This window comes from Phoca vitulina, unplaced genomic scaffold (assembly GCF_004348235.1).
Source record: "Phoca vitulina isolate PV1807 unplaced genomic scaffold, GSC_HSeal_1.0 scaffold28, whole genome shotgun sequence".
Lineage (NCBI taxonomy): Eukaryota > Metazoa > Chordata > Mammalia > Carnivora > Phocidae > Phoca > Phoca vitulina.
This window is the reverse complement of record NW_022589731.1, coordinates 3,054,461-3,198,639: the sequence shown is the minus strand read 5'-3', so window position 1 is coordinate 3,198,639 and position 144,179 is coordinate 3,054,461. Positions and strand designations below refer to the sequence as shown.

At 42.0% G+C, this 144,179-nt stretch overlaps 1 protein-coding gene across 1 annotated transcript; it reads right to left on the bottom strand.

Annotated features, from left to right (window-relative positions):
• Nucleotides 1-50,310: 50,310 nt before the first annotated feature.
• Nucleotides 50,311-140,285, bottom strand: CFAP58 (cilia and flagella associated protein 58). The gene is made up of 18 exons (XM_032423374.1): nucleotides 140,218-140,285; nucleotides 136,236-136,517; nucleotides 134,057-134,205; nucleotides 130,297-130,453; nucleotides 129,238-129,432; nucleotides 126,737-126,874; nucleotides 124,614-124,773; nucleotides 120,721-120,803; nucleotides 117,132-117,323; nucleotides 106,177-106,338; nucleotides 105,180-105,326; nucleotides 99,402-99,542; nucleotides 98,414-98,637; nucleotides 95,814-95,925; nucleotides 93,666-93,770; nucleotides 56,834-56,953; nucleotides 54,367-54,500; nucleotides 50,311-50,521 (listed from the first exon to the last, which is right to left on the bottom strand). Exons 1-18 carry the CDS (start codon nucleotides 140,224-140,226, stop codon nucleotides 50,410-50,412), a joined length of 2,622 nt encoding a protein of 873 aa, XP_032279265.1. The 5' UTR covers nucleotides 140,227-140,285; the 3' UTR covers nucleotides 50,311-50,409.
• Between the last annotated feature and the right edge of the window lie 3,894 nt (nucleotides 140,286-144,179).

Genomic DNA, 144,179 nt, shown 5'->3' with positions numbered 1-144,179 from the left:
GACTTCCTGTCCTCCACGGCAGCTAGCCTGTCTTCCTTCTGCTGCTACATGCTTGGTTTTGGTCCTGCCTCTGCCATCGGGTGGCTGGGTCCACTCAGGTCAGCCCCATCGTGTCTGAAGAGCCCAGGACCGTTCAAGTTGGAAAAGGCCTCAGAAGTCTGCTGGTCCAGCCCTTTCATTGCACAGGCCTCATGATACCGGCTCCCTGGTTATGGAAGACTGTTGAGCCTGGAAGGCAAAGGCAAAGCCCTCTTTGGTCAATTACTTTCCATGCAACTCATCAACGGGCCTATGCTCCAGAGGAAGAACTCTGAGTGGCTAAGGAAGGTACTCAAACATCCTGTGATCCCAGGGATTTGAACAGCCAGCTCTAGAGTTCCCCACCTATGGCTCAGGGGACCTACCACTCACCTCCAGATGTGTTTGGGTACCCCATGGCCAGATGTGTTCAGAGACCACAGAGCAGAGAATGTGGGTACCTTTGGTGGAAGAGGGGGTCTGAAGCAGTTTAGGGAGGCCTTGCGAGATGCCAGTGACCCCCCCCATTCTCACCCCACCCCCAGTGGAAACACATAACAGGGGTTCTGCCGAGCAGCTCATTCCCTTATAATCAGAAGTGATCTTGTTCACAGACCTGCACTGTCCACAGTGGTGACGGTAGCCACACGTGGCTTTTTCTAATTTTAACTAAAATTAAATAAAGTTTATAATTCAGCCCTTCAGTTGCACAAGCCATATTTCAAGTGCTCACCTGTGGCTAGCAGCTGCCATATTAGAGAGCATAGACACAGAACATTTCAGCGTTTGGGGCAGCGCTGTTCGTAGATAAAAGTGCCTTTGTCAACAGAGAGAGAAATGGGACTGCATAATACAAATTAACCAATTGCATTTTAACAACCAAACATTCTCCCAGCTACCTGTGCGACCAAAAGATGATTGCATTTTTATGCAGAAATGGCTTTTAGTTGTACCAGCTGAGGGTTCAGGCAGAGCGGAAGAGGCAGAGATGATTTTCTAATGCCTCTTCCGAAGACACATGAATTGAGAGCTGATAGGATAAATGCCAGGATGCAAACCCACCCAGGTGAGGAGCTTTTTAGAAATGAAAGAGAGATATTTACTTAACTGGAAAAAAGAAGAAATAACATGTTTACTCTTTACTTGGTTCTTTTAAGAAAAGAAAAGAAACAAAAGTGCACCAGCTAAAACATATCTAACTAGAGCCCAAGTGTAGCAGGCCAGGCGATGCTGGTGGTGGGCGAATGAGACAGGATATTTAAACTGTCTGCTCTGACAAGAAAATTAAAGACAATTGAGCACGGCGCTAAGCCTGGAGAAACCGAGATGGTTTCGTTGCATTGTACCTTCTCTTGCTCCTAGCTAGCAAGAAACAGCTCTATTTCCAGTTCATTCAGAACCTACAGCAGTCCCCCCTTATCCACAGAGGAGACCTCCCGAGACCCCCGGGGGCTGTCTGAGACCAGAGACAGTACAGAACACTATATATACTATGAGCGTGCCGCATTTTATTGCATTCACTTCATGGCACTACACAGATGCTGCATTTTTCACAGACTGAAGGTTTGTGGCAACCGTGCATCGAGCAAGTCTTTTGGCACCATTTTTCCAAAAGAATTTGCTCACTTCATGTCTCTGTGTCACATTTTGAAATATTTCAAACCTTTCATTATTATTATATTGGTCATGGTGATCTGTGATCAGTGATCTTTGATGTTACTATTATAATTGTTTCAGGGCACCATGAACCATGCCCATACAAGAATGAGAACTTAATCGATAAAGTATGCATTCTGACTCCAGCCATGGCCCTGTCTCTCCTTCACCTCAGGCCTCCCTATTCCTTGAGATACAACAATATTGAAATTAGGTCAGTTAATAACCCTACAAGGGCCTCTACTTGTTCAGGTAGGAGGAAGAGTTGCAGGTCTCTTACTTTAAATCAAAATCTAGAAATGATTAGGCTGAGTAAAGAAGGCCTGTGGAAAGCTGAGACAGGCTGGAAGCGAGATCTCTTGGACCAAACAGTTGGCCGAGTTGTGAACATAAAAGAAAAGGTCTTGAAGGAAATTAAAAGTGTTACTCCAGTGAACACACGAATGATAAGAAAGAGAAACAGTCTTATTGCTGATATGGAGACAGTTTGACTAGTCTGGATAGATGATCAAACCAGCCACAACATTCCCTTAAACCAAAGCCTGATCCAGAGCAAGGCCCTGACTCTTCAATGCTGTGAAGGCTGAGGAAGGTGAGGAAGCTGGAGAAGAAAAGCCTGAAGCTAGCAGAGGTGGGTTCATGAGGGTTGAAGAGAGAAGCCGTCGCCACGACATAAACGTGCAAGGTGAAGCAGCAAGTGCTGCTGTAGAAGCCGCAGCAAGGCATCCAGAAGATCCAGCTAAGATCATTCTCGAAGGTGGCTACACTCAACAGCAGATTTTCCATGTAGACGAAAGAGCCTTCTATTAGAGAAGATGCCATCTAGGATTTTCATAGCTAGAGAGGAGAAGTCAGTGCCTGGTTTCAAAGCTCCAAACGACAGGCTGACTCTCTTGTTAGGGACTAATGCAACTGGAGGCTTTAAGTTGAAGCCAATGCCCATTGACCATTCTGAAAATCCTAGGCCCCTCAAGAATTATGCTAAAATCTATTCTGCCCTTGCACTATAAATGGAACAACAAAGCCTGGATGACAGCACATCTGCTTACAACATGGTTTACTAAATATTTTAGGTTTATTATTGAGAACTACTGCTCAGCAAAGATTTATTTCAAAGTGTTACTGCTCATTGACAATGCACCTGGTCACCCAAGAGCTCTGATGAAGAAATACCACAAAATTAATGTTGATTTCATGCCTGCCAACACAGCAGCCGTTCTGCAGCCCATGGATCAAGGGGTCATTTGGACTTTCAAGTTTTATTATTTTAGAAATATATTTTGTAAGACTAGAGCTGCCATCTATAGTGATTCCCCTGATGAATCTGGGCAAAATCAATTGAAAACCTTCTGGAAAGGATTTACCATTATAGATACCATGATTTATAGGAAAAGGTCAAAATATCAACATTAACAGGAGTTTGGAAGAAGTTGATGAATCATAACAAACAACTCTTAGAACCAAGGAAAGGTAATCGATAACATTAATTTAACATTTACCATTTGCTAGGCACACTCTACCCACATTGTCTCATTTGATCTTTGTATCAAATCTGGGGATGGAGGCACTGCTAGACTTTCTATTTCACACATGAGAAACACTGGGTACAAAAAGGCGTATCTGTCTAAAGTCTCAAAGGTAGTAAAGGGGAGATCCTAGATTCCAACTTGGACAGCCTGCTTCCAGAGGCTGTACCTACCATCACTACACCACACACGAAAGGTCCCAGATTCAGCAGATGCCCACGACATCTGTATTAATTACATATGCCACACAAAGAAACAAAGATATTTCCAATTCCTCCAAAGCCTGATTGCACACCTACTATGCATGGGCGCTGGCTAAGATTTAGATACTTCGGTTGCAGTTCTAGTCCTCCAAGATTGTATGTATGTACCTCTTTCAGGCACACAGAGAGGCTGGTCCTTCATGGATAATGCCCAGATCATTTTTCTTTCAAAAAAGCATAGAAAAAAATAATGACATATTTTTAGCAAGAAAGGAGATGCCAGAAGGTAATTGCTTTCCAAATTACTGTAAGTTATAAATGGATCAATGATTTTCTCTAGAGTTGGAATCAACAGTAATTAGCAATATGCAAATCCCACCCTGAGCCCTTTGCTACCCACAATGAAGGGGGAGGAGCCCTAAGCAGTCATTTGCATTCATCTGGAGGAGGCCCAGATGGGCGCACACCAATTGGGGTTTGCAGGCTATGAACTGAAGGAAAGTGGAGGGGAGCAAAGTAAATCTGTGCCCTAGTGAAGTTGGGGGCCTGGGCCTGAGGGTGCTCCTCTGAGCTGTCCCCAGCTTGGGCCTAAGTGGGATAGCAAAGAAGAATCTGGATCAGATGTATAGCGAGATTGGAGGAAAGGTAGGGAAACTGTCAGGATTGATTTCTGAGTGGAACCGATAGGTCTGTCCCCTGAAGGAAGAAGTTGGCCTGGGTGGGAGAAATGAGCCCAGGATGAGAAGCCTGGGAGCCTAAGCATTAGTCCTAGTGCTGCTCTATTAGCCTGTGGCTGGAGCCAGTCGCCTCACCCCATAGGTACTTGTAAGAGGAAAGGATTGGACTAGGCACTCCTTGTGTTTCCCTCCGTTCAGTTATTCATTCACTACAAGCTCTTACTCTCCCTACCGTGTGCCAGGCACTGTGCCAAGCACTAAGGACAGAAACCCAAATAAAACTTGTTCCCACCATCAGGAGCTCTCAGTTTGCCAAGAGCAAAGAATATATAACCAGATCATCTTTTTTTTTAAGTTTTATTTATTTATTTGACAGAGGGAGAGAGAGGGAACACACAAGCGGGGGGAAGGGCAGAGGGAGAAGGAGAAGCAGGCTCCCTGCTGAACAGGGAGCCCCACTCAGGGTTCAATCCCAGGACCCTGAGATCATGGCCTAAGCCGAAGGCAGATGCCCAACTGACTGAGCCACCCAGGCGGCCCAACCAGATCATCTTAACAATGTATTCTAAGTACCCCAGGACACATATGAAAGGGTTCATTCCAAGGGAACCTGGACAGCTTTCTTGGAGGAGGTGACATTTGAGCTGGACCTCAAAGAATGATTCTATACTTCATTTCCAAGCAATTCAGTTGTAACTCCATCTGGGGCCACAGAAGGTTTAAGGCAGTGCTTCTTGAGCTTTTATGAACACATGAATCATTGGGGAGCACCTATAAAATGTCCATTCTTGGGGCCCCTCTCTCACAGAGTCCCATCAGTCCATCTGGGACTGGGACTGAGAGTCCTCATTTTAGCAAGCTCACCAGTGACTCTGGGGCAGTTGGTCTACGGACCACATTCTGAGAAAGGACTGGGGCAATCCTTCTTGATTCTATCTGTATTGTTACAAAAAAAGAAAGAAAGAAAGAACAAAAGAAAGAAAGAAACAAAAGAAAAAGAAGAAAATCCTAAGGGCTGTTTTCAGATACTTGACAAGACACTTGACATTTGACAACTCCTGAAACCTCCACATGAGTGTCCCCTCCCAAGAAGAAAACTAACGGCTACCAAGCACAGTGGTGCCACCAAGAGCATACAAAGAGCCTCTTCAGACTTGAAGCCCCATATTCCATTCATTCTGTGCACGGAGCCAGGGACTCGGCATCTGTCCTCCAGAGGTGCCCCTGATGCAGTCTGGGAAAAGGTCCCCAAGCCGTTCACCTGGTCCCTCCCTGCTGAGTGCTGACCGGCTCTCTGAGCTAGAGGCACCTGGCTTCCTCCACCCCTGTCCAACAGGGGGTTTGCATCTAGCTCACCCCTGTCCAACAGGGGGTTTGCATCTAGCTCACCCCTGTCCAACAGGGGGTTTGCATCTAGCTCCCGCCTGGGAAGCAGAAGGCACAGAGGGCATTATGGAAGAGACAGCCAGACTGTCCCGAACAGAATGCTCACCCCCAGATCTTTACCTGGCTGGCTCTGCACGGTCAGGCGGGCCTCAGTGCAGATGTCATTTCTTCCGAGAGGCCTCCCCCCAACCAACCCACCTAACACCTTGTCAGTCTAGCCTCATCTGGCGTATCTGGGATGGCCCTTAAGTGGTGATCCCCGATCCGTCATGTCTCCAGGTCCTCACACCTCACACGGTCTTCTCCCTTTGGTTCTAGGCCGCTCCTGAGACCAGTTCTAACCACAGAATGTGGCAGAGGGGATGCTGTGTCTTAGGAAGTTCTGGCAGCTTCCACTTCTGTGCTTGTGGAAGCCTGGGGCCCTGATTTAGGAAGTCCAGCTCCCCTCCTGGACAGAGTAAGTGCAGGCACTGCAGGGAGAGTGAGAGACCCCGAGACGACATGGAAAGAGAGGGAGAATCCGCCAACCTGCTGCCACGCAGCCCCACAGGTGACCATCAGCAAGATTTGCAAAAGAACCCATCCTGCTGAGTCCAACCCTGAATGTAGAATTGTAAGCAAATTGAATAGGTGTGGTGTTTTATTTTTTTAAGATTTTATTTATTTATTTATTTATTTGAAAGAGAGAGAGAGAGAGAGATTGAGACAAAGCATGAGCCGGGATGGGAAGCGGCAGAAGGAGAAGCAGGCTCCCCGCTGAGCAGGGACCCCGATGCGGGGCTCAAACCCAGGACCCCGAGATCATGACCTAAGCCAAAGGCAGATGCTTAACCGACTGAGCCCCCCAGGCGCCCCAGGTGTGGTATTTTAAACCACTGAGTTTTAGGATGGTGTATTAGGCACCAATTGATACCTGATACCATATCACACTGCTTCACCTTCTTCATACCATTATTACAAAGAAACAAAAAGTCTCCGACCGCCTCCTCTAGAAGGGAAGCTCCCCGAGGGGAGGGGCTGTTTGCTCAATGCAGCATCCCCCCCCACCTGAGCCTTGCCTGGCCCAGAGTGAGAGCTCCCCCGTATCGAATGAATTCACCACCGCTCATCTGAACCTCAGGCTGCACCAGGGGCAGAATGTAAGCTAAGAATCCAAAGCCCAGAAGCCTCTGACACTACCAGAGCGAGTGGCAGAAAGCTGTGTTGATTTTCCATTAACAAACCTCACACTCATCAGAGCAAACTTTAAAGGCTAAAGAAAAACAGTTAGTGAGGAATTCAGGCTCGTTCGGAGGCGCCAGAGACAGCTGGCTCCCGAGCATCGAACACAGCAACTCCCCGGGGGTCATGGGACCCAGTGGCCCGGGCGCCGATCTCTGCACAGCCCCGGAGCCCACAGCTGGCCTTCTGTGTGCCGCGCTCCGAGCTCGCCCACCCTGAGTAATGACATTTCCCCAGCAGACCCTCAGTGGCCACCTCCTGCAGGGCACAGCCAACTGCTGATGCCAGGGGAAGCCAGGAGTCCCCTGGGGGGGAGGGGGGATGCAAGCTGGCTATATACGGATCAAAGGGAAACGGTGCAGAAAGATGCTTCCTGGCTACTTCTTGCACAAATGGCCCCCTGACACCAAGCCCCTTACTCCCATTTGCATGCTCTTCTGGTCTGTCTTTCCCTCCCTGTCTATGTTGGTGAGTGCCTGAGGAAACTTTCTCTCTAGGCAGCAACTGGCTGCTAGAAAAGCAAGGGAGTGCACAAGAGTGCCATCTGCCAGGATCTTCGGAGTCCCTAAATCAGTTGACAACGGGATTTTGGGGGGACCTGGTCCACCCCCTTATCTTGAATTTTTCTAAGTTCCCTTGTCTTCTCTTTATGGGGGTTCTCTCAGCACTTTTGTGAAAGTTAAATTAGACAATGTATTTCAAGGAGTGGTTTTCACACCTTGCTGCACATCAGAATCATTTGGAGGACTTGCTAAATCACAGATTTCTGGGGCTTATCCCAGAGTTTCAGTAGGTCAGGCATGAGGCCCCCAAATTTCCACTTCTAATATGTTCCCAGATGATGCTGATGCTGCTGGCCCAGGGACCACACCTTGAGAACCATTCACTTAACATAGGAGAAACCTAAATATGAACATCTACACACACACACACACACACACGGAGCTCAGAATTTTCTGGAATTGTCCCAGTTTTTAGTCAATGGAAATATATAAATCATTTTAAACTGTCCCTACTACAGCCCTCAAGGGGCTGTCAAGAAAGCAGCCTTGCAGCAGAGTGATTGTAAAGGAAGCAGAGAGGAGAGGATAAATATTTCAAAGGCTCAGAAGTTGGTGTTCCTCATATGTCCAGAAAGAAGCTGGGGAGTGTCTGGAGAAAAGAAGAGGAACCACGCATCTTCTGAATCCATTAGCCAGGCAGGAGTTTGAGGCGGAGGTGGGCTTTGTGGGCCGGCGGGGTGTGGCGGGGTGTTGGTGTACCAGGCTCGAAAGAACCTCTTCCTCCAGCTCTATGATCCGTGGACCATGTATCCGTGTATCCGTGTCTCACAACCACAGCAGGCTCAGGCCCCCAGACCTGCAGAATCAGGATCTGCAAAGGGGCGCTCTATGACTGGTTATACACAATCCCAGGTCAGACTGCTACACACTTGAGTTCCTTCCTGGGGTGACTCGAGTGTCCTTAAGGATGCAAGGGGCAGGGAAAGGACAAGTGGGGCAGTTAGTGTTCCATGCAGACAGAGTTTCAGTTTGGGAAGATGAAGACGTTCTGGAGATGGATGGGGGTGATGAAGGCAGAACAATGGGAATGTACTTCATGCCACAGATCTGTACCCATGAAAATAGTACATTTTCTGTTACGTATACTTGACCACGATAAAAAAAAAAAAAAGACCCATCAAGGAGATAAACGTGCAATCAATGAGGTAAGTTGTATCTGATTAGTTACAAATTACCTTCATAAAGTTGTCAAAAGGTACTGGATGGAGTGCAGAAAGGCAAAAGAGAATGTTTTGAGGTATCTCTGCCTAATTGTATGGGTGGTCTGATTCTAATAACATATACTTCTGAATAAGGCAAAAAGATCTTCAGGATAAATAGGAAGCAATATTCCTGGTGAACATCCAACACCCTTTGCTTCTTTTCTGGGCTCTCAGACAGTATTCTGATCTACGATGGGGGCTTTCTCAAGCACCACCCTTTACTCCCCACCCCCAGGAGGCCATGTTTCCCACAGGTGCAGGTGGCTGGGAGGGCTTCTGTTGTAAATTTCCACACCAGCACTCCACAGTCCACTACACGCCCCATTCCTCTGGGAGCAGGGTCCTATTTGGCCACAGCAGATCTGTTTCCCAGAACCTCAATGCCAAGCCAATTGAAAAAGCTGAAGTTCTAAACTTGCAAAGTGGAAGATGCAAATGACCCCCTAGAGGATCACAAATTCCAGGATGCCCCAGCCTGGCAAGTAAATCGTCAACGCCATCCACCGCCTTCCCCCAACACACACCTGTTTATAATGAAAGTATAAGTCAAACATAGGAAATGCTCTCATTTTGCCCAGAAATGGAGGAAGCACTGTCTGCTTATGATTTCCAAGCTCATCCAGGGGATCTGTCAGGTCCCACTTTAATCTAACCTCCTCAGCAGAGTAATGGTTGAGTTCTCCCAACGCCACCCCTCTCACCCTCTCCCTTCTAAATGCCTACTGGACCGACCAAATCAAGGAGCTGCACTCAATTATACATGGCCTGTGTCTTTTCCTGGCATAAATCACTTGACAGGGTGCAAAAGGTGTGGGTTTCATAGCCAGAGCGCTTCGGGCTGGAGATGTGCCCTGCACCTGCAGGCTGTATAACTTTGATTCTGAGTCTTGTAATCAGTATCTATGCTTAGAATTTAAGAAACCTGAGCAATTAAGGTACAGAACTGAGAAGGTGAACTACCATGGCTGCGAGAGTGCTCGGCCCTATTCATGAACACGGCAGCTACCCTCTGAACACACTGCTGAGCTTCCAGATGCTGAGGAGCACCTGCTCTCCCCTGCTCCCCGCCCCACTCCCCTGGCACCTGGTTCTCAAGCTTGGCTGCGCAGGAGAGTCTGGTGGCAGCTTCGGATGCCCAGAGATGCTGGAGTGAGGCTCGAGTATCTATCCTTCTAAAGCTCCCCCAGCCACTTCCCTGGAGCAAACAACACAACATGGAGTTCAACACATGTTCAAGAAGGACTTAATCAATTGATGGAGATGCAGAGTTCTGTGATCGATATGATTGACAGGGAGGGACTATTCCTTGCAGGCATCATTATTATTAGGTTCCATTTTAATCACAAAAAAACTCCATAGAATATTAGATGCCTCCAGATGAGCATTAACTGAGCTGCCAAACACTCGGTCTTAAGGCCAAGGGTCCCAACAAAGTTGTTGTTAATTATTCGACAGCAGTGTCTCTTCACATAGAGACTCCTTATTAGAGAAATAACCATCTTTGCCAAGACATACCTTGTTTGCTGCAGTTGTGAAAAAATAAAGGGGTCATGGAAGAATTTGGGGAGGAGAGCTGAGAAGCCCAGTGGTGTATAAATAGATAGCTGGATGGTTACTAAAGCTGATGGCCGAGTCACGTAAGTCAAGAACAGCGAGGTGGGGGAACCTCGTTAACTACAAAAATCATTAGCAGAGAAAGAAAGAAAGGTGAGGGCTGAAAGTAGAGGTGTTGAGCTGCCAAGGGAAGGCTATTCTGGAGGAAACTGAGATCAAAGCTGGAGCAGGTTCTGTGGGTCAGGTCACAAGGGAGGAGCAGAGAGCTGGTCATCTCCCACATCCGTCCATGGTTTTCCACAAAAATAAGGCAAGAGGTTGGAATGTTCAGGGCATTTAAATGGCCACAGTCTCTGTCTTCCATACCTATGCTCAGGGTTGTGTGGCAGCATTTCCTGCAGGCCGAGAGGTCTGCAGAGGTGACCCTGACCCTCTCCATGCCATCCATGGATATGAGGGGTCCTCCGTGATCTGAGTAGTAGTCCAGGCCAGACTCAGAATGGAGCCAGGGACCTAGATGATCCCAGACCCCAGATAGCCATCCCTAGCTGATGCCTGCTCCCCAAATCCCAGCTCCTTCTTGGACTCTCCAAGTTCTCCTGGGTCTTTGAGTAGGGACAGCACTGACTCCTGCCATGTCCCATGACCTCAGGAGGAATTCATTCCCTTTGACTTGATTCATTCAGCTAACACATGCCATGCTCCTACTCTGTGTCAGTGAATAGGGAGTTACAGACACAGAGGATAATGCCAGATGAATGAATGAATGAATGAATGCTAAATAGCTTAATAACAACACTAATAATAACTAGCATTAGCTAAACCCACGTCAGATGTGAGGCTCTGTGCTGAGTGCTGTATATCACTTTGTCTTTAGCCCATGAAGAAGGCGTTATTATTCCAGCTTTACACATCAGAAAACTGAAGTTCAGAGAATTTAAACAGCCAGGCCATATATCATACAGGGACTGGTGGAGCCGAAACTGAAGGCCACAGCTGCCTGCCCCAGCATTTGAAGGGCTCAAAACCTAACTGAACAACGAGGTAAAGGTGCAGGATGATAGGACGAAAGAACCAGACCATGCAGACACCAGCACGAGTGGAGCAAAGGAGGGAGAGATGACGGGCGGGAGAGGCCCGGGGGTGCCCTGCAGTGGGGCGAGGCGGGGGTCCAGGAACATGGCTTTTTCTCACTCAGAAGAACCCATACACATTGGGCCAGCAGTTTTTTAGGGTTTGATTCTGACTGCCTTTACCTGTGGAATGTGTACCATCCCTGGTGTCTGATCACAGTCTGATTCATACAGTAGTCATTTGCTCAACTCCTATCAATTTGGGGATCCTGGGAGAAGATTATGGGCCCCCAGATAAAAATCAACCCCATGGTGAGTTTACATTCCAATATTCTGCTTTATTTAAAAACTACAAAGGGACTACTTTCCCTTAATTTATTTGAAGATGTGTGTGCATGCTCATGTGTGTACTCGTATAAAAATTCGCCTAAACATGAGGCCCCAAGCACAGGGTGTGTAGAAGTTCTACATTCTCCCTCAAAGCAGATATGCGTGTAACTTAGAGGATGCAGTGGCCTCAGGCTACCTTGTTTAAGAACAGTGGCCATAATTTATTAGAATATGCTATACCCTTTAGAAAGGGAAAAATCCGTCACATGGCCATTGCCAGGGATCTCAAATCCTTTATAGGATTTTCCCAAGGATCCTTCATAACACCTACCCATGGCTTCCTTGAGGAGGAAAGAATAGCAGTAATGTAGTGTCAAAGGAACTGGGTATACGCCATAGCCCATCGGATCTAGAATGCCTATAGGGGAGTATCAAGCACCCATACCTCACCAACATCGTGTGGAAAAGGGGCTGGAAATGTGTTCCAGAAGACACGATTGGTTCTCGGGACCAGTCCTGACTCAGATCAGACCTCACTCAGAACCGTCAGCCTCTGTAGGTAGAATGCATCTGAACTTCAGGCAAGGATTAAGCAGAAGGTGTAGGAAGAGATTCAAGGCAGTGTTTACCTCCCATACCCGAGTACTGCTGACTGTGAACCCAAGGAGGTACCAAATCCCACACCCCAAACCAAGTTCTATCCCATCTGAGTTCATTATTAACCTGAACAGACTTCCTTCAATAGCATCACAGGACATTAAGATGACAGAAAGTCCTGTCATATGGCAGAAGAGGTGGGGGATGCAAAGAAATAGAATATGTACTCACTGCTAGGAAAGTTGGAGCCAAGTGGGTCTGCTGGAGACTCCTGCTTCCAGAGAACATCAGTGTATTCACAGTGGCTCTCGCAGATTGCTCTGGAAAACCTCTCTCTTCCAAGAGGCGATATCATGCTTTTGTTATCAGACTAGGCCTTCCAGGAGGCAAGTCCATGTTCTCTGATGCCCCATTCAGATAATCTTCTTGAGCGTGGGGAACCATGACAAGTTCCTTCCACCTTCACGGTAAAGCCTACTACACAACTCTGCTCACAGGGGAGATTTTAAAACCTCAGCATCAAAGAACTGAGTAGCTGTAATTAAATGTGTGTGTGTGTGTGTGTGTGTGTGTACAGCAAGTGCTACACACACACACAAATACAGCAAATGGCAACATATAAATACCCATTTGCTTAGGTGCATAGATAAAAAGATACAATCAGATGAACGGGGAACGTGGCCCCAGGTTGAGCCTAAGCTGTCTCACCTGTGGGACTCATATTATGTTTTTGAAATATCTGACAAATTGGTCATTAGGAGGACTGAGGGGTTTACAGCAGTGAAAGTTCCTGAGGGAAGAGGGAGATAAGGAAAATCTTGACCCAAGGTCAAATGCTCAAGGTGAGAGAGGAGACGTGATTTGGCTGATAGTGCAGAATCTGTCCCTTGGCCCTGTCCTTGACCAGCCCCTGAGCTGTGTCGCTTGGGTCCTATTAGCTAATATCAGCTAGCATTATAGAGCATTATGGCATACATGTATTCGCTCGTTTTGCCTCTAAACAATCCTGTTTTAGTCCTACTTCACAAATAAAGGTATTAAAGCTTAAAGAAGTAAAGAACTTTCTGCAGCACAGACAACTGCCAAGTGGGAGAACCAGGCTTCAGACCCTAATCAGTTTGAACCCATTACCCAGATTCTAACCTCACACTACCCCGATCCCCCGGGGAGAGAGGACCCTCAATGCAAAATGAAAGAGCCCTGTGCCCGACCACTCTTTAAGGCAGCAGCTACAGGCAAGGCTGCTTTGGGAAGCACAAAGTCGAGACAGCTATTCCCTCCAACCACAGACTGCCATGCTTTAGCGCCTCGAAAGTTCTGGGGCATTACTGATGCCTCCCTGGCAGGGCAGGTGTTCACAGAGGGAGACTGTGATGCTCTGTGGCGGAAGGTGGTGGAGGTGGGGAGAAGGCAGATTGCCCTGTGGCCACGGCCGTGTCCAGCAGAGGTAGACACGCACAGTTGGCCCAGGAGCAGCAATGTCCAGCGGAAACCTGCAGCAGCTGACCAGACTTGCTTATGAAACTTCCTGGATACACCCGGGAACACTTGAGGGGCACTGGCAAGGATTGGGGTCCTGCATTAGCAAGAGGGGGTGTGAGCCAAGAAAGCACAGGAGATCACTGGTGACATGACCCACCTTTAACATACAGGAAACCCAAGAGAGAGGAAGAAAGAACTATCTGATCCTCAGCCTGACCTTTTTTTGACTGATCCTGATTTCTTTCAAACCAAAAGGCCAAGTTAAATGGTAAAAAGATATATATATTAATAAAATGTGCATCGAAATGAGGGTACTAGTTTCAGTTACCCGATGCCACTCTCCCCCTTAATCATCCTCAATATTGACGAGAATCTTTGGTTTAAGTCTTTCCAAACGTTCTGACCATCTCTTACCATGCAGGGAAATATCGACTAGCTCTAGGAGCAGAACCCACAGCCCCTGTGCCTCAAGCCATGGGGGTGTGCACCCACATCCACCTCCATGCGAGCTCATGCATACCCATACAATGTAGACAAGACAGGGTTAAAGGTTCAGCCCTGCTTTTTCTCAGCAGATGCCATGTGGAAAAGTGCTGGCCTGGCAAAGCCCTGTGGCTTCAGCAATCAGGCAGGGGAGGCTAATTTGTCAGTCTGAGATCTATGGGGGAAATGCTGACAAACTCCAGAAGCAGCAAGCCCCTGGCCCCAAGGCTGGGGGGTGGAACCACATCAAAATGGGGGGATGGGGAGCAGCAGGTCTGGGCAGGGGAAGGGCAAACAGGTGTTCTCCAAGGAGCCCTTTACCTACTGACCTCTTCAGCCTTTATTCCAGAAATTAGTTTCAAGCAACATTAAAGAGGTCCTACCCAGAAACGGACCCATAAATACGGAGAACACACAGGTGGTTGCCAGCAAGGAGGGATGGGCAAAAAGGAGTGAAGGGAAGTGGGAGGTGCAGGCTTCCAGTTACAGAATGAATAAGTCGGGGAGATGAAAGGAACGGCATGGGGAATAGAGTCAATGGTATTGTCATGGCGCTGTATGCTGACAGCTGGTGGTACATTGTGGGGAGCACAGCATTCTATAACATATAGAATTGTCCAGTCACTATGTTGTACGCCTGAAACTAATGCAACATTGTGGGTCAACTATACTTCAATTTAAAAAAAAAAAAAGCACAATTTTAAAACTTGAATTATATGATTTAAAAATAAATTGAAAAATAAAGAGGTCTTACCAAGCACCAGGCACGGTGGTCATGCTTTCTCAGACACCTGTGCCTTTGAAATAGGGGAGGAGTGGTGACAGGCAGATGATGCCAAAGGTCCTAGAGCATTGCAGGATGCATACAATACACTATTAACCATGGAATGTTGATTCTCTATCCAATGATGTGGGAGCAGAGAGTACCATTTTCTATCAAAACAAGCATGGGCATATTACGGAATACAATGCAAACTCTGCAGGAATGTTTTAAATTCTTTTTTTCCCATGCCCAGTGTGGAACCCAATGGAGGGCTTGAACTCATGACCCTGAGATCAAGACCTGAGCTGAAATCAAAAGTCAGATGCTTAAACGACAAAGCCATCCAGGCGCCCCAGGAATGTTTAAAATAGAGCAGAAGGCTATAGGATTAGAGCTACACTCCCAGACACCATCCCCCAGCCCAGGGGCACATGCTCAGTATCGTCTGGAGTTGGGGTTCATCAATGGGCAGAATATATCTTTACTCTTTGTCTTTATGTAGCAATTCTAAGGGTTACATTTCAGGATCTTCTCAAAATAATAATAATAATGGCTTAATGACTTGCCCAAGCTCACCCAGCTCATGACTGAGCTAGAAGTGTAAACTAAGTGTGTCTGCTTCCACCACCCGACCGATTCAAGAAGACAGCTGAGAGAACCTAAAACCCCATTCAGACCACAAGGAAAGCAATGAGGCGCCTCAGTTATTTCCCAGATTCGTCGAGAGCACAGAGAATACCCTGGCAGGCAGGGAGAAATGGCTATCTGGAAAAAGAACTGGACAAACCCAGAGGGAGCAGGTCCCCTGATGTCCAAACCACCACTGACAGAGCCTCGGGAAACCCTGAAACAAGCAACGACTGCCCCTTCCCTTACAGGTGGGGGGGTGGTGGGCACTGGGTGATTCCGAGAACAAAATGTTTCTTCTTCATTTCACGTAATACACCTTTCTTTTGATGTGTTGTGACTGAGGACATCACAGAAGCCCACCAGTTGTGAAAACCTGATTTCAATTTGATCTATTCGCACACTTTCTGGACCTTGGCGGAAACATTAAGTTATAGTGGTTGCCAAGTATTTCTAAAGGTTAAAATTCATAAAGCTTGGGTGAGTTTTTATTGTATTGGCATATCTTTATTTCACTTATTCCCTTGCATGTCTTCCAAATTGAACGATATGCCTCAGGCCGTGAAAGGCACGTCTGCAGGCTGGCCCGGGAGCAGAACCTTGCCGGTGCTGGGGCCAGCACGCCCCCGGAGCACCGGAGCCTTCCCACCCACACAGCCCTGCCCACAGCTCACAGGAATTCACACACTCAACAGGGAGTTGTTGGGCCAACTGCCCTCGGCCACAACAGCGAACTGAACAGTGACAACGGTGCTTTCAGTGAGTAGCAGAAACTGAGGCAAATTCACACTCTCCATTGCGTATTGATACCCCCTGAGTAATCGCAGCAGGAGCCCAGTAACTGTATTCTTCACCTGCTACTGATTTAGTTCACCTTCCTGGGCTTTACCGCGTGTCCCAGCCTGTAAATGGAGATGGTGGTAACAGCCTTAAGTGTGAGGGCCAGGACAACTAAGGAGTTTAAAATCCATAAAATTAAAAAAAATACATAAAATAGAAAACACGGTGTAGCATGTGATATGATAATGACGTGGGCTTGGATCAGAGACCTGAGTTCAGGATGGGACTCTGAAGTCAGTTATCCTGTGAATTGCAAAGGTACTTAGAACAATGTCTGGCACATAGAACCACTCCATCAGTATGAGCTTTGATTAGGAACAGTGATACACACGGGAAGGTCTGGAAGTGACTGCTCGCTGAGTAGTACTTCCTAAGCATTCGAGACATGAACCTCAGTTACCTTTCCTCTCGCCTCCTCTTTCTGTCCTCGGCTAGGTGACCGAAGCGTGCTGGGGACATAGTGAGTGTTGATGAACCTGTGTGTCCAATCTCTGACTTCACTGCAGACCAAAGAAATGGATGATTTCGAACTCCCTTTGGTTTGTGGATCCGTTGTCCCTGAGAAGAACAGAGTGGTACTTATATCTGAATGAACCATGCTGGCCTCGGGCACCCAGGCACATGAGGGGTTTTGTTCAAAGTTTGTAGCGCTTATCACCCTTAATAATCCAGACCGTGGCCTTGAGTTCCCCATTGGATGGGGCAATAGATGGAGCTCTCCTTGCAGGATAAAAATAAATATATGGGGCCAGGGGAAGAGGAGGGATACAGCAGAATTGTGTCAACTGATTTAAAAGAAAATCAGCTCTGCGTGCTATCTTCAAATGGAAATGAAACCAACTCCAGCACAGGTAGATGTTGAGTAAAAAGCCCAGGCCTGGGAAGCACACACAGAAGGAGAAAATCTCTCACCACAGCTCCCCCTGACCGCCCTCCCTCTGTCCCTCCCACGGGTCTTCAGCTGGGAGGAGGGGACCCATGCTTACAAAGAAGCAACAAAGGAGCTAGTTGATGATCAGAGGAGAACAGGTGTCTCCACTTCCTCCCTGGTACCTTCATGCTGCTTTCAGCTCAATTAGCCACCTGTGCTCCCCTCACACCTGGATGGGAACCAGGATGGGCTTCTGGATGGGAAACTGGAAAGCTGAGCAAATACCCACTGGGCCGGTAAAGGGCAGTCCACACCCTCTCCACCCTCCAGGCTCCGTCCGAGCCCCAAGAGCCAGCCACCTCTCCAAGGCCAAGGACGCTGGGCTGTAGCGGGACCCTGGGCTGCCAGCAGGGGCAGGCTCCCGAAAAAGGCCCTTACTTCCCAGCCCTTCCCCGCAGCACCCAACCCGCGCCGGCCTTCGGAGGGGAAGAGCAGGATCCCAAAGCACCCGGTGCCTTTCTCAGTACCTTACATGTATGAATTCATTCACCCCTGGCAAGATGCTAAAAAGTGAGGATGCCACTTTTTTTTTTTAACTGATGAAGAAACAAAAGAAAGAGATTAAATTGTATGACTCAGGTGATACAGCCACTCAGTAGCAGAACCGGGATTAAGACCCAGGCATTCCAGGGGCACCTGGATGGCTCAGTTGGTTAAGCTCAGGTCATGATCTCAGTGTCCTGGGATCGAGCCCCGGCTCGAGGGGCTCCCTGCTCAGTGGGGAGTCTGCTTCTCCTTCTCCCTCTGCCACTCTCTTGAGCTCCCTCTAGCTCTCAAATTAATTAATTAATTAATTAATTAATCAATAAAATCTTAAAAAAAAAAGACCCAGGCATTCCAACTCTAGAATCTGGGTTCCTTACCATAACACTAGAAGCTTAATGGGTGAGCTCACCAATGAGTAGAAACGGGTGAATGTATTTGAGGTCTGAAGACAAACAGATGGATGTCATTCAGCCCATCAGGCCAGAGAGCCCATGTGGAGCCAAGCTGCGCTAGAGAGATCAGCTGAGGAAAGAGACGTGGTTTCTGCTCTGGAGAGGCTTACTGGTTAATAATAATGGCTGATGTTTGTTGTGCACTTACCAGCACCCCAACCTTATGTTACTATTGCCGTTTTACAGATGAGGGAAACTGAGATGCAGAGGGGAACATGCACAAGGTCATGCAGATAATTCGAGGTAGAGCTGAGATTGGAGTGTAGCTGTCTGACTCCAATGGAGGTATGCTTATCCTTCCCTGTGCTGGTCATTCAGGTACAGGGGCCGATCAGGAATGGGAGGACCTCTTCTCCAACCCCTGCTCTGTGCTACAGAAACCTCGGGGCTAGAAGAGCTAGACCTGGCCCTTGTTCCCATCAGGCCCACTTTGGCTCCCTTGGCTCCTCCTGGAAATAAAGCAGAACCCTGGGCTCAGCCCTGACTCCTGCCAGTCCAGCCCTTCTCCACCAGGGAGCTGGGATTCCCAGCAGCTTGTCTTCCTGAAGGCATCTATCTTCTCCAAGCTCCTAGGAGAGTGGGCAGATGCCTGGAGGGATCTGATCCTCCTGGCCTGGAACACCCCTGAGTCTTCCATGGAAACCTGTCCAGCATGCTCGGTCCCCACACCCCCTGTCCTCTTGCCCCAAGAGACAGTCAAGTTGGCCCGACAGCCTCCCGGGGATGCTCTTTGTCATTTCAGATTTTTGTAAAATGGCTCTTTTGGACTTTTTCAGAAGACTCTTTTGAAACTCTGTGTTTGGAGACACACTGAGGGTTTTCAAACTCACAATCATTATTACCCATCGCTGTCCCTGATAACCTTCCTTAGTTTGAAATCTGCTCTGAGATTAATGTGCCTACTCCTGCTTTCTTTTGATTAGTGTCAGCCTCGTATATTTTCCTCTATCCATTTTTAATCGATAGATGTCTTTTTTTGTTTACAATGAGCTTCTTGTAGACAACATATAGTCAGGTGGTGTTTTTTCATTCACTGGGACAATCTCTGTCTTTTCATTGGTTCTTTCAGCCCATTGACGTCCAAGGTGATTATTGATATAGGTGGGTTAATATCTATCACATTTGTTACTGTTTCCTATTTGTTGTCCTCGTTCTTTGTTCCTGTTTTTGTTTTCCACTCTTTTTCTTGTCTCTTGTGGTTTTAACTGAGCATTTAATATGGTTCCATTTTCTCTTCTTAGCATATCAGTTATACTCACTCGTGTTTTTTGAAAGCTACCATGGTCATTCCTTTCCAGCTTTCTTTTTGCCAATCTAGACTATCTCTCTGTTCTTCACCAAGTCCATTCCACACAAGCCACTTTCTGCTCTCCATGGGCCACGGTGGGTTGTCAGCTACTCTGTTAACAATTTTATTTTGCACTCAGTCCCCCGTCATTGCCGAGCTCTGCCTTTAGGGGTCGATGATCATAGTTACCATTTACTGAACATCTTATTATGTGCCAGTCACTGTCTTGGATGTTCTTGACTACTTCAGTGCAAGTGACTACTATCAGTGCACTATTCCAGTTTTGGTGACTGGCTGCAAAAATGTCCCTCATTCTACATTGTTTTCATCATTATTTTCCAAAAGAAATTAGGATGGTCCAGAGTCTGAGTTGACACCTAAACCCTGATGTCCCCTGTTCTTGGCAGGTTAGAGCCCTGACTTCCTGCCCTCTGATTTCCTCTTTTTTTTTGCCCCATGGAGGAAAGATCACTTGGCTTTTGAACCAGCAACTGCATATTGTAATTTTTTTAATTAAATGTTTTTTAATTTTAAAAATTTACAGCAGAGGCATTTGAGGATAAGTATTGAAAAGGATGACTTCACCCCTTCTGGGCATTCTGATCTCATCTTCACTGTAATAATAATATTGCAGTAAAATGATAGGGGCACAAAACATTTTGGGGACACCCTGTCCACAGCTGATTCCATTGGTGATGGCCATCTTGCCCAGGTGACAGCCTTTGGCTTGTCACTTCTGGGAATTTGAAATGGAAACTTTGAGCCACAGATGGGAGCAGGTCAGAAGTGGAGCTTAGCTGAATCACACTAATGGTGAAGCACTAATGTGAGGTCAGGGCTTTCTGCTGCCACTGTTGGCCTGGGAATAGCCTGGTTCCCACCTTCCCTGCGGCCCCAAATTCTACTTGGATTCCAGCAGGCCCATAGCCCTTCCTTAAGCTAACTCCAGGGATTTCTATTCCTAGCAAATACATGATCTCTAAGATAAATTGATTTTGCTTAAGAAAAAAACAAACACACGTCCTTCACAGGAATATGAGTCTCTTCTGAGCTTCAAATCATACACTCACTATAATCAAACTCCCAGGGCAGGTGGGTGCCGAGTTCCCAGCATGCGCCGGATGCTGTGGCCGAGGCTGAAGAAGGGACAGAGAGCTGGGGGGCAGCAGCCTGGTCCTATTCCATCGTGGAGGGAAGGGCCAGGAGTGAGAGCAGAAGGCCTGGCTTAGCCCCAAAGGGAATGGGAAGAAAGGCAAAGGAGCCGACTTCTGTTCAGTGCTTACTCCTCGCCTGCTGCCAGCTTGCTGGCTGCCACAAAGACGGGCTGGGTTGTCTCCCAGGCTGAGCGCTTCTCCAGGAGCTGGGACATAAGCCACAACCAAACCCTCCCTGAAACCTTTGCCAAGCCAATAAACCGCAGTTCGTGGGAAAGGTAAGCTCATGCAAAGACAGTTTTCACTAATGAAAAACTGCGCAAGATACGAAAGTCACTTTTTTAATAGGAGCCTTAGAAATGACTTTCAAAATTTCATGTGTCTGTATCTAGAGTGGGGGTGCTTACGTGCACATGTGCATGGGCTTTGGGGGACGGGGAGAACTCTTTGGTAGGGAAAGCAGAGTGCTAGAGACAGCCACTTGCTGTGTGTCCTTGAGCAAGTTACTTAAACTCTTTGAGCTTCAATTTCTTCACCCATTAAAAATAAAGAGATAGAGAAATCACCCCATATGGTCATCATGAGGATTAAATAAATGACCTAACACCTGGCACATAGTAAGCACTCATTGGCAGCTTTTTTTTTTTTTTAATTCAACTGGACTTGGGAGTTCAATCAGTTCCTACAACAAGATCCCCTCCCCCCAACTCCTCGTTGTCTGCATAGGATAGAAATTTCCACCTGCATTAACCTTAGCCTTCTACTCGTACAACAGAAACTCCACAACATTTTTCTGCTATAATTTCTTTCCCTGTCTAAGGAAGTTGTTCAAGGAAAGCGGCAGCAAAGAAAGTGCTAGGCAATGGGCCAGTGTTCATCAATGTTCATCTCGACACTTGGAATACTTTGCCTCTACCCCCGGCCCCCTGTCAAATCCCCCAGGTCCATCGATGTGCCTAGAACAGGGGCTGCACTCAGTCCACATAAGAATAGCCTGAACTCAGGTCATACGAGACTTTTTGTCTGACCGACTCCAGGTTTCCTATTTTAATACAGCCAATCAGATTATCTATTTTAAAAAGTCCAGAATTCTGGTGCCTCCTGAGAAGTCAGACATCAGGCCACACTGGGCTCTCCTTCCTCTTTTAGTTGAGGCAAGTAGTTTCCAGTCTTCCACAGTCCTCACCACTCCCTGTTGCTTTGCAACCCTGGCCTGGTCCCAGGGCATCTGCCATGTCTGGTCCAGAGCCACATACTTAACCCTCCCTCAGCCTTATGTTCCGTAAGAAGACAAACAGCATGGGATTCGAGGAAGTCCCTAGCACAGTGCCACAAGAAAAAGGGCAGTGTTTTGCCTTCCAGACTTTTCCAATAGGAAAAGAGCACTGAGTGGGGAGTCTGGCACCTAGGCTGTGTGTGAATTCATCCTCCCCGCTCACCTCTCTGGACGTCAGTCTCTCCTCCTACAACCTGGGACACCTAGGAGGAGTGGGACTCAGAGATTCATGTTGGAACTGCCTCGTCATGATGTAGAGCCCCCGACTGTCTGGTTCAGCTTGGATAGAGCCGCATGATGTCCCTGAGCACCTGGCTCATAGTTCAGAGCTCGTCCTATCAGAAAGAGGCTGAGCGATGGTGGGAGGGCAAACTCGTGCAGCCACTCTGGAAAGTCAAAAATGGAACTACCCTATGATCCAGCAATTGCACTACTAGGTATTTACCCAAAGAATACAAAAATACTAATTCAAAGGGATACATGCACCCGATGTGTATAGCACTGTTGTCTACAATAGCCAAACTATGGAAGCAGCCCCAGCATTCATCAACTGATGAATGGATAAAGAAGAGGTGGTATGGGCACCTGGGTGGCTCAGTTGGTTAAGCGACGGCCTTCGGCTCAGGTCATGATCCTGGAGTCCCGGGATCGAGTCCCACATTGGGCTCCCTGCTCAGCAGGAAGTCTGCTTCTCCTTCTGACCCTCCCCCTTCTCATGCTCTCTCTATCTCATTCTCTCTCTCAAATAAATAAATAAAATCTTTAAAAAAAAAGAAGAGGTGGTATATGTATACAATACAATGGATTATTACTCAGCCATAAAAAAGAGTGAAATCTTGCCATTTGCAATGACATTTTTGCTAAGTAAAATAAGTCAGAGAAAGACAAATACCATATGATTTCACTCATATGTGGAATTTAAGAAACAAAACAAACGAGCAAAAGGGAAAAAAAGAGAGAGGGAGGTAAACCAAGAAACAGACACTTAACCACAGAGAACAAACTGATGGTGACCAGAGGGGAGGTGTGGGGGGGAGGGGGAAATCGGGGATGGGGACTAAAGAGCACGCTTATTGTGATGAGCACCAGGTGTTGTATGGAGGTGCTGAACTAAATTGTAGTTCACCTGAAACTGATAACTATGCTGTGTGTTACTAACTGGAATTTAAATAAAAACTTAAAAAAGAAAGAAAGAAACAGGCTGAGCTGAAAAATCCCAGCCACGGAGCCTCAGCAGGAAGAAGGAGAAGAGCTAGAAATCTCTGTCTCCTGCTGGGGCGGTTCATTTACCACCAAAGACGCATTGTGGGTGGGTGTCAGAGGAAGTGGAGGCTCTGGTTGGGGATAGGCACGCGGTAAAAACTCGAAGTAGAGAAAAAAAAAAAAAACATGAAAAGCAAGAGGATGGGAAGATAAAAGGAGGGAGAGAGGGACAGAGGCACCTGGCGGAAGGGCTGCATAATTCTGGACTAAAATAAGAATTAAATCCCAGGGGGATAAAAACACTATAAAGGGTCATCAATTTGTGTCGTGACTTACTCTGGTGCCACCCCAGCTCCTAGAGACAGTTACATCCTCTGTTCCGCCCTCTCTGCTCTGCCCAGAATGTGCTGTCTGCTCCCTTGCCCCTCCTGTCCCCCCAAACCCTGGCTGCTTCCAAATGAGCCCTCGGTTCTGTAAGCTGTTTTCTTAGATTGCAACTAACATAAAATGTTCCACTAGAATAATTTTGTTTTCATTTCACCAAGCAAGAGAAAAGACCTGAGATGCTTTGAAAAAGCAACCAAGCCCAGGCAGTTTTAATAGGCTAGCGGGTGGGGTAATAAGAGTACTTTAACAGAGATTTAAAACAAAGTAGAAGCGCCAGAGATACAGAGAGAGAGAGAGAGAGAGAATGACAGAGAGATGGAGAGGCAGAGAGACAGAAGCACAGAGAAGTGGGTTTTGGAGCATCCTTCTCCTGAAATCCACACCTCACCTGAAATCCAAGGCGGGCTCCAGGACAATGGGTGCCAACAACCAGAACCTCCCCTGTCAACAGTACCCATCTAACAGCCCTGGCCTGGCATGCCAATCGCATGAGACACAGCCTCAGTCCTGTATTCATTCAACCCACATTTGCAGGGCTCTAAAGACTGCGGAAGACCCTCAAGGTCGGAACTATGTCTTTTTTGTCCACTAATGTCCGCCCAGTGCCCGACATGGTCCTGGCACATAGTGAGTTGCTAATAAGCATTTGTTGACCAAACAATTACTTTGTGCCAGGCACTGATCTAACCACAAGGGGACATGATGGAGAGTAAAAGAGGCATAGCCTCTGTCCCACAGGGCTTACAATCTGGCTGGAGAGATAAAGACCTTAAGAGACCATTACACTCTGGCATGCTGAGTGGGGGGTGGGGGAAGTTCAGAGTGCTATGAATTCACCCAGGAGGACCATCCGACCCAGACTCAGGGAGACAGGGAAGGCTTCCTGGAGGCAGGGACCTTCAATCTTTAATCCTTAGATGAAAAGGATGAAAAAGAGTCATCCAGGAGAAGTGGTGGGGAGTGGGGAGGGGACTGCAGGCAAAGGGAAGAGTGTTGTGAAGGTTCAGTGATGAGACAGGATGGGACATCTAAGGAACAGAAAGAGACCTGGGGAACCAGATGGTTGGAGACAAGGAGGTGAACGTTTAGAGGGATCCTGGTGAAGCAGAGCAGACCACTTTACATAGGGCCTGAGAAGCCACACTGAGGCGTGTAGACTTCATCCTAAAGCAGTGGAGAGCATTCAACAGACATTTATTAAGCACCTTGTATGTGTCAAGACTGGTCTTCAGGGACGCCTGCGTGGCTCAGTCGGTTAAGCATCTGCCTTCCGCTCAGGTCATGATCCCGGGGTCCTGGGATGGAGCCCCGTGTCGAGCTCCCTGCTGGGCAGGGAATCTGCTTCTCCCTCTCCCCCTGCTGCTCCCCCTGCTTGTTCTCTCTCTCTGTCAAATAAATAAATAAAACCTTAAAAAAAAAAAAGACTGGCCTTGGCATTGGCATTGGGGATATGGAGGGAAGCAAATCAGTGGTGATCCTTGCCCTCATGGACTTCAATTTAGTGCAGGGAACAGACATGAATCAAAAAATAACTGAATAAACCAACGTGTAACCATGAAGGGAGATAAACAATCCAAAATAGCCTGCTAGCCCTTCCTGTGCTAATGGGTATCTGTAAATACAGCGTGGCCACACGCGGCTAGGGTGCACTGAAGATGTCACTAATGTGACTGAAAAACCAAATGTGTCATTTTATTTAATTTGTATTATCTTAAATTCAAATTTAAATAACCATAAGTGGGTAGCAGCTACTGTATTGGACGGTATGGAGAAAAGCGAATTCAGATCTGAGAGCACAAAACAAAGGAGCTGGTCTCAGATAGGGGATCGGGTGAGCATTCCTGGGGGTGTGACATGAGGTGGCCGATACTGCTGATGGTCCTGTCTCAAAACCCCTAATACAGGGTGGAAAGAACACTATAGCCAGAATACACGAAATCTGGGTTCTGGCCCTGGCTCAGGGACGCAGACACCGGCCAATGCGTTATTCAAGCCTTCCATTTGCTCTGAGTCTCAGTTTCCTTATCTGTAAAACAGGAACAAGGGTTCTATCTAATTCACAGAACTGTTATGAGGGTCAAATGAAAGTATGTCTGTAGAAAACTTTGAAACCTATAAATACTATATGAATGTAAGGTATAATTTTAGTATCTCTTTGGCTCATTTCCAGGAGAAATGCATGCCCGTTGCAGAAAAATTGGAAAATGCAGAAAGATTCAAAGGCAAAAACAATTTGTAAATAACGTACTATCTTAGCTGTCTCTTGTCATTTTTCTTTGCACGTGGGTGCATATCTATAATTTTTTAAAACAAACACCTGCATGCTGTTTTGTAGTCTACTTTTCTCCCCTAGCAATATATCCTGAACATTCCCCCGAGTCATTATTGTTTTCAGTGGCTGCAAAGTGTTCCATAAGAAGTTGTTTTACCTTCAGAGCCCATTACTTCCTTCATTAGCAGGTTGAGCGTGAGTCAAGGGAAGTCTCCTGCCTGCTTCCTCTCCACAGTGGCACTGGCATTGGGCCCAAGGATGCTGCCAGCACATTCTGAATTCACAGAGCCCGGTTCCTAGAATCCATTGCCTCCATGCCCCCTAACAAACCGAATTATGAGAGAGGGAGTCCCCCAGGGCACTCAGCTGATACCACTCCTCTCTGTGCAATCATTTCTCCATGCCTGCCCTGCCAGGTCCACCAGGGATCACACGTCGACACTTGGCCCCCAGCGCTGTGTGGGTGGAATTCTCCAGGGGGTGACCATCAAGCTCCCCTCAGCAACCCACCCCTCTACCAGGCTACGTGGGGAAAGCGCGCTTTCTTTGTTACCGGTAAACCTCACTGGACTTCACTATTTTCAAAGTTCAGGTGGCCCCGGACCCCCGGAGCGGCCCTCCTGCCGAATTGGTTTTCAGGCTGTGCCACTTTAAACATGATTCAAGAAAAATTACTGGAGCCTCCACTCCATCTGTCTCTGGAAATGGTCTTTGTGCTTAGATCATTTGCCAGCGACACTCCATCTCCACAATTACCTCGGCTGTTTTATCTTTATCTGTCTGCAACACTGAAGGGGAAGCAGCAGATAACACCATTATTTAAGTGACTTGTTCAGCTTCAATACTTTCGCATCTCAGAGTGTGAAATACCCCACTGCTGCACTGGCCTTTCCCCGGGGACAAGCCCCTGCACTGTGTGTAGGTTTTAAGCATGATGAAGAGAGGTTGCTGAAGGAAGAGTTTCATCATAACCGGGCTGCATCCTTAGGAGCGCAGGAATGGGACTGAACCCCTGGTCACAGCTCGAACTGCTTCTCCACGCTCCCTAACCCCCAGGTGGCCTCATGGCAGAGGCCAGGACTCTAACAATCCTCTAGCACCAGTGTGTCTTCTACACAACTGGAAGTTTCTGCGGTGGATAAAGCTGCGGCATGCCTGAGAGGTCAGGAGGAGAAAGCAAGGATCAGGCAGTTAGGATGTGACCCTAGCTGGTCCCTACACATGTATCTTTTTACATATTTACTACATACACATCCTACAGACACCAAGAGGAAGAAAGATGCTCCCGCACGCCTCCCACCTGCAGGGAGATAAAATATCAAAAGATAATGAACAAAGCCAGGCAGTACACGCCGGGTTAATAAGAACAGCTAGCACTTACGGAGCTCTCAACTACATGCCAGGCATTCCACCAAGCACTTCATCACATTTTCTTATTTACTCCTTGCAACTATCCTATGAGGTGTGCAGATAAGCCTCATTTTTCAGATGAAGACACTGAGCTATGGTGAGATTAAACAACTTGCCCAGCGTCACACAAACTGGTTGCAGCCGGGAGCTTGCTACCTTGTGAGCAAGACACTTCTGCTTCCAAAGGGAACAGTTACGAGAAAGGAAATAGAGGGCACAGCCCCATTTCTAATAAAGCCAATCCATCGGCCGTTTCAAATGTTAGGACCAGAGACTGACACAGCCAGTGGGTGGTGAACACAGCTCTCCATCCACCCTGTTCTTCTCTAGGGACACATCCCTACATTTCATACACAGGGTGTGGTCCTTTCAGGATTTCTTTCTTTCTTTCTATTCTTTTCTCCCTTAAGAATGAGATTCCGTCCTTTCCACTCAAGGACTGGGTCAAAACCAGCAGGAATACCAGCCACATGAACCAGGGGAGTGTCCTGGCAGTCAAGCCAGGTCATGGACTGGAGGAATGGGAGACAGAGATGATCTGAGAAGTCATATGACTTCAAGGTAAGGAGGGGAGCAAGAAGACCCCGGGACAGTATGGGACAAGGCATATCGGATCTTGGACCCAGAGGGAGAGAGTCAGAGCAGACGGGAAACAAGATATGAGGTCTGGCTTAGGGTATGAGCCCCAGCGCCAGGCTCTGAGACAAGGTGAGTCTGCGTGTTATTTGGGAGCTGACTCTGAGAAACGGTAGTAGCCGAGTGAGGGCTGAGGCAAGGAGGAAGGAAGCAAATACAGGGCGTTAATAGGAAGTTTACCATTTGGGGAAATTGAAGCTCAGTTGCACCAGGAAACTCCAGGAAAAGATGTGGAACGTACCTCAAAATTGTTCCACCTAAGAGGCTAGGGAGCTGGGGTATTAGTCCACCAACACGTTCTCATGAATAGTTGAGGGCTGCTCCCATGTGATGTGACTCCCAGCCTTTCAGCCTGCCCCACCTGCTCAGGCTAAGCAAGCTCCTCCTACAACCAGAGGAAGCCCACAGGCAGACAGCTGCAGAGGCTTGCAGAAAAAAGCCCTGGTTGGGTACACAGGGAGCGTATGACAAGGTCAGAGCTGGAACAAACAGGAACTGGGAGGGAAAGAGAATGAGAACACAGCAAAAGTCCTCAAGCTACAGGGGACAGAAGGACTGTGAGCTCCTGAGTGCAGCCTGGCTAATGACAGGGACAGGCAGGGCTGGGGTTTCAAGGTGAGGGCTGGGCTGATGGGAATGCCCTCGGGCCCCTTCCGCGTCCTAGGGATGAGCTGGGCAGCCAACGTGCAGATCAGACCCTGAGCAATGAAAGGACCCCTTGCAAGTCTTTGGTCCTCTTGCCACCGTCAACTCTCTCTGTACCCCCACTCTGCTCTTCAGAGCCTCCGTCCCCAGTGCACTTGATCCCCAGGCCAGGGCAAAGTGAGTTTGCAGAAATGTCACCTCCTCTCTCTCAGGCCAGCCTGACTCTGTGATAATGACCCCAGAACTGTCACTCTGCAAATAACTGTGGCCAGGGCAAGAGGGGCAGAAGCCAATGTGAGGATCTGAGACAGACATCTGTAATCACACATTTGGAACAATGCAAACCTTCGAGCAGAAGCTCTATTTCAATTTTCTCACTTTGGTCTTCCTTAACCTCAGACTGAGGGGGAGTAAACGCTTTTTGATTTGTAGACTGAATTCTTTAAAGAGCCAGTTTGTCCTCTTTTAAATTTATTTTTTCGTTTTGCTTGGGGTAGTCGCCAGGGGCCCAAAATGGGAATTTGGTACCTTGGTCAGATGGCTCAAATGTCAAAAGTTACTATAGGGGATGTCATGCTAGCAATCCATCTTTCCTGCTAATCCAAAAGTCAAGTAAGTCCATGGAGGGCTTTTTTTTTTTTTTTTCTAGAATTTCAGGCTCCCTGAGGACTAATTTCTCTGAAAGCTGCATTAAACTAATAGCACCATAAAAGGCCCATTGTGAGATGTAATTGGTTTGCAGGACTTCCCTATAAAAATAATAAAACGACTGACAAAGGCAGTTTCCAAAGGTCAATTATCTTTGTGTTGCTTGAGTTGAGTGGAGGTCAGTCCCAGAATTCCATTTTATAGGCATATTAATCAAAACTGGGCCTGCCTTCCCCATCTGACCCCATCAGCTGTCAGAGAAGTCACAGGTCCCACCTTATGCTGATTGCCAAAAGGATGCTTTGGACTCCTCTTTTCCCCAGAAGAGACTGGCCCATCACCACCATGAAAGCAGAGCTGGAAGCTGAAGTCTTCAAGGGTGGAAAAACTATACCCTGAACACAAGAAAGAAGAGATAACTCAGCGAGTTGGGCAGGTGTGTGCTAGGCACGTGCTTAGAGAGAAGGCCCCTGTCCCCAAGGAGCTGGTGAAATATGTTAGTCATGACTCTTGGTTATATTTAACCAAAACCAACTAAAACTAGCTTAAGTAAAAGTGAAAATCTAGTTAGCTTATATAACGGAATTTTAAGGATGGCTGGATCCAAGGGCTCAAAGAGTGTCAGCTCATTGATGACAGAAAGTTCTCATTATTCTCTCTCTCTCATCTATCTATCAATCATCCATCCATCTCTCATCTATCTATCTATCTATCTATCTATCTATCTATCTATCTATCTTTCTACCTATGATCTTTGTCTATCTGTCTCTGCACTGCTGGTCCCTGCTCTTGGATAAGCTCTTTGCCACATGATGGCAAGAAGGCATCAGGCAGCCCTTGTTGCCCATTTTCTCCAGTGAGCCACTTCACTGTAAAGAGACTTTTTCTCCTAATGTTCATATATCAATTCCAGGAAAACAAAACAAAACAAAACTCTGGTTAGCCCTGTTTGGATCACATGCCCACCCCTGAACCAATCACTGTATCCATGAGGTTGCAATAATATGATTTCTCAGATTGAGTCACACGCTGCCCCATCTGGCTAGGAGGTCTAGAGAGAGGGCATAACAACATGTTTGACAATTAACCAGATCACATCAAGTAGAGAGAAAGGAGGTTTCCCCAAGGGTAGGATGCTGGCAGACAAAATCTGCCCACCCAAAGAAAGCAACCGAACCTCGAAATGCACTCGACCAGTTAATTTAAGGTGTCTTCATTCCAAATATTCTATTACTCTATTCATCCCTCCTTTCTCCTGCCCATCCATCCATTTATCTGGCAAGAGTTGGTTTTATAGGAACAAGATCTTTTCCTTCTTTCCCCTGCTCAAAATAAAATCTAAAAAAACAATTGCTATTTCTGGGGCCTAAGTCTCCAAAAGGATGAATTATCCTCAAACCCTAGAGTGTGTGCAAAACTCAATTAGGATGCACAAAAAAGTATGGAAGACTACACAACAGAATGTTAACACTGGTTGTCTCTAAGTGGTGTGTGTGGCTCCTTTTTTTTCTTTGTTGTATATCATGTTTTCCAATCTTTCTGTAATGAAAATGTATTGCTTACATAATTCTAAAAAGGAAAAGGTACTGCTAAAAACCTCTCAGTCTCATTCCTCTGATTCTATATGCACCAAGCCACCCTTTGAGACTTAGACTAGTTTTCCAAGTCAACTTTGCTACAAAAGAGAGAACAGTATGACCACCCAATGCACTCAGTAGCTACGTCCTTCCATAATACTACTACTCAGCCATGCTAATTTAACAAGTCTTTCCTGAGTCTCAGACTGCTCACAAGATGCTGAACCGACACCCAGCCTCTTCTTGGCAAAACCTGAAGGCAGCACCCAAGACCCTGGAGGATAAAAGTGTTTGCCTTCTCACAATAGCCCCCACGGGGCCATTACTCATTAGCTGCTAAGTAAAAGACAGTGTACTTTCTATCATCTACACAAGGGGGGTAGTCTTTTGATGCAATCAGCGATTGTCCACACTGAGCATGAAAGGAATGCTCCCTTCCTGCAAAGAGCAGCAGAAATGTTCCCGCTGGGGTCGGGGGCTCCATAGAGAGTCATTTCTGTGTTGGGAATAAAGTGGAAATTATCAGACCTTTGAAATAGCTTAAACTTAGATCTTAATATTTTGAATAGGATCAAAGTGCCTTGGTATGGTACAATACTTTTCATGGAGTGCTTTGTCACCCAGGTATAGAAATATACATATATGCCAGTCAAAAGTATTTTAAACTTTTATACGCAGACCCATCTTGGAAGAAGTAGGATTGGTGATCAAATAAGAAATACAATTTTTAAAGTATGTTGGTGTTTCTCAAATGTGAAACCATTAAATGATTGAACACCAAGCTACATATGTAATATTCACGTGGGCTCTGAATCTAATTCCCAAGGAAAACAACTATCAGTCAGAAATAAACTAACATTTACTATTCGTCTCCTGTGATTTATACATATATTTTAAGAAGTCCCTTATAACCACCCTCCAAGGTTTGGAAGGTGGGAAATCAATGAATAATACTAGTAACTGGTAGAACCAGAGCTCAATCCAAGTGTCTCAACTCTGTCCTGTGCTCGTCTTCCTTCTGTGACACCTGTGTGACCTTCCCAGCAAGCCCCCCAGCTATCCCTGCACACAGCGAGCATACCCGTGGGCGTCACGTGTAGGAGACACTCGTGCAATGCTCAGGTGCCACATTTTCTGCATTGACTACATATTAATATGCAGGCAAGGATGCCAACTGAGAATAACTCAAATGAAAAAGGAAAATAGATGGTAGAGTTAACTCTGAACGAGTAAAATCAATTTAACTTAAAGAGTCCTTCTTCCGCTGCATAGAAAGTAGCAGCTGAGCGGTGGGTTCTGGACGAGCGTGGCCATTTCTGGCTTAAATACAACCTCTTCAGAGGAAATTTCCTGAAGCGTCAGGTGGGCATAATTCTAAAATGCAATGCTACACATCATCAGGGAAATAACCCTACTGGTCATAAATCCCATAAAGCAATAATAAAAATGTCTCTGACTAGATAACAGCAAGACACGCCAATGTTCCAGAAAGACAAACATAAACATAAGTTGCTGCCCAGTTTAAAAAAGAAGCGCTAGTGACAAATTCACTTTAGCTACTTTGCCGAGTCCTTGCTATTAGTGCCTGCAAAGTTATGGGGCCCCGGGGACTGTTCTCAAATGCTGCGTTCCAGGAGGGGTGCTGGCCAAACTGGGTTCTTTTCTCCTAAAGCTAAGACTGGGGAAAGGACGAATCTTTCTTTAGAGGTTTAGAGAAAACAAGACTGGCTTATTCAGAGGATGGCTTTTTTGCTGTCGTTCTTTATAATAACAAGAGGATTTGGATACACACTTGGGTTCGTGAAGTATAAATCCTGCTTAAATCTATAGAAGTTAAGAAGACGTGTGGTTGGCCCCGTGGAGCAGGAAGCAGCATCTGTGGCAAATTGTATCGAGCAATGTTCTTTGTTGTTGTGAGGTGTTGATAAATCCCTGGGTCTTCAACAAGGGGAGTCAGGAATAGGAAACTCATTTCAAATCATATCTCAGGTAGACGTCTGAGTCAAAATAAGATGAAAGTCATTAATTTTTTTTTCTATTAAGCCACTAAAACACAGGTGGAATAGTTCTCTCCTTTCCCTATTTCGACCTGAATTCTGTTAAGAACAAGAGCCAAGATGCTTGTTCTAAATCTTCAGAGAACAACACAGAATTGTTCTTTTCCTTTTTCTTTAGCCAAACAACAAGGTGTGAACAAAACTGTCACTTAACATGGTAATTAACACAGGGAGGTATAATTAGCTGCCACAAGCATTTCTTTCTCATCTCAAACACCCCTGATGCCAAGGAGATTAATGTCTGTATCACTGTTAGGGTAATAAGCCCACCTGATGGATAGGTGCGCTCCGCTTGTCTTGATCTGGTAACATCACGCCCCAGATTAATTTCTGAGTGATTTCCTTAGCGAGGGAAAGAGTCACAGAGGCAAAATGCTTCCTCAGGCAAATCTTCACATCTGTAAACATTAACAGCCTTATAACAAGCCACGTAAACACGGGTGACGGCAACTCCAGACAACGCTGGAACAATCTCTAATGGTAACAAACTAGATAGTGAGCACCCCCCTATTTAACCACCTAAACCAAAACCTGCTCTGCCATCAGTCTGCATAAGACCATACAACAAAAAAAAGACTGAAACACTATCTTTGGCAGGCTGTGTTTAGATGGGGTTGTGCAAATTATTTATACTACATCTGGTTTTCCTTTTATTTCAAGGAAGCCAAAACTGCTCAATCAGAAAATAAAATCCAGCATGCAGCTTGCCTAGTGATAAGCATGGTGCTCCTTTGACTATATCATTCCATCACGTCTTCAACCCTCTTTTTCCGTCTACGACAAAACACAATCTGCTGCCGGTCCCTTTACCTTGTGCCCCTGCCTGATTTTCTCCCTGCATCTCTGTCCTGCTCACCATCCCCTGTGGCTTATATATGTGAGTCAGTTCACTGTAGCCTTTGCTGACCCTGAGATCCAGAGTCATATGCTCTACTGACTGAGCCAGCCAGGTGCCCCATATTTTTTTTAATAAGTGGGAGCTTTAATGTGGTCTTCCCTGTATAATCAGTTATAAGGTATGCTACTTCTTTATGAGTAAAATTGCCATTCCATCAACTTTATTAATTCTTCAGGAGAACAGGGTTGCATTATTTTTGAGTTGTGCTTCTTCCAGTATGCCTGCTCCAAACTTTCCCCAGCACACAAATCCTGTCTTTGATAGGCCTGAGTCCTGATCTCCTCCCCTTTGCTTAAACACTTCGGGTGAAAAGGAAGTCAGCATATTTGGGGCCACCTGCTACATTGCCAGATTGCAGACACCTGTAGACCATTCTGCCTTACACTCCCTGGAGACTATCTCCTACAGCTGGGGTGGTTTACTCTGGTTCCATTCTTAGGAGCTCCACAGAAGATGTCAACTCCCCTTCTATCTTGGTAACCCCTCAATCAACTAGAGAATGCAATTTGGTCTCTCTCATAGGAGTGTTGGACTCAGACAGCTGCAAAAGCCTAAAGTCACACTGGGTAGCTACATGGGACCCTGGGGAACCAGAGAGAAAATCATCAAGGGGACCAGCAGTGACTTGGCACCTCATGACCCTTGTCATACATAAGTGAAGATCCAATGCTGCCAAATCTTTCAAATTTCCAAGAGGAGTGTGAAATCTGTATTTGTATGTGAAATTTCCCAGTTTTCCCAATTTTTGAAAGTTGACAACCGAGAGAAAAAATAATTTTAAATACCATGCAGGACAAATGAAACACATATGTGAGCCAGGTCCAAACCATACAACACAAGTTGCAATCACTTCTCTGAAATGTTCTCTTCTCTGAATTAGGAATATGGAGGTTTAGCTGACAATGGCAAATTTTGTTTGGTATCCCTTGGCCTGCAGAAATGATTAAATGTCTTACTGAGCACATTTATTTGCAATTACTTGGAGGTTTTTGTTTTTTTTTTAAAAAAACAATTTCAGGGGCACCTGGGTGGCTCAGTCGGTTAGGCGTCTGCCTTCGGCTCAGGTCATGATCCCAGGGTCCTGGGATCGAGCCCCGCATCGGGCTCCCTGCTCAGAGGAGAGCCTGCTTCTCCCTCTCTCTCTGCCTGCTGCTCTGCCTACTTGAGCTCTCTCTCTCTGTCAAATAAATAAATAAAATCTTAAAAAAAAAAATTTCAACCAAACTAATCCTTCATGCAAGCCTGTCTGCATAAATACAAGTTGGATAGCTTTAAGTTATTTAGATAATTAGCCAACATCATTCATCATCCACTCATGTGTGGCCTTAGGACATTTAGCCTTCCTGTGCCTCAATTTCCTCATCTGAAAACTGGGATGAATGTATTTTTCTTAGTGAAACTTAATTATTACCATCCCTTCACAGGTTGAGGTTGCATTAGGATTAGTGACTCTCTTCCAAAGAACATTGTGTGGAAAGGGAAAAATAGTAATTTTAAAGTGGAGAAGCCTGGCAAACACCACCTTAACCAAATAATAAATGTGAACCTTGCCCGTGATGCCAAGTGGCTAACATGTACCAGCTGGTATGAGGGGATTAGAAGGGCACTGCACCTCTATGATACTCTTCTTCCAAAACCATAATTCCCACCTCATCATGAGAAAAATATCAGACAATTCCATATTGGAATTGTGTTTAAGTAGGAGGAAGTAGTCAGTTGGGTGGAATGTTGTTGAGGGACTGTTTAAGATTAGGACAGGAAAGGTTTGCTGACTTGAGTGTTTCCAGAGGTGTAGTTGAAGACTGAAACTAGATTGGATTTAAGTGTTGAAGGGTTGAAGAGTGAGTGGAACCAAGGATAGATAATGGGTTCAAGAAGATGTTCTGGAAAAGAAAGAGGAGAAATTGCGATACAAGCTAAAGGGAGATGTAAATTCAAGTAGAATTGTTTATTGGTCTTTAATGGGCCAGGTGGGTAAATATCTATATGCTATCATTGAGAATGATCCTACAAAGTCGGACACACCAATGATGCAGGAGAAGGGTAATAAAACGTTCTGAAACAACAAGTCCTTGAGGAAGTAAGGAGATGGGACCCAGAGCACAAAAAGAGAGGTTGGCCTTGGTTGAAGTGGAGAGACTTTTCACCTCTTAATAGGAGAGAACTGAAGACCAGCAAAACTCCAAGTAGATGTCCAGATTTGTTGGTGGAGAGATTATGGCTTCTATACTCTCAGTTAAGTATGAAGCAATCCATGAGTTTAAAGTAAGAAGGTAAGGAGTGAGGAAGGGTAGTAAAAAGAAGGCAAGGGGTACACACATGCACTGGGAGACTTGCCAGGCCATTGCAGCAGAGAGAGGGTCAAGGGAGCTGAAAGTGTTTGCAAGGAAGCAATGGTAACTGTGGGCCATAAAATCTAAGCCACATAAGGGAGGAAAGGAAGAAAAGAGATGAATAGTGACAAAGCAATGGAGTCTAAGTTTGAAAGGGCTCAATGATGTTGGGAAACTATCTGCATTGGCTATTCTAGAACATATTATCAGGAAGAATAGGAAGCTGCTGTCAGAGGACAGAATATTTAAAATCAAGATTTCAAGACTGGGGGGCGCCTGGGTGGCTCAGTCAGTTAAGTGGCTGCCTTCGGCTCAGGTCACGATCCCAGGGTACTGGGATCGAGCCCCACGTTGGGGTCCCTGCTCAGCAGAGAGTCTGCTTCTCCCTCTGCCTGCAGCTCCCCCTGCTGTGCTCTCTCTCTATCTCTCTGTCAAATAAATAAATAAAATCTTTAAAAAAAAAAATATTTCAAGACTGGTGGAATAATTGGATAGTGACCTGAGGTGGAAGGAAAGAAAAGTTGCTGGAAGTGAGGAACTCAAGCTGAGGTCCCAGGGCATTGTGTCAGTCACGCACATGGTTACCGAAGTCACCAGAAGCAATGAGAGGAGTAGGCATTAAAAACCACACAATGAGACTCAAGCTAAGGCCTTTGGGGCACAAGGAGAGTGCCCAGAAGGTGAGAAGGTAGTGAATGAAAGTTGAAGGGTTGGTGGGTGATATAGTATGACAGCCCAACTTCAAACACACCGATATTTTGAAGGAGAAAAAAATAGGAATTAAAATAGAAATGCAGAGCAAGGATAATACCTACTCCATATCCTTAACCTGAAGAGCACAGACTTCTGTGAGATTTAAGAAAAAAGTTTCCACTTAAGAGGACTGCAAAGGAAGCAAGGGTGAGTCAGGACAAGGGAAAGAAGAGAGCTTCCATTCAGAAGAAAAGGTTGAGGCTGTAGGAAGTTTGCAGACCATAGGTCAGAGTTTAGAGGGTGTGATGAAGGAGAGAAAGGATAGGGGATTGGGTCAGTTTGAGCAGTATGAAAATGGAATGGCCAGGTGCTTGTGCTTTCATCAGAGACTGAGGAAACCTCAATGTCATGATGTGGGACACGATAGAATTAGTCAAACTTATCAGTTTGAGTCTTGCCTCTGAAAGCAAGTGCCATGTCCCAGGAGGTTGCTTCCTTTCTCATGAGGTCTGAAGACGGGCTTCTCTTGAGGAGGAGATACTGTATATAAAACAGCCATCCTCAAGTCTGGCTATATATCAGAACCAACTCGGAGCTTTAAAAAATGTCAATGTCCACAATACACTGGGGCCAGTGAAATCAGAGTCTCTGGGGAAGGACCCAGAGCTCAGTACTTTTGTAAGTTCCCCAAGTGATTCCCATGTGCAACCAGGTTTGAGAATATGGGTTCCTCTCCCAAAGAGTCAGGGGTGTGGCCTCAGCATTAGGGTTCTTAAAAGCCTTTGTGATGGCAGCTATTACAATTATTGTTACACTTAATAAGTTCCCATGCATCATCACAATGGGAAGGAGGAAAAGAAATTGTCTTTGTTTAAATAGAAAAGAACAGTGTTATTATGGAACTAGAGGAAAGAGTTCCTGGCATTCTGTCTCAGATTAAGTGTAAGAAAGACTAATCACTTATGTGAAAGAGACAGAATTGGCACAATATACTTTAATAGCCATTCAATCTTCTAATACCTATTTAAAGAGCATAATAGAAGACTTCACAATCCAGGGAGGATTCTTGACCATATCCATTCTGACAGCAGTTAAGCAGTTTTCACGATTATTATCCATTCACCTGACCACATAGAACAATATTTTAAAACTTTCCAGGCTATTATTAGGGCAAGGAGATGATTTTTAGATAATAATAATTAAAGCTGACATTTACTGAGCACTTACTATGTGCCAGGCCCTGTGCAAATATCACATGTGATCTCCTGTAATCCTCATAATAATTCTGAGATGGGTTATTATCCTCATTTTGCAAATAAGAGTCCAAAGACTGGGGACTTATTTAACCTGCCTGAGATCAAAAAGCTATACTTGGAAGAATATGGATTCAAATTAAAAAGTTAGTCTGGTCCCAAAATCTGTGTGCTTTTAAACACTATGCCATCTTGTCTACTTACAAGATTCTATAAGACATAAAAGGGAACAGGGTTGTGGGCAAAAATGGAGGAATCAGCCTTAGAGAAAAAGTAGAGACATGGTCTCTTGCTTGATAGAATAAAATAGAGAACAGGTATCTGGGGGAAAGGATATAAAGGAATTTGGAAGTGAAGAGAAAACTCAAAAATTCTAAAATTTACAAGGACACCTTTACATTTCCTAAAGCACTTAGCATAATAAGTTATATAAAATAGAAACTCAAAACATACTGTTGACTGAATATTCTTTCAATTGTCATTGTATCATTAAATGAGAAATCTTAATGAAAATAGTTGATTTGCCAAAGGGCTCACATTCTGAAAGCTTTTGTTCATCTTAAAAATTCTCATATTTGGGGTGCCTGGGTGGCTCAGTCGTTAAGCGTCTGCCTTCGGCTCAGATCATGATCCCAGAGTCCTGGGATCGAGCCCCACATTGGGCTCCCTGCTCAGCGGGAAGCCTGCTTCTCCCTCTCCCACTCCCCCTGCTTGTGTTCCCTCTCTCACTGTGTCTCTCTCTGCAAATAAATAAATAAAATCTTTAAAAAAAATTCTCATATTTATTGCAATCATATTGTTTATACAAATAACTTAGGAAATATAAGTACTAGAAGAAAGGACGGAAAGAAGGAAGGAGAGAAGGAAGGAAGGAAGGAAGGAAGGAAGAAAGGAAGGAAGGAAGGAAGGGGTCATTCTTCCTACCAGTAAAAAGCCAGCTAATAAGTAGAGAAGGAATGATAGAGTAAGAATATCACCATTTGACAAAATATTATAATTGCTATTGATTAAGGAAAGAATCATCAATGGTGCTAAAAATAGTAGGTACAGTTTAAGGAGGAATAGAATATTAACATGGTCTCAGATTATTTATCTACCAGATATTTATTAGTCACAAGAGTTGAAGAGTAAATTTATAGTAGAGAAACATGGTGATGCCATCTCAAGCCAACCGTCAAACTTAACACAGTCAGTAATGAGACCACTCATCAGCCTCCTGATATGATGCGTTGAAAAGAACTCAGCATTACTTCTGTGATATTCTGGCCGAAAGTATATGACCTAAATGGAGCCATAAGAAAATGTTAAACATGGGGCACCTGGGTAGCATAGTCGATTGGGCAACCAACTCTTGATATCAGCTCAGGTCATGATCTCAGGATGGTGAGATAGAGCCCCGCTTTGGGGGACTCAAGCATTGGCTCAGTGCAGAGTCTGCTTGAGTTTCTCTCTCCCTCTCCCTCTGCTCCTCCCCCCACTCAAATAAATAAGTAAATCTTAAAAAAAAAAAAAAAAGAAAACATTAAACAAAATCAAACTGAGTTTGAAAAATAACCTTCAGTGTCATGAAATACAAAGAAAGACTAAAGATCTCCTCTAGATTAAAGGAGTTTAAAGAGATATGATACTGAATTTTCATTTGCTATAAAGAACATAAATATGACAACTTGTAAAAATCTCAATAAAGTCTATAGATTAGAAAATAGTGTTATATCAGTGTTAATTTTTGAGATTGATTTTTATTAGCGTTATGTAACAGAGTTCCTCATTTTTAGGAAATACACTCTGACATATTTAGAAATAAAGAGACATCATCTCTACAATTTACTCTTAAATGGTTCAGAAAAAAACATAGATAAATGAACAAAGCAAATATAATAAAATGATAAAAATTGGATAATCTGGGTGAATGATATCAATGAATTCTTTGAATTATTCTTGCAACTTTTCTGTAAGTCTAAAAATAAGTCAGAAGTGGGGTGCGGGGGTGGCTCAGATGGTTAAGCATCTGCCTTTAGCTCAGGTCATGATTCCAGGACCTGGGATTGAGTCCCGTGTCTGGTTCCCTGCTCAGCCGGGGAGTCTGCTTCTCCCTCTCCCTCTGCTTCTCCCTCTGCTTGTGCTCTCTCTCTCTCTCTCAAATGAATAAATAAAATCTTTTTTAAAAATAAAAATAAGTCAGAATAAAAAATTGTTTGGGGGCACCTGGGTGACTCAGTTGATTAAGCATCTGGCTTCAGCTCAGGTCATGATCCCAGGGTCCTGGGATGGAGTCCTGCATCAGGATCCCCACTCAGTGGGGAGCCTGCTTCTCCCTTTGCCCCTCCCCCATCTCATGCACTCTCTCTCCCTCTCTCTCTCAAAAAGAAATAAATAAAATCTTAAAAAAAAATTGTTTGGATAACCTTAAAGTAATCCACAAGCAATTTATCTACCAAAACAAACTTGCCCACTTTTTAAAGGAAGACAACAAACTCTAGACACTGAATGGTGTAATACTCACATTATCCTAGCATCTAATAAAAAATTACCAGACATGCAAAGATGCAGGAAAATATGACGCAAACCAAGAGAAAATTTAGTCAATAGAAATAATCACAAATTAAAGAGATGATATATTAGTAGAAAAGAATTTCAAAACAGCTATGATAAATATGCTCATGGATGTAAAGGAAGCATGAACATAAGAGAGAGAAGAAAGATATAAAAATAACCAAATGAAACTTCTAAAGCTGAAAAATATAATATCTAAAATAAGAAATGTATTAAATGTGGTTTAACCACAGAGTATGCACTGCCCAAGGAAGTATTAGTGAAACCTTAATACATTGCAAAAGAAATTATCCAAAGTGAATAACAAAACAAAAAAGGAGGAAAAATAGAGAATTTAATGCCTACTCAATACTATCAAACTGTCTAACATAAAAATAATAGTAATCCCAGGAAGAGTGTGCACAAAAAAAATCTGAGAAATAATGGCCAAATTTTTTCTAAATTTTATGAAAACTATAACCTATAGTTCCAAGAGTCTCAATAACCCCCAAGCAGGATAAACATAAAGAAAACCACACCAAAGCATATCATAATCAAATCCTAAAAATCAATTATAAAGACAAATTTTGTAAAGCAAAAGACATATTACATTCAGGGGAACAAAGATAAGAATACTTGCAGTCTAATACATACCAGAAAACAATATAACAACAAGCAAAGGGAGAAGTTGGCAAAAGGATACAGACTTTCAGTTATAAGGTGAATAAGGTCTAAGAATCTCATGTATAACATGGTAACTGTAATTGATAACACTGCATTGTATAATTGAAATTTACTGAGAGTAGAACTTAAATGTTGTCATCCCCTCCAAAAAAAAAAAAAGGTAAATATATGAGGTGTTGGATGTATCGATTAACTCAATGGGGGGAATCCCTTTACAATGTATACATGTCAAATAATCATGTTGTATACTTCAAATATCTTACAATTTTATTTGTCAGTTATGCCTCAGTAAAGTTGAAAACTCAATACAAAGCAAACAGGAAAAGAGAAACAATAAACAAATGGGACTACAAAACAAATAGTAAGATGGTAGACCTAAACAATACTAATAATTGCATTAAATGTAATGGGTCTAATTCCTCCAATTAAAAGGGCAAGATTGTCACAATGAACTTGAAAAAAAGCAATATTCCACTATATTCTATCTATAATGAGCATATTTTAATATTAGGATATCAATACCTTAAAAGTAAAAGGATATGGGGGCGCCTGGGTGGCACAGTCAGTTGAGCGTCCAACTCTTTTGTTTTCTGCTCAGTTCATGATCTCAGTGTTGTGAGATCAAGCCCCGCATCAGGCTCTGCGCTCAGTGTGGAGTCTGCTTGAGATTCTCTCTCCCTCTAGCTCTGCCCCTCCTGCTTGTGCTCTCTAAAGTAAATAAATAAATCTTAAAAAAAAAAAGGATATAAAAAATATAATATGAAAACACTACAAATAATAAAGCTGGAGTGACTATATTAATATTACACAAGGTAGACTTCTAGACAAGCAATATTATCAGAAATAGAGATATTTCGTAATAAAAAGTTCAATTTATCAAGAAGACATAATCCTAAATATTTATGTACTATTAAAGCTTCAAAATCCACACAGCAAAAACTAACAGTGAGAGGATAGACAAAGCCACAACCACATTTGGAGATTTGACACTCCACTCTCAGTAATCAATAAAACAAGTACGAAAATCAGTAAAAAATTTAGAGTAGCAACAAGTTTACATAATTGACATTTATACAACACTCCACCCAACAGAAGCAAAATACATATCCTTTTGAGGTGCACATAGAACAAGAAACAAGATAATCCATATTCTGGTCCATGAATTTGAAATGATTCAAAGTATTCAGGGAATGATGAAATAGGTGAGGGAATGGTGAAATAGGTCGTGGGGATTAAGGAGTGCACTTGTCATGAGGAGCACTGGGTGATGTATGGAATTGTTGAATCACTATATTGTACACCTGAAATTAATATAACACTGTATGTTAACTATACAGGAATTAAAATAAAATAAATAAAATAAAATAGTAAAATGAAATAAAGTATACAGAACGTGTTCTTTGATGACTATAGAATTAAATTAAAAATCAGTAACAAAAGCTATCTGGAAAAGTACCTAAATGTTTGCAAATTTAAAAACATGATTCTAAACACCTCATGAGTAAAACAAATAGTCATAAAAGAAGGTAGAAACTAATTAAACTGAATAATAATGAAAACATAACATTAAAATATATTTATTATTTATAAATTGTTATTTATAAATAAATTAAAATATTTATAAATTGTTATTTATAAATAAATTAAAATATTTATATAAAAATATATAACATAAATAGAATAAAATATATTTTATATAAGATAATATATATAACATATAAAATGAATATATATTTAACATAACACATTAAAATAGCCAAACTGTGGAAAGAGCCGAGATGCCCTTCAACAGATGAATGGATATAGAAGATGTGGTCCATATATACGATGGAATATTACTCAGCCATCAGAAAGGATGAATACCCAACTTTTACATCAACATGGATGGGACTGGAGGAGATTATGCTAAGTGAAATAAGTCAAGCAGAGAAAGTCAATTATCATATGGTTTCACTTATTTGTGGAACATAAGGAATAGCATGGAAGACATTAGGAGAAGGAAGGGAAAAATGAAGGGGGGCAATCGGAGGGGGAAATGAACTATGAGAGACTATGGACTCTGGGAATCAAACTGAGGGCTTTAGAGGGGAGGGGGTGGGGGGATGGGTTAGCCGGGTGATGGGTATTAAGGAGGGCACATACTGCATGGAGCACCGGGTGTTAGACGCAAACAATGAATCATGGAACACTACATCAAAAACTAATGATGTACTGTATGGTGACTAATATAACATAATAAAATTAAATTAAATTTAAAAAAATTAAAATTTAATTAAAATTAAAATTGGATGCATTTAAAGCAGAGTTTAGAGGAAAATGTATAGCTTTAAAGGCTATTTTTTAAAGGAAAGGGCTAAAATCAATTGCAGTAAGAAGCTATAAGAACAAGAGAAAATTAAACCCAAAGTAAGTGGAAGAAAATACTAAGTATTAGAGCAGAAGTTAATGAAATAAAAAACTGACATTAGAGAATAATTAAAGAAATAAAGAGCTGGTTCTTTAGAAATATTAATAAAATTTTGTTGATAAACTGCTAGCTAGACTCTCATAAAGAAAAAAGGAGAGGGACGCTTGGGTGGCTCAGTCAGTTAAGCGTCTGCCTTCGGCTCAGGTCATGATCCCAGGGTCCCGGGACTGAGTCCCACATCAGACTTCTTGCTCAGTGGGGAGCCTGCATCCCCCTCTGCCTGCCTCTCTCTCTCTCTATCTGATAGATGATAGATAGATAGATAGATAGATAACATAAAATAAGAAAAAAGGAGAGAAGATTCAAATTACCAATATCCAGAATGAAATAGGAAACATTTGTTCAGATCTTACCAACGTTTGGGGTGGTATAAGAATATTATGAACAATTTTATGTCAATAAACTCAACAACTTATATGAAATATATGAATTCCTTCAAAGACACAAATTATATAAAGTGACACAAGATAAAACAGAAAAACTGAATAGCCTTATATCTATTTAAAAACCTTTACACAAGAAAAATTATAATTTCAGATGGCTTTACTGACAAATTATATTAAATATTTATGGAAGAAATAATATCCATTCTACAATTCTATCTATTTCAGGAAATAGAGAAGGAGCATTTCCCAATTCAGCTTATGAGGTCAGCAAAATCTTAACACCAAAACCATAGAAAGATACCACAGGAAATCTATAGACCAATAAACCTCATAAATATAGTTGTAAAAATCCTTAACAAAATATTAGTAAGTCTAATTCAACAACATATAAATACATTAAAATGACAATATGACAAAGAAGGGTTTACCCAAAAAAAAGGCAAAATTGGTTTAACATTTGAAAATCAAAGTGATACACCATGTTAACAAAATATAAGAGAAAAAAACATGATTATCTCAGTACATGCAAAAAAAAAAGAGCATTGATGAAATTCAATATACATGCATGATTAAAATATCTTAGCAAACAAGAAATAAAAGGGGACTTCCTCAACCCAATAAAAGGCATCTATGAAAATCCTACAGCTAACATCATACTTCATGATGAAGGGTTCCCCCGACATCAAGAACAAGGCAGAGATGTTGCTCTCACCACTTCAATTTAACATTGTACTAAAATTCCTGGCCAGTATAAGTATAGTAATTGTGAATAAAAAAGAAGAAAAAAAGAGAAACTACCTTTATTTGTAGAAAACATGATTATGTTCATAGAAAATTTTACATAATCCCCCAAAGCTATAAAACTAATTAATTTAGCAACGTCCTAGAATACAAAATAATATATTAAAAAAGTTGCATTTCTACATACTAATAACAAATGGAAAGTAAAAATGTAAATACCATTTATAGTAACATCAGAAAATGCAAAATATTTAGACAAATTTAATAAAATATGTGCAATATCTGTACACTGAAAACTACAAGAAGTTGCTGAGAGAAATTTAAAACTAAGTAAATGAGAACATGTACCATATTTGTGGATTGAAAGCCTCAATATTGTTAAGATGACAATACTCCCCAAATCCATCCATAGATTCAATGCAATCCCAACCAAATTCCCAGCAAACTTTGTTGTAGAAATCGACAAGCTGATTCTAAGCTGTATATAGATATGCAAGGGATCTAGAATAACAAAAATAATTCTAAAGAAGAAAAAAGTTGAAGATCTTACACCATCTAATTTTAAGAGTTACCATAAAGCTATTGTTATCAAGAGAGATAGATATGGAACTACAAAACAGAACAGAGAGTTCATAAATAGAACTAGTCAAATAGTCAATTGATTTTCTACAAGTGTTCCAAGGCATTGCAATGGGAAAATGGTGCTGAACAACTGGATATCCATATGAAACAAAAATGAGCCTCTACTCTAACCTCATACCATACATAAAATTAACTCTAAATGGATCATAAATACAAACATAAAATCTAAAACTTCTAAAGAAAAACACAGATTAAAAAAATCATTACTGTCTTGGAATAGGCACAAATTACTTAGAACAAGAAAAGTATAAACCACATAAGAAAATAAAAATAAATTGGACCTTATTAAAATTTTAAATGTCTGCTCTTCAAAATACACTGTTAAGAAAATGGAAAGGCATTTGCAATCCATCTATCTGACAAAGGTTTTGTATCCAGAATATACAAAAAACTTCTACAATCTAATATGATAAAAAAAATAGGCAAAAGATTTGAAAACACTACACATATGAATGACCAAAAGCACATGAAAAAATGCTTGACATTATTATCAGGAGATATAAATTTAAATATGAGATATCACTATATATCCAAAAGAATGACTTAAAAAATACTGACAATACTGAATATTGACAAGGATTGGAGTAATCGCAGTTGATGCACATTGTTCATAGGAATGTAAAATGGTCCAATTAGTTGGGAAAACAGTCCAGCAGTTTCTTATCATGTTAAATGTACACTTACCTTTTGATCCAGCAGGTTCATTCCTCAGCATTTACCCAAGAGAAATGAAATATTTGTTCACATAAAGATTGGTACATAAATGTTCCTAGCAACTTGATTCATGATAACTAAACAACTTGATTCATGAAACAATCTGAATTCCCAGCACAGGTAAATCAATAGACAAATTGTATTATGTCAATGTAATGGAATATTACTCAGCAATAAAAATGAATAAATTATTGATATACACAACAACATAAGTGAATCTCAAAAACATACTACATTAAAAAAGCCAGGCACTAAAGAGCATATAGCATATGATTCCACTTATATGAAATTCTAAGAAAGACATAACTAACATACAATGATGAAAAACAGATCCATCGTTGCTTAGGCAGGATGGGGGCTGTGAATATTGACTGCCAAGGGATATAAGGGCATTCTTGGAAGATGATGATTATAGTTATTTGGGTATATGCTTTTGTCAAAACCTACTAAACTTTACACTTAAAATATGTGTTTTTGTTATATGTGAATTGTATCTCAATTTTATCTTTGATTTTTAAAAACAAAATATATTTATATATACTTATTTTAAAAGTCCAAGAAGATACACTCAAGATAATAAAACAGTAATATTTCAAAGGTCATATTCAAAACATTTAACAATTGGGAATTATAAGCACCAATCGGTCAGAACAAATGGTGGGCATGAACAATTGGAACAACCAACCCGTGTGAATGAGAGGAGTGTTGGCCCCAGGAAACACCATTTATCAATAGATCGTGGGATTGTTGGTGCCCTTTTCTTCTTTTTGCTCATTCATATCTTCTAACATTCTATCCACATTTTCAATCAGGTACTTCAAAATAAAGGGGGAAAAAATCTATCTTTAATTATAAAAAAGAAAAATGGTACCCTGCTGATATCACATTTCATACTGCTATAAAATTCTAATGGGTCTCAAAATCCTAATGGAACTTTTAAATAATAGATATGAGAAATGGTGTACTAAAACAGCATTGAATTAGGAGTTAAAAATGGATAATGTCATAAAAATATTTCCCATTCACTACAAAGAAAATAGTGAGATATATTTTTAAACTATTTTACCATTTTAATATTTTAAAAATGCCCTCCCTTTGCTCCTATTCCAGCTAGATCTCCATATAATTGATTATGTTTACTAAGAGACCTAGCATTTTTCCTCAAATGGTCCAGGCTCTGAAATGCCACGTTGCTCAAAATTCATTATATAGCATTTTCCAATGGGTATCTTGGCCTAGGTCAAACTTCAGAATCTGACTGAGAAAGCCAGGAGATCAAACGATAATTATCAACCCTGGATAAATTTTTATAGCAAAATGACAGCCCATGACCAGAGATTTGCTACTGCCTCCTCTTAGCATAACTACCTCTGTCTCCACAGCTTTATCACAGCAACAAACCTTTGCTCTGGGCAATTTCTTTAGAGGTAAGCACAATGAAAACCTGTCTATGAGAGCAGTCGCTGAGAAGCTATGATCAGCAAATAATGACCAGGGAGTCCCTTTTATCATGTCTCTCTCCATCTACAGAGAAACCATACCAGCTCCCCCATCAGCCCAGTGGAGAGTCAATGGCTGGTTTAGCAACAGGACTTCTTTCTGAAACTCTGAAAACCCCAGGGTAAAATGATGCTACTGTACAATTTCCTAATGTTGCTTTACAATGCAGCTCAAATTTGTGATTTTAAAAGCACCTCAGCCCACTGCGAGTTCACAGTTACTTTTAATGATTTGCAAATCTCAGTGTTTTTAACAACTCACTTTTATATGGCTATGGTGGTAACACTGGCACCTAATAGTTATTGCTTCTAATACCCTGGGCTGTCAGGGTGTACAGCAAATGAGAAGCAGTGGCAGTATCTTCCACCTTTTCAAGTCTTAATTTACTCCTCCTGCGTTTGAACATAAGCATACTGAGCCATCCTGAGCTGCCCTGTCATCTACCGGAGCCCGCGCCATCTTGGCTCATGGGACCTCTGTCATCCACAGAGGCTGACTGCCCTGCTCCATTCCAGGGAGGAAAAACAAGAAGATGGCAGCTAGAGGCCACCAGGGTCTTTCCCTCTGGAAGCTCTGATTTCTGAAGGTGAAAAATCTGTCCCCAGATTACAAAAAACATATACAGAATTTTTCGTGAGGTACCCAATGTGGCATTTCTGCAAGATATTCAACCCTAAATCACACTACAAAATCCAATTTCATCCCAACATGGTAGTGTCATAAACATTGTTTATTCTCTAATTTCAAAACACAAGTTATCTCTATGTAATAATAATAATGGCAGGTATTTATTAAACAGTCACTATGTGCCTGATACTGTTCTAACCTTACCTCTGCATTAATTCATTTAATCCTCAAAACAACTCATTGTTATGATATGCCAGAACTCGAACCCAGCATCTGCCTCCAAAGTCTTTATCATACTGAGATAGATCAAGAATCATAGACATCTTTTTCCCTAGAGAAGTGAACCTCTTATAAAGCCATCCAAGGACTCAGAAAGAAGTTGGCTATAGATACACTGCAAAATGTCCCTGAATGGACTGGAAAATCTCCAAAGTTGTATATGTGTAATAACTTTGCCTTGCTTTACCTTACCTGCAAAAGTCATTTGTCTGAAAAAATACGGCCCTGAGGTCAGATATCACCAGTGATTTTCAAAAATGGAAATGGTCCCACTGTGATTCTTTAGGTTTAAGGTGCTCTTGGCAAATTCTCTAGGGTACATCCCTATCCTCCACCCTCCTATACGGTACACAAAGAGTTGATGACCATACCTCAGCACAGGGTCACCAGCTACAGAGCAGGGTGATTTCCATCTGTCCTTTTCCTCCTGGGACCATGCGGGAAAAGCAACAGAGGATGCTATTCCCAGCCCACTTCCCCCAGCCCTTAGCATTTTCACTGCTGACAGTCAGCAAACGCCATTTCTGTCTCGTGGCTGCCCCCAGGCTGCCAGACCCTGCTTTGCCTGCAGGCAGAAGGACCCCTGCAGAGCAGTCCTTGACCAACACCAGCCAGCATGGGGCTTATAAATACTCCAGCTCCCTTCCCCCTGACAGGGACAACTCTGAGCTGTGATTACATTGTCTCCAGAGCCCCCTGCAAAATGTAGCCAAAGTCTCCCACCATGGAACTTGACTTAAAAGTGCAAACTAGCTTGATTGCCTTCCCTTCTCTGACCTACTTCCCCACTATTAGTGGGTTTCCTGGGATCACTTCATAATAAATCACTTCACGGTCATCATTGTCTTGGATCTGCTTCTGGGGGTGAACTGAGAAAGACAGCAGAACATGCAGATGATCCCTCTAAAATCCCACCTCTCTGTATAATCTCAACAAGCATCTTGGGGTCATTAAGTCTTCTGCTCCTTGCAGTGGGAACCTTGGTCCCATAGGACAACTGGAATGATCCACTTATATTGTCCTTGTCCTTGAGCTGCTTACTCCTCTATAATTTAAAAAATTGCAGAGGTCAAGTTCTTGTGAGAGAAATGACCAAAGTGTCCTCACATAATATTCCTGAATGAACTCACTTAATGAGGAAACTTTGAACTGAAGTCCACATAACTGTGGCTTCAACAGAAAGATAATACAATGGATTCAATGACTCTAAATGTTGGCCTGAAGCCTGAAAGCCACACAGATCCTTGTCCTACATAACCCCATTCTCCAAGCGGGAGGTCTAAGAAATTCAAAGCCTTCAGAGGACACCAGCCCAAATCCCTCATTTTAAAGTCTTGGTTCCACTGAATCAGATCCTTATGTTAGACATTTCTCAAAGTAGTTTTAAACTTTAATTACATACTCTACCAAAGCAAAGATCAAAATCTCTACAAAGGTTCTTTTTTATTTTTTATGATGAAGTATTTATTAGTTTATCTCTTTGGAATAGATTTTCATACCCCAGGCCTGAAAAGAAATTCCACATAGAAATCATTCTCAAAACACGTTTTAAATACTTGGGAGTTTGTCTTTTCTTCTCTCACCTCATACAATGACTTGTTAATGAGGAATAATTTAAAAAGATTCTAATTAATAAGAAACACACTGCATTTCAAAAATATTTTTAAATGTAAAACCTATACACCTATGTTTATAATAGATAAATTCAGACCCAAAATTTCATCTCTACAGAGTGTCTAGATATGTGGTGCATTTCAAATCAATCAATGTGGTAGTAACAAAAGATTTGCTTTATGCAACATGTCAGCCTAATTGAATGATATAACTACAATCTGTTAATATCCATGAGGACCAAGTAGAATGTCATCACTCTTATATGTACATGACGATGATAGTTTTGTATTTCTTTTCATCCTGGAATTTGAGCACTGATTTCTCTAAATATTTAGGACCCAAGGGATTTGAAAGAGATTCCTCCAAAATGTTTCAAAGCGAATTTCATGAGCTGTTCAAATGCACCCAGCCAGGAGCTTCAGGTTAGGACTTCACTTTGGATGGCCTGTTGAGGGGAAATCCGCCCCCAGTAAAACGAGGGCCAGTTGGCTTGGCCGTTGAGAAGGTGTTATCCATGGGTACTCTGTCCTTATTTCTGTAAGACAGGAGGTGAAAGTTAACTTCCTTAACATCTTTTTCCTCTTCTAAGTGTGGTGTTCTCTAAGTTCCTAGGGTGAGTTAGCCACTGAAAACTGCTTTGATTAAAGCTTCCAGTTTTAGACAAGGGAGTTGTTTAAATCTAATTAGGTGTTCACTGATAACACACAGAATTAGGGAAAGACACAATTAAATGTACCTTCTTAATGGTGATCTAAATGTGGACATAAAACCTCATTATAACTCAATCACTATAGACTTGACACTTCCGACCTGTAATCATCTTCCTGTTTTATAAAACATTTCTTTAGTTCCAAAGATCAGTCAGAAGAATCTTTCTCTTGGCTTAGTTATAATGACTAATTCATCATTTACCGACTTTTATATTCCAAAGTTTCAGTGGAAACTTATAAATATTTACCACACACACAAGATATCTTCATCAAACTTGGATATTTATAAAATACAAATTTTCCTATAACTTTAGACAAGCAGCAATTATTATTAGAAATAGTTTAAGATACAAGAAAATCTGAGAAAGTTAAATAAGACAGCACCTTTGGCAATAGATAAAGGAAAATCTACAACATATCTCCTTTAAACACACACACATATACACACACATTCACACACACACAAACACATTTGCACACATACACATTCAGGTCTCCTGCAGAGGTAGCTTAAATTTACACAAATTCCCTATTGTGTATTTAGGGGTCTTACAGAAAACATCTTTGGAATCCCTTTTTAAAAATAAAAATTAAGCTAACAACTAAGACCAAACCCAATTAGACTTGACAACCAGAAGTGATTTACCTTAAGGAAAAGAATTCCACCTTTGGGGAAAGAATCTGGCTAGTTCTGCAAACTCGAGACCAGCCTGGGGGTCTGGGGCAGGAGAGTCAGTGGCAGGTGGGTGAGGGTGCAGGTCAGGATGGAAACATGATGAAAAGGGTGTTTGAGAAAAGTGAAAGAAGGCAAAAATAGCATGAGTTGCTATTTTATAAAGAGCAAGTATAGGGAAAACATCCACAGAGATTATTCTAAATTATTCCATTTGGAAAGAACCTGTAGAGAATTGACTAATCAATCCAGCAGTCTCTTAGCAGGATTGATTTCATTATTATTAAAAAAAATAATCCTCCATAAGTAGGACAAAAGCTTTAGCCTTGAGTGGATCCAGTGAAGAGGATTCTTTCTAGTACTTGCAACCTGCATAACTGAGGGCTGGTGGATGCAGGCAGCCCCCTCCCCATCCCTCTCTTGCCTTCAGTAACGTAACTTTCCCTCTCTGAAGGAACTTCAGCTTATCGCGGCTGGCTTGGTCTGACGTGACTGATGGGAATGATGTCTCCTTTACACTGCCTTTGTAGTATATTCGTAGACCATCACATTGGTCCCCTTCAGCCTCCTCCCTTCCAGTCCACACCCTCTCCGCACCCTGTTCTTGCCTCAGCATACTTTCCTTCAGCACCTGAATCCTTTTGCTCTTCTCCCGTGAACCCCTCTCTCTGTCTACCTCCAGTGTATGGATCCCCACCAAAATGGAAGCGCCAATGACATCCTAACCAGGTCAGAGTGGCTACAAGTAATGAACATTCTAGGGCAAGAAGAGGACAGGTAAAAGCAAGGATTCTAGAGCTGTGCTGATAGAACTTTCTGCGATGATGGCAAAGCTCTCTATCTAGAGCCTAATGCTGTGTCCTCTACCTCCATGTGGCTATTAAGCAGTTGAAATGCGACTAGTGCACCTAAGGAACTGAATTCGTAATTTGATTTAGCTGTAATTCATTTTAATTTAAATATCCACAAGTGGCCTATGGCTGGGGGCATTGTAGTTTTCATGGATGTGCCACTGGGAGGGGCTGAGCCCACAGAGGGGCATTCCTGTTGGTTCCACAGGCTCTCTGTGTCCAGAAAACTGTGTGGAGGGTGTGCGGGAGGGGGATCAATAAGGTCAACAGGCCAAACTCCAGGGCCAAGGTGGGGAGTTAGTCAGCTCTAGAAAGTTAACTAACTGCTTAGCTAAGCTGGCTGTTTGTAACTGTGTAAACTAGACTGCTGGTCTCCAAAACGGGTTGCATTTACTCTACAAGATGAGTAAGATGACCCACTGGGAAGTGCAAAGAAGGTATTTCAGATTCTATTCATATTTTGTCTTTCAAAAATAAAAAAAAAAAACTCAGTTTACTAATTACTGACAAAGTGACAATAGTATTTTGCATGCAATTTAGACAAATTAAAATATATTGGAAGTAGAAAACTATTCTAAAAAATTTCATTTTAAAACTCAAAACAAATATATATTTAATATGCATGCATATATATGGGGGGCTACAAGTTCAAAAGTGTTTTACTGATAAGAGAGTGTAATCAAAATCCTTGAAGGCCACTGAACTGGACACATGCCTCACATTGGAACCAGCCATCAGCACGACCCTGGTGTCCTAAAAGAAAACCACCGTGTTTCCACCCAACATGCACTGATTCACACCGTTAATATCAGTGGTTCTCCAGCTTCCGTGAGCATGGAAATCCCCTGAGGAGTGACTGACCTGCAAATTCATCCAGAGCCTGCAGAATCCAAACATCTGGAAATGGGGCCTGGAAACCTGCATGTTCACCAAATCCCACCAGTGATTCTGAATCAGATAGTTGCCAGACCCAGACATCAAGACAGACCCACCAAAATTAGCTCTAATTTTTAGCAGGATTTTATTCTACCAAGAAGCTGGCATCTGAATGTGGAATGAGGGAATATTCTGATTTACAAGAAGGGCAAATTTTTCCTGGCAAATCCATTTGCATCGAGTTACTTTAAATAGTTGTTTGTCACTGACAAATCACAGGCAGATGCCCCTTCTTCACCAGGTCCCTGCAGTGCCCACGTGGATGAAATACCCAACTTGATGTAAACCCACGATGTGAGCCACTACAGAATTAACTGGATAAGTTGGGTAATGCACACAGCCAAGCCAAGGTTCAAACCCACTGATTCCCTCGGGCCCACTCTCTCACCCCAGCCTTAGGCAAATGATGATAACCAACTGAAGAGACATTTGTCAGTCCACATGTAGGTATCCTGAAACCCCAAATGTCAACCTGAGAGGGCATCATCCTCTCCTCAAAGAAGAAGAGCTCACGTCATGCCCCCAGCAGATACTGAAGTCAGTTACTAGACATAAAGATGGTTCAGAGACTGATTATCTAAAACATAGGTAAAAAATGATCTGTGGGGGCACCTGGGTGGCTCAGTTGGTTAAGTGTCTGCCTTCGGCTCAGGTCGTGATCCTGGGGTCCTGGGATCAAGTCCCATGTTGGGCTCCCTGCTCCGTGGGGAGCCTGCTTCTCCCTCTGCCTCTGCCCCGCCCCCCAGTCTCTCATGAATAAATGAATTAAAAAAATCTTTAAAAAAATGATCTGTGAGCTACACGTCATTACAGTGGTACAGCTGCGTTCTTGGAAAGAACAGCTTTACCAAGCTTCCACCCCTTAGCAAAATTCCCTGTGTCTGTAAACGTTCTCAAACCACGAGAACAGTGTTGGGGGGTGGGGGGGTGGTGCGCGGATCACACTGTTTCCTCTGCTCCATGTGAGGTCCACCAATGAGCAGATATTAATGGATCCCTGTTCCGGTCCTAAGGAGAGGCCTTAGTATCAGAGGAGACATGCATCTTGCTCTGACACAAACCAGTGGGGACCTGTAGAATGTCATTTGTTCACCCTGTGCCTTAGTTTACCCCCCATGGATTCCATGACTCCGTGACTGTCTGCCAATTATTTTCTTATCAGCAGGTAATAGGCACAACACAATTAGAAGAACATTTGACTAATTCTTACTTCTGAATGTATTCTTTACGCTTCTGAGCTAGGTATTTCTTCTTTAAGTTCATCAGTTCATTGGTAAGTTTCTCGATCTCATATTTATATTCTTGGCTCTGTGATTCATACATATTCAACTCTGAAGACAAAACCTAACAGGACAAATAAAGCAGCATTAGCAGAAGAGACTCAGTGAGACAATATCCTTTCCTGAGATTTTTTTCTAATCTGCTGCCATTTACCTCAGGGAGGCAAGTGATACAAAACCATGCCCAAGTTTAACAGCTAATCCACTCACCTCTGCCAGTTCTCAAGGTCTGCCTCTAGGTAAAAATCTGACTGAGGTCTGCAGACTCCTAATCCAGTGACAAATGTAGTGAAACCTCTGTTTAAAAGAACTCTCAGGCCACATTCAAGCAGGCTCACACATGAATGGTGTAAAGTGTTTCAGGTATATTGTGAGCAGAGACAGAAAAACTCCCAGACATACAGTATCAAACTGCATTTAAAGTCTTTTTAAAGAACATTCAGGGAAGTCATCACTAGGGAGAGTGATTCATTTGAAGATTATGGTAAAATTTATTCTGGAATCATCCTGCCACCACCACCACTAAGTAGGCATCCAATTTATGTGTTTTCCTAGGTTGCTCTTCTGTTAAATGTCTGTCACCTCTTTATTGTGCTCTTTGGGACTCTGCACAGGTTCTCTCTTTCTCCGAGCACCACAGTACTCACCTCTGAGAAGCAGGGAGCTGATATGCGCATGGGAGAGTCTAAAGCATGCGTGATAGGAACCCTGATTATCTGCCTCTTCCACTCTGGTGTCCCATAGATGCTACTGGTCTCAGCTGAGCAGGAAGAGTGGGAATTTACTCACCTAAACAGGATGTGTAAAGCATGCCCAAGCTAGGAGTACACCCCACAGAAACCAGAGGGAAGGAAGGAAGGTTACCATTCTAAGGGGCATGCAACAGATGGATTTGTTTTTCCTCTTGCTCACGATTTTAAAAATTTGCACAAAAGGGGGATCTTTGTCTTCTGAGTATTCATCTGCCTCTGAACACTTTCCCTTAATCGCTCTGAAAACGATTCTGACTATGCTATCATGAGCTAAAGAATAGGATTTTCATGTTGGGAGAAAACCTGCCTTAATAGTTAAACAATTAGGAACAAAGGCTCTGTTTCCAAACAATGAACATAGCATTTCCTAAAAGAGCCCAGATAATGAGGACAAACTGGCAGACCGGCTGAGGACCACCACCTCTGAACCTCTTCCACCAGGGGTCACATTTCATCAGAGCAAAATTCTGGATTTCCTGAGTTAAAGGGTTAAAATACCAAAAAGCTCCTGTGAGCCATATAATGCAATCTAGTGCTGAGTGTGGCTATCTGACAGTAATGTGAAGACAGACATGTGCTTTTCTCATCTATACCCACTCCTGAGAAAATGAGCTTTTCTTTTGCTTGACATATACAATTGTTTAAAAGGATGAAAATAATCAAAAGATTATGCCTCATGCAAAATTTGAAATACATCTCAGGATACTCATATGAAATAAACACGGTGAGTGATAAGTTGAAAATTAATGTTCTAATTACACTTGTTTCATCTGCCTCCTTTAAAGTAGAAGGATGTGATTTTACAATGTCCTATTTGTGAAAGGATTGGAACTAGACGAGGAGCATGGCATCTATATTACCCCAGCCAGAAAGGCAACGATTATTACCCCCGTTGCGCAGGTAAGTGCCAGAATTCAGCCGGCGTGTGCTACATTCTGTGCATGCATGTGTGTAAGACTTCCCTGACATGCCAAGAATATCTAAGTACCTGCTGAGGAGGTAAAGCTCCAGATACAATGGGAACACACACTTTTTGAGAAAACTTTTAAAAGGCACATGTAATAATAAAACATTCCATCTCCCCAGCTGAGGTTCTGAAGTCACTTAGAAGGGAATTTATGCTAACAGAATTCTAGTGATTTTACTTTCCTTTCATAGTGACTGATTTGAGAGATGGTCACGAAGGCAGGCCCTGGGGGCTGGGGACCAACCTGTGCTTTCTGCACATTTATTGCAGGTGGAATGAAATAACAAAAACCTGCTTGGGCACAGTGGTCTGCTTCCAGGGATGACGGTGTTAAAATGTTTCCTCTGTTCTTCCCCACCATCCAAGTCCTCTCACTCATCTTGAGATCATCCCTATACACACCACCCCCCAAATTTCCATTCTGGTGCCATCATTCTCTCTCCAACTCTTTCTTTACTTGCTCACCTCCCTCTTTCAGGAAGCAGAGAATCGTGGGGTCTATTAGTCTAGCTGCAGGGGGGTGGCTCTGAGATGCGTCCTGTTCCTCCTGGGACTGGAATTCTCAAAAAGCCAACCTCTGCGGCATGTGGCATTGGGAGACTGGCTCCTTGTACCAAGACAGTGGACTTGTCCGGGTCCCTCGCGTGGGGCCAGGAAAAGGCAGAGGCTCCCACTTACTTTCAGCTGCTTGGTCTTCTCCCGCAGCGTGTGGCGGTAGATCTGTAGCTGCTCTGCGGCCTCGGGACCGGGCTGCCGGGCCAGGATGTGCTTTAGTTCCACATACAGTTTCTCTTTTTCCTGGTGGTGAGCAAAACCACAAGGGAGATGAACAGCCCCTTCAAGACAGGGAAAATGCCTTTACCAGCAAGGTCGGGAGAACTTGGGACCATCCTAAGATACTTCGGAGTGCCTCAGTGATCACATTCACCGTAGATTCTATCAAGAGTGCGTCCAGGGGCGCCTGGGTGGCTCAGTGTCTGCCTTTGGCTCAGGTCATGATCCCAGCGTACTGGGATCAAGCCCCGCATCGGCCTCCCTGCTCCGCGGGAAGCCTGCTTCTCCCTCTCCCACTCCCCCTGCTTGTGTTCCTGCTCTCGCTATCTCTCTATCAAATAAATAAATAAAATCTTTAAAAAAAAAAAAAAAAAAAGAGTGCGTCCAAACAACCCCGGTCAAGGGCTTAGGATAGGCCCAGCATTTGGATACAAATAATACGACAATGAGGAAGGAAAAGTCTCTCTCTACCTAAACTTATGATCACATGACTGAGAGACAAGGGCAGTGATGGAAGATTTGGACAAGTGTTGTGGCCAGTAGAAGTAGGGAGTGTGGGAGTTTTCGCAAAAATATCATTTGCATTGTTGCTTGAAGAATGAGTAGGAGTTTTTCCCCAAGCAGAGAGAGAAAGGAAAGGTTTTTAGGCCAAGGTTCAGAGTCAGGACACAGGAGAAGTGAGTCTAGTTCAGTAGGTGCCCTGGGCCAAAGGAGGGAGTAGTGGAGAGAAAAGGCTGGGCTCATAGGTAGGTTCCAGGCTTTGTGGTTTGGGAGGAAAGGATGAGTGGTGCTTGGGTTTGTCTTCAGAGGAATAGCTCCAGCAGGAAGGCAGAGAACAGAATGAGGAGACTGCTCAAGGGACCAGGATAAGCAGAAGATGAAAACAGATGGACCTAAGACAACTAGGATGGAAAGGAGGTAGATATGTGAAGACATTCCTGAGATAGAATCAATGGGATTTGGGGAAAGATCAGACAAGTGAGGAAGGAAGGAGCAGGACCAAGAAGACTCTAAGGCTTTTAATATGGACACCTTGGGGGCTGGCAGGTGATGGTAATGGAGGCAGGGAGGCTAGGAAAGAAGGGGTGTGGGGAAGGGGGAAGGAACCGTTCCCACATTCTCTTCTGATTATCAGTGGGGTCTGGATATGTTGAGTTTGAGGTGTTGTGGGATATTGAGAAGAAGAGTTGAAAATGAGGTCCCAAAGTTCGAACAAAAGAGCAAGTTGGAACTGGAGGTGGGTCGTGGCTAGAGCCATAAGAATGGCTCCATCAACTAGGGATGGTGTTTGGGGTGGGCCAGAACAACGAGATCTTTGGGAGAGCCAGCATATCAGGGGGAGGCAAAGAAGAAAGACCCAGAGAAAAGGAACAAGGGGAAGTAACTCAATGTCCCCCAACCAGGAAATGGCAGTGTTTACAAAGAGAGGCATGATTTGAGTGGTCAGTGATATCCGATGGGCTAAGAAAAGAAACAGAAGGGGGACTGAAAATGGCCTTCGGGGAGGCCTATTAGGATGACACCACTGACCTTAGAGAGTTTACAATAACATTGGGGGAGCAAAACTCTCAGAGGCTGGAAAACAAATCAGAAGTAGGAAGTAAAGAAAGCGAGTCTTTTAAGAAACATGACATGGAAAGAACAGAGATCTGGAAGTAGTTTGAGAGAACAGGTAAAAAGCCAAGAAAACTAGGATGTATACATTTGTAGAACTAAAAGAAAGGGCTTGCTAGGAATCCACAGCAAATCATAATTTCATAAATGAATTTAACCAACAAACAATATAGAATTCCCATTTGTACCTTAAAGTTTAATTGCTTGTAATGTGTTTTCAGATTCTTGAACTAAAGAAATTACATACAAGGGAAGATTTGTTTCTTAGGCATCTCAGTTCTGGATTCCCATTTCTCTAAACTGCAATAATTTGAACAAACATTGATAAAGACTAGTGTGTCTATTCATTTGTCTCTGTACATATTTATTTCTTTAAAGTAATTATGTTAAAGAAAAAAATATAAGTAAAAGCCCTCTCAATAAATGACACATCCAAGCAAACTGAAACTAATTTTTACCTGGAGCTAACTATTCATCAAATAATCTGTTTTTGACAGAGAACATGAGAATCATTTTTTAAAAAATCAATAGAAGAAAATTCATTAACTACTCATTGTTACCATTTGTTTTAGATTTTTCTTCCCCATGGCCAAATTATAGAAATTTTATCACAAATAACATGACTCTACTTTCAAAAGAATGTATGTAACTTAAGAATTAGTTGGATGGAATAAAATTCTGGAGAAACATGTATCAAAAAACAATACTCACATTTAAGAAATAATTCCAGAAATAAGAAATCTAAAAGCCCATGCAAAAGAAGAAAACTTGAACAAATAGAATTACAAAGTGGTGGATTTTCCTTTGTTGTACAACACCTCCCATCACACCTTACAATATAAACTTCCCAGTAAATGGATGTAGCAAGCAATGGGAAAGATGTCAGGAGGTGAGTTTATTTTCTATAGCCACTTAATGCCTGCTCTGTTGGAGAAATAACACTTCTGACAAAGCTTCAAGATTCAATTTGGAGAGGGTAATAAATATGTGGAGAAGCCCATGAAACTGTTTTGTCCATTTCTTTTAGCTCCCCTTCCTCTCTACCGGAATACAGGTGGACTTGAAAAGTAAAGAACCCCACAAAGACAAGGGGGAAGCAATCTGGTTTGGGATATAATAACGTCTTAAACTGAAAAGATCATCTTACTCCAAGAACCTTCGAATGTTTCCCAGGCGGAACACTTTTCAGCAGCTCTTGGCAGGGAGGAAATAGACACAGAGGAGAGAGGCTAGAAGAAGCAAATATTGCTACCTCACTTCGTAATGAGAATCCCAAGGTCAACAGCAATGACTGTGTGTCCCAAAGTCCAAGATGTGACAAGTCAAAAACCCAGTCATGATATACTCGAGAATCACTTTTCCCATGCAATGCCTTCTCTGGGGCTTGAAGACATGTTATAACCCTGAAAGAACTTGGAGGAAATCTTGCTACATAATTCCTAAAGGCTACATGATACTATCAGTAGAAGAATGGAACCAGAAGGTGAAATTGGGTTGGCAGCCAGGGGAGAGTACGCAGAGTTAAGAGCATGACTCAGCTCCCGGGACCTAGGCCAGCTGAATGGGCTCCACCCACACCCTCTAACAGGATGTGTGATCTTCACGTACAGAGTGAACGAGGCCGCCATTTAGCCCATCTTCCCCTACCTCCACTTCCTGGCTTTTTTCCAAGGCTGTAAAAGGAATCAAAATGGATTTATTCTAAAGAATAACTGAGCGACTGAACAGCAAGGACCCACGAGTGTGGAGAAAAGTGAAGAAGCTGAGTGAATTACCATTAAAACTGCTGCAGTATTCAAAGTCTTTTGAAAAGTTCTAAGAGTTAAATCACCCAGGCCAAGTGATGCATGTGTGTTCATGGTGGGCAGAGAGAATACCAAATGAAACTTCAGGGACCAAGACAGTGGAAATGGGAAGAGCAGAGGGCAAAAAGAGTGGGGGGGTAGTGGCTGAAATGCATTACCAGGCTTCATTGTGCATGAATTTTGGTCTGTGTTTACAATAGAAAACCTAACTGATAAAACCAAAGTGAAGGCCAGTCAGCATTAACATTCCAGCTGTGTGTATAATACAAATTTATATTTTGGGAGAGCATTCTGGTAATTTAGATAAATATGGAGTGTTTGATGGATTGAAGGTCTTAAGTACGATTGTTTTCCAATGTATTTCTCTCCTAACCCTCTACAAGGGCCAACCAAGCTCTTCAAACATTGTGCAGTGGTGTGTATAATAACCCCATTTAGAGACAAAGCGTGCAATTCTATTATAAAGAGAATCTATCTTATGCAACAGAGAGACTCATTAGGCTGTCCGGCGTATATGGTCTCCATCAGCCAGCAGCAGCAGAAGCAGCTGCCTTGTAATACATATCCTGTCCTTCGTTAAGCTGCATTCATTTCTTTTTAAACCAAGTCAATTAATTTGTCACTGGGCTAGAAGCACCATATGTCAATGAAACATCATAAGAAAATCATAAATAGTTCATTATTTCCCCAACAACAAAAGATTGCATCTTCAGGTTGGCATTTCTTTATTTATTCAGAGTTTGTTCACAATGCACATCAATATTACTTCGTAGCATGCCGCACTCTCTAAATTACTTTGTGAACAGCTATACTGGAAAAAAGCTAGATTCTTAACATCAGGAGACTAGCTCTCGCTTTGGCTGAGCACGACTTGTAAGCATAAAACATATTATGTCCATCTTCAGAATGATGCTCCCTTGCAGTTGGACAGACTGTCAGACATGGTTATGGATTCTTTGGCTGCAAGAGCCTCTGCTAAGTTATGCTGAATAACAGCATGGCTCATTATTAACATTGGCTGAGTATAGTGGTAAGAAATTAATTACAGTATTAGCTTCAAATAATGCTGTCATTACACGGTGACAGTCTGTAACCCCAGATTGGAAACTCCAGACACGAAGTCACTCAGACTTCAGGTGTTTGTATTTTATCTGACAATAAATTAAAAACCTACATTCTGAACAGTCTATGCAAATCGGAGTCAGTGCTATTCTGGGTACAATTCAGAGGAAGAAATGGAGTTGCTCACAGAACTCCTTTCCCCACCGAGCTACAATTTTATGTTCACTGTCTGTTTATATTCCCTGTCTTTTGCTCTGCATCTTCAACTGAAAACAGAAGGTAGTTCACATTCAACGTGCACCTTAACACCTCTTCTTCCTCAGCTCACCTACTTGAGGCAATAACTGACTAAGAGGAACTAATTTATTCTGTTTTAATCTGAATCTGTGTTTGGCAAATGCCAGTGCATTGATTCTGTTCACCCTGGATTCATCAATTTGCTTGGGCGAGCATTGCAAATAATCGCTTCACCCCGTGAACTAGCTAATCCATGTGAATCAGGCAGCTTGGCTCCTGATCCAAAGTCACATGCTTATCTATACCCACCAGGGCAAAAGCCACTCACTGAGATGCTTGGATACTGTGCACTCCAAAGAAAGAGACACCAGCTTATCTTCACTCTAGCTCACCCAATGGGTTCAAGATGAAGGTGGTTTAAAAAAAAAAAAATCCCCCAATCACTACTTCTGGGAGAGCCAACTTCACAGATACGCAGAAAATGTTTTTTTCCAAAATGTCAAGATACCATTTATATTACTTCAGTATTTAATCCTTATGAATTCATTCTTTCCAGTTGTATGATGAGCCTTTAAGGTCAGAACTCTAATGGATCTTTCTATGTGTCCCTCATACCTGCTATTGCATTCTACTCATTCTAGATGCTCAATAATTTTCTTGCTTGCGATTATACTATCAGCAAACTATGCCCATCATATTTTAGTAATACACATCAACAGAGGTGAGATAGATTTGTTGAGAACTTTTACTTTAGTGAGACCACTGTAACAACTCCCAGTTAGCAGAGCTTATGCAATTCACCTTAATGAGCTGGTTGTTCCTATAAATCATATACATTTGAGTGAAACTTTTTCATCGTGCATATTTTGTATAATTCATGAAAACACTTGATATACAACCTTGATCTCTTAGTAAAATGTTTATAGTGGTTTCTCATAGTGCAAGTGGTTTCAAATGCCTATTTTAATTCATAAGACTGGCAAACGCCTTCACATTAATTGGCTCCAAAGCTCTGCTTGTATGTGCGTGTGCATACAGACACATGAAAATCCAAGCTTAACTTTTTTTTTTAAGCAATTTTTTTTTTTAAGATTTTATTTACTTATTTGACAGAGAGAGAGACAGACAGAGAGGGAACACAAACAGGGGGAGTGAGAGAGGGAGAAGCAGGCTTCCCGCGGAGCAGGGAGCCCGATGTGGGACTCGATCCCAGGACCCTGGGATCACAACCTGAGCCAAAGGCAGACGCTTAACCAACTGAGCCACCCAGGTGTCCCACAACTTAAGTCTTAAACTAAATAATGTGTGGACTTTTTAAACAGCCTCCTTAAACACAAGAATTCTAATTGCACACATAACTCTTCTACAATGAAAAAAATGCATTACATTTTTGCCTGTTTGCTTGGTTTTAGTTTGCTTTCCACCTTCCCACCCCCATCCATAATCCTTAACAAAAGACTAAAGCCAAATTTAAAATTTTAAGCAAAACTGCTTCCCTCTTTATATGAAGGCAACTCCAGAGCACTGCCTAATTTATCTAGAAATGCCTCTTTTCGTTAGTAGGAAAATAAATTAGAAACTCTGTAAATATATTACATTTTTATCTAGCTTTAGAAAAGGGAAAATAATGGCTGATACCTTGGGGCTTTCTTGTTTATTAGCTTTATAAAGAAAATGTCAGTAACCTGAACTCTGGACCTACCTTGTTTATGATGTCATGAAGTGGTAAAGCCCCCTGGAGAGGCTGGGAGATGCAGGATTTGGGGATGAAACAGAATTACACAGCTGAGTTCCTCATGAGCAGGAAACTGCTTGGTTACACAGTGGTTCTTGGCTCTGGATGTGGATGATTAAGTGTTTTATGAGGCACAGGAGAAATCTGCACACACTAACCTTCACCATTTTTGTAATAATAGGAAAAATGCTTCTGGTACTTTCTGATATAAACAACACAAACTTTCTTAAGAGATCTCTTTGCAATGGGTTTTGTTCTCAAATGCAAATATATGTTTGTGAAGTCCTGGACAGGGTATATAATTGCCTAGATCGGCCTGAACTTCATTACCAAGACTGCTGGCTGGTTTTACCCTTGCACCTTATCCCACAACTTAACGTATGTGAAGAATTTGCACATATTAAGTCATGATGGTGTTGGCTTTTCTTAAAACCTACAATGAAACAGGTCTAGAAAAATTCAAGTCCACTAAGTTCTTATTTAGTGCCAGCACGACACATATGATTGTGCTAGTTTCATACAAAGATAAATAAGGTCCAAACTTCAAGGAGCTCACTTTTCAGCAGAAGAAAAACAAATAACTAAGTCATGAAATAAGACAGAGTATTGCCAGGTCCTCAAAGAGGTGCTAGGAGTAGAGTGCAGTGTGTGGGTAGGTTCAGAAGTAAAGATGATATTCATTTGGTGGACTGCAGAGAGGGAAATATTTCAGATGGATCTCAGTGGGAATAGTAGTCATAGCAATAATATTTGTATTCATGAACTAGAGAAGGGTCTCACTACCGAAGGACAAACTGAATAGACAAAGCCACTCGAAGTCAATCCACTGAAAATGGGATCAATTTTCATAATAAATAGTACAGAAAAAAGTTTGAGTTTTTTTCCTTAAAAAACAGATCTAAAATTCATTTTAAGAATTTAATTTTTTGAGTATTTTGTCTTATAATTTTAAAATTTGCACTTTAATCGTAATAATGTACAATTACTGGATCCATTAAAATTATTGGGTTTGGGGGACACCTGGCTGTCTCGTTTGGAAGAGCACCCAACTCTTGATCTCAGAGTTGTGAACTGAAGCCCCACTCTGGGTGTAGAAATTACTTACATAAATAAACTTAAAAAAATTATTAGTTTTTTTTTTTAAGATTTATTTATTTATTTGAGGGGTGGGGAAAAGGGGCAAAGGGAGAGAGAAAGAGAATCCCAAGCAGACTCTGCGCTGAGCATGGAGCCAACACAGGGCTCGATCTCACAACCCTGAGATCACGACCTGAGCCAAAACTGAGTCAGATGCTTAACTGACTATGCCACCAGGCACCCCAGGGCTTTTCTTTTACATAGCTAACCATATTATGGTGCAATTTGACTTCTTTCATATATCTAACTTCTGCAGTACAACAGTTTTTAAATTTTTTATTATGTAATAACCATACAAAAGAATATATAGCATGTATAACTATAAAGCATAATAATAAAATAAATGCTCATGATGAATCCATCACCCAACTTATGAAATAGAACATCATCAATACCTAGTATCTGTGTATTCCTTTCTCCCTCCCACCCCGTGCCTGCACAACTGCCACCATCAGCCAAGGTAAGCACCATCTGAATCCTGTTGTTGTCATTCCCTAGATTTTTCCATATAGTTTTATCATACATCTATTATTTAATTTTGCTTTGCTTTGAGCTTTATAAAAATACATCCCAGCGTGTGTAGTTTCTTTGCCTTGCTTGTTTTACTCAACATAATTGGTAAAAGATTTAATGATGTCATTAAATACATGCTTCTGTGCATGTATTTAATCTGATATTCTGTTGGGTGAAAATTCCACAATTTACCCATTCTCCTGTCAGTGGGCATTTGGGTTGTTTCCAGGGTTTTGTTTATATCAACAATGTTGCCATGAATATTCTCATGCATGTTCCCTAGTCCCCAGTCACAAGTCTTCCCAGCATGTAGACCTAGGAGTGGGATTGCTGCATCTTAAAGAATATAAATGTTCAACTTTGTAAGAGAACGTAAAATGATTTTCCGAAGTGCTATCTAAAAATCCCCACTGATCTGCATCTTTGCTATTGCTTAGTGTCACCAGGCATCCCTAAGCAGAGGACCCAACTAAGCCATACCTAGAGTCCTATCCACTGAAATTATGAAACAATGTGTATTAAGCTGCCAAATGTGTGGTAATTTATAACAAAGCAAGAGATAACTAATACAGACATCGTAACTTTTGTCCCTCTAGAAATAGTAAAACAGTATCTTAATATGGTCATACATCTTATTTTCCTTCTTATAAAATAAGGTTAAGCATTTTTTCAAGTTTATTCATCATTTGTGTTTCCTCTTCTGAGAAATGCCTGTTTCACACACATTGTTTTCCTATTTTTTACCATTGTCTTTTTCTTACTGATTTGTAATTCTTTATATATTCTGGATAAAGACATACAAAGTTTGTGCCTTGCTTTTTTATGACTTCTTTGAGGAGCAGACATTCTTAATGATAATGTAGTAAGATTTATCTATAATTTCTTTGATGGTTAATGCTTTTTGTATTTTAGTTAAGTACTCAGGCCAATTATTTTTAAAAGACTTCTGTTAGCAGAAATATTCAAAGCCTTCATTAATTTCTCTCAAATCTCCTCTTAATCCTTTGATATTTAAAACATTCTGTTTTGAGGTACCTACGCTTATAATTGTTTGATTTTCTCTTTTTCTACCAGATGCTGATTTGCCCTTGCCTGTGATATGATTCTAGAATTTTTCTAGTATCACTTGCATTGTTTCAAGTGATCTGGCATCTTTTACAAAGCTTACAATTGCTTTGCATTGCATTTGCATTTCTTGTTGGCTAATAATAACCCAGACAATCCTACTGAAAAAGAGAGACCAGTGATATCAAGATGGGCAGGAGTTAGTCACATGATGCTGGTAGGGATGTCTGAGTATAGATAACAGTCATATAAATGGCAAGCTCTTTAGTGAACATATTTATGTTATGAAAATATTCACTTTCCTGCACAATCTCAGAATTTGGGTGAACTGGACAAAAAATACTGGAAAAGAATAATAGAAGCAGTCACAGCAGCTCCCATCTACAGAACAGGTGCTGTGGATACGCCAGGCATGGTGCTCAGCTCAAATGTGGCATTTCTCTTTGTTTAAGATTTTATTTGTTTATTTGAGAGAGAGAGTGAGAGAGAGAGAGAGCACTAGTGGGAGGGAGGGGCAGAGGGAGAGGGATAAGCAGACCCCCTGCTGAGCATGGGGCTGGATCCCAGGACCCTGAGATCATGAGCTCAGCTGAAGGCAGACACTTAACAGACTGAGCCACCCAGGCGCCCTTCAAATGTGGCCTTTTAATAACTCATCACAACAAACCTGAGAATTGGTTATTATCCCTATTTTCCAGATGAGAAAGTTGAGGCTTGGAAGTGTCAGTGACTTACCTAAATAAAACTAGAAAGTGGCAGAACCGAGAGATTTGAACCTATATAAAATAGAACATTTCAAAGATTGAGATAAACATATTATATCTATATAGAGATATATATGTGTGTGTATATAAAGATACATAGGTAGATATAGATAGATATGTAAAAATATGTGTATATATATGTATGCATGTGTGTATATATCTCCATCCTTGTTCTTAAGCATTACTCACACTGCTTCCTATAGCATGTGGAAAGTAAAAGAAGGGAAAAAATAAACAAAAGTATAAAGGTAAGGAGGTGAAAGCATGAAAGCATCCAGCAAGCCCGCAGTCTATGCAAGGAAAGTGGCAAGCGACTATCTCACTGGACTAGAAAAGAAGACTGTACGTGTCTTGAATGATAGACAGATGAGTTTGTTTTCAAGACAATAGGCAGGAGGAAACCATGGAGGGTTTCTTGGTGAATAATATGTTACTAACATTAATATATTATCGTATATTATATACATGTACTACTCTAATAATTTATAAGACACATGTAAAATAGAACACTTTAAAGACTGAGATTAAAATGCACATATATGTAGAAGTCCTGATATTTTCTTCAATAGTCAGTGGATTGTCTTAGGTGCTCTACATTGAAGAACACTGGTCTAAGATAATAGAATTGAGGGCCTACACCAGAAGAGTGGTTGGGGGACAAAACATATAAGGTTAGAAATAGATGTAAGAGCAGGGGGAGATGCAATTTACTTGACTCAGCAACTGACCGGGTGGGAGGTGGATGGGGGGGTCAGAAGTGACTCTGGCATTTCAAGCCTCTGGGTGTCTGGACAAGGGGCCACACCATGAACATGCATACCCAAGCCAGGGAAGGAGCTGGCTTCAGGAAGAAGATGGTGAGCTCCATTGTAAAGAGTCAGCAGGACATCTTTTTGACAAACTCATTAAGGAAACTGAGGCTCAGCAAGGCTAAGGAATTTGTCCAAGATCACATACCTACAAATTGCAGATGCAGAGCCAGGATTCTAACCCACGCCAGTATGACTCCAAGCCTGAACCAGCACACTCTTGGCTTCTTCCAACCCGTTATCAAGCACCCCGCCTCCACCATTCTCAGTCACCAGCCAAACCAGAGGGACGGCCAAGGTAGAGAGGAATCAGGAGAGAAAAGAGCAGCTGTGTAACCATACATCAACAATGACAGCTGCATAAAGAAAGTGCCTTACACAATCAAGTTATTAAAACATGCAATGGGGCCAATGAAAGGCAGCTGAGGGAAATCTTGCTAACTTAGAAAATTCTTTGGAGTAATACATAGTTTTAAATAAGCCAAATTAAGTTTTAAAACAAGAAATACTCTGATGGAATTACATACTCAAGCTGAAATAACTCCAAGTAATTTGGATTTTGTGACTAAATCCTAAAAAGTTTCCAAGTAATCATAGGACCGTGACATCACAGAACGGGCTCAGAGCAGAGAGGGCTCTGTCCTGCTCTGCTCCTTCCTGTTTCCTGTGCACCCATCACACTAAGTCATTCTCCCTCCCTAATCCACCAGATTCTTTTAAGCCTCCTTGCCTTTGCACTGGCCACCCATCCTCCCTAATGCCCTTCCCCACTCCCAGCTCCAGCCCTTGTCCAACACCTCTCAGCTTTCAAAATGTTGCTCAAAGTAACTTCTATTGGGGGGCTTTTCCAATTTCCTCAAATTAACTGCATCTTTGGTGCTATCACAGTGTTGTTAGGGATTTTAATCTTGGGCAAATTTAGTCATAGAGCAGTTCCCACTTTCATGTAGAGGATATGTTCCAAGACCCCCAGTGGATGCCTAAAATTGCAGGTAATACCAAACGCTATACATTCTATGTTTTTTCCCATATATGCCTAGCCATGATAAATTAGGTCCAGTAAGAGATTAAAAACGAAAAAGAACAATTACAACAATATACTGTAATAAAAGCTATGCGGATGTGGTCTCTCTCAAAACATCTTATTGTGCTGTCCTCACCTTCCTTGTGATGGTGGGAGATGAGACAAAGTGAGGTGAATGATGTAGGCATTGTGACATAACCTTAGGTTATTATGGACCTTCTGACTATATGTCAGAAAGAGGATCATTAGCTTCTAGACCAAGGTTGACCACAGGTAACTGAAACCACGCAAAGTGAAATTGCAGATAAGGGGAAACTACTATATTCTTCAGTTTATGGTGCATTATCATCACTGGTTCCCCTTTAACTTTATATATAGCATAAATAACACTACAATAAACATTTCAGTGTGGCAGAGTTATGCACAACTGAGTTTTTTTCTCCGGATTAATTCCTAATGTAGAATTTCTGAGTCACATTAGATGGCCTTTGACACATACTACCAAACTCTCTTCTAGAAAGTTGACATCAATACAGGGGCACCTGGATGGCTCGGTCAGTTGAGCATCCAACTCTCGATTTTGGCCCAGGTCATGATCTCAGGGCTGTGAGACTGAGCCCCGCGTCAGCCTCCACACTCAGCATGGAGTCTGTTTGTCCCTCTCCCTCTGCCCTTCTCCCCCACACCCTCTCCTTCTCTCTCAAATAAGTAAATAAATAAATAAAATCTTAAAAAAAAAAAAAGAAAGTTGACATCAATGCAAACTCTACCCACAGCATATAGAAGTGTCTATTGCCCCCATGTTCTCACCAGCACTAGGTATCATCATTCTGTTTTTCATCTTTGCCAACTCCATAGGCCAAAAAAAGAGATAATTATTCTTCTAATTTTCATTCTTTTGATTACTAGTAATGTCAATTATATTTTTATATATTTATTAGCCATTTATATTTCTTCCTTTGTGAATTGTTTACATACGACCCCTACCACGGAGGTGGTCGTCTTTTTCAAATCAATTTGCAAAACTTCTTTATATATTAAGGATATTAACCCTTTCTCTGTCATATTTGTGGCAAATATTTTTTTGCCTTTCTATTTTTAAAGTATTTTCTTCTGTACTGATGATGTTCGCAACTTTTTATGTAGACAAAACTATCCCTCCTTTCCTTTGTGACTTCTGCCTTTGATATTATACTTAAAAAGTCTTTGCCCTTTCTCTAGATACATACCCTAGAGACAGGCTTATATATGTGTACAAGGAAACTTGTACAGGAATGCCCACTGAAGTACTTTTACAGTAGGAGTTTGGGGAAAAATACCTAAATGTCCATCACTTAAAATGTAGGTAAATATAGTAGAAATATATAGTAGAAGGCACCTGCGTGGCTCAGTCGGTTTGAGCTTCTGCCTTCAGCTCAGCTCATGATCCCAGGTGCTGGTATGGAGCTCCCTGCTCGGCAGAGAGTCTGCTTCTCCCTCTCCCTCTCCCTCTGCCCGCTCATGCTCTCTCTCTCACTCACTCTCAAATAAATAAAATCTTAAAAAAAAAAAAAAGAAATATACAATAGAATTATCCACAGTATCTATGTATATCATCATGGATATTTCTCTAATTATAATGTTGAGTGTGGAAAAAGAACACTTGCATAAATGTAAAGTACACCAAGTAGTTCTCTATGTTGTTTGTGATGCATCAATTTGCAGTAAAAGCATAAAAATACACTGAAGGAATACACATCAAATTCCTGATAGTTGTTGCCCCTAGAAAAGTCAGGAAAGAAATAGAACTTCAAGGGGTCCACCCAAACTGAAAGAGCTACTCTATTTTTTTAGTCTAAAACAAATGTGACAAAACATTAATATTCACCATTCTGGATGGGTGGCAGGTTTATTTGTTCTATTATACTTCACTTTTCTGCATTATAATATTTCCCCAAATGAAAAGGGGGGGATTTTCTCCACCTTCCAAGAATATATAGAAATTCACTTTTATTTTATTCTATAACTTTTGTAATATGTCATAAAATTTAGAGTATGGTATGAAGTAGAGCTCTAACCTAATGAATGAATGAATGAATGAAAATGAATGAGTGAATGAGCAAATAAATGAAAAGAAGAATGAATGAATGAATGAATGATTCTTAATGACTGAGTAATTCTCTGTCACTTCTATGCGTGCCATCATTCAGATTACATAAACATACTCAGCAAATCAGAGAGAATTTAGTAGCCACACTGGTATTCAAGTAATCAGGGCCAAAAAGTAGATCTGCCCCAGTCAGTATGGAAGCCACTTGCTCTATGTGGCTACCAAGCACTTGAAATGTGGATAGTCTGAACTGATATGTGCTCTAAGTGTAAAATACATACCAGATATTATAGACTTAGTACAAAAAAAGAATCTAAAATATCACATTAATAACTTAAAATTCATTTCATGTGAAAATAATAATTTTGGATAAATTCAGTTCAACAACGTATATTATCAAAGTTAACTTCATCTGATTCTTTTTACCTGGTTACTGTGACAACTAGAAAATTTACAATTACAGATACGGCTTTTTATTTATTTTTTATTGGATAGCGCAAAAATAGAGCAACAGTGTTGCTTTAGATCTAAAATTATAGAAGAAAAAAACATGCCCAGTTTTCACATTTGCCTAATCTGAATGCAAACCAGCCACCTCTTTATATAAATAATGGTATGAAACTAGATGAAAAAGCATGAGGTCATTACGCTGCACAGCCGACAACGTGGAAAATTAGACCTTACACAAATTGTTCCATAAAGCACTTAATAAAATTTTAGGGAAGTGGAAAATTTTGTATTAAGTTCTGTAATACAAAATAGGCTCGTTTCCAAAAGTAGACCATAAGGCGAGAAGGTGACATGAAATACACCAACCAGAAAGAAATGACATTCTGTTGTCAGTCTCATGTTTCTGTTGCCCCATGGACCACCACGGAATCAGCTCGTGTTACTCAGTGGTCCTGGGGTTACTTTTTTTTTAACGCGGTCTCCTCATGTCTAGACAGTGACGATTCTAGTGTAGCCCTATGACACTAAGATCCAGATGTGGACCAGTCACAGAGAAGTATCATGGTCAAAGAAAGCTACCAAAAAGTAATTTCAGACTAACTTCAGTACTTCGTTGGCATCAATGACTGTAAGGGGGTGTATTATCCACATGGATACTTAAGCCCCTTCTCTCCCATAACCTGCAGCTCCTCTCACATCCTCAGCTCCAAAATTCCTAGGAAAACTTTCATGCGCTGCCCACCTATTCCTTCCTTCATTGTTTTCATGACTATGTATCTCAAAAGCCAGGAGAACTGTTCTGATAAGGGCACACACACCCCCCTCCCCCAGAGTGGAGAAGAGAATATATGGAAGTTCCTGTGGGGAAGAGAGCACAAAGCCAGAACCATCTCTAGCAGACAGAAAAGGGAAAAGCTGGGGGGGGGGGGGGGGGGGGCGGGGAGACTTTTACATTTGGTGTCCTGTCCAAACCAGCCAAAGCCAGAAGTTCTAAGTCTACGTGTAGGGGAAGGTTCAACATGGGGAGCGCAACTGATTAAAAGATCAGATTTTATAAAACAAAAGTTGAAGGGGAGGGCAAGTGAGCAGAGGTATAAAAATGTACCTTGAGTCTTGTTTTACTGAGGAGGAATTCAAGTGGGATCAGACCCTGCAGCATGGAAGGATTTCACAAGTCAGAGAGCATCAGTAATAGTCTACATGAAAGAGGAATTAAGTCTTCAAATAGCTGCCATTTGGAGACATACTGATTTTCAGAAATGACACTTACAAAGGGACGGTAAATAACAAGGAAATTTTTTTATGAATTTGGGAAATAGAGTCAGCTATAGTACAATAGGCCCTGGGGTTTTTTGTTTGTTTGTTTTGGTTTTGGTTTTTTGTTTGGCTTTTATCTGATTGAAATAGGCTACCTGAAATTCCATGGCCAACTTACTATGAATGCCACTAATTCTGGTGGCTGGCTTTAAAATGCCCTAAGCCCATGTTCCACCTCTCTGAATGGAGGCTCCTAGCCCGCCATCTCTCTCCCTCCTTCACTCTGCCCTCGCTGGGACCTGTAATCACTCAACTCTCCCACTCGGCTCAGCCCATTAGCCTCCTCCTGGCTTTATGGTTCTGCTTCCCCCACCTCTACCCCAGAGTCAAATACTCCTGAGTGCCCTCCACAACACTGTCAGCCCTCCTCCCTGACATTCTGTTCCACCCGCCAGGCATGTTCCCAGGGCTACCTCTCTCCTGCTGACCATTTCTCAGCTCCCAGGCCACCCAGCACTGTTGGAGGGCAATGCAGAAGGTACTGAGTGGGGCCATTACAAGTTCAAGTTAGGCACATTGATTTGTTCCCTCCCTCCTCTCACTCAATTTCATTTCTTGTGAACACCCAGATATCATCTGCTCAGCAGCTTCTTCAGACCTCTCTCCTCTGGACCCCGGTTTCACCGTGGTCACACTCACTCTCAGCAGATGACCTGATCCAAACAGACAGAAAGCATCCTAAGAGACCCCAGTCTTCCTCACAGGACACCAGTGCTACAGAAGTTCTCTCTCCCTTCCTGTCCATACCAAGTGAAGAGCTGGAGGCCTTCACCTTCTTTCCTGGTTTGTGCATGTGAATGACATAGGTGGACATCGACCCATGCACAGAAATCCACACGTTCTATAACCCTGCACACACGCAAACACACATGCCTACCCTGAATCTCCTCCTCTCCTTCTGTGCTTCCTCTGTGCTCATGCCTGACATTGACATGAACTTTACCCTGTCTCTAAAATGTTTACCAAGCATTGGAAGAGCACATGTCACTCCATTCCACTTGGGGAGGAGGGCTGCAACAAAAAGGAACAGAAGTCTTGCCTACTTTATTTTATGTCTCTCAATACCTTGAATCTTTTATAACAAAAACGTATTTAAATTATGTGTGTGTTTAGTGTTTTTCCTCCGGTCTCACAGAGCTACACATCTTACACCAGTAACCCAAGTCTACTGTCCCCTCTCACCATCTCTTCCCTTCGAGCCCCAGCAGTCAGGCTTCATGCCCAACAACCTCCCAGACCTGGACCCTCAAAGGGCACCAGTGAGTGACTTCCTTGTGGCCACATCCTCCCCTGAGTTCTACCTCTCTTGGCAGATGCCAAAAGTGATAACCTACTCCCTCCTTGAAATTCTCTCCTTCCTTGGCCTCTGTGAGACTGCCCTCCGAGTTCCATTGCAAAATTGGACACATTTCACTGAAAGACCCTGTGAACAGCCAAACAAGCTTCTTTTTCTTCTGAAGTTGAGGGAAGTGACAGGCACTGCAGAATGGGGAGCCTCTAAATGTGTGTATGTGTGTCTGTTTATGAAACATCATCCTCTAAAGAGCATACTACACACCTTCACACAGCCACCCTCCCCACTGTCCTCACTCTGGGGAGAAGTCAAAGATGAGAAGGTCACTCTAAAGTTCCCATAACCCTCAGAGCTGCCAAGGGGACTTCCTGTCAGCCACCTTCTACTACAGCCCCACCACATGGGCCATGGGGCGGGGTCCTCCCTTCCTGAGCTGATTCGCTCAGCCTCTCTCCACTCCACCTCTCTCTCTTTCCTCTCTCTTGTGAGGAAAGGGCAAAAACCATGTCCTACCTGACGGGATTTTTTTTTTTAAGATTTATTTACTTATTTGAGAGAGGGGGAGTGAGGGATGGGACAGAGGGAGAGGGAAAGAATCTCCAGCAGACTCCCTGCTGAGTGTGGAGCTGGACTCGGGGCTCGATCCAATGGCCCTGAGATCATAACCTGAGCTGAAATCAAGAGTCAGACGTTTAACCGACTGAGCCACCCAGGTGCCCCCTAAAAAGGATTTTCAAAAACGAAGAGGGGTTCAGTGCATGGACAAAAAAACGACAGACATTCTCTGGGGAATTTTATTTTCAGAAATAGAAAAGAATATCTGTGTGTAGAGACAATTAGACAAACCTTTTGAGTGTATGTTAGAAATCAATGAGTGTAAGCATTAAATGAGGTGGTGCACGTGGGAGCACTGTGCAAAACGTAACTCACTAGACAAATGTTAGATGCTTCCACCATCATCCATCTCGGAGTTGTTGAAGACGAAATTAGACAATATATGTAAAATTGCTTTGTCAACTGGAAAAAGCATTTTAAAATTGTAATTATTATGTGATATTTTGCCTCAGGCTAGATTAAGAGTCAGACCATGGCAATATTGAAGAAAATAAAAATACCTGCTAATTTCTTTTAAATCCACATTCCTGGAGCTGTTTATAAACTGAGAATTCTAGTTAATTTCCACTTTCTCACCTCTTTTCAGATGAATTGATTACAATAAACAACAGAGTTAAAGTTCCTGGTGACTGTTAACTAGACCACGGAATTTGGAGTTGAGGCCTGAAAGTCGTCTTTTGTGCCCTTTCCATTCCATTTTCTCCTGTGACTCTTTCAGTTTTCTTCATTTCAATCTCCTTGGACATCATAACAGCATGGTTCTACTGCAGTAGCTTCTGGGCCTTTCACTCTATCTCAGCCTCTCTGATTCCCAATCCATCCTTCCTTCAGCTGCCCAACAACCCAACATCATTTTCATTATTCCAATCAATTTCTTAAAATAACTAATATTACAAAGTGATAAGTCAGGAAATAAAAACAAACTGAATATTTATTGGAAAGGAAGAGGAAAACCATTGCTTATTAGAGAAGACATGATTATATAACTAGAAACCCCAGAAAATTAGCTGAGAAGCTATGTAGTAGGATGGGCGGATACAAATAGGCATGCAAAAATCAATAGCTTTCCAATATGGCGGCAGTAACCAACTGGAACACACAATGGGGGAAAGATTTCTTTCGCCTTAACTGCCAATCCCTACCAGGATGAGTGAACCAGGATTAAAGGGTTACTGAAGTCTTTAGTTTTTCTGTGATAGTAACTGTTTGTGACCTTCGTGTGACATGGGTGTTCTTCCCTGTTTTATTTTCATCTTCTGTTTAAGGTTCAAAAAGTCTCCTGGTCCAAGTTTCAGCCTGGGCAACCTTGGGGTGGTGGTGGGGCGGGGAGGGAAGGGGGGCAGCAGGAGTAAGAGAAGCGGTGTGGTGTACTACTCGGCCCCAAGGCAGTGGGTCACCGGCAGCACCCTGAGAGTCATCACTGACCAGGATGAAAACTGAAAACCACTTTTGACTCTTCTCCCTTGACCTTCACAGACGTTCAATGGTCAAGTCCTTTAAGATGGTCTTTTTAAAGATCTCACTGATTTATTCCTTTCTCCTCACCATCAATGCCTGTCTCTTACCAATATCCTCTGTAACTTGGGCCCAAATTACAACTGTCTCTTGGCTGCTCCTTCACCCCAGTCCCTGACCCCCGTCCCTTTCAGTCTTTCCTCCTGGTCACGTGTACTGTGCCACTCCTCTGACTAGTTAATATCCTGAGGAACACAGGCCTGGAAGGTTAACCAAGTAGGGCTAGAATACGGATTCACCTCTCACCGGAGACTACGTGTGTTTGAGACCCAGTTCTGCCACGGGTTAGCTCTGTGACTTTGACCATATTACTTAATCATTCTGATCCTCAGTTTCCTCATTTTTAAAACTGGCCTAACATATAAAGAGTAAAAATTATTGTGAGAATTAAAAATAATATATAACATAAAGGATCCATCACAGGATTGGACACATCATAATACAACAGGCATTTAAAACCTATAACCTCCGCCGTGGGAGCTGGAGTCCATTATCACAATTAGCCCATACTTGTCTCTGGGAGCAAGCTGAATGCCTATCTTTGGTCTCTAAGACCATGTAATTGGTCCCCACCTAACATATCCAAAGGTACTCTCTGACACCAAATAGCTAGCTGTATGTCCCTGTTACTCCGCCCCATTACTACATCCCAAACATAGTCACCCCACCTCGGAACTTTGACTCTTCATTTTCCCTCCACCTAAAACACCCCTTTCACTTGTTTCCAAATATGCCTTGTTCAAGAAAACTTTCCATTACAGGCCTTTCCTACACCGGTGCCATCACCGTCACGTGCAGTTAGCTCTTACTAACCTGCATGACTAGCTCTGTCCAAGACAGTATGAATGAGTTATCTCATTCGGTCCTCACAACCACCCTATGAACCCGGTGCTATTCCTCTGACCATTCTACAGCTGGGCCCTGAGAGCGTAAGTTGCTTGCTCAGGGTCGCAAAGTTGGACGTTGGTAAAACCAGGACTCAAAACTGGGTCTGAGCTCACAATTGCTACCCCGTTCTTCTTCAACACGTATTTTTAGGCAATGGTTGGGTAAGTAATTTTAACATGTCAAAGTCCAGCCAATCACATCTTCTTTGTCCGTAGGAAGCCAGTTCTTATTCATCTCCCCTACTGCTACCCTTTGGCACTTACAGCTGTTTTAAACAACAAACACCATATCATATTCTCTCCTAGACAGTGTCTCTGCTGCATAATTGGACACTCACTATTGTCAGTATCCAGTATAATGTAATGAGCATAATTGGGTATTGTTCACTAAGTGGAACCGTAAAGTGATAGTCTGGATTTTTTAGACACTGCTCATAGAGACCAGTCTCCTTTTTTCTCAGATACACATCAGAAATCTTCTGAAACAGAATATAAATTTCTTGCACATAAGGACCATGTCTTATATTTCTTTGTGTCTCACAAACTTCTGCAGACATTAGAAATACCCCAAAAACCTTTTGGTTCATTACTGATCTTCCAACCAGGCTCTCTTAATTGTGGGGATGGTGGATCCCTGGACACATGCAGGACAAAAAGGATTTAAGAGGGAATGATTTTCTATTATCATCTCAGAACAGAGAGCACACCCGGTCCCTATACACACTGGGAAAAATATTTCCAGTTGTCAGAAGCCAAAAGCAAACTTAGTTTGATGGCATCAATATAACGCTTAATGTGCTACATATTTAGCATCTGTTCCAGAGGAGACTGTGTCAGGAACTCAGAAAAGGTCTCCTGGGCATATAGGCAGCTCTCAGTCTGTCTCCTACACATTAAATACACTCAGGCTAGGGAATATACATTTTTAAATGCATGAAACATGAGCCAGACGTGACACCCATCTATCAGAGCTGCTTTAAGGATAATAAAATCAGTGCTGCCATTATAAGGAGAGGACACTTGATGACCCACTGGAGATTTCTTCCAATCTAAACGATTCTATAAATTCCCCTAAAATCATAAAAAAGCAGATTAAGGATTCATGTAGGTGTTTGGACTATAAATACAAATTAATTTCTGCTCCAGCTGCAATTTTTCTCAGGCTTGTAAGAAGCACCTCTATCTCTGAGGTATTTCTGGGTGAAACACCAACAGAGTAGCTAAAGATAGACAGGACTCCCCCAGGTGGGCGCCTGTTTTCTTCTAATTTCACAAATAAATCTGCATCTTGAAATGAACTGAATTGAATCTTGCTGCTGTCCAAAAACATTTATCACTGAAAATCTGTTTTGTTTGGGGAATGAGATATAATTGTATACAGATTCAATAAGAATCTAAATGTTCCACTGAGAAATTCTTTATTGAAAATGTTTTGTTTGGACTCTAAGTAATCTATTTATTTCCATTTTCAGTTACTAGTCACATTATTGCATTTGTTTTTACTAAAAAAAAAATTTCCTCCTTAAACACTCCTCTAATGAAAAGAATTGAATAGTTTCTGATACCAGTTCTCAATTGGTTTTGTGAAACTTCCAACTGACCCTTATAAAAGAAAGAAAATTAATTCTTTTTTTAATATCCCCATCACCTATTAGAGCTCAATAGAAATCAAAATCATAAATAACATTTTTTAGGGATTAATTTATCAACTAATACATTTTTAGCTCACATATTTGCTCTGATTCAATGTGAAGTCAGACACCAAAATAGAAATGAACAAATGGATTGTGGATCATTTTTCCAAATGCATGGGGATAAATGCATATCCCTAAGGAAATATGCTCAGTTATGACATCACAGCTGTTTCTCCTATAAAAAGAACTATGTCCTGCAGCAAACTATAATTTCCCAAATAAAGGGAATAAAAGATTAAAGAAAAGAAAAGCATGTCAGCAATAAAATCCAAGGATAGCAACCAGATGCCAGGCACATTAAAATCCCATATCTGACAAAGGATTGAAAAAAGAAATCTTGTACCACTTGAATGCTTAAATGCAAAGTATTTCCACTCAAATTCACGAAAGATAAGAAATTGGGGTATATTGTTGCAATAATGGCTGCACGTATCCACGATCTGAGACAGTCGTCTCCCACATCTAACTTGGCCACGTGACTTGCTTTGGCCAGTGGGGCATTAGCAAGTATGACACAAAATGGAGGCTCAAAGCCCGTGCTGGGGCTTGTCCTTTCTTGCTGCCCTTAGAAACCCTGAGACTGTCATCATGAGAATAAACCTGGGCTAGCCTAGTGGAGACGTGGTTCAGTTGCTGCCATCATCCCAGCCAACTCCCAGCACCAACTGCTGTACTTGTGAATGATGCCATGTAGACCAACCAGCTCCCAGAAACCTGCTGCCTGCAGAAACATGAGTGGGTCCAGGCAAGCCCAACAGAAGAACTGGCTAGGTGAGCCCAGTCCAAATTGTCAGCCAGACTCATGGCCTAATAAATGAGCATTGTGTTAAGCTGCTAAGCTTTAGACTGGTTTGTTATACAGCAAGAGCTAACTGATAACAAGGTCATCACAGAACGTATTCCAGAAGCACACCAACTGATGGCCTGCTCACCATAGAGGTAAAGTGAAAGGCTGCCCTAAGGATAGATGGGTCTAGCAATTTTTCCTGAAAGTGAGGTCACATATGAAATGCTGAGTTGTTATACTAAAGCTGCTTATAAGCCACTGTCGTGGAGATCCTTCCAAACTCCACATCCAAAGTGCAATACCAGGACACTGGCAGCTAACATTTATTAAGCGCAAGCATTGGGCAATGGACTTGGTAAAGACAATCTCCTTTAATCTATACAAAACCTCGTGTGAAAGGGATTATTATCATCTGTATTTTACAAATCAGACACGGAAGCTTAGGGAAGTGAAGTAACTTGCTTGGGGCCGCACAGTATTAGGAGAGAGCTTGAGCTCACAACCCTGATTTGCTCAAGAGTCCGAGCTCTTAATCACTAGGCTTTTCTACATGATATTCCCCCCACCCCATCCCCCCTGAAAGGCCTCTCCAGTCCAGTGGGCTGAGAAATTGTCTGCACCAAGAGACTTATTCTCTCCTTCTTGAATCCCAGAGGGCCAGACAGAATAGACTCAATGAGGCTGACCCACCTAGTCAAAAATACAGAGGAGTTGGAATGGACAGTGGACATGGTGGGTCTTGCCCTGGCCCGCTGACCTCTGACACAGAGACTGGGAGAACAAGGGAGCTTCAGCACATGGGCAGGGGCTATGTAACACATAGTGGCCTGGCCTGCCAGCACTATGTGGCCCAGGCCTCTTGTGATTATGTGCTGATCAGACTAGCAATGCCTTTCTTCCCAGTCTTGGGGGCATGTGGGTGGGGAGGAGAAAGGAGTCATGGAAGGGCTAGAAAAACAGGTCGACAGTTGGGCAGAAGTTCCTTGTTTCTTGTGGGCAGAGAAAATGTTCCCTTGAGAAGAGGGAAGAGGTTCGATGTCTGCTGCACATTAAATATCTGTCTGTCCTTTGTTAATGAAACATCTGGAATCAGGCCTGCTATTTTTTGGATCCCTGACAATTTAAATGGCCTCAATCCTCTTAATACTGAGATGAAACCAAGAGTGAGGAGAAGGGTGTCCACCAACACAGCCCCTCTTGAAAACCACTTGTTTCAAAGCAAGTAACCTGAACAAAACCCTTCCTAAAGCAAATCAAAGATCTAGGGCACCAGTCAACTGAATATCTCCTTGGGTTGGCTGAAATCACAAGTGTTTAAGGGACGCACAGCTGAACGTATAAACTGGTTTTTTAACCTCTGTCTGCCTAATGGAGCCTACCAGAGCCAATCTCTTTTTAAGAAACTCCTATTGCTTGCGGGACTCTAACACCCTCGGAAGTTATTCCTGGCACACTGATAGAGAACTAGTGAGAAGGAATAGAAGGCAGGTGATAATTGAGCACATTAAGTACACCTAGGCAAGTGTGAAGGGACACAGGTTGAGAACTGTATTCACCTCAAATGCAGTTGAACACAATTTCAAGAAAAGCCCCAAACATCTGCATATGAAAAGGCTGCTCCCGCCAAGGAGACCAGCAGGTCCTGCACAATTGCCCTTCTCCCCCTCCCCCCCACCCCGAGGCTGGCAGACGATTTCTGAGGGTCCATAGACCTCTCTGGCCTTTAGCTCCTTCATCTGTTTTAAATGGGGCTGTTGCAAAGATGAAGAGATAAAGTCGGAGCTCCTTCATTTTAGACTTCTTAGATGTGAATAACTCCCCCCCCACACCCCGGCCAAGCTCTTGAAAGCACCAGCATAGTCTTACTAATTTCTTCTGTGGCTAAGTTTTAACATGAAATAGAAAGAGACTAATAGATAATACTAATGTAGTGTTTGCTCTGGTCCAGGAACTACTCCAAATGTTTTACATATATTAATATAATCCCTCCAGCAACCCCATGAGATAGCCATGATTATCCCTACTTGACAAATGAGGAAACCAAGTTACCATGGACAGGTTAAGTAACCCACCCAGGGGTGCAGAGCTCATGGCAGAGCCAAGATTCAAACCATAGTCATCTAGCAATAGGATCCACACTCTCAACAAATACGAAATTGTCAGGAGCACTCACCAATTGCTTCATAAAGGAAAGGAATGTACAAAAAATAAAAGAGAATGCCATTTCAAAAAATATGTAACATTTTACATCTCCAAGAAAGAAAGAACGTAGGGGGGATCAATGCAGTCCCCAAAATTAAAAAGTAAAATTAGCCTTATGCTACCCAGTCATTGTGCTCATTACATTACAAACCAATGAAACACTTACGTTTGGGAACATACACATTCTCCCAGTGCCCAGATCAGCATTTGGGAACTGCTGAGATCCACGACGCACAGAAAGCACTTCCACAACGTGCCCAGCAGCCGTTCGTGGTTGCCGTGGTGCTAGAAGATCATACACAAGCTGCCCAGGAGCCCACCTCTTAGAGCGTTCACACTGAGCCCTTACACACACCAGACACAGACGGGCATATAGAGCCCCACAGGCAGGCCACACGGGTGTCTGCCCATCTCTGTTTATGGCCGGCATCGGCACTCTGTTTTCTGAACCACCTGTCTCCAGCAGCCCCTCCCATCCTCCCTGACACACGAGGAGCAGGTGCAGGGATGCAGACATCCCCCCAGGAAGTCCCAGGATGAGGGGACAGCGGAGAAGCAGGCCACAGGGAGCACGCTGGGGGAGAAGCCTCCTCAACCATCCCCGACAGTTTCAGTATTCTCTGGCGAGGACAGCAAGACTTTGCGGACGGTGTCTCCCCCTCTCCTCTCACTCTCCTTCCCCTTGATTTTGAAACAGAACAAAACCCTGCAGATGGGCTTCTAGCCAGCGGATTTCACTGTGCCTTTCTGTCCCTCGGTCTGTCTGGGGAGGGAGCATCTCTGACAACATCAACTCAGCTTTGCGGTGGATGAGCACTTAATTATCTGCCAACGGAGCAGGCGAGAATTATGTTTGGTGCGGGCTACACCACCAGCGACTGGGGACGCGATAGTAAAATTCTGCCTTCCATATCTTAAAGCGGTTCTTTTGTAATTGAGCAATTCCTTTGGAACTGGGGAAGGGAGAAGTAGTTGTAGAAATGAAATGCTCAGTGGCTTTACTGGGAGGTGCCACAGAACAATGGTGAATGGTTCCGGTCCGGCTTCCGATGACGAAGGTTTAGAGGTAGGGTCGGCGAGTCTTTTCTGCAAAAGGCCAGAGAGTAACTTTCGTGGACTCTGTGGGCCACACGGTCTGTGCCATAACTACTCGGCTCTGCTGCTCTAGGGGAGCCAGAGATGACACATAAATGGATGAGTGTGGTATGTGCCAATAAAACTTGATTTGTGGATGCAGAAATTTGAGGTGCATTTCATCTCATTTTTACATGTCATGAGATGGGGTCATTCTTTCCATTTTTTTTCTAACCCCTTACATGCAGAAATACCATTCTTGGTGTGAGCCTTGCTGGGTCATCGCTTACCAAACCCTGGTTTATAACTGCAGCTCTGGCATATCCTAGCCGTAAACTCTTGGGCAAGTTTTATTGTGAAGCCTCAGTTCCTGCCTCTGTAAAACAGAAACAATAACAGCACCGGCTCATCTGGGCTTCCTGTGGCTACAGTGAAAGCAAAATGCCCTAGCGCAGGGCAGCTGGGCACATCCTCAGCGTGCTAGAAACGTGAGCTGTGACTGCCATTCCCCTCCACTCTTCAAAACTCTCTGCAGCTTCTGCCAAATCCATCCACACTACCATCAAACAGGATCAAGGTTTTTCATGTCTCTATCAACAAAGAAACATTCTAGACTTTTCATACTAACAACACTAGCCACTGAGAATTAATGGGGCCCTAAAACATGCCTCAAACCCTGGATGCACTCATTTGTCAGTTTCCCTCCTAGGTCTCAGTGCCTGGAGCTCAAGAGCTGGGGACCAGAGTGTGAGGTTATCCTGCTCTACACCATTAATCATGATATTTTTTGAGCACTGGCCAATTCTCATGAGCACAGACATTCCCCTAAGGGCGTCATGCAGTTCTTTCCCGTCATCTTCAGGAACTGAAAGATGCTGATAAGATGACGAGTTCCAAGTTTCGGAGAAGTGTTTCAGGTTTCAGAGAAGATCTGAAGAGTTGGAAGGTTAGGCAAAAAGCAAGACCACGCACCTAGTAACCAGGTGTCGCGGGGCTCCTTCCTGAACCATAGATAGCTCTTGCAAAGAACCAGTATACTGCACCCCTGGGGATCTTCTTTAAATGCAGATTCTGATTCATTAGGTCTGGCAAGGTCCTAAGAGTCTGCATTTCTAAAAAACTCTCCGATGATGCCAATGTCACTGGTCCTAGGACCAGGCTTAGAGTAGTCAGGCTCTACATGCAGTGAAAAATGTGAATTTTGCCCATTAATGACCAAAGCGATCTACAAGGGATGAATCGATGGGCCATGGTTTTCCACGGTGAAGAGCCTTTGGAGCTAGACTGCTGAAGTCCAACTCATAACTCCACCAGGTGCCAGGGTGTGTGGGCTTGGGGGCAAGTCTCTCAACCTTTCTGTGCCTCATGTTTCCCACCTGTAAAGGGGCAAGGTGACAGCTTTCATCTCAGGGGTGTGAGGATGATTAAATGAAATAATCCAGGGGTGCCTGGGTGGCTCAGTCAGTTAAGCATCTGCCTTCGGCTCAGGTCATGATCCCAGAGTCCTGGGATCCAGCCCCGCATCGGGCTCCCTGCTCGGCAGGAAGCCTGCTTCTCCCTCTCCCACTCCCCCCTGCTTGTGTTCCCTCTCTCGCAGTGTCTCTCTCTGTCAAATAAATAAATAAAATCTTTAAAAAAATAAAAAATAAATGAAATAATCCATATATAAAGCATTTAGAAGAATGCCTAACACATTGTCAATGTCCAATAAATGTAAGATAATCAGAAGATCAGGAAAAATAAAGATCCTTACCAAAGAATTATCTTAAAATGTGCTATAGGAGGTTTGTTCCTCTGTACAGCTAATGACTTGTGCTGATCCACTCAGACCTTCCTATCATTCAGGCCATTTTACAGTTAAGTAAACCAGACTTGCATCCAGTCAGTCATAAAATTAACTTAGGGAGAAAGTTCACCTTGAAAGGGCAGGACCCAGATGCCAACAAAGAACCAGCGATTTCCAGTTCAGTTCATTATTTATGTATCTGAGGGGCAGGCCCATTCCCTGGACTACTAGGCACAAGAAATAGTGAATGCATATGACAATTTCCTAAGCCACACAAACCTGAACTTCACCGAAGTATTTTTCTCACTTGGGTCATTTCAGTGTGTCACTTTGGTAGGTAGTGTGATCCCATGCATCATAACCCCCTGGAGTAATTAATTCTTCCAGTCTACATATCAAGGGAAATCTCAAGTGTTCTCATCTGTACAATGAATGTTCTGGGTAAAATAATCCAGTGTTCATGGTGTGGGGGTCAAGTTTATTTCCTTTCCCCTAAACTGTGGCTCCTCCTTAGGTGAATCACCCTCTCTTCCAGCCAGCTATCGCTCACTCACTGTGTGCTCACCACCACCCTCAAGGTCTGTGTGTGGGGAAAGCACAGAGCCCAGCACACAGGAATCATGCAATAAAGGATGACTGTGATTAGAGCAAAGTCAGGGCACCATCTTTTAAATGAACCACAGTATGACCATGTCATCTGGTTACTGGATATCAACTGGAATGCCAGGAGGCTAGTGGAATGTGGGAAGGCCAAATGGGAACTTGGCTGGGAAAATGCCCACTGCCTTTTCTGAAGTTGGACTGGTAATTTACCACTCAAGCGAGAAGCTAAGTGAGTAAGGGACTGGGAGGAAGAGGATCTACTGGTTGCTGGTCCTCAAGACCTGTCAGGAAACCTCATCTCCTACAGCAGCCCGAGTCTCATCCTCTCAGTCCATCTCAAAATTTCAGCTATGGATGAAATGCCTGGCACACTGGCATGACCATCATTTCCTGGAACACTCTGGAAGCTTCTGCCTCAAGTGCCAGTGGAGTCAGCTTTTCTGCCTCAGGCCAGGGCTTCCTCAAATGTGGGCATGGATACAACTAAAGTATCTCAATCTGCTTTCAGAAGGAGCCCAATGCCCCCGATGGGGGGCGGGGGGGCAGGCAATTTTCAACCAGTGGGGAATGGGAGTCAATGAACAATGTCCCAGTCTCCCCTCCTTTGACTAGACAATTCTGAAATAGTCTCAGTGTGGATCCTCAAAGAAATTCCAGTAGCACTGGAACTCAGATGTCCACAGGGTGACCAGCTGTCTCCCTCCCTCTACTGGCTTTTCTTCCTTCCTGGTCTTACTCTCCTGCTCCCTCACTCCAGCTTCCTGACACCACCTCCCAAACCAGTGGAACCCAAGCCATGTCTCATTCTCTGATTTGGGGAAGCCACACTGACACCCCTGACCACACCAAAGTTTTTTTCAGAGTCTTATAGCATCCTGTACAGAATCACAGCCTTGTTACACTGCACTGTGGCTGCAGAGCCCCAGGGTCCTCCAAGGCCAAGATCAAGTGGAACCCTGGAACCCCAGGTGCCCTGGCACATAGACGGCCCTCAGTAACTATTAGTTGAGTGGATACCAGCAATATATCTGCTGCCTGTGCATCAGAGGGCCAGGAGGCAAACGTTGGTCTTTTTAACAATTCAGGGAATTCCTTTTCTGTTTTAGAAAAGCTTATAAAATGAAATTAAGACAGAGACGTCAGCAGCAGGGGAGAAGACATCTTAAGAAGGTCCATCTCTGGGCGCTGGGTGGCTCAGTTGGTTAAGTGTCTGCCTTTGGCTCAGGTCATGATCCCAGAGCCCTGGGATAGAGTCCTGCATCAGGCTCCCTGCTCAGTGGGGAGTCTGCTTCTCCATGTCCATCTGCCCCTCCTCCTCCCCCTGCTTGTGCATGCACTCTCTCTCTCTCTCTCAAATAAATAAATAAAATCTTAAAAAAAAAAAAAAAGGAGGTCCATTTTCTATTACGTCCACCCATGGCTGGCCCCACAAAACACACCCCAGGTTTCTCCACCTTTTTGCTTGCCTCCTCAGAAAGAATCCAGCTTCATTCACCTCTGACTGTCCATCACCATAAACCACCTGCAGCCTCTCCTTCTCCTCCCTCCTCATCTCCTCTTTCTCTTTTGATTTTTATGCTCTGTACTTCCATCAAGGAATCACAACAAAGGACTAGATCAAAGAAATTGAAACAACTAAAGCTAATTGTGCTGCTGCTATTCCTTTAAATCTCTTTCTCCCCCAGGCCTTGAAGCTAGAGGTGGCAAACTGCCTCCTGTGGATCAAGGGTGGTTCGCAGATGTGTTTCTGGGAAGTCCATACAATGTTCTAAGGTCGCCAATATTTAAAATTCAGTATAGGAAACATAAAAATCCACATTTCAAGGTATTCTTGAAAAATTAAAGATCTGATGACATGAGAGCACAATGAACTAGGATGGGGTTAGCTGCTTCCTAGAGATGGGACCCACAGCCCCCTATGTACTGCAATCCCCAGCACTCGCTTTTGCCTCTGACGCAGAGGCCCTTGTCCATTTCATATTGCCATTTCTGATCGTGATACACAGTTTACTGTGGTCTCTCTTGTTACCTGCCTGGCCCTAAGGGTGGGTATATTTGAGCTTGCTACTCCATATTTAAACACTTAGAAAAAACAAGTCCCAACTGCTATGTCTGTTTCTTGTGTATTTAAGTGCCTCTGGCAAAAGGTTAGGGCTTCTTACTCTAATGCTATCATGCCTTATGCCATTATTTGGAATCCCATCTTGATGATGATGATGGTGATGATGATGATGATGATGATGTAATGATACTTGGGTAATGGATGGTCGTCACTTATGGCACGTATGCCTGCCTAATCCTACAGATACTATTTTGTTTTTTAAAGAAGTCATTAACACAGAGGGATTCAGAAAAGATGAGGAATAAATGCATTAAAAACAGAAAGAAGAGACCACCAGGAGGCACGTCTCAGGTATGCTTGCATTGCCCTTGCTCCCTTAAAGGGAAGAGTAGAGTGGACCGGTAGGCAAAAGAAAAGAAATCCTTCCCATCAACACCTTAGATTCCAATTCTCACAAGGATGCAGACTTCTTCATCTTACCACTGAAGCTGTAAAGTCAAGCTCAAAAACCATTTTCACCTTAACCCTGATCAAGGGGAAAACTCTGAGTGCACCCCATGAATCAGCAGGCCTTGGCACACAAAAGGGACACTGACAGTTTGCATCAAGTTTATAGATCCATAAACCCACAGTAAATACCAGACTCCTACAAAGTTAGAAGTTAGTAAAAAAAACGCAAAGGCAATAGGAAGAATAATTCCCATAACCTCTCAGAGCTCAAAGATAGAACTTAAATGGCTATGAAACATACCACTTACTGAATGACCACCATTCTTCCAACATTTAATCAGTCACTAAACAAATATCTGTGGGCAAGAAACTAGGAATGAAATGATCATCAAGACAGACACAGGCACCGCTTTTGTGAAGCTTACGGTCTAGCAGGAGTCATTAAACACATAATTACACTTATTTTGTTAATTACAAGTGAAAGGAGGGTATGAAAGAGAAGTCAAGATATGGGAACACGTACCAGGAGATCTAACCTAGGAACGGGGACCCCCCTGAAGAAATAGCATTTAAGCTAAGGCCTAAAGGTTGAGTAGGAGTTGCCCAGGCAGACAGCCTGTCCATCATTATGGAGGACTTCCTACGTGTCCTGCTACCGTATCAGGCATTGGCGTTAGAGAGAGATGAATTATCAAGTGCCTTTCCTCGAAGCACTCACAGTCTACTGGGGGTAAATAGGCTTCTATCTTATCTGCTGCAGAGAAATGATGGGGTCTCTTCATCACCCGGTAACAAATTAAATAGTCATTTAAAAAATGTTCTGATACTCAGAAAAATTCAACCAAAAATCTTCCTAATTGCAACGTGTTCTAAATGCAGAGAATTTCTCAAATAATTTTAAAAAAACAAACAAACAGATGACATTGAGAAACTGTCAAATCCCGTGGAGCACCTGGGGCTTCCCCAAGATAACAAGACATGTGGTGTGGGGACCTGCAAGCCCCAGGAGGAAACTTGCTGCAGGTGGAGGGCCACCCAACCACCCCAAAGAAAGGTTAAATGAGGGACTGAATAAAGGGGAGTGAGGCTGGATGTTAAACTCTGGAGAACTATAAAACACTGTTTTGTGGTTAATAATGCTAACAATAATAATACAGTTAATTGTGTCTGTATTAACTGATACAGATACAATAATTATATCTGTATCTGTACATACAGAACATTGTTAGAGATAACCAAGCACACTGGCAAATTTCCATATGGACTTAACACATTCAATTCTGTGGGTAAGTACTATCATCATCCCCATTTTATGGATGAGAAAACTAGGGATTAGAGAAGACAAGAAATGTCTGGGGGGGTTGATTGGGACAAGTGGCTGGACTCACTAAACAAGGGGGTTGGGCTTTAATGGCCATAAAAGGATAAAAGATGAGATGCTAGGCCTGTGTGAAGTGGGTAACTGGTACTGAGACTCCTCCACATAAAGTTAGGGACTTAACAGGGTTACACCCTCAGTGAAAAGACATGATAGAAGTCCACCCACCAGGACAGGAAGACCACAAGAAAATCTAACATCATCCCCTGGGCTTTGAGTGAGGAAAAAAAGCTTTGGCTGTCTGGAGAATTTATATTCGTGGCTCTTCCATCACAAGAGTTTGGGGTTCTAATATACATGAACTAAGTTGTCCAAGAAAACCCAAGGTGAGAATTTAATATAAAAAATTATCCTAAGCAAGTGGTATCTCCTAGGACATCTGGTAGAAACAAATGAAAGGGCGTACCCTTAACTGAACCATTCCCAAGTCCTAGAAATAAAGCTTTTCTGAAAATTAGTCCACAATCCAAAATTACAACACAAAAGGAAAAAGATCCAGCATGAATCAAAGTCAGCAGTCATAGTACACAATAGGAAAGACTGCCAAGGCCTTCAACTAACAGAATGAAGACTATAAAATAAATGTTTAAATTAATTGAAGATATAAGGGAAGGAATAAAAACATAAGAAAAAATCAAGACACTAGCAAGAAAACCAGTCATATGGGGGAAAAAAACTCTAGAAGATAAAAATAAAATCATTGAGAAGGAAATCTTGTTCAATTGACTATTAGCAGATAAACACACCTTGACAGATTTAGTGAGTAAGAAGACAAAGCTGCAAAACGTAACATAAGAGATAAAGAGAAGAAAATATCAAAGAGCCAGTAGATAAAGAAGAATGAATGAGAAAATCCAACCTATATCTGGTAAGAGTTCCAGAAAGAGTGAATAAAGAAGATAAAGAAGACACTATTTTTTTAAAACATTTATTTATTTATTTTAGAGAGAGAAAGATCATGCATGCATGTAGTGGAGAGGGACAGAGGGACAGAGGGAGAAGGAGAGAGAAACTCAAGCAGACTCCAAGTTACATGGGCCTTGATCTCACGACTGTGAGATCATGACCTGAGCCAAAATCAAGAGTCAGACACTTAACCAACGACACCAGTTAGGTGCCCCGATAAAGGAGACAAAGACAAATTCAGATTCTGATTCAGGAAACAGCAAATCCTAAGCACAGTCAGCAAAACTAAGTTCATACCAAATGCATTGTGCTGAAACTCCAGGACACCAAAGACAACTGGAAGCTCTAGCAACCAAACAGAAGCAAAGGCAGGATGCCTGAGGAGGAGCAAGAATCACGAGACTAAGAGCAGACTTCTTAATGGCATCACTAGAAGCTAACACAAAGTCCTGCCAGCTTGAAAGTACAAACAGAAAATAGAATTTCAACTTAATCTCTCGTGAATATGGCCAAAATAAAAATATTTTCAGATAAGCAAAGGAGAGTACAGCCTCTGAAAAATTTATCACTGAAATAACTATGAAAGGATGCACTTTCAAAAGGCGATGGAACCTAAATGTAAGGAATTGGGAATATGAAGAAATAGAAAACAATAGAAAACAAAAGAACTGGGGGTGCCTGTCTGGCTCAGTCGATGGAGCAGGTGACTCTTGATCTCGGGGACATGAGCTCAAGCCCCACGTTGGGTGTAGAGCTTACTTTAAAAAATTGAAAAGCAGGGACACCTGGGTGGCTCAGTCAGTTAAGCATCTGCCTTCGGCTCGGGTCATGATCCCAGGGTCCTGGGATCAAGTCCCGCACGGGGAGCCTGCTTCTCCCTCTCCCTGCTCCCCACTCATGCTCTCTCTCACTATCTATCTCTCAAATAAATAAATAAAATCTTTTTTTAAAAAATTAAAAAACAAAGAAAACAAAAGAACTGGTAAACATCTTGGTAAATCTGAATAAATATTCACTGACTCTATAAAAACCTGACTAATGCTGGCAGGACCATAGCGGGTATTTGGAGTTAAAGCATCCAGGTCCTTGTCTTGTTAAGAATAAGCATATGGATCAACTGTAGATTGGTTTAGACTTGATGTCCACTATGCGTGTTCAATATGTGAGGAAATCCTTAAGACACAGAGTGAGAATTGCATTGAGTGGTGGGACTTATTCAGAAAATAACTAGATAAACCAGGAAATGGAAAATAGGAGTCATTAGGAGAGAGAAGTAACCGGTGGAGGGCAAAAAGAGGGAATAAAGAAAACTCAATCCAACAGAAAGCAGGAACAGACCTTTTTCAAGCATTAAAATAATCAAGGTAAATAATAGAAAATAAGTAGGTAGAGGTAAACCTAAAATTATCAATAAGTACAAGTAGACTAGACATACCAATCAAAAGACAAATATATCAGATTGGATTTTTTTTTAAATTACAAGATACTCACCTAAAACATAAAGACACCAAAAGTTTAAAAGTATAGAGAACTCATGCACAAAAATCCCAGGTAGAGTTATATTAATATCAGACAATTTTGTAAGTAAAAACATTAAGGATTGAAGAAGGTTCTCACATAATATTAAGGGCACAATTCACCAGGAAGAAATAACAATTGCAACATTTTACTCACCTTATGAACATAATCTAAAATGTACTTAAAGCAAAAAAAGTGACAGAACTACAAGGAGAAATAGGTAAATCTCCAAACATTTTCTCAGTGATTACGCAGACAAAAAAAATTAAGAAATATACAGATCTGGACAACATAATTAGCAAGGTTGATCTGATGAACATCATAGAGACACCTGAAGCTTGAGAGTACATAACCCTTTCAAGCACACAGGCATCAGTTACAAAAACTGACCACCTTCATTGGTCCCAAAGCAGGTTTCAACAAATTCCAAAGAATCAGTAGAATACAGACCACTATGCAAAAAAATGAGAGATCAGTAACTAAAAGGTAACTTAAATGCATATATATTTGGGAATTTAAAGTTGTATTTTTAATTACCATAAGAGGAATAGCAGATATTTTTTAAGACTTACTCTCAAAGGAGAAATAATTCTGAAAACAGAAAATATTTAGAACTAAATGAAAATGAAAATACCATATTTCAAACCCTGTGGGGAGGAACTCAAGAAATCATTTAAAGGACGTTTTATAGCTGTAAATGCTTCTCATAGAAAAGTAGACTTAACATTAATGAGCTGAGCATCAGTCTTAAGAAGGTAGAAAAAGAGCAGAATAAATCCAAAGCCTATAGAAGGAAAGAAGTAATAAAATTAGAGCAGTCAATGAAGTACAAAACAAACTTACAACAAAATCTCCTTTTTAAAGAAAACAACGCGATAGTAACCAGAAAGGCAAGGTAATGCACTGGTAGAAAGTGTGAGCTCCGGAGGTGATGGTCTGGTTTGAGTCCCCTCTGTGCCACTTCCCAGTGGCATGGCCTTGGGACGTGACTTGGTGGCTCATAGGTGGAGTCAGAACCTAAAGCCCAGACTACTGGCCAGACCCCAGTGCCCGTGCACTGATTGGTTATCCCCACAACAGGACTTCCAAGTTGTATACTCTGATGGGAGTAGCTTCCTCCCATAAAGAAACTGGGTATTACTGCCCCCATTGAACAGATGGAGGAAACTGAGGTTTGGAGAATTTATGTAAGTCTCCCTCAAGTCATGTAATATAAGGCATTGGAGCTGATTCAAGACCAGATCTTTCTGACTCCAGAGTCTGCCCTCCTAACCACCATGCTCATCTATAAGAGAAGAGGACTATCCCCATGGGCCATTCAGCAGAGCCCTGCTCTGGAAAGCTATTTCTTATATATACCCAACCTCAGGGACAATGTCTTCTGAAGGTAAAATGTAAAAGAGAAGGTGTAAAGGCATAGAAGTCCCTTGCTCAGGCATAGAAGTTCCTGCTCTTACTAATGGTAACCCAGCAGCTAAGATCATGGGCTTTGGAGTTAGAAATAATAAGAATGGTTGCTAATATTTATTAAATGCTACGTGCCAAGCATAATACGAAGCTTTTTTCATCTTCGCAATCTCCCTTCCCACAGGTTCTGTTATTGTCCCCTAACACGGATTAAGAACCGCAGGTGCAGAGAAGTTAACGCCACGCAGCTATAAATTGGCAGAGGCAGGATGCCAACCCTGTCCACCTAACCCCGGAGCTTACATTCTTATCCACACTGCACTCCTGGAGCCCAACTTCCTCATCCACTGACTGGGGGTGACAATAGCCACCCCCACCCCCTGAGCTGTGAAGAGGAACTGAGACAAGTAAGGAAAGCCACAGCACAGTATCTGGCACGATGGCAGTAATGGTGGTGACAGCCTATACTTGCAAAGACACCGGCCTAGAAGGATGCTACCAGTCCCGATTGCTCCAGAAAAACTAAGTGCATAAAATCCACAAAAAGACGTCTTGCCTTCCAGTTCATCTCACAAATCTTCAAGAGGACAGATCATCTGTGCTCTGTGAAAGCTTATTTTCAAAATCAAAATCATAGCATTTCCCATTATAAAAAGACATAAAGAAAAGTATTTAAAAGAATCTGACAAATAAAACTGTAGAGAAGTGGGACCCAATACAGTAAGCCTAGCCTTCAACTTAATTTTCCAGAATTCTTGAAATATCAGTGATGGCAGCGTAAAACACCAATTAATCACGTTGTTTGTTCTCTGTGTGTGAGTCACTGTTGCCATCTACAGTTAAAGATGGGGCATGCCGTGCTGCCAAATAGCTGATTCTAAAGGCAGTCCTAGAGATGGTGACTCAGCTCACTGAGTCCAGAAAAGGAAAATGCTACCTGCAAGAGCAGCTCTTTCTCAACCACCTCTTCCGTCTTGCCGATGAGACGTTTCTGCAAGGTGTGAATCTTCTGTATCAGCTCAAAGGTACTGGGGTCACTGGCCTGTTCAAAGGGAACAAAATAAAGCAGCTGAGATATCATCAGTTCCAAGCCCCAAAGTCTCTGTGTAAAATAATTATTGTCGTATTAAGATGTATTGTAAACCTGCAGACCCCATACAGAGAGAATTAAAGCCAAAAAAAAAAAAAAAAGCATAACAGATTGCAATGGCCATCAAACAAGACTGAAGTTTGGCTAATGTCTTATCTATTGGCTCTAGTTAGCCAATAAGTGGAAAACGAGTGTGTTTATTCCACCGGGGGGAACAAGGATAACACTAATAATAACAATAATGATAGCTACTATGCATTATACCTTATTCTTTGCCACCATCCTGACACCATGCTAAGTGTTTTTCATACCATATCAAATTTTAGGCCCACGACAGTCCTAAGAGAAAGTGTTGGTCTTCCCCTTTTACGGAGAAGGCAACTGAGGCTCAGAGGATTAAGTCGTCCACCCACACTGGTAAGGGTCAGAGCTGGATTCAAGCCCAGATATGCCTGGCTTTAAAGCCTGCCCTTCTTCATTACTATGCTCTGAGGCTTTTCCTCCTATGCCTTCTGTTTCCAAATGAATGAGACAGGCTTCCCTAATTTATTCAAACTCAGGATTCTCCTTTGGTAATTGCCAACAAGAAGATTCATTATAGCCTATGATGGGGAAGGTTTCTAGGATGTGGACTGGCAGCAAAACACGACCATGGCATTTCGCTCTCAAATGGGGTTATCAATCCGTAAAGCTTTGAGGCACCTTCAATAACTATTTGTATACAATTCAAACAAATGCTACAGTTATAAATTGATAATCTGTCCTCTCGACATTGAGCCAAAGTTCTGCTTTCAACTGTACTGACATTTTGAATTAATCTAGCAGCTAAATATTTTCATCTGTTTCCCCAATATTTTCTAATTTTTAAATAGAAATTGACACAGAATTGGAAACTTTAAAGATCTGCTTGAAAACACATGGAATAAACTAATGCGACAGTAAATGAATTTTAAGTCTTCAGCTCTACTTCCCCAGACACATCCATATTATTGTTAGTTTAGTAAATGACACCACTCTTGGCATTTAAGAGGAATAAATGAGGGGGGAAGAAAACATTCCACTGACTTTGACTTTGCTTAAGAAATACTAAGCAGTGCCAACTGATACCCACATACTGGGACTAGATCTGGCATACATTCATCTGGCAAGACTGGACGCTGTTAAAATTCAGGCCTCATGTTTACATAACAATTTTTAATGCATTATCCTTAATGCTTTCTTCATTAAAAGGAAAAAATAGAAATGAAAACCAAACACTGATTTGGCTGATGGCTCCTTCTTATGTCATATAACTTTATCCTCCCCAAACCCTAATTGTTGGTGTAGTCGAAGCCCCTCCTGGCACCCACATGGCTGGTCACAACTCTGAGAGATGGCTGTCTTTTCCTTGACTAAACAGGGCTTGTCTCTAACTGTTATCTGCAGGGCTGGTGGTAACATCCATCAGGAAGTCATAAAATAAAATATGAGAGTTGTTATCCATCACCTACCAGTGAGATGTTGGCTGTGTCCCCAGATCCTAAGAGAAAGGGTTTGGCTAACACAATGCTAGTAGTCCTTCGAAAAAACAGCTAGTTGACAAGAGCCTTGTTTCCTGAGCCAAAGTGAAGAATGCAGAGACCAGCTGAAAGGAGCTATAGATGCCGGTGGCCAATGTGGCTGAAGGCAATCAACAATCCGAGACAGGCAGCGTTAGGATAACTGGTTGACCAAAAACTACCTAACAGGAAAAATGTCCATTGGTGAGGCCAGCTCACAACTCACCCTGGGTCTTCTTTAAACAGAAGGGATTTTGTCCAAGACTTTTTAAACAAAACCCAAGTAAACCATCTGGTTTTGGAACAACCCAATTTACATTTGATCCAGACTTACATTTTAGGTGACAATTTGCATAGCATTAAATAAAACCGAGCTTTTTCCTGTGCTTTAGGTAGGAGATCGTGCAGGGTAGGAGAAGAGATCTGGGGAGGAGAGCAAGGCTCTGCCAGGTGTTACCTCAAGCTTCCTCCATCTGTGCACGTTCATGGGGTTCTCCAATTCCTCCTCCAGGGCTCGACATCGTGTCCTCTCCTTCAAGAATTCTCTTTGCATGTGGAAAAGCTCCTGCCTGAATAAGACAAACTTTCCTTTGCTAAGAAATTCTCCACCCATTTGAAAATCATGTCTTTATGTGGTTATGGACCCACTACATCTTACATAAAAAGTTGGCATTAGGGAGACTTCTGTGAACACAGACCAGCCTCCAACCTGGGCCAGACACAGATGTTATCAATCCTTGCAGAGCGCCAACTTCAGCATTAGCTTTAATGAAAGTACCAGAGCTTCAGAATCATGATTCTGAACACCCAAGGAGTTGACAAGTATATGGAAAGAACAGGGAGGAAGCGAATTATGAGAATTTCAATATACTCTTCGATGCTTCTAAATATCTCTATATAAAGAACAATCTATCTTTTATGTTCCACCACAAAATATGGCACCTGACTGTAGGACTGTAGGACACCGAGGCTCCGGTGGTAACCTGACACCAGTTAGGGCAGTGCATTTCACCCTGACTGTGCATTGCAGTCACCTGGGGAGCTGGCAACCCACTTTGCCTGGACCGATCCCCGCAGGGATTCTGCCTTAATTGGTCAAGCATGTTACTTGGGTTTCATCGGTTGTAAAGTCCTCCTGGTAATTCTAACGTGCAGCCAGGATGGAGAAAGCCCCAGTTAAAAGTGATATTTTATTTGATGTTCCACAACTAACTACACAGATGGCTGCAAAAGTCCTGAAGACCTAGTTCTGGCTCCAACCTACTACTCCAGTCTGCAGGATTGCAGTTAACTAGTTAACTATCTAGTTAACGGGCACTGACCTACAGCCATTCACAGGACCCTGGGAGCGGGCTGCCACCCTATGGAACAAGGCGCTTTGTTGGGGGGTGGAGAAGAGGCAAACGCTCACATTGACATGGGCAAGATATTATTATCTGTCCTCATCTGCTGTGGGTGTGCAGATTACTAATACCAAGCCATCTCTTTTACTTAATTGCTTCATTTAAACCAATAATACAACTTCCCCTCATTAGCAAGACAAACCATTAGAATTAACTGCATGATGTTCACTCAACAGGGAGCTCAGCACAAGCTGCTTAGAATTAAAAGCATATTTTTAACACTTGGATTTTCTAGAGTGTTGTCAGAAGAGGAGGGCGGGAGGGAGTATTAGCCCCTGTTATTGACAGTTTATTTTGTTCTGGACTCTGTGCTAGGCACATTGTGTTTGTTTTCGTGTTTAACTACAAGTCTAAGGCTCAGAGAAGTTAAGTGATTTGCCCAAGGTCACACAGCGTGTGGATGCCAAGGCAGAGATTGGAATTCATGCCAGCTTGCCTCCAATATCTTTAGTAAGCTGTCTTCCCATTGAAGAGAAAAATAAAATCTATTATCCACAAACCAGCGATACTGACTAGGAATGGGTAGAATTTGGCCTTTTGTGTCTATAATAAAAATAACTCATGGCTGGCAAGTTTAGTGATGATCTTCAAGATCATTCAATAGCTACTTAGAATGAATCTATTTGTCTTTGAAATGTCAGTGGTGGTATCTCTGGATAGTAAACTTATGTGTGACTTTTTTAATCCCTTATTTATATTTTTTCTGCATTCTCCACATTTTCTACAGTGAGTTTGTACTACTTTCATCATCTGAAATACAAGCGACTCTAAAAAAAATAAGTATTGATCCATCCTTGATAGTGGCAACTTCCCTTGATATTCCTGAATATATTCACTGCATCTAAATATCAAAACTATCTTCTAATTCAATTCATTTAAGAAGCAGATGCAGACCGTATCCTTGTCCCAAGGTGGTCAAGGATACTGTTCATCTACAAGTCCGCGGGGAATAAGGACAGCTACGGAGACAACACCAGGCCTGTTATTTGGTTTCCTGCAATTGCCTATATAAAACATGGTGATGTTTTCCCAAAGGGGAAGTAGATCTTGTATAATGCAAGATTTAAAGCCAGAAGAAGGCCCACTAAGCTAAAGTGAAAGCTGCAGAAGATAAATCAAGAGTGAGATATAAAATTTGGCCGCCTTCTAAGGAAACAGAGTTTTCAAATAGTGATAAAATTAAATTTTTCCCTTCTTTTCATTCTGTATATAATTCCAAGAAAAAGATGTGCAAATGTTACCAGGATTAAATTTAAATATTGCTGCTCGATCGCTTGCAGCATTGCTACCTTCTTAAATTCTAAAAAGCTCATTGGGGGAGATGGTTTTCTGAATTGTAACTAGCTTGTGTCTGTGATTTGTCTTGAAATTTCTTTTTTGAAAGCCAGAATAAGTTTCTAAAAAATCTTCTGCACTCACTTATATTCCCCAGAGAGGAAACTAATTCACTTTTTTGGTGACATAGAATAGGCACAATGTAGATTCTGAATTATGGAAAAGTTGTTCTCATTATTTGCTCATAATTCCATCATATAAAAATTAATTTATACAACTTGATAAAGAACTTCCACAACCAACAAGCAATGAACATAAGGTCATTTCAGGAGCTCCCCCCAGACCGCGGTGCCCTCACATCTGAAGGGGCTCCTATTACCTGAGTTCATCGACATTAGCCACACTCCTGGCAAGAATCCCCTTTTCTCTGCGAAGTTTCTTAATCTCAAGTTTGAGAATTCTCATGTCCTCCACCCTCTGGTTGTACTGGATCTCGCCTTTATTCAGCACAGACTGTTGGATCTTGATCTTCTCGTAGAGCAAAGCCAACTCATCATTGCGCCGGACAAGCTGAGACCCGAGGATATCTCTCTCGCTGATGACCTAGAAAGATAGGGAAAGGCATGGCCATCTGGGAAACAAAAAGTCTCATTTTCATTATGGCAGCCTCTTTCATCCTGTCAAAGATCTCTCAAATGTCCATGTGTACTAGGCATCCAGTGGGCAGGGCACTAGAAAGATCCTACTAGACAGTCAACACAGCTCCTCCCATGTGTTTGCAGTCCCATCGGAAAGAGAAAGAGTACAACAAATCATCCATCATCATCATCATCATCCTATATTTCTTTGCCTGTGGGTGTTTGATTTTTTCCCAACCCATTATTTTATAAATGTTAAATTTTGAATGACTTTATGGTGGGCTAGCTCTTGCCAGTTTCCCCCACTCCTTACTGTCTTACACTGGCCAATTTCTCTTTTTTTCAACTTGCCAGATCTCTGAAAGCATTTAAGTTTCTAACTCCCTAATTATGCATTTGAGTTTCTAACTCCAGAATTATGTAATTATTCATCGCAATTACATGTGAGCAATTATATTATACTAGAATGTAAGCTCCCTGAGAACAGGGGCCTTATTTTCCCATTGGCCAGGGTAGCCCCAGTACCTAGAGGATAGTGAGTGCTTATAAATATGACTTGAATAATGAATGAATATTTCATAAGTAATCAACAGAAGATGGGCTTCTACTGCTGTTCTTCCAATAGATTGAATGCAAGAGCTTAGAGAAGAAGGAGGATTCATGAAAAGTTGAATCAAACAGTTGTGTCTGCTGATGAGGTCTGCAGGTCTGGTGAGGAGATGTTCCTACCTGGTCTAATTCCTTCTTCTGTCTCAGCCTCTCTCCATCAGCCTCAGCAATGATTCGCAGGAGTTTTCTCTCTTCCACTTCCTGCTTTTCAATGAAGTGTTTGGTCTCCAGAGCTTGTTGTCTTAGCTTCTGCAGCTCGGCCTGACAAAGAATGAAAGACACAGAGAGATTTCACTCTGTGGCAGTACAAACCTGGACTGCAGGGCCCAGATTTAGATGCACAGTTGTTCTTCTTACACTTTCCTCTGATGTTTCGTTTAACATGGTTTGATCAAGCAAAACAAGCTTCTCACACACACACACACATGCACATGCACAGGCCTGTAAAGAAACAGCAGTGCACATTACAGTGGTCATGTTTATTCTATGAGTTGTGCCCTTGTGGGATTTCCATCATTTTTCTATATACATGTAGCAGAGGCTTCATTGGTATTCAGCAGCTCTTCTCTTACCAGCTAAACAAGGTGAGAATTCACAAAGAATAGTGCAGAGGAGGATGTAGGGGTAAGGACGGGGGAGGGCCTTTGTATGCACCAGCTCCTGTAATGGTCCTAATACCACCAGCACGTCAACTACAAAGATAAAGCCTGTTGCAAGCAAAAATTAAATTAACAAAGATAACAACCAAGTGTCTATCTTACAAAATGTCTCGATGGAACAGAAGAGATGTCGTGGTATAAAAGGATATATAGATCCTATTCCTCAGATGCTTCCACTCTAGATGAGAAGATAAGATATACAAGTATTATGTGACTATTAACAAGGCCAGACAGTGATTTTTCAGTATCTTTATTAGCACACGGACAGGGAATTGATGTTACAGGAGGTCAGAGGACTATGGTTGTCAGGGAAGCTTCCTGGGAGAGCTCAGATCTTGAGGCTCTTGAGGTTACATGGAAATTGTAAAGACAGGGTGCCATGGACTGGTCAGTTTCAGAAGGAAAATACCTCTCATCAAAGGACACATTCCCTCCAATTCCACAAGTATGTTTGTGACCTACAGTATCTCAGGCATGATACCAGGACTTTTAGCTACTCTCATCCCCGTTTTACAAATTCAGTGTATAGGAGACAAAGAACAGCAAATTCGTTTGCCCAAGGTCACACAGCTAGTAAGGAACAGACTTTAGATGGCAACCCAGATCTTTTGATTCCAAAGCCTGTGCCCCCGCTGTTGCCACCACCCAACTGTTCCAGGTGAAATACAAAAAAGTAAGACTTGAAAGATTCATCGTCCACTAGAAATGACAAATATAACCAACCACATCACAGTGTGGAAATGCTATCTACTGTGGGAAAAAGGACAAGGGAGTACCCAGGGATGAGTTTCTAATTCCTGCCTGCCTGAGGGTTAGAGGGAAGAACCAGCGAGAGCCTTGGCAACTGACAGATATTTCCTAAGAGCAGAGGCTTGTGTTGGGGTAAGGCATGAGACAGTCAAGCGTGCAAACTGTGAAGTATGTGCACCACATAGCCTAGCATCCGGTGCGGCTGGATTCTTAGAGTGTGGGCTAGGGAATAGCAGGAGCTAAAGCTGAGCCAGACTGGGAAAGGTTTATGTGCCACACACTGTACAGAGTATGCAATGAGGAGCCTTAGAGGTATTCACATTAAAGGAAAGAAGAGCGTGTCTTTGAGAGGTTCCATGCCCACATGGGAAGGACAGGTTTTTATCACAGACCAGGTCAGCAGAAAAAGAAACAAATGAGAGGAGAGCTCTGATTTCACCCACACCTGGAAACACAAGGGAGATGACAAGATGGTATTAAGGCTCCAACTTTTCAATGGCTTGCAGGTTAGCAAGTGACAGTAAAAAAGTAATACATGTTTCCTTCAAGGAAGTATTGGGACCCCCACCCACCCACCCAGAAAGTTGACCAGGATGATAGAAAACCTCATATTTGCAAGTGCCTCTGACCCAACCCAACTCAAGTTGGGTTGGACTCATGAAGACCAAGAGCCATTAATTCCATACCTCAAGCTTGTCCAAACAGTAGAAGATACTGCACACCTAGTAACAGACGTGTACTGCCACAGACTAAATGCATCTGGCTACTGTGAAACCAAAGGGTTCTTTAATGACATTTGGTTAGTTCACTCATGAAATATGTTTTGGTTCAGGGATAAGCAAAAGGAAAGACTTAGTGAGAAAAGATCTGGTCTAGTATTTACCACTTTGGGGGATTGCCGGTTCAGAAAGAGAGCAAAGAACCAGCCTTTCTATTTCTATCATCAGTTAAGGTGACAGTGAAGACAGCCATAAAATACCTGTGTGGTTCACGTTTTCTTTAATAAAACTTTTATTTTCCCAGATGTGCAACATTCACTTCCCTGTTCCTAAGTGCCAAGAGCTGATCAGAATCCATCAGCAGAACAAAATGAAACCCCTGTTATATTAAAATGCAATCAACAGTGTGTAAAAGTATCTGTCTGAAATGTAAAACCATTCACGCGTTTGGCATTGCTGTGTGTATGTGGATTTTTCATAACATATCAAAATTCTGAGTGGTCTCCTTATGTCATAAATTTATGGGCTGTAAACAAGATGTTTAGACATCTTAGGCATTAGACTATGGCAGCAAATGTTAACATCAACAAAATACCTTGAGTCTAATGCATTTAACAGCTATAAATCTGAGCTCTCTCACCCAGGAGAGATGGTAACTGCTGTGCGCCCAAAAGCCCATCAAGCAATGTTCTAGGTGGGACCTGAGGTATCCTTATCTCTCAAAGCGTTCAAAGGGTGGTATGAAGTTGTAATACACTCACAGGACACACACTTTAGTCACTGCCTCCACAATTAGTTTTGTGATAGGTGTTACAGAATATATATCATCCAATTTGGCTGCAGGTATACATCCTATCTCAAGAACCATACGCGCAGGTGTTTCACCCATTCGTACATGATCCCGACATTTACTGGGTGTCACAGAAACCATCTGTTTACATCTAAGACGAATAGGACCACCTAAAGTTTTCCAGCCATGAGAATAAATGGGCTTTCCTTCTCTCTCTCTGTGGCAGCTCCCATCCAGGGCATCCCAGTAAAAGGATAAGGTGCCCTGAAGCCAGTCACTAATGTGATGCTGGGCTCTGGACAGAGAGAATCTGCTGCTGAATTATTCACCAGGAATCAAAGTGCTGTCACAATGATGTGGGATGATTTGGAGGTGATGAGGCAGAATTAGGGGCTTGCTAGGACATTCCAAATGAGACGGCTCCGTCAGCACTGATGAAACAAGACTGGGACAGAATGGGCCGATGAATGTACATGCTGCAATAGCTAAGAGGACTATTGACATTCTGTCATAACCATAATGTGCTGATGATGTCTAGAATACTGAGAAGTCAATAGGGCCCGGTAGCAACTGAGAAAGGAAAAGAAACATGGAAGGAGCAAGACGTTTCTTTTGAGGGGGATGAATGAGGATGATCTATTATGGACAACTGTTTGTCATCTTGGAGAAGTAGTAAATTGGGTTGTCCTGTCAAAAGGTGTCCCATGGTCTACCACACAGGAGGGGACTTGCCCTTCCAGGAGGGATTATGTGCCCACAGAGCTCTGTAGAACACAACAATAATAAGCTAAGTGTCTCTTGGAGCATGGTTACTAGAAAATCTGCCCTTCCCTCCACGGTTTTGGTTTGCAAACTTCAGATGCATGAAACCCAGAGACCTGTGTGAATCATGATTCAAATATGAGGCTAAAAAAGCCAAGAGGCTGAAACTCAACATTTGAGTGGTCATATTTTTCTAAAGAATGTCAAACAGGCTTCATGATAGGCCAAAATTATCCAGTCGAAGCACCATTGCAAGTCACCCTTGGATAACTTCAAATAATAAATCAAGCAGGCATCCTTTTTCTGTTCCTCATTCTTCCCTCAATGGAAAATGCTGGGAGAAAAAGTCATCCTGGTTTCACAGTAAGTCCAAAGCAATCATCTTTCTATAGTCAATGGCCCCAAGCTCTCCAGACCTAGGATTCCCCACTTAGAGCAGACTCTCTAGGGCAGAAGCCCTTTATACTGATCTTCCATGTTCACCCGCTACCAGCTCTGCTGGTCCAGGACCAAAAACAGAGCCCTTAGGCCTTTATATCCTTTTATTATGATGCTTCTTTGGAGCTATATATGTATGATGATGGAAGGCATAACTGAAACAAATATTAACCAAAGTCAAACTCTAGGAAATTAGGAATAATTGATCTTTTGCCTAGGACATTGCTTTTCCTAAAGCAGAATTTTGTGAAGGCAGTTAGTTCCACCTTGGACCCCATTATGGGGTAATAATCTTTTGAAAAGAACGCTAGTTGGAAAAGTAAGAGATGAGGATCGATGTCATCCTATAAAAAGAAAGAGATGATGTACCAAATAGAGTTACACTGAAGCCTTGTTAACATGGGTCCATGAGGCCCATGGTGAAGCAATGTTTATAATAAGATTCTTCTGATTCACTCAATGATAAATAAAACCATCCCACTACAGGCTCCAGGGTAGGACAAGCTACCATCTACAAAATTATTCTTTCGAACAAGGAAAACAGGGGCAAAGATGCAGGATATTTTCCAATTTAAAAAAATATATATTTATATTTCTTTATGTGGAAATGAATTTTAATGCAGAATTTTTTATTCCTTTTTTATCACAAGCTAGAATGGGGAGATGAAAGTCTCAGGTAAATATCAATTATCATATCCTTTCTGTAAAGGCACTTTTGTTATATTTTAATCTTTCTCAAACCAAATGTGCCTTGATTTCATGTAGTAGTTTTATTTCCATGAAGACCTATCATTAAGTTGACAAAACCTATTATGAAATTGAGAGTGCATATTTCAATCTATGGCACCTTGGAATCAAGGAAATTTGGCATTGAAGCTGTCCAACACCAGCTACACGTTTTCAAGATAGGAACTATCTTTGAAAACTACTATGTGCAGAAACCAAGACACCCAGTCTCTCATTTGCTATAGAGTTCCTCCATGTGGCTCATAAACATCCATGAGTATTCTGCATATACATTTTCAAAATGAAAGTGATACTTTCATACTCTTAGTTCCTTTTTAATTCCTTGGTCAAATGGATTAGAAGGGAAATCTATTGGATTGGGTAGGAAAAGAAAAATACATTAGGTTTAGTGAATGTGCCTAATAAAATATATTTTGTTTGAGGATTTGAAATGGTATAATTATTTGGTATGTATTCTTGGAAAAAGTCTTTATATTGTATTAGTAGACATATGATGTTCCAAGTTAGTAGATTTAAAAGGATATGTCTTAGTAATATATATGAAGACAGAGGTGATTCCCTGGAGGAGTGGCTAAGGATAGTGCAGGCAGAAAAGTCAGGTGCACATAAAGCAAACACCTATCAGGAGAAGAGAGACAAAAGGTCTTGCCAGCACCGCCTTATGGAAGGCCCAGGGAGGAGTTTGGGAGGGTTGGGTGTGGGTGTTGGACTCAGGTTGTAAATGCAAAGGGACTGCGGCAAGCCTGCAAGCCCCAGGACTTCTTGGTCACTACTGACCTGCTAGATTCTCTTCTGCTGATGTGATGACAGCAGTTGGTGAACTAGGTGCTTATGCATCTCCACTGGCCTCCTCCCCACTTCCACCTGGGAGCCCTGCCCAAAAGGAAGTCTGACCTGAGCTGGAGGGGTTAGAGCTCATCCTCCTGGTTCCTCGGTTGTTCTCCCTGCCCCTTGTTCCTTCAGTGAGCACGGAGCCTGCCTCAAGGGGGGCAAACAGACTACTGCTCCATTGCTTTTGTTATAAGTTCTGTACCTTCAAAGTTTCCTTCTCCTTCTCTACCCGCTGCTGCTCCAGATGGAGCTTCACAAGTGCTGACTCTTTGGCTGAGATTTCTTCTTTCAGCTGATCTACCTGATGGGTCATAATCTTTAATTTTCTCTTCATTTCTGTAATTTCATCCTAATAAAATGAAAGGAGAAATGTTTGAAAGTGAATTAAATAGACATCATCATCTGCATAGAAGTTCAATACATATTCAAGAGCTTTTAAGGGAGGTTCTCTCAAAACAATGGTCTCCTGAACAATTACCACTGGGCTATTCCTTTGTCTCTTGTGCCCATCAAACTCCAAATGCTTTATAGCCTTAACTCTCAAAATATTCTCATGAGATAGACACGAACTATGCATAATGACTATGCCACACACACACAACACACACAACACACATACAACAAATACAACACACATACAAAACACACAACGCATACATACAACACACAACACAAACACGTGCAACACATGTGACGCGCATAACAGCACAGAGCACACGTACAACATACACGACATATACATACAACACATACGACACACAACACAAACAAACACACACAACACACATACAACAAACACACATATACAACAGACGCGCTTTATTCCTCGTTTTACAAGGGAGGAATGGGCCCCACAACAAACATTATAACTAAAAGATCACAAAGGAAAGATCTGCATGCTGCTCCCCTCTGACTCATGGTAGCTATTAGCAGTTTTAAAAATTAGGAACAGGAGAATGGCAATTCTACATAATAATTAAAAGCAGGACCCTGATCTTCACATCCCATCAGGTTGTGTCATTTCCACTTCAAACAACCTGATAGTTCAGCACAAATCCCCACTGATCTTCTCTTTCAGGTGAATTCCATGAGATTTCTCGTTTGCCCTGTTCTAAATTCTGCCATTAGGAAAACAGAAACCGCTTTAAACCCAGAAGTGGGGAGGAGTCAAAACGTAAAAACAAAAGTATATTCTTTACCTGAGCCTCAACCAGATTTTTGCTGTACAGATTCCTGTCTGACCTCACAGCTTCATACAGGTTCTGTTGCTGTTTTAATTTAGTCTCTGATTCAGCGATTTTTTTCCTGTAGTCAAAAATCTGCATTTCACGGATTTTTATGTCTTCCATGTTCATGAGGACCTGGAGAAGAAAGAAGTTTACGAAATGGTTAAAGAGCCAATCTGTGGTTATCAGTTCAGGACAAACAGAGATTTTGATATAAGGGTAGCTGGTAGAAATGTTCACAATCAGAAAATCTCACTGTGGCTATAATCGCTGCAGGACAACAAAGAAATTCAGCCCAGCTGATTAGAGGCAAACATACATTTTATCTATGCTAGAGTTCTGCTCAAGCATGACGGCTTAGCAGTTATTTTGTGAGCACAAGAGGAAAAAAAAGTAAAGAAATTCCTTCAATTCTGAAAACCTCTCCTGAACACCCACCCGCCAAAAGACAAAATGCAAAGGCACAAGTTTAAACAGACCTTCACATGGAGCACTAAGAAAGATAAGAAATAACTTAGCTGTTTGGCCACACTCACAGCTTTGGAAGTTTAACCACGATAAAGAAAAGTGGCCTTTGGACATCGATAGCAATCAAAACGCTGTCTTGCCAATGTCCAACTCACTCCATCAGGGAAACTCAAAGGACTTCATAAAAATGCATTCTATTGTGCACAAAACACTTCTAGGCAAGATGAGATGTGAGAATAACTGCCTGTTTTTTGCAAGTATGAAAAACCAAGGCACAGAATTCCACCATGAGCCGATACTTCTCAACAAGCAATCCATCCCTCTGAAATTACATAATCATGACTCTCAGCTGCAGTGTCCACAGCAATTGATATTTTTAAGGACAAACTGATTTGAAAATTCCTTAAAAAGAAAAACTTTTGCAAGGAAGACTGATGGAATCAATGGAATTATGGTCTGGACAAAAGCTAGAACACACAAGGAGAAAATTCTTCAGAGTTTTGCTGCATCGAAATGGCATTCTCTTAATTAATGGTTTACAGCTGAAGGAGATAAACAGAGCAACGTGACACAGAATAGAAGGCTGGGCACGTCCTTGCGGTAACATGGCCAGGGAAGGTTTCTCTGAAGAAGACGCATTGTATCTAGAACCAAACAGTCACAAAGTACTTAGACCTTTGCTGTGCTCCTATTCATTGTGACTCAAGTGTGGGCTACCTGTGAGCAGCATGTTCCCAAATCCCTGCACTACAGAATCCTTTTTTTCCACCTGTGGAATTAATATCCCAGAAAATACGCTCCAAGAAACCTTGTTCTAAAGTTTCCCCATCAGAGGTAATGATGGCTGGTGTTTAATATATTCATCCTTTATATCTTTAAATAAACACCTTTCAAAGTTTTCTCAGACACATTTAAGGAGGGATGGGATTAAATGTTAGTAAACGCCTTTCCAGCATATATTATTTTGTACCACTTTTTCTTTTCCTATTGGGTCTATTGATTTGATATACTTACTAATAAGTGTTTCCCTTTAGAAGTATTTTAATTTTATTTCTTTATACATATCCCCATGTGCCATAATTTTAAATAAATGCGTCAGTGTGAAATATTTTTTTCTTTTATTTATTTGGACCTTCCTTCTCTCTTCTACCCATATTAGTCCCTCACCGACACATAAAACAGGTTAACAATTTAGTATGTGTTCATCCACATTTTCCTTTGAATTCTACATATTCTATTCAGGTCTTCTAGCATAGTAACAGCTAATATTTCTCAGACACAGTCTATGTACCAGACGTTCTATATGTATTAACTCATTTACTTTTCACAAAAAACCTCTGAGATGTGCATCATTATCACCCTAATTTTACAAAGAAGGAAATTTCAGTCAAAGAAAGTAATATCATCCACAGCTACTCAAAGTAAACATAGAGACATGGGGTTTGTTTGTCTTCCTTTGTCTTGTTTTTTAGGTTTTGTTTTTATTTTTTAGCAAAGTGTGATCTTCTTATAGATGTTTGTATGCACGTTGCTTTTTAATCACTCAATAATACTTTGGGATCATGTGGAGTAGCTCTAATTCGCTCTGTTGAAAGATGGTTTAACACTCCACAGTGTGGCTGAGCCATCATAGACTCAGCTCTTCACCTCTGATGGGTATTAGCTTGGTTTCCACTTTTTCGCCACTCTGAACCCTGCTGCACTAAACATTTTGGTACATGTGTCCTTATGCACTTGTGCATTCACTTCTGTTGGGATGGATTCCCAGGAGTGGAATATCTGGCTCAAAAGACATATATATTTTCAACTTTAATAGATATTGCTAGATTGCTTTCCAAAATGGCTGTACCACTTTACATTTCCATAGCACCAGCAATAGGTTTCTTAATAGAAAACTATCCCTGCCGTTTCAGGATAAACCCTCTTTGGTCATACTGGATGATTTTTTTAATGTACTGTTGAATTTGGTTTGCTAGAATTTCAATTAGGGTTCTGCATACATATTCACAAGTGATCGAAGTCTATAACTTTCTTTCCCGTTCTATTTTAATATCAAGGTTTCTGCTAGTTTCATAAAGTGAACAGAGTACCTTTCTGTTCATCCATTCAATCACTCACCCATTTATTCATTCACTCAATAAACATGTGCGGAGGACTTATCTTTGGCAGGTACTGTAAAAGCATTAGCGATGTAAAGAACAATAAGACACATTCCCTGCCCTCAAGTTCACCTCTAGGGATGACTTCACCACAAAATGGGTAATCAAGGAATACAGAGAACCAGGAAACTGAGACATGTATTGGGTGTCGTGAGGGAATCAAACACTGGAAGGCTAATGGATAGTTTCTTCTGAGAATGGTCCTACACATACTACTAAGCAGTTAATATCTGGGATTTACACAATTTGTGGAAACTACCTCTTCCTTTTTATGCCTCAGCCATCCCAACCAAGGACTCATGTCAGACCCAAGCTCTCTCCCAGGCCTGGAGTCTTTACTAATTATCCCTGCAGAAGGCATGGGTTATATATATCAGCGCAGGAATGCCAATCGGTATTACCCCAAAAAATCAAAGTGCATGAGCAGCACTTTTTCTGAAGTTATATAGCCTGAGAATTATTTGATTCTCAAAAGTTTGAAGAAACTCAGTGCTAAAGTTATTGGGCCCTCTGTGAGTGTTGAAGCGAATTCTCCCTCAGCTTCTTTAGTGGTTTCCCTAGTTACTGATCTTCCTATGATTACTACTTCTCTGTAAGTCAAACCTTGATGTATGTACATATTTTTGAGAGAATTACCTATTCAGCCAATTTTTTAAATTTATGCCACTAGATTTGTACAAAGTATTTTTACATGCTTTTACTGTTTTATTGTTATTAAATGAGATCATCCACTTTGTGTGGAAAGAGAGTGGCCCAAAGTAAGAATAAATACAGACTGTGGGAATGGTTTGGATGATTGGTTGAGGGCCTAGAAAGAACAAAATTAGAAAATCTGAGACAAGGAGGTCTGAAGAAAAGGTAAGTGCATAGGTCTGAAATGAAAAGAAACCCCTTTCCTTTTCCCATCATTTCTTTGATCCATATCTGTAGAATCCTTAAAAAGGAGTAGCAGGCACTCTTTTAAGGTACCACCACCAGTAACTAAAATGTGTAAGTTAGAAATAAATGTAAAACCTAAATAAGATACCCATTACTAGATCTGTTATTTATTTTATTTAAAAAAAAAAAAGGAAAGGCACTATCTTAGACTAAAATTTAGCCTTTCTGTGGACATGATCATCCTCTTTGGGGTCAGTGAAATGAACGGATTGAAAATACTTTGAACAGCATCATCAGCATTCAGAATATCAAGCAGCACATCAGAGAAAAGGAAAAATTTGCTTGTTCAATCACTTCGAGAGATGTTATAACAAGAATCATCCTTTGCACAGACAGAATAATGCTCCAGAGAAAGGATGCTGCCAAGGGCATTTCTGTTGGGAAGCATCCAACTAGCAGGGTCCATCTTTCTGCACACAACAGTGCAGGAAATCACAGGGCACTTGCTTCTGGATTCTTGAAGCTGGGAGTAATAACGACTCATCATGATACCAAGAAGATCAAAGGTATTTTAGTTAAATGACAATGAAAAAAAAATATTGAAACTAAGGGAAAAGACAATTTACAAAGCAATTTAGTTCTAAGTGTCAGAACTCAATTTGTTTCGATGGAAATCATTCAAACCAATGTCAAATCCTGAAAATCCATAAAATGTGTGGGGTGTGAAGTAGGAGCAAAACCTTTAGTCAGCAGAATGGCCCCTGTTGAAAATGGCATCTCAGAGAACGTGGGATGCCAGCTGTGGGGCTGGAGCTTAATTAATTGATTACACTTTAGACACCTCAAACCAACTCACACCCAAATATGAAAAGCTCTGTTACAGCCAGAGACTTGGAGAGCCCAGCCTTTGGAAGCCCACTTCAGACTAGCCCAGAAAATGCTTACAGTGCAGTCTAAGGGTACAGTCCCATTTTATAACCTACTAGCTTTTCTTTTTCTGTTAAAACAATATGCCAATAGAAGTAAGAGTGAGATAAAAATCAATAATGCATGCTGGAATTCTGCAGCGTAGTCAAAACATCACACAGACTAAGGCAGGATAAGAAAGGTCACCGCATTTGGAGCCCTTTAACTTACATCTGATGAAATATCGGTATGATAAACTCCTCCAATAAGTTTTTCTGACTCAATGTCAATGGTTTGAATGCTGACAATCCCTTTACCTACATAATGAAACTGAAAAACTCACGCTCTGGAAAAAAACAAAACAAAACAAAACAAAAAAACCTATGTGGCCGGGCACGTGAGGATTTTAAGTCTTCTCTATTTTTCTTGCTTTCTTATTTTATTCTCTACCTTAAATTTAGAGAGGCATATCTGTGCTTCTGGGGTGTTTTTTAAGATTTTATTTTTTTAAGTAAGCTCTCCACCCAACACAGAGCTCAAATTCACGACTCCGAGATCAAGAGTCACACGCTCTACTGACCGAGCCAGCCAGGCGCCTCTATGTTTCTGTTCTTAATAACTTATTACATTGGGGCTCCCTGCTCAGTGGGGAGCCTCCTTCTCCCTCTCCCTCTGCCTGCCGCTCCCCCTGCTTATGCAATCGCTGTCTTACGCTCTCTCTGTCAAATAAATAAATAAAATCTTTTAAAAAATAATAAATAACATGTTACATTATATTATAAAATGAAGGATATAATCATATCTACCTCAGAGGGCTATTATGAGGATTTAAGTGAGAAAATACATGTATTTGTACCATCATATTAGTACCTAGCAGATCATAATTTAATCATTTAATAAAAAATAGATTATCATAATCGGTTAATATTCTGTCATGTTAAATAATACTAGTACTTAACAAAAATAAATTTGATTTTTCTATGGATCAAATTCTGTTTTGCAGGAAAATAGTAATACCTAGTACACTAATTTTATAACAACACAAAAAGCTTATAATTTGTCTATGAAAGATGCTCTGTATAACCAAAGAAACAGGAGTTTCATTTCATCATGAAGTACCTACTCAGTCAACAATATTTCTTTGATCAACTTTTGCTTTCCTCACTCACTTGCAAGCCCTTGAAAGCACATTGTTATTCCTTTTATGGAAGCTTTGTCTAGGAGAGTTTTGCTTGACACTGTTATAAGCAAAGAAGCAGAGAGCTAAGGAACATGGAGGTAAGGATTCATTATGAAAGAATGTTTTTGACATTTATAAAATGTCTGGAAAGGCAAAGGCCAAAAGTTTAATATTTAGAATGAGAAAGGAGGGGTTCTAAAATAAGCCAAGTGCATAATGTGCAACACGTGCCACAGATTTAATGATTAACCAGGAATGGTTTTAACCGGAATTTACAAAAGTTGAGTAAATACGGTGGACCGCAACTTATAATGCCATTCCTGATGCCTCTCAATTTAACTAAAAGTTAGAGCCCAGCAGAGGAGGAAAGTATGAGGATAAAAAGCGCTGAATCACTCTACTAGATTATCTTATGGTTCTGCAAATATTCACTCCCTCTCCCTGTCCCTACCACTTCCATGGGAAGAGTCTTCCCCTTGCTGTTGGGCGTGGACATGTGACTTGCCACTGCCAATGGGATGTCAGAGGAGAGAGCCAGGAAATGTGCTTGTGTGGTTGCTTTCCTTTTTTTCTCCATGAGAACACCATGCATCCCGGAGGATCAGAAACATGTAGAGCAAAACCAGACCCAACTCACAGCCTCCAGCCAAGTGCAGGCAAGCCTAACCTAGACCACCTGAGTCCCACTCAACTGCAGATGTGTGAGAAGTAAGTGCTGGGGCGCCTGGGTGGCTCAGTTGGTTAAGCGTCTGCCCTCGGCTCAGGTCGTGATCTTGGGGTCCTGGGATCGAGCCCCAGAGTCTCTTTCCCCCTTTTTCTCTCCCTCTCCCCCTCCTCACCATTTGCACTCTCTCTTGCACTTTCTCTCATATAAATAAGTAAAATCTTTAAAAAAAAAAAAAAAAAGTGCTTATTTCTGCATGCCAGTGAGATTTGGTGGTTGTGTATTATGCAGCATTAGTATGGCAAGTGTTGACTGAGACAAGCACATAAAAGCCATCCAATTCTGGCACAGAAAAGGATCTTTCTCGTTTGCAAATGCCAAGTTAAATTAATAAAATGTAATGTAGGGCTTTCAGTATCTAAGATTTCACCTTTCTTTCTCAGGAAGAACCAGAAGGCAAATGTTGACACTGTTTTTGCAGCCCAGAAGGCAGAAGAGACCACGCCGTAAGTCACTCACAGCTAAACTTACTGAGGATAATTCCGATAAGATTGTCCATTATGGCAACATGTTTCAGATGAATTTAAAATGGGGGAAGACCCATAATGACAAATACATTAACGAAGAAGAATTTAACATAAATACCTAAAGTATGTCTTTGAGTGGTTAATTCAGATCTCTAATTACACTTTCCATTCATTCTTTCAAGAAATATTTGGTACCTATTTAGGAAATAATATGAGGAGCTCAAAATCGAATACCAATCCTTCTATGCATAGCGATAAAACTAGGGCAAACCATATAAGTAATTTTGCATTCTGTTTTTATCAGATTCATATTGTGAACACGTACCCCATTTTAAAAAATATTTTTCAAACATGTGATTTTAATGGCACATAATATTGTATCAGATAAGTGTAGCACAATTTATTTTAAAGAATATCCTTTTATAAAACTCTTTGCATTTCTTATTTTTCCATAGATTGAGTTCTTACAAAAGAAATTGCTCGGTTAAAACTTGGAACAAAGTATTCTCACTCCAGAAGTTGATGAAAACATCAGTTTCGTGACATTATCCCCAGCCCCTGATATCAGTTGTCAACTCCCTAGAAATAGAACGCATGAAAGGGAATGTTCTATTTGTGAGAATGAGGTGTGTGTGTGTGTGTGCGTGTGTGTGTGTGTGTGTGTGTGTGTGTGTATGTAGCAGAAAAGAAAGAAATATGGGAGGGGCATATTTCTTATATGTATTAAGGACATGCAGGTCCTTAATAAGAGGTTCACTGCATCAAAAACTAATGATGTATTGTATGGTGACTAACATAACATAATAAAATAAAATTAAAAGAAAAAAAAGAGAAGTCCAGGGGTGCCTGGGTGGCTTAGTTAGTTAAGCATCAGACTCTTGATTTCAGCTCAGGTTATGATCTCAGGGTCGTGAGAATGAGACCTGTGTTGGGCTCTGCAGAGTCAGCTTGAGATTCTCTCTTTCCCTCTCCTTCTGCCCCTCCCCCTGCTCACACATACACTCTCTCTCTCTCTAAAATAAATAAATAAAATCTTTAAAAAAGAAAAAAAAAGGGTGCCTGGGTGGCTCAGTCAGTTAAGCGGCTGCCTTTAGCTCAGATCATGATCCTAGGGTCCTGGGATCAAGCCCCTCATCAGGCTCCCTGCTCGGCAGGAAGCCTGCTTCTCCCTCTCCCTCTGCCTGCCACTCCCCCTGCTTGTGCTTGCTCTCTGTCTCTCTCTCTCTCTCTGTCAAATAAATAAATAAAATATTTTTAAAAAAGAAGTCCAGAGATGACCCAAGTTGCTGTAGCAACTGATAAGAAATAGAAAAATTGCAGTTGATAATTTGTTACGAACTTGTGCTTAAATGATTTAGTGATACATTATATAATCTTGTGAAGTTAAACATTAGAATTATGAAAAACAGGGCCGCCTGGGTGGCTCAGTTGGTTAAGCGACTGCCTTCGGCTCAGGTCATGATCCCGGAGTCCCTGGATCGAGTCCCGCATCGGGCTCCCTGCTCAGCAGGGAGTCTGCTTCTCCCTCTGATCCTAACTCCTCTCATGTGCTCTCTCTCATTCTCTCTCTCTCAAATAAATAAATAAATAAAATCTTTAAAAAAAAAAGAATTATGAAAAACAGTTACCAGCAAAACTTGGTACCTCTACACTTTCACAAGGAAACAGAAAAATAAATAATCCTATATTAAAATCAGTGATAGCATTCTTTTTATCACTCATCATCTATCCATTTGTTTAACAAACACTTTATTGGTGCCTACTATTTACCAGCACACTGGAAATGAAGAAATGAATGAGATAAAATCCTTGTTCCCAAGAGCTCACTGTAAAGTAGGAAAAACAAATGTGCAAAGAAAGTAATTACTCTGCAGGATGATAAGTGCCATTCCAGAGATACCAACAAATCCAAAAGGAGAGAGTCAGAGCAGGCTTGAGCCCAGAGATGAGCATTTGAGCAGAGTATTGAAGGATAAAAGGAGTTTTCCAGGCAGAGAGGGGAAGGAAGGACTTCCCAGGGAGAACAAAGAGCTTGGACTCTGTCCCATAAATCACAGTATACCAACTGCTTTGTCTCGCGTGGGTTACAGGTAAGTACCAAAATACTGACTCCCTCTCCCAGGTGGGATCAAGCAGCTAGCATCCCTAGGTTAGTCCCCTCCAGCCCTGAACAGTTTCCCCCTTATTCCCAAGGGCTATAGACATATTATTTTCTACATGTGCTAAGGATGCAAAAAAAGGTTAGAAAGCACTGGCCCAGGTTACTGAGAAGTGACAGAGGTTTGTAAGGCCAGGAGTGATACCAAGATCACACTGGAATTTTTAACAGTTAACTTTGATAGTGTGATGGCAGCCAGGGGTGGAGAGAGACTGATTATCAGGTAGGTGAAGCAGAAAGTTGCAACAGATGATATGTTCAGATATATTTCCCGTCTCACCAAACAGCGCCTCTCCCTTAGGAGGATTATACTCCTACCCAGGGATGTTGGGCTTGGTCATGTGACTTGCTTTGGCCAAGGGAATATGAGCGGACAAGGCCTGTGCCCTTCCCTCCCCAGCAGAAGCTCTGAGAGCATCACAAGGTCCACCATTACACTGTTTTCGCTCTGAAAGAGGCCAGCACATCCCAACAGAATCAGCTTGGAGTGAAGAGGACACGAAGCAGGGCAGCAGCTGACCCACAAACGCCTTTGATTTGAGCTAAAAATGAATCTTTGTTGCTATAAACCACTGAAATGTGAGGGTTATTTGTTACAGCTGAAGCTGACGGATGCGGAGCCTGATGCGGGGCCTGATGGGCTAGCCCAGGCTGGAGAATACGATTGGAGGATACGAGTTCCCGAACTGACCATTGGTTTTCTGAGAGTCAGGAAATCAATCAACGGTGCTTGTAAGATGATTAAGTCAGAAGAGAAACACACTGCATTCCAATGGCCCTCAATCAGGGCTCTAAGAATCATGGGGTGGGGGTGGGGGGGTCTTTTACAAGGAAGAGGCGTCCAGCCTGGGCTAAAATGAGCATATGCATTCGTGTTCCTCCAAACTTAGGTTCTACAAACATCTGCTCAGCATTTATTTAGTCTAAACGAGAAGAAGCTGATTTCCTAAAGCAAAGCTTGTTTCCCACCTTCTTAATGTTTATAATTCAAATGTTGGCTGTCCTCCTTGTCATCTTCACTGAAATTCCACTCCAAAACAAAACAAAACAAAACAAAACGTAAACACGCAAGAGCACTGGTAAACACTGTAGATTTCACTGAAGAGATGAAAGACAGGCTTACACTGCAGAGCAGATAACATTTTGCCGGGTGGGGGGAGGGGGGGAGTCTCGTTAAACGAGTCTTTTCTCCAAAACCCTCTTCTCAGCCTCATACTTAAAACTTTACTCCATTCCCCAACGCCCCTTCCTGCACCATGAAACCCCCCTCGTGAAACCCCCTGCTCTACACCATCTGGGAACGCACTGAAGACAGCACAGTCCACCCACTGCTGCTTAATGCTGGCAATGTGCTAAGACAACTGGTTAAAGTAGATTTGAAATCCCTGAAGTCGTTCATCAAGACGCTGCCGTGAGCACCCTCCCTCCTCCACGGTTTACAGGAAGTAGAGATCTGGGACTTAGCTACTCAAATGTGTGAATTTCTACCACTGGTGAGGTTTCAGGTTCACAATAGCTGGAAAATAAAATGCCCTTTGAATGTGTGAACATTTACCTGATGCCAGGAGTCACATCTTAATTTGAGGCCATTTAATTAGATGCCTTTCTCCTAACAACTAGTTGGAATCCTCCGTCTGAGGGGACAAGGGTTTCAGGGACAGAGGTGGGGGGTGAGAACAAAGGGTGCAGAGATGGTGATGCTGACAGCACCCCCCACCCCCAACCCAAGCGTCCAACCCAGGGAAACTGCACAGCAGGGTAACAGGGGAGGGGCCTCGAAGGAGAAACGGAGACCCCCGAAGCATTGGCCTTCTCCATTTCACAGTTTGACCCAGATCAGCCCTGGGACAGCTTTTCTTCTATCAACATCATTCCTCTTAAATTCTCATGCAAACCACCAGCTCAAATCTGAAGAAATCCTTTGCCACAGTGTGTGACCATCAGTGTGTGCTTGTACTCCACCCACATCCTCGAGGAGTGACTTTACCTTTTGGGTCAGGTCACTGGCTTCATTGATGTACCGATCTCGCTCCTTTTCCAGCTGAAAGATGATCTTTCTCTGCTTCTGAGCCTCATCCTTGTAGTTCTGGATTTCTTCCTCCAGGTTCCTCTTGGCTTGCTCATGGAGCTTTACCAGGTCTATCTGTTTCTGGGTCGCACTGACCGCCTTAAGCATATTCTAAAAATAAGGACAACAGAGCAGTCACGTTACTCAAAATGTGTGGGGATTTTTGGATAAATTTACCCCCATTTCATCCCTAAAATAATTACATACATTGTTTTTTGGGTGAATAAAGATAATCATATTCTCTACAGCTTATTTAGAGCTTACTATGTTAATTTTGCACAAGGCAAACACGTACATAAGTACACTAAGTGACCACAACATCCCAAGGAAGTGAGCACTATTTTGCTCCCATTTTAAGGGTAAGAAACTGACACTCAGAAGTTAAGGTGCTTGCCTACAAGTTCATACAACAGGGGAGTGGCAGAGCCAGGATTTGGGTCCAGGGCCGGCCAACCCCAAAGGTAAACCCCATCCCAGCTCTGGCCTTGTTCCTGTGAGCTTAGAGCAATTGAACCTAATCACATAACAGGGCTTTGACTACAAAGTAAAATAAAATCAACTCGTTGAAAATGCAAATATCTAGAATTAACATATGATCCAACAATTTCACTCCTGAGTACATACACCCAGAAGAACTGAAAACAGATGTTCAAACCAGAATTTGTACATGAATGTTCACAACAGCACTCGTCCGTCACAAAAGCCAAAAGGGGGAAACAACCCAAATGTCCATCAGTGGACGAAACAGGTCATCAAAATGTGGTATATCCACACAGTGGAATATTCATCAGCCACAAAAAGGAACAAAGTCCCGATACAGGCTACAGCATGGTTGAAACCTGAAAACATTATTCTGAGTGAAAGAGGCCATACATAAGAGGTCACGTATAACGGGATTCCAGTTATATAAATATCCAAAATAGTCAAATCCACAGAGGAAGAAAGCAGTTTCTCTAGGGCTGGGAGAAGTGGGGAATGTGGCGGGGGGGGGGGGGGGGGGGGGAGGGGTTTTGGGGGGGGGGGGGGGGGGGGGGGGGGGGGGGGCGGGAGTAACTGCTTTACAGGTGCAGGGGTTCCATTTGGAGTGATGAGAATGTTCTGTAGCTAGAGCGCCGTGATAGGTGCACGACACCCGGAATGTACTCAAGGGCACTCACAGTAAATTCTGTCTTTTGTGTATCTTACCACAATAACACAACAACTAACCCAGTTTCTTAAAAAATGCAGATGCCTGTGTCCCAACGCCAGAGATTCCGATTCAGTGGATCTGGGAGGGGACACGCGGGCCAACATTCTTTTTTTAACACTGCACGAGTGATTTCGGCTGCTGCAATGGAAATTCCTAGGACTGGCTGCCCAAGAAGCCAGGTTGTGCCCCAAAAACGAGGAGTCAATAGTTGTTGCAGCTGAGCTCATGCAAGAGGGTTCACATCTCCGGCCATAGGGGAACGGACCAGGGACTTTTGAAATAGGGCCTTTAGCTTTCTGCAATTCAATAGAGGACATAAACTTGGGAGCTATTGGTGATAGCCATTTTTTTGCCAAACAGACTGGGAAACAGGGAGGCATTCTTCCCCAAAAGAGAGGAACGAAAGCAAAAACTCAGCAGGAAATCCAGTGATGGCAGAAATCCAGTGGCTTTCTGTGTGTCCCAAGAATGTCAGGTCAGCTTCCTATCAGTTCCCGAGGCCCAGCTGTATCCTTGGGTCCCACAAGGCACCTGGTGGTCCCTTCCCAAATCTCTAAGCAGTACGGACCTGCAGCCAGGTCCGAAAACCACTAGAATATAAACACACTACACCTCAGTTGGGTGATGATGCAGAAAAAAGAAAAGGTCAACTTGACTTTCAAGCATTGAATTAAACATTCACTCTATAAAAGATAAAGCCACTTTAACATGACACTGAAAAACGAAAATATATTAACACTGCTGCCTGGCAAAAACATGTCACTCATTCATTCAATGAAAGGGGCATTTCAAATCAGTGGGGAAAGAATGCATTATTAGTAAAGGTTGCAGAGGGTTGGGTGCTGTGCGAGGCTCTAAGGAAGGATGCACACTGGGCAGAAAGGAAAAAAAAAGTATACCCTGCCTTGGAAGAGGAACTGACGTTAGTCAAATCAAACAAATAAATGTGAAATTAATGTTGTGCTACATGTCCTATTGTGGCAGAAGATCTATTGGTTGTCTATCAGTATACATAAAATATAAATGGGTTAAATGCATGTCTTAAAAACACGTTTAAAAATCTAAATCTAGGGGCGCCTTGGTGGCTCAGTCATTAAGCGTCTGCCTTCGGCTCAGGTCATGATCCCAGGGTCCTGGGATCGAGCCCCGCATCGGGCTCCCTGCTCCGCGGAAAGCCTGCTTCTCCCTCTCCCACTCCTCCTGCTTGTGTTCCCTCTCTCGCTGTCTCTCTCTCTGTCAAATAAATAAATAAAATCTTAAAAAAAAATCTAAATCCAACAACATTGTTTGAATGTGCAAATTTATTGAATAAAGGAACAGTTTCCAGGATCATCCAAAAAACAACGATTTTCTAAGGAGCGCTCAGCATGTAAAGGTAGGTAAACTCCTATTTCCTGAGATCCCTTAAATAGTCTTCTTTAAGCTTCCAGAGTGGTCTATTTTGTCAATATTTGTTCAATTCTGGGAAGCCAAAAGAAATAATGAAAGTTGGAGTAAAAAAAATATAAGCTGTTCCTACTTGATGAGATGACTGTCTGGGCCTAAAGCCATACACTGCTCTGGAAGCAGCCTCCCCACTCTCCACCTGGCCCTTTGATTTTTCCTCCCTGGAGGAAATCCCTGAGCAGGAAAGTTTACCCTAAATCCTTGGAACTAGTTAACCTCCTAAGAGTGACTGTCAACGGAAGGAATCCTCTAAACTGGTTTGGAGAGGAAAGGGGTAGGGGTAGGTGTCCTCCCTTGATTGGAAGCTTTCTAGGCCTCAAGCTCCTGCAACCCCTCCCTCAGCCTTGGACCAGACTGAGCTCAAAGACTAGGAGATATAAAGGCTGAAAACAAAAACAAAAACCTACAACAGTCCCCAAAAGATGGCGGGAAGTTTTATGGCATCAACTGGCCTTTCTTATACCAAACTCCTCGAAGCTAAAATTGTATTAGCATTCATTTGTATCTTCTGGATTAGCAAAAGTTGCAGATTATAGATATTAAATTCAGAAATTTTGATCAACCGCTTAGGATACCAAATAACACACCAGCAAGAGAATCAGAATCCACAAAACGCTCTTAAATCTCCTGTTCGTTTATATGATAATTCCCCAAAGTCCCTTCTTGCTCACAAGTGATAATGCAGTTTCAGTTCTCAGCCCGCGGATGGTGGACTGCGCCCGGCAGCTTGGAAGAAAACTGACCACGATGATTTATTTCTGATCTACTTTTGTTCGCTTCAGAGTTTTCTTTCCCCAGCACAACGGGTTAGAGGCAGATATCATAGCGTTAGAGAAAGACATTTATTTCCCAGGGCTATGGGAACACACTCACCTTATTTAATATGTCCCTTTCTCTCAGAAGCTCATCCATTGCTTTCTTATCAAGTTCTGCTTGTTTCTTTGAAGCCTCCACCTCTAAATGGCCAAGGAGAAGAAGAAGAAATATGGAGCCGACCCAAGAAAGAATCTGCCAAGGCCAAAGCCAATGCGACACAGAAACGGCTTTACACATTTATCTGCAGCTATAAAACTCCTATTTATTGAGTGTTCCATGATCTATATATTATCTATTATAACTCAGTGAAGGAGGTCTCCTGTCCCACTGAACACATGGAAACTGAGTCTCAGCAGGATTAAGCCACATGCCACCCATCTGCGACCGAGAGGTGACAGGGCTGAGGCTGGGAGCATGGTTTCTCTGACTCCAAAAGTCCTTGCTCTTTTTAAATCTTTTTAATTATACAAGTAATTAGGAAGACAGAAACAAATGAGACATCCAAATGAACAAAAGGGAAAAAAATTCAAGTCAAGCAGAATCTACTTAGGATTTTGATAGGTCTCTTTCCAGACTTTTTCCTATGCAAATATGTGTGTGTATAAAAATACAGATATACACACATTCCTATATATATACACAAAAGTGAATTATACAACACATACTATTTTGTAGCTTGCTTTTATAATTAACTAACATAAAATAAATGCCTCTCTATATTATAAATAGGCATCTACAACAGAATTTTAATGGCTCTGTGATATTTCACTATACGAAAATGCATAATTTATTTCACCAATCCCCCACCTTAACATTTAAATTGCTTCCACTTTACTTATTTATTTGCAATTATAAGCCATATATCTGTGAAAGTTCTTATTCATTTGTTACTCTAGAATAGGAAGTCCTGGATCGAAGGCGATTAAAAAAAAAAAAAAAAGGCATTTCTCTCCTACTGTCAAATTTTGCTCCAGAAAACTGATAGCAGTTTAAATCCACACCCAAACCACCACTGGGTATCATGCTCTTTGATCTCTTTGACAATCCAATAGATTATTAAAACCCTATGTCTGTATTTAGTTTACATCTCTTTGATTAGTAGTAAAGTTGACTACTTTTTCATGTTTAATCACCATTTACTTGTATTTCTGTTTTTAAAATTGCCCACACTTGCCCTATGCCCATTTTTCTCATGAATTGTTTATCCTTTTTGTGGATTTGTAAGAACTCTTTATATATAACAAAAATACTAACTCTTTGGCAATATTTTGGTCAATTTGCCTTTATATAGAGAAACTTTGATACAGTAAAAAAAAAAAAAAACAACCCTCAGCTTTTATTTCATTAAATCTTCTAGATCTTGGCTTTCTGGTTTCCACATCTGGTATTAACTTTTTTTTCCCAAAAAATAACTTATTGTCATGCTACCATCTTCTCAACAATCCATACTGCACGCTGGTGTGAAATAACACCTTGATCTTGATGATAACCTTGGGTCTTTTTGTGCCTTTTCCAATCTCTTCCATTGATCTGTTTTATCAGGCATTTACACTACATTCTTTGATTACTGAAGCTTTATAATATTAAACACCTAGTAAAGCAAGTGCTCCCTCATCACTCCTCTTTTCCAGAATTTTATGGCCATTGTCACCTGTCTATTCTTCTGGACGAACTCTAGAATCAGTTCTCAAGTCCCAACAATATAACTTACTGAAATTTTTATTGGAAATATTAAATGTATAGATTAATTTAGGCAGATTTATATCCTTATCATATTGTGCTTTCTCCTCCAGGAACTTTGTATATCTATTTTTCAAGTCTTCTTACTTTATACCCCTCAATAGAATTCTGTAGCATGTTTTATATACATGTCTTGCAGATATCCTGGTAACTTTATTTATAGATATCTTATTACTTTAGTTGCTACTGTGAAAAGGGGTTTTTCCATCATATATTCTAACCAATTCTTTGTACGAGAGGAAGCTATCGATGTGTATATATTTATTTTATAACCTGTCACCCCAGTGAACTCTCATTAGTTCTGGTAGTTTATTGTTAGTTCCTTGGGTTTTGTGATAGCAAATCATAACACATGGAGGACTTGTGCTCCTAACTATTATGTCCAATGCCACTCTTTGATCAGGCACATCAAAAGGAAGAGGTCCCTAAGAAGAAATAATGATGTTAACGAGATCTATAAAATAACCAGAGGAGAGAGCATGATGAATTCTGTAAACATGATTTAAGAATGAAGAATTAGTCCAACACTGAATGAATAATTTTTTTCAGAACTATTGCAAGCAAAAATACAGAAATTTAAATGTGGGAGTGTTTTGAAATTCACTAAACCAGTTACAAAATATGATCTAGTAATTCCGTTTTTCTTCCTGTCACTGAAGACATTAGATTGTAAACTCATGCAAGACTGTAAGCATTCTGAGGGCAGGGACCTCCATGCACCCAAAGCCAACCTTAGTGCCTGCACATAGTAGGTACTCAGTCTATTGAAGGAATGGAGAAATTCTCAAGCCACAACTGTACCTCAACAAAAGATTATTTCCTGATGTCTTAGAGGGAAAAATATCTGCACTGTTCAAAGGCTTACACAACACACACAGTTGACCATTGAACAACATGGAAGTTAGGGATGCCAATCCCCCACGAAGTTGAAATCCACATATAACTCTGACTCCCCCAAAACTTAACTACCAATAGCCTACTGTTGACCAGAAGCTTTACTGATAACAGAAACAATCAACTAACACATCTTCTGTATGTTATATGTATTCTACACTATATTCTTACAATAAAGTAAGCTAGAGAAAAGAAAATGGTATTAAGAAAATCATAAAGAAGAGAAAATACATTTATCTGTACTGTATTTATCGAAAAAAATCCACATATAAGTGGACCCACACAGTTCAAACACATGTTGTGCAGGGCCAACTGGATTTCTGATAACCTTACCTAGAGATTTAGGTTTTACCTAACTTTTAGTGAGGCGATGTATGTTTTTATGCTGTTACGTATGTTGCCTCATTCGGTGACCTACAACTCACAGTAGCGCACGTAAGGTCGACAACCTGTTCCTGCCTCACATACTCTGGTGTAGTTAAATTCAAACCCGGATCCTCCGTCTCTGAGTCCGGAGCTGTTTCTGCCACACCAAATTTGACTAGTAAATCCTATTTTCAATTCTATTCTTTTTCAGAATGAGATGGCATTCTATCTTACTACTTATATAAATAGTAATAAGCCTGGATAATAATAGATGCCATTTAGTAAGCATTTACTCTGTGTTAGGTTCTAGCCACAATGTGTATTAGCTCATCTCCTCCCGCAACAGTAAATACAGTGAAGGCGGGATCCGAACCCAGGTAGACATGACTCCCTAGTTTGTATCCTTAATGGTTTTTCTGTGCTATAATGGCCTTCCATGGCACTTAAATTTTTCCTCCACAGGGCAATGTGATAGCTGGTAAAACAAGTGTCCACCACATGGTAAAGGACTAACAGAGAAAAGAATTTAGGAGCCTTTTATTTTTGCCCCACTGATTCTTGTCCCAAATACTGCTAGTGGGGGACGTTCATTTTAGTTTATACCCTATCTTCCATGAGAAAAGGGACTAAAGCAGAAGGTCATGTAGAACCAAGACCTAAGAGTACATATGTTATTTAGTCCAGTGACAAGTATGGAGCAATACTTTTGGCTGGATTTAAATTGTGCCAATATAGTCTGTTGAAGAATTTTTTAAGGTAAGAAAGTTTAAGATATTCAAAATGATGTCCCCTACATATTGGCTGCTTACCAGCTTGAAAGTTGTTTTACTGATTACATTTGGCATGGTTTGTGTTTGTACGCACAGAGCCCTGGGTTACCAAATGACATTAGTCATCAATGAAATGTTTACAAAGGAATAAAACAAAGTGCAAAATGGTTCCTGGTTTACCTCTCTCTAATCCCAAGATCTGATTTTTTAGAGTTTCCTTGTTCTGTTCCACTTCTGACTTTTGATCCTCAATCTGGTGCAATTTCTTATGGATTTGTTCTCTGATTTTGTTGAGCTTCCCAATGTCAAGCCGCATCTGATGGACTTCTTCCTCTTTGGCCTGTAATTAATGAGACAGCATTAACCAGGGACACTCAGTAAATAAAGGACCAATGACTTCATGATGGTAAACTCAGAACCAATAAAAGGAAATTGTTCCTGTGTCAGTCCAAAGTTGTTCTATGGGTTAAACAAAAACACACACTGTTTGGTTTTGAGAGAAATTGAAAAACTAGTCTCTGAATAAAACATGTGGCTATGTAAGCTAAAAAATAATGAAAAGACTGATTAAACCTGATGTCTCAAGGTACCACTGAATTGTTGAATCAAACAGGATAAGAATGCTGAGTCGTATGTATCATAAATGTGTGAATTTTGTGTACAAATGCTGTATTCGATGGGCAATTTTTATGGACTCACGGAGTGATCTCTCTCAAAAGATTATTAACATGCTATAATATATTCAAATACTCTTGTGAACCCACGTGGCCACTTTAGTGTAATAACAAACACTAGAGAAAGGGCCCTCCCGCCTCAGAGGATGTTAGTCAGTGAGTGTACATACAGATACATGGACAGCGCAACATGAATAGGCAAGTCTACATAAAGGCAAAAAGTACTAAAATAATAACTCTAGAAAAAGAAAACACCAGATTTTTGTCAATGGACTTCAAGGTTTGTGAATTTTTTTAAATTTAAATTAAATTCATTTTTTTTTTAATTTGTCATTCTTAGAAATTACCGGAAAAGCAACCAGTGATTCTTCCGCAAATCAACATTAACAATTATCCCCAGCTCTTGACAAGGAAGAAACTGCACTGAGCTGGGCATGTTATTCTCGGATTATTGCTAGAAGTAGAATCCCGTAGGTTCAGAATCTGATAACAAAAATACTACATCTTTCAAGGTGCCCCATTCATGTTATCAAAGAAGAGAATTAATGGCGTAAGCATTTTTACCTTAATTTCACCTTAGGGGCTAATACATTATTTTGCCTTAAAGTAGCCATTTCATTTCTGCTTCAATTTACAGCTTTCTCATAAAGAATGGTTTCAAGTCAAACCATCCAGGACTGCTTTAAATGCTCCTCCGCCTCAGATTTACATGAGCCAAATTAGCTGAACTAAGGCCCTTTCCAATTAGAACACTAGAATGTTCTAACTCAGTAGTTCTTAATCCAGACCCTGTGGTTAGACTTCAGAAAAATCCTGGAAACCTGAGACTGCATTCAAAATAAGATGCAAGATGTGTACGTAAGTGTGTGTGTGTGTGTGTGTGTGTGTGTACATGTTGTCATCAGACTGTCAAAAGGGCCTATGATGCAAAAACTGTTGTAATTCACTGATCAAATCCATGTATCATTCTTGATCAGTCACTCATTTTGTGCCTAGTATCCTAAACGTAACCAGAGAAGGGTTTATGGATTTTTTCAGAATTCGTGATAAACACAAAGCTGCTCTGTTAAGCAGGTAGGTATACAATATGTACCCAAGTATACAACTTTTATCCAAACATAATTTGCAAGCATTCTTCACTGAGGACCGGGAGAAGAATGGAAAGACTGTCTTGCAATTTACAGTGGACAGAAGTAAAAGTCATGGTTCTACAATCCTGGAAGTAGATACCCAGTAGTACCAATCCATCCCCGACCCCTCCCATTCCACCTTCTCCAGACAAGTCGTAAAATATAATCTGACTTCTTTGCTACTCGCTCACGTAAATGGTTTAGCTAGTAAGTAGTTACTTCCAAGGCTAAGTTAATAGAGATGAGCATCGGAGCCGGCTTTCAAAACCATCCACACAACCATATGATCAATATTCAGGTTTGTGGTCTTAGAAGAATGCAAGTCATCAAAGTATCTCCTTCTAGGAAGAAAGCCATCACTGAAGGCTTGCGCCTGCCTCTGACATATCAAGGCTAATACAGGTTACCCAACCAAGGGCTCCAGCCACAAAGGCAAACCTAAATTAATAGGGAATGAAGGAGGGGGTGCTAGGGAATAGATAGGTCACTTGGTGTTTACTTTGAGCTCCAAAGACTTCTGCTGGTTTTCCTGGGATAGCTGCTCACAAACCAGACTGTGTTGTTCGTTCTCTTGCTGAAGTTTTGAATTTCTCATCTGAAACTGCTCCAGCTCCTTTGCTGCTCTTTCATTCAAGATCTGAAAGGCGCATCACGAGCTGGTTAATGCTTTTTAATCTGATTACAGTATCTGCATATCCACACAGGAGCCCCGCCCCGCGTGGTGCAAACCTCCCGGGACAGTCACAGCAAGCACACTTTCTTTGTCTTTGTAGAAATTGTTCTTTATCCCCAGTGAAAGCACTAACACACTCAAATATGAGAAATCATACATGGCTGAGGAAAATGACGCCTTCTAATGAACAACACAGAGAGCATAATTTTTTTTTTTTTTCTGAGAGCCTTGGGAAGTCTTGTTCACAGGTGGCGGATAAATATTTTAATGCTGTTTGCCATTTGGCAAGCTTCACATGCGCAACAATTGCTATAATCATTGCAAATGAGCTAGAGATTCAAACGGGTTTTATCAGCTGTGGGGCTGGGACGCTCCATCTTCAGAAGCAAATCCTGCATTAACATGCCTAACGCATTTTTGTGAGCAGAACTATTCACAGACACCAACACAGAGACCATGCCCCTTAAGTCCAACTGAAGTCAAAACTGCTCAACAGCAGTGCGGGGATTTCTATCTGCCTGACTTCAGTGTCAGTAGGGTTTCTTCTTCCCTACCTTGACTATCCTGAGCAGACACAGTTTTATTAAAAAAAAAAAAAAAAAGAGGAATATATTGGGGGTGGGTGGAGTCATTTCTATCGGCAGACTAGTGGGAGGATGGGGGGATAGCAAATGTGCTGAAGGGAAAAGAGAGAAGATGCTTAAACAATTATTCCAAAATATAACTAGATGCGAGCAAAAGTTAAACATGGGAAGAATCCATTCAATTTCCCGGCAATAGGGACTAAATAAAATATAGCTGGCTATGCCAAAAAGGAAATTGTCTTTTACATGAGTCCTGGATATTGCTAAACAAAGCACTGTAGTTTGATCATGACGTTCAAAAACCTCTCAAATTTCATGCTCCAAGACGTCTCATGTTTTTCTTGTGGATACTTGCATGTTGTGTATTACCCGTCTGATTTCTGGCTCTATGTAAAATTAATGAAGCAATTGGCCAAGGAATGTGTTCTAATATCTATTTTTTAAGTGGCAAAATGCTGTATGGCTTGACAATTCTTTGGAACCTTCCTAAGAGAAAATATTTTCAAGAAATGACTTTTCTCCATTACATGAATTGCTTCTTGAAGAAATGAGAGAAGAGGGGCGCCTGCTTAGCTCAGTCATTGGGCATCTCTGGATTTCGGCTCAGGTCATGATGTGAGGGTTGTGGGATCAAACCTGCCTAGGGCTCTGCACTCAGCAGGGAGCCTGCTTCTCTTCCTCTCCCTCTGTCCCTCCCCCAGCTTGCACACACATGTTCTCTCTCTCTCTCTCCCTGTTCCATTCTCTCTCTCTAAAATAAATACATAAATTAAAAAAAAAAAAAAAGAAATGAGAAAAGACAGACCAGAATTACTACTATTTGAGTTACCTTAAAACTGCTATTATAGGGGAAATGTTAAAAATAGTACCATATTTAAAATGCATAAAGACTGAATATGGTTTCCTAAACTTGAAACTTAAAAATAAGCCTATTAAAAATTAAATCATGTAATGGTCACACAATGAATATTATGAGTCTGAATGGCCTATTGAGCTCTGTCCAATAGAACTTTCCACGATGATATGAATGTTCTCTAGCTGTGTTGTCCAATATGGTACCTACCAAACTTTGAGGCTAGTGAGCACTTGAAATGGTACTAGAGCAACTGAGGACTTAAAGTTTTCATTTTATTTAATTTTAAATAACTTAAATTTAAATCGCCACCCATAGCTAATGGCTACCATACTGGACAATGCCGCTCTATAACCACGTGGCAACATAAATGAATCCCGCAAACAGAATATTGAGCCAAAGAAGTTAAATGCAAAAGAGTACACCCTGTATGATTGCATTTCTGTAAAGTACAAAAACGGACAAAACTAAACTCTGCTGAGAATTCAGAATAGAGGTGAAGTTTGGGGGAGAGAGTGACTGGGAGGGGACACAAGGGGACATCTGGGGTAGTATTTATTGGGCTGGGTGCAGGTGACCAAGATGGGTTTAAATGGAAAAAATTCATCAAGCTGTACACTTGTGACTCACACACTTTCCTATGTGTATATTATACATCAATAGAAGGTTCAAAAGAAATTAACCCATTGGAGCTGGGGGGGAAAAAAAACAAAAAAAAGAAGGTCATATCTACCTATCTGAACTGTTCAAAGAGCAATGTAATGCTAAGTGTTGTGTTATCCACATCTCTAGTGAAGAGAGTTTGCCGCTTTCCAAAGAAAATTCAAAGTGCTCCAAAGGCACCCTTCCTGGTTTTGCGGGGACTGTGGTGTCGCCCACACCCAGCGCACCTTCTGCTCCTTCAGCTGCTGCTCCAGCTTCTGAAGCTCCTCCTTGCTTTTCTGCACATACTGCTGGAGGGCCTTAATTTCTGTCTGCCTGGTGTCCATGTCCGTCTGAATCTGCCTGAGTTCTTTCTCTAGTTTTTCCTTCTTCCGAGACTCTCGTGAAGCTTCATTCTGACGTTGCTGGATTTCTTGCTGGAACTAGGGGCACAGAAAGGACAGGAAGGAAAGAGATGAAGCCCACGCCAGGACATGTCTCAACCGTCTGAGGTTCTACCTTTCTCAAATCTTATATTTTCAGGGCAGCCACCTTGTAGTAGACTTTCCCCTGTAGGACAGTCATCTTTGAACCCCAATGTTTAAACTTCAAGAATATTCTGTATTGTTTTTCAGAGTCTTAACACCAAACATCCACCCAGATGGTGGGAACAAATCCACAAAGAATGGTATAAAATCCAGTTAAATATGGAAGCCCAGAATTCTAGAGAAGCTAAGCATGGAAAGAATTCATCCAATTCTCTATCAATAGGATCTAAATAAAATGTCGCCAGCTACCCTAAATATGAAATTATGTTTCACATGAGCCCTGGGTATTACTAAACAAAGCATTCTAGTTTTATCATGATGGCCAAAGTCTATGAAAAATCTTTCTGTCGTCTCATGCTCAAAGGAGTCTCATGTTTTTCTCCTGGAGATTGCACGTGTGAATCATCTAGTTGACTTCTGGATTTACATAAAAGCGTTCAAAAGGGGTCCTTACAAAGGAGAAGAGCCAAGGAAGCTACTTCTTCCACCATCCCCAAACGCAGGGCATCTTGGCCTTTACCAGGGACACCTTCTTAGGCCAAAATTGTAAGCGGTGCCCTGTCTTAGTGACTTCTCAGACAAAGAATGTTGAGAGGAAATGCACAAAGCAAACTGCTCCTGCAAGAACAAACCAGAGAAACAAGCAGAACTGTGGATGCTTCGTTTGGGCACCAGGGAGTAGATCTAACAGAGGAACAAGATGGGAAGGACTTCTGGAAGGTAATGTTCTTTCATCTTGCCCTCCGTGGCAGAACAGACCTGACTGATGGCCTGCTCTGCCTCTTCTCTGCACCGCTCCGTTTCCTGCTGCTGTTCAGTGGTCTGAGCTAAGGACTCTCGTAATTTCACCACTTCAGACAAGAGCTGGTCTCGCTCCTTGGTCACTTCTTCTTTGAACTTCAGTAAATCTTGGATACTAAAAAAGAAGAACACAGGAATCAGGCTAAAAGGCCATCTGCTCAGGAGTCCTCCTTATCACCCTCTGAGCTTGTGTTCATGGGCAAGACTTCGTGTCAAGGACTAACACTATTCAGGTGTGAAAGAGAAAGATCGTTATGCCCTGACCATGCACATGGTAGCTGCTTGTGAGCTGTTAACTGAAAAAGAAGTTCCAATAATAATATACATAATATGATCCCTTTTCTTATCTTTAAATAATTATAGTGTCTGTGTATACGTGTGTGTATGTGTTTTACAGACATTTTTATAGCAGTCCAGAAAAATAGACTGAAACTTGTAACTGGTTATCTCTGAAAAGTGGAATATCAGGTTGGAAGAGTTGGAGGGATGATTTTTACTCCTTAGTTTCCATGCCTCTGTATTATTTGAATTTGTTACAGTAAGACTACACGGCTATTGTCAACTCTTGTAATTAACCCTAAGGAGATGTTAATTTAAGACATTATTTGGTTAATATATCCAGTGGAGGGCTATGATCACAGCCATAAAGTCAAAATGAGGCACACTTAAGCAAATAATACACATCACCGGTTTTCTATCCATTCACCCAGAGATTAGTTTCTCCCAAAGGGATGCAACCCAAATGAAATGTTCCCAAGAACAAAATTTGGAAAATCATTCATATGCCAGTTTTTAGAGAGTATGTGATAATATCTGTTGATTTGAATTGTAAACCAGTTACTTCCACATCTCAAAAACCATTATGTATGATTTGGCATGACTTTCCACAGAATTAGTGTTTTGAAAGTAGAAAGACTATGTGCTGCGGAATTAAGGTCTAGAGCAAGGCAGCTACGTGAGAGCCAAGAAAGCAGAGAACTTGCACTTGAAGCACTTGCCACTGACAGTCATCAAACAACTGTTGGAAGCACAGTAATCTGACAATATTTATTTACCAATAACTTTGATAGAACATAACTGCTTAATAAGGAAACTTCAAGACCACATTCAGCTTCTTCTCCAGAAACAAACCCTTGAATTCTAAGGTTACTATGAAGACAGCTACACCTAAGTGCATTCTTGAAGATGAAATTCTGGCCTGGATACTGTCTTCAGTTCTCCTCCTCACCGTGTTCCAATTCTCTTTAATGCTCCCCCTAACTGGGGTGCCTGGGTGTCTCAGTCAGTTAAGCTTCTCACTTTGGCTCAGATCATGATCTTGGGGTCCTGGGATCGAGCCCTGCATCAGGCTCCACACTCTGTGGGGAGTCTGCTTCCTCCTCTGCCTCTCCTTCTGCCCCTCTCTCCACTCGTGCCCACTCTCTCTCTCTCTCTCTGTCTCTCTCAAATAAATAAATAAAAATCTTTCAAAAAAATACTCCCCCTAACTGATCAGTTCCCTCACATTGCTCTTCAGTAGTTGCTGTGATGACGCTTGACTTTGACTTTTTTAATGAGAAAATAGAGCTCGTTATTATGGACACTGCATGTACCTGGCTAGCTCAGTCGGTAGAGCATGAGACTCTTATTATGGACACTGCATCTTCTGTTAGTTTTTCCTTTTCTCTCCCCCAATGCCTGCACTTAGAACCATCTCTCAACGTTGGATAAATGCACCTAGAAAGTATGAGAAACCTAGACACCAGTTAGATATGGTTAAAAATGGCTAACGAAGTGTGTGTGCTCATTCCTGACTCATTAATTAATGCAAGGTTTTGCATGCCCTGCACAGTGCTAGACTTCTAAAGGGAAAGTAAAGGTGTCTTCCTTCAAAGAGTTCACAGCCTAATGAGTAGTGAAGCATATCAACAAATAATTTCAATACAATGTGATCAGTGCCATACTTGAGATAGATGTTGTTTGGGTTCTATGGAAACAGAGAACACAGTGATTCTCATGCTTACATATTGGTTCTACGGGTGGGAAGGAGGTTGAAACAGAGATGCTGAGAGTGATGCAGTTAAGATGGTGTTTGAGATAGGTCTCGAATGGTCCATAGTTGTTTACTGTGTGGCAAAAGGAAGCAAAAACATTCTTGGCATAGAAAACAGCATGTTCAAAGGTGTGGAGGCATAAGCAAGCATGGTTTTTCTGGACATGAATCTAGCAAGGTTGACGGGCAGATCTATGCAGGGCCCTGAAAGACATGTTCAAGACTAGGCTGCATCCTTTGGGAATGGGAAGCTATTGAAGGTGTTTGGAACATGTACTGGAGATAGAAGCACACAGGTACATGTTTCAGAAGCCTAAATCTTATATATGGAAGATAGTGCAGAGGGGAGATGTCTCCTTGAAGGCAGGGAGACCAGTGAGATGTCCATCACCAAATCCAGCAGAGAATGTGGGGCCCAAAGCAAAGCACTAGCGCTGCTGATAGGGAGCAGGGAAAGACAGAAATGAGGCTTAAAAGAGAGAATCAACAAGATGAAGCTTTAAGGCAGCAATGTCCACAATAGCCAAACTATGGAAAGAGCCTAGATGTCCATCAACAGATGAATGGATAAAGAAGATGTGGTGTATATATATGTATATATATACACATATACACAATGGAATATTATGCTGCCATCAAAAAATGAAACCTTGCCATTTGCAACGACATGGATGGAACTAGAGGGTATTATGCTAAACAAAATAAGTCAATCAGAGAAAGACAATTATCATATGATCTCACTGATATGTGGAATTTGAGAAACAAGACAGAGGATCATAGGGGAAGGGAGGGAAAAATGAAGCAAGATGAAACCAGACAGGGAGACAAACCATAAAAGACTCTTAATCTCAGGAAACAAACTGAGGGTTGCTGGAACAGAGGGGTGTGGGAGGGAAGGGGTGGCTGGGTGATGGACAATGGGGAGGGTATGTGCTATTGTGAGCGCTGTGAATTGTGTAAGACTGATGAATCACAGACCTGTACCCCTGAAACAAGTAATACATTATATGTTAATTTAAAAAAAAAGATGAAGCTTTAAGGGATAAAGGCCTAGAACCTGTTTAATGGCCTAGAACCTGAGAAGTAGGAAGGATGGTGATGGGACTAATCATGGGAGTTGGGGGGTTGGAGAAGAAGCTGGAAATCAGAGCAAAAAAGCAGCCAGTTCCATTCCTCACAAGTTTGAAAGAAAGAAGCCTAAAATATTTACTCATTTTGAAATTGTAGTACATATTTCTGCAGAGCCGGAAGTTTAATATAACCACAAATTAGGAGTTCTTGGGTATGGAGAAAGGGAGCATCAAAAACAAAAAATAGCAATAGATGGAAAACAACCTCCAGGAAATCACCACAGAAGGAGACTCTCGTATCACAAAGAACATTCCAGGTGACGCTGCAAGCCCCAGGTCATCTGCCCAAGAAGGGGGCCTCTACAAAAGCAAGTTCAACATCCATCAAGAAGTCATGACCTAGGGGCGTCTGGGTGGCTCAGTCGTTAAGCATCTGCCTTCCGCTCAGGTCATGATCCCAGGGTCCTGGGATCGAGCCCGGCACCGGGCTCCCTGCTCAGCGGGAAGCCTGCTTCCCCCTCTCCCATTCCCCCTGCTTGTGTTCCTTCTCTCGCTGTGTCTCTCTCTGTCAAATAAATAAATAAAATCTTTAAAAAAAAAAAAAGTCATGACCTACTTGCTATCCTGGTCCATGGACAGTCCAGACCCCTGCTCCACTAGTTTGGTTAGGTTCACTATTTCCTCTTTCAGGGCAAGGATCGTCTCCTTTGCCTTCTGCTCTTTGTCATAGGCTGAGTCCACCATCTTCCAGGCCTTTTCGATTTCCTATATGGGCCACGGGACATCAGTGAGAAAAACCAAACTAGGATCCAGATGCAAGATAAACTGAGCAAATAGAATAATAAAACAACTCCAATATAGTAGTCATTTATGGGGAAAGAAGGTTACATATTATACATTATGCATTCCGTTTATATTGACTTACTGAATTGCTCAACATGAGCTAGTGGATCCTGAACAGCAGCTTTAGGGAGTTCCTGGCTCACATCCTGCAAGGGCTGCTGTAACTAGGGGGATATTTCTGATGTTGAGATAGGTTTACAAAATTTAAATTTAAATTTAAATTTAAATTTAAAAGGAAAGTTTATGTGCTTTCCAAGCCCAGATATTTTTGGAGGAAAAAAAAAAAAAAGATCAGGAGTGGCCTTGGATCCAAGCCCTGAATGTGAAGGTCCTCATAGATTCCAAATTAAAAAAAAAAAATCTGTTTTGTCCTCAGATCCCAAGTAAGTGGTCCTGGACGGCGATGTTGGCTTTAGAACAATTCAGAGCAAGGTGGTCTTCGCTGTCATGTAATTGCACACAACAGCCTTGGTCATTCCCATTCCAGAAACCCACGCCCAGGCCTTCGGGGAGGGGGAAAACAAAGTCCCTCGCTGGGAGTGGAAACAACTCAAGCATTTTGGGCTTTCTTGCTGTTATGAAATGCAATCTGGAATATTAACATAACTACTTAGAAGGGAATTACAGCGTTCAGATAAGCGAACAAAGCATAGTAAGTGTTGCAACAGCCTTGAGTTTTCTTGCAAAGTTTTCTTGCAAAATTTTGTCCAGTGGAATGTGAGTCCTTTCTATAGGTAAGAACCTATAAACTCAAGGTGACAATACTCCACTTTCCTGTTGACAAGGCATAAAATGAGTGGAAGAGAGGATTTCCATAAATTCGTGCCCACTCTTACGTTAGAGAGAGAGAGGGGAGTCTTGGGTAACTTCACATAATTTAGTGATTCAAAACAATTATGGGGTATTTTTTTTTTGTAGCAACCATACGTACTATTTTCAGCAAAACAAATGAAGGATATTTAAGTGAAAACATGATTATATGAAGCTTTGTCCCAATCAATCACCAATTATATTTTAATCTGTTCGCGACTTCCATTTCCAGTTTTTTAATTTACAATAAAAATGGTTTCTTTCTCATCATAAGAAGAATTAAAGCCTTCTTTTATTGGTTTTTCGGCAAAAAGAAGAAAATGACGATGGAGAGAAAATGGCACTTTAAAAAAGGTCATTTCTAAGACAACAGATGTCATAACTTGCACTGGTCTTGGAAATTCATTTAAATTGGGTGATGTTTCATTGTATGATATGAAGGGACTTATCTAAAAAAGTTCATGAGTTATTTCTCATCGCTAGGGTTTTAATTATAAATTAAAATCTCTTAACCTTTTATCACCCTGAGGTCAACAAGTAACATTTACATTTTACCCTCAAAATAATGCAACACACTTGAGAGTGAAAAAATAAAGGGTAAAACGGAGCCATACTTTCTCAATATCCCCCAGACTGAATCCCTGGTCTCCCATTATGAGGAACTGGGAGGATTAAGGAGGAAGGAAGATCATGAAAATTACTATCTAGGAATTCTCAAGGTAATTTCCCCCAAAGCAGTGGGAAGAGCAAAAACATGAAAACATCCTTTTAAAAAAATTCTTAACAAGCTATCATCATGAGATATCTAATTACTCATCTTGTATCAAACAAGACATACCGAGGTCCCTAATATTACACTTACTTACCTCTAATTCTTTTTGCTAACCCAGTATTTCTTAGAAACCCAAGCCAGTAAGGTTCTACATTATTTTCTGCATAGTGAAATTCACCCAGGTTAATTATTTCCTTTGAAAATGAACATTATTCCCTAGGCTTAATGAATATATAAATCATGTAAATTTTTACTTAATAACTCATTTACTACCAGCCTAGAGTTGCCAATATAAGGAAAGAAAGACGTTTTAAATATAGGATGCGTTTATGGCCCCTCTGCCTCGGTTTGTTTCTACAAGATCACCGACCTTCTTCAGGGATGCAATGGTGGTCTGATCATCCTGGGAGAGCTTCAGGGCAGTGGCGACCTTCGCGGAATTAACCACAATCTCTGCATTTAGCTCTCTGCATTTGGCCATCAGACGCTTTTCATTGTCGTAAGACTTTTTCATGACAGCATGAAGCTTCTCATATTCCATTCTAAATTTCTCCAGACTTTTGTCCCCTGAAAGTTCATTGAGAACCTCCTGAAAATCCCTTTCCATTTCTTCAAATGCAGTTTCTTCCAGCGCTAGTTTGTCACTCTTTTCCTGTACAAAAGATCAGGAAGGGGAATGAGTATTGCAACGTGTATACCATTCCTATTCAGGGATTGCTGTTATTAGCTATAAAGACCTTCACCAACCCAAAATAAAAGGCCACTGACAAGACTATATGATGGAAAGACATCTTGTTCATCCCCTGATGCATGTATATATGTACACATGTGTCTTAGGGTAATAATATTTATAATATAATGATAATATATTATATCTATATAATAGTAATATTTCCTACCACATGGTGTCAAAGAGCAGATCAAATAGGATCATTCATGTTAAACACTTGGCCACGTGCCTGGCAAACAGGAGGCACCCAATAAATTTTTATAGCTCTTATGATTATGCCAAGCCCTGATTTGTCTTCACTTCATTCTGCTTCTTACTGCCCCCGGGAATGCAGAGATAAGCCATGGCATCTCATGGTCAGTTATAAGGAGATTTTGGTGTCGATACCATGAAATCACACATACTCACAATGAACCCCACCTGAAATATGGAATAGTCTCCTAAAAGATATTCCATCTTTTTTATCTCTTAAAATAAATAGGTGAGGTCACCTCCACAAGTATATTGAGATACCCCCTGTGCCATGCTCACAGGCCTTCTCCAGATTCGCTTCCTATGCTCAGCTAGACAACAAATTATTTTTTTTTAAAAGTCCAGACATACCTGTGTCTGTCTTCCAAACAAAGTCACATTTACAGTAGTGGGGGTAGAACTTCTACATACCTTTCTGGGGGACAGATTCAACCCTTAACACTAAAGAAATGAGAATTCTTGATACCTGCCATAAAATGGATTCAAAATTCTACAAGGGACCTATAGGAAAGTGGAAACTACTCCCAGCAGCAAGAATGAAAGCAAATTTCCTAAAGGAGGTGGTATTTGAGCAGGCCCAGAAGGGAAAGCGAAACGTTCACGGGTGAATATGGAGAGAAAAGGTATGCCTGGCCCACTGCAAAGCTTGAACAAACGCTCAGGGCCCAGCAGTATCCAGGATTTGAGATTGGTTAAGAAGCTCACGTTGGCTAAAGTGTAAGGAGTATGACAGGGAGAAGAAAAGAGAAGACTAGATAGGGAGTTAAGGACAGACTAGAGGTCTTGAGTGGAATTCTAAGGGCTATGGAGTGGATTAATCTGTAGGCCACACAGACCCACTCAAGACTTTGGAACTGATAAGGTTTGAAAGGCCTTATTTATGTATGCAACATTATGCTTTGATACTCTACCCTAAAAAGAGCTTCAACATCAACACTCTATCTCTAATCAAAGAAATCAACTGAGATGATTTCTCTAATCCCCCAAAGAAAGTAATATTTAAATACACCCTGCAGATTTAGGGTAAGCAATCTTGTTTACCTTCCCCCTTGACGAGCCCATCTTGCCCAATATAGAGAAAGTCTACATATTTTGGGTTTTCAAAAACACTTGTACTGCTCATTTCGAAAGATGACACCCAAGCAAAAGAATCCACATCTTAAAATAGATGTGGAGTAACAAGCATATCTATAACATTTTGCATAACAACATTACTGCTAATGTTAAACTCAACAGAGGTTTTCTTCCCAACTAAAAGCAGCTTATTGCCAACATCACAATACAGCAATTCCACAAAGGAGAGAAAAATCGTATTAAGAAAATATGGTGCTTCTGCTGCCCTGTGTTTTCCCCTTGCTGATGCTAAACATCAGCACACACCAAAATGTATCATGGCAATGTTCTCAACTCCACCCCTGTAAATGGTATTAATGTCAACACTTGATCACTAGCCTAATGATTTGTTTGCTGACTAGGTTTTCCCTGTACACCTGGCACTTAGCACAGGAATGGAAAAATATCAAAGAAAGCAAAGTTTTTAGAAAGTACTTTTATGAGCAGATTTGTTCACATTTCATTTTAAAAATATATTGCTACTAAAAGCACAGCAAAAATAGTCTCTGAGCTGTGACCAATAACCAGTTGGTGTCTACACTCTCAGAGCCTATAATGGTATCTGTTTTGGAAGCACCATTTTAACATGAACCAGTCAGAAAAGAACTGTGATGTTCCTTCATTCAATACCTATCTTTTGAGGGTTTACTATCTGCCAGGCACTGTTCTAGGTGCTGGGAATACCAATCAGTGGGAAAATGACAAGGAAAAAGGACAGGAGAGCTGCAGTGATAAATGAGGCCACAGTGTTAATGGAGACTTGTGAAAGCAGAGGTAAGGAAAACCTGGCTGACATCGAGCGAGAAGAAAAATAGAAAAAGGAAAGAAATGAGAGGAGATCATGAAGGGGAAGGGAGACCAGGAAATAATTTGTTCATGGTGTTGGTATCTGGGGCTTATGTGTGGAGAACAAAGAAGAATGAAATGAACCAAGATGACCAGCGAGGGAGAAAAGGAGGGAATGCTCAAAAGCAAATAAAGGGACAAATAAAGGAGAGCTAGAAGGCACAGGAGGAGGAGATAGGGAGGAAAGGGACATGAACAAGCGAGGGTCACGGGGTGAGTATGGTGGACACCACTGTGTGGATGTGAGAGGGACATGAGAGTGAGGAGCCCAGGAGTGAAGAAGAGGAGGGTGGGAAGGGGATTGTATGCTAAGGGAAGGAGGGAGCTTTGCCGACAGGAAGATGGAGCTTATAAGGGGAGACTAGATGTGGAGGAGGAGACGGAATGATGAGGGATGTGAATGGTGTAGAGGAGGTAGAAGGAAGTAGAATAGAATGGGAGTGTGATGGTGATGAGAGAAGCGGGGATGAGGCTGGTTTCGTGGGCACACAAACTGCGAGGGTGCACAGGGCCCCTTGCTCAATAAGCCCCACCCTTGGTTTAAGAATTTGAAATTCTTAATAATTTGTTAACAAGGGGCTCTGCATTTTCATTTTTCATTGAGCCCCACCAATTATGTAACGAACCCTGGTTGGGACTGACCCTGTGACAGGTGACAGGTGACAGGTGAGATGAGGGAGGACTCTGATGGGGTGATGGAGGAATAGGGTAGGACCATGGTGAATGGGGACTGTGACCAGCAAGTGATGACAGGGACTTGAGATAGTCCAAATTACAAATGAGGGTGCTAATGGACAAAGGGTCAATAAAGGGCTGCAGAAATGACCCCTCATCAGTGAGGCTAAGGATGGGGTATACTGCAAAGTGCAGGGAGTGAATGACGCTACAAGATTTTAACACAGTGATCAATGACGACACAGGGCATTGGTGATGGGTGAAGAGCTTAATGGAGACGTGTCACAGCAGGTGATCAGATGATAGGGAATAGTGGTGTGACAGGTGGACAAGGATCAGTGAATAAGGGTGACAGTGGGTATCTATGAAGCCTTCCTCCAGGTCCCCCCAGTCAGTGTGTATCTCTCCTGTGGTATCACCTTATGGCTCAAAATCTAGGGGTGGGTGCCTGTCATGTGCGAGTCTGGAAACTCATGAATTTCATACTATGTTTAACACAGCTCCAATTTTAAGACTGGGGGTGGGGTGTGTCTACCCAATTGAAGGAGAGACAGGAGGTAAAGGGGCCAGAACCATCGAGACAGAGGGATGGGGTGAGGCTGCGGGTGGGGATAAGATGTTGATGGCGGGAATGTCGGAATCAGTGGACGTGACAGGGGATAAGTCGACAGTAGGAGAGGGACGGTGGGGAGGAGTTGAGCGAGAAACGACAGAGAGAGGGGCACTGACTCCTGACCTCGGCCATCCTGACGCTCTCTGGGGGTGGCCTCAGAGGCTGCTGTGGTGATCGCGGAAACTGGGCCCGAGTCTGAGGAAGGGGCTGTGCACGTCCCCCAGCGTCTAAAAGGGCGCCAAGTTATTTGTATCCAGCGCAGGGGGCGGGCAGAAACCCAGTGCTCGGCGCGTCCTCCCGTCGCCTGGCAACCGCCGCGCCCTCTGGGGAAACTGGAGGAGGACCGAAAGGGGCGGGGCCTCTGGGGCGGGCGCTTGGGCAGTGTCCCTTAGAGGCATATGCAAATATCCCTGAATGGGGCGGGACCAAGGAGGCGAAGGGGCGGGGCCTCTGAGAGGCTAGGCGGAATCCCAAGGTGTGCAAGAGGTGCGGGGGAGAGAGGGCGGTGGGGCAGAGGGCGGTGGGGCAGGGCCCGGAGGCCGGTAGGGCCTGCGGAGGACTAACGCTTAGATGGAAATGTGGATCAAAGGCTTCTAGAAGGACTGGCAGCCACCCTTTGCTCTCCGTGACAAAGATTCGGTGGCGGGAACAAGAAATAATCTCAGTTCGAGTCAATTCAACTCTAATGAAGCAGCTACTGTGTGCAAGACACGGAGGGGAAAGTAAGGTAGAGAAAACACAGACCCTGCTGTCAAAGGGTTTAGTCACCAGTGGTGAGAAAAATAGGGTGCAGCGCTCGAAGCACCCTAGGAAAACGGATGTGGAGCCACGTTGTGAAAAGCTACCTTTCATCTGGGGCTCCTTTCTCAAGACCGCTTCTTCTCCCTCTCCTCCACCATCCCCTTTAGCCTTCAGGTACAGAGAGTTGGAGTAAACCACTTGGTTCATGAAATGTGCAAGACCCCTCTCTTGTTTTATCTTTTCCCTTTATCCCCATCCTTACTCCCATCTCTCCTCAGTCCCATAGCTATTCAGGCTACTGTGCATGGATATGTATTTTTGAAAAGTGTACACACTTTTATTAGTGTATTTTTTAAATGTTTGATAATGATATTGGACTTAGGGATCATCTTATTTTCTACTTTTTTTCACTCCATATTCTTTTTCTGGATCTGTCCTTTTGCAGTTGGTATTGCAATCCTAGTTCATCACTTCTGATTGCTGCATAGCATTCCATATTGGACATCCACACATGTGACTTCCATTCCCCAAATGGACACCAAGGCTACCTCCACCTCTCCCAATACCACGAACAATGCAGCAATAATCATCCTTGCCCCTGGTCTTTTATGGACCTATGTGCAATTCCTAGGAAATATATGCCTACGAATGAGACTATATATTCCTAGGAAATATATGCCTACGAATGAGATAAAGTTACAGGGGATGCACAGGGCCATTGCATTGGGTTATGCAATTTGTCCTGTACAAAGACATCCAGCCATGGGGCGTGTGAGGTTAGAACACAGTCTCTACTCTTTCCTATGTCATGTGCCCTGCTGAAGGAAGATGTGCCCTTTTCTTCCCATAAAAGCTCTATCAAGTAATGAACTTAGAAGGTTACAACCATCCAGAGGGTATGCCTTTTTCAAATTCATCTGCCTAGTGGTGGAAACTATTCTCCAATGGCACAAAGGTGCCTAGTCGCCCGGAAAAAGCCCTGGGCTTGCATCACCAAGTACTGCTGGATTGCACCCCAGAATTACTGCCCTATACTATGCCCCACTGCATAGCCTTGTCCCCCACTCCCAGCCTTGCCAGCACATGGTAGTTTGTTTATTCATAAACACTCACATAGTGTTTACTAAGTGCCAGATACTGTTCTAAGTGCCTTGCAAAACCTGACTCATCTAATTAGCCAATTTGATAAATTCTGTCAATTATCATGAAAGTAGTGTCAACATATTTTTGTTTTACTTTGCATCTCTCTCACTACTAGTGAAATTGAACATTTCTTCATACATCTATAAGCCACTTGGGGTCCCCTTCTGTGAAGTGTCTATTTATAGCCTTTGTCTATTTTTCAATTGCTCTTTTTCTTTTTGATTTGATTTGCAAGAGGTCTTTGTAAAGTCTGGACATTAATCTGCTTTCAAAGACTGGAAACTTTGCTTGTAATGTCCTTTGTAAGACAATAATCCTTCATTTTGTAGTCCTTCATCTCTTTTTTTTTTTATGCTCTTTCAGATGATTTAGCAAGTCTTTCTCAACTCTCCCCAAGGTCATAAAGGTATTCTCTGTCATTTTCTTCCATTAGTTTCATAGTTTTATTTTTTAGCATTCAGTTCTTGAGTCCATTTGGAGTTCACTTTTGCATACGGTGTGAGATAAGGATCCAATTTTTTTTTCTCAGTGGAGCGTGCCCATTTTCAGCATCTTGGTCCCCACATACAGATGGGTCTGTTCTGATCTCTCTGGTTTGCTCCTGTGCCAGTACCACAAGGTTTTATTATGATGGTTTTGCAGCCAGTCATCATGATTGAAGGCATGACTGAAGTCCCCCACCCCTACTTCTGTCAAGACTGCATTGGCTTCTCGTGAACCTCCATCACCCCCTATAATTTTCAGGATGCTTTTCAAGTTCCTCATGAGAAATCTTAATTGGAACATTACTGAATTTATGAAAGAACTTGGGGAAAATTCACATTTGCACAATTATATCTCATTCATGAACAGAGACTGTATATCTGGTAGACAAACATGACATAATATGGCTGAGGCATAATGCGCATGGAGGTGACGGGAGAGGTGGCAGATGAAGCTGGAGAAGCAGGCTGAACCAAACTGCGAGCAAAGCTAAGAGAAATGAGGTGAACATAGGACAGGCAACACGACTCGGGCTGCTTTGTGTGTTTACAGGAGACCTGATCGTACACTGGGACTATCAGGTTGTGGGGACCACCGTGATCTAGAGAGACTCCATAACATTCCTGAAGGTACGTAACAACAGAGAAAGATTTAGAGGGCCCTGGCCACCTATATCTTGTACTGGAGTCTGTTGTGGTGCTATATGTCTTCCCATTTCCCAAGAATCCCCTGAAGGATTATTTTACAAGCAGACAGCCTGCCAAGGTGACAGAAATTCAATCCAGAAAACACTTTTTTTTAAGCACTGGCTACATTGTAGGTACAAGGCTGGCCACAGGAACCACAGAGCTGACGAAAACAGAGACACTGCCTTTTGCATTCACAGTCTGGCTTTGGGGGAAAGAGAGAAAGGAAAATCTGCAATTAATTTTAACACTATATGATGGTCTAGATGGTCTAGAACATGCCATGTCACCAGCGAGCACTATGGGTGCTCTGGCAACCTAGATACTGATACGTGAGAGCCGCACTTACAATATGGGGACAAAAAGACCAGAACAAAGGAAATCAGGGATCCACGGGAGATGGAAAGGAACATGACACGCTGAACTCACAGGGAAGAGCTACAAGTGGACATCAACTTGGATGGCTGAATGGATGACAGGATGGGTGGTTGGACAAATTAATTTATGCTGATGAAAGAAAGTGCTTCATTTCCAATTTTCCAGATTACTGAGGCCCCTGCTCCCCTTTGTTGTTGTAATAAAAAGGGGCACTAGGTGGCATCATACTACCAAAAGTCCTCACCTTTTAAAGTCTCAAGGAGAAACAGCCCACCAAGATTGAGTCAGCCCCTAATTTTAGGCAAGAGTGCTTCTATCAATTCCATTTCTCATTACATCCACTTAATTTATTTATTGAGCATCTACTATATGCCCAGCCTATGCTGCATACTGTGGAGAATATAAAAGGAGCTGAAGAAAGGATCTCGTCCTATGGGAGCATAAGGAGAAGCAAAACATGTATGGCACCCCTCCCCCACACAAAAAAATATTAAACCAGTCCAAGGCCGGATGTGCTAAGCACTGAAATGAGGATGTCGGAATATAATATCAAGGGTAATCTGGCCCCTTTGACTTTCTGGTGCCTTCTCCCATAGCTCACTTCTGACCCCAATGGCTTCTTTCAATTCCTTGTATATGTCATGTTCTTTCCCA

Coding starts and splice junctions, on each gene's coding strand:
- CFAP58 (XM_032423374.1), bottom strand. Junction 134,206..136,235: donor CCATTGCATCCCTGAAGAAG/GTCGGTGATCTT, acceptor TGGCCCATATAG/GAAATCGAAAAGGCCTGGAA. Junction 95,926..98,413: donor GCTAATGTCGATGAACTCAG/GTAATAGGAGCC, acceptor TGTCTTATTCAG/GCAGGAGCTTTTCCACATGC.